Consider the following 129357-nt stretch of genomic DNA (forward strand, 5'->3'; position numbering starts at 1 on the left):
CTAACAGTTTTAATTTAGTTGACAAACCTAAGGAAGACTTTATCAATTATTCAAGCTTAAATAAACAATTTTTGCATTTGTTTGTTTACGACTCAGACATGTCAAGTTTGAATTGAAGAAGTAAAAACGAAGGGAAACAGAAATGACTCGTTTGCGTCAGGTTGATTATTTCAAATCTATTTACAATTTGCGTAACATGTAGTTATATGAAATACATTTAGTTCGACGTTAATTTCTAGTTTTTATGGAAAAAAATTAGCCTTGTTAATTAAAAAAAAAAACAATACCAACAAAAATCGAACCTTATATCACTAAGTATGATTAGGTGTATGAATCCTAAAACGTCATTGCACTCATTTTTACGCCAAATCTTCTGTTAGCCTTGTTTAACAAATCTGAATTTTTTGTATCAAATTTCTTTCACCTTCTAATCATGAGTAATTTGGTAACTTTAACTTTAACACACGTAATTCCGTAGAATAATCACCAACGATGAGTCAAAACCTACATTTTTTTTTTTTGGTCAAATCAAAACCTACATATTTCGGTGGCCACGTTTGGGTGTTTCAAATATATGTATGGATAGATGATGAACCTTCCTACTTAATTAAGAAAACGTGTCCAGCCGGGAAAATAAAATAGCACTACATGGATTTTTCTGCATAAATTTCAAAGAAAGTCGACCAAGAAAAGTCTGTAGCCTGATAATTATGAGTGATGGCTAACACTTCCAACATCTCTATCCAATTAAAACATGCGTATATATGTGTGGAGTTCTTCTGCACTTAAATTTTTTTGCGTCATATCTGTGCCTTGTATATTTGGGTTACACGTATTTTATTGACTTTATTTATTTTTAGTTTTTAAACTTTTTATATGTTGAAGAGTTAACATCGTTAAGTGCGCTTTAAATGTATGGACAAGCATTAACAAATAAGATAAGCATAGAGAGGCCACAAAGAGTTTTGGGTGTTTCATATTCCATAAATTAAGTGTCAATTATAAGACAGGGGGTCCTTTTGGACCTATCTAATTAATTCACTTGATTAATTTTGATGTTACTTGTAATTATATATTAATTTAGTGAAATTCTTGGACAAAAATGAGGTTGGTGATTGTTGAAACTGAGCTATACCAAGTCCAAGTTTTAAAATATATTAATAAAAATAATTTTACGTGTTATAGTTTTGAGAAAAATAACGAAATTTCACGTGTTATATATTAATTTTGATGTTATAATTTGATCATTGTCAAATTAACTTTCTTCAAGAGATAAATCGTATATACCAAAACCCTTACTTCCATTTCCTGCAAGATTTGTCAAATTGATTTGTTGGGAAAGGAACACAGCAGAACAACACCCATGATTATCGGTCAACCCTTCAAGTCAGTTGGCGCATTGATGTTCACAAAACCTACCATTCATCAATATTTCCAAATTTGATGACTGGGAGTTAAGTCATAATTTCAAATTCAAGCTTGTTAACATCTTTACACAATAGGAAATTTGGCATACAAGCTACTGACAGAGTTTTACTTCCCTGAAAAATTGTTGTAAAAATTTTCTTTACAACTATGGATTAAACCCAATTAAACAACCCAACTCACAGCTTAAAACATGAAAGTCTCATTTGGAAGTACTTTTAAAATAGCTGAAAGTGTTTGTTTGGGACCAATTCTTAGTAAAACATGTGAATCTTGAAAAAACACTTGAAGTTCTCCCTATAAGAGGCACCGGTTATGTGCTCCTTGCAGGAAGTGCTTTAAGTGCTTTAGAGCTCAAAAAAATTTTCTCTAAAACCGCTTTCAGTCATTTTAAAAGTACTTCCAAATGAGTACATATATAAAATCTGCTTTGAGTTGTTTGAGAAAGTTACTAAGAGTGTCTACGTAACTTAATAATTTTTTAAGTCCCTACTAGTAATATTCAACAAAAGGAAAAACCTCAAATAGGTCATTAATTAGTTAATAAACTTGATATACACTATAATGGTTGGCCTCCACAGCCACACAGCAACTAGTTGCATTTTAATTAGATTAAAATTAAGGTTAGTATATACTTAATCAGTGTCCTCTTTTTCCCTTTTTTTTTTTTTTTTTGGTAGGAGTACTCAGTCTTCTCTGCTAGCTGTGCTAGTATGTATATTTATTAGAAGTCTACTTTCTTTGTTTGTTAGTGTTCAAGCGTGTGACACCAAAATCTCATATTCCCATGAACAATAATGCAGACGGCATCTTTCATTGAGGAATTTCTAAAATAATTATTTGAGATACATCTTGTGGCGTTTATTTTGTAACTTTCCTCAACGATCTAAACTGTTTAGATTTTAGTACATTATTTATAGACGACGTTCATTCTGGAACCAACTATCAGAACACAAGTGGTCAAATATTTGGAAAAAAAATAAATTTAACCATTATATATTATAATACTTAATGTACTAAGTCGTATTCCTGGTCTACTAAAAATTTATCATATTGCGGGTTATTAGTGAAGTTTCCTTTTGCTTGTTTACTATAGATTCAGTTCTCACTATTGTTAGTTGACAGTACAATCCCAAAAAACTATTGAGGAAATTGTTGGCCAAAACTCAATTCTTTCTACGACGTGTTACTACTGGACCTTCTAGCTAATTAACAATTTTAATGTAGTTCAAACCTAAGGATGACTTCATAAACAAGTCAAGAATATTGCATCACCTAATGGAAAATAAACCATTTTTGCATTTGTTTGTTTACGACTCAGACAAGTCAAGCTTGAATTGAATGAGAAAACGAAAGAAAACAGATATGACTCGTTTGCTTAGAGTTGATTATTACAAATTCATTTACAAATTGCGTTACATCTAATTATTTGAAATACGTGCAGTCTGAGATGTTAATTTTCTAATTTTTATAGCAAATATTTAGCCTTGTTTATCAAATCTAAAATTTTTTTATCGAATTTCCTTCACTTTCTAATCACGAGTTTAAAAACTTAAACTTGAACGCATGTAATTACGTCGAACAATCACCAAAGATGAGTCAAAACCTACATATTTGGGGTGTCCACGTTTGGATGTTTGAAATATATGTTGCATAGATGATGAACTTTCCTACTTATAATTAAGAAAACGTGTCCGGGAAAATAAAAAGCACTAGTAGATTTTGCTGCATAAATTTCAAAGAAATAAAGTCGACGAAAAAAAGTGTAGCCTGATACACTTCGAATATCTATATCCAATAATAGTAAAACATACATGATATATCTGCGGAGTTCAAATCTTATGCACTCTATGACATTTTTGTGCTTTGTCTACTTAAGTTACACGTGTATTGACTTAAATTATCTTTAGTTTTATTTTATAATATGAACAGTTAGTGTTATTAAGTAGGGTGTAAATGTAGGGCTGGGTTGGGTTCAAAACGGTTCGGTTCGGTTCATTTTTTTTTCAGTTCGGTTTTTTTCGGTTTCGGTTTTTCCGGTTCGGTTTTTTATTTTTATTTTTAAATGATGTAAATGGAAGGAACCTACCTATCAACCTCCCAGTTCTCATATATCAGAGAATTGAGAGCCTCAAAATCCTGAATATATTCAAGTAATTCAACTACTTGTGATCAAGCAGAACGAATTCAAATTTTCAAAAGTTAAGCAAATACATAAACATATATTCTTCAAGGAAATGTACATCTCCAGGATTCAAAATTCAAAAACTTTAAAATTTACAAAATCATGAAATAACTCAACAAATTAATTGATCGATGCAAATCACAAAAAAAAAAAAAAAAAAAAGCAATTGGGTTCTTCTAAATACCATAATCGGACTTCAATAGCGCATGCCCAGTGCCCACATTCAAATTCATAGTCAAGTCCACAATAGATCTAGAAAATTCCAAAATATATTCAGAGAAAAATACAAACTTTTTCACCTTAAATTACATAAATTTCAAATGGGTAACCATACAATTAAAAACCTATGAACTGACAAATAAATAAAACCACAACCTTTGTTGCAGCGATATCACCATGATCGTCGCAAGCTCTTTCAATTCCTCTTTTCGTCGGATCTCGAAAAGGGCGAGGGAAAATCATGGTTTGGAAGAAGGAATCTCGAGGAGGACAGGAGAAAACTAGAGAGACAGTGATTTGGAGGAAGAGAGGAAGGAGAGGGAGAGGGAGGGAGAGAGGGAGAGAGAGAGAGAGAGAGAGGAAGCAAAGGCAAAGAGAAAGCAGTGGACGGAACAGAGAGGTGTTTGAGATCTGAAATGAAATGGGAGTGAGACGGCTAGGGTTTGTAAAGTTAAGAAATTTTATAAAGCATTAAACATAAGAAACCTATAAATAAATTACTGGTACAATTATAACAACACAAAGCCTACAGTCAAGTTGGCTTGCAACAACCAACCCCAACCCGTAGGGAAAGGGTTCAAACCCTGACGGCAACATGTATTTTTTAGTATTTATATATGATTTTTTTTCGGTTCGTTTCAGTCTGGTTCGGTTTTTTTCGGCCTCGGTTCGGTTTGGTTTTCGGTTTTTTTCGGTTTTCGATTTTTTGAACCCACCCCTATGTAAATGTATGATCAGATGTCAACAAATAAGATAAGCACATAGAGGTCACAAAGGATTTTGGCAAAAAAATTGAACTCTTATGTGTGTTCATATTCCGTAAATTAAGTGTCAATTATAAGACAGGAAGTCTGATGTTAATTGTAATATATTTAGTCATATTCTTGGGCAAAAATGAGGTTGTTGAATGTTGAACTGAGCTATATACCAGCTGAAAAACCGATGCAGATCGTTTTCACCTCTTCTTAATAATAATAAAATTAAAAAAGAAAATGAAAAAGGAACATAGCAGAACAACACCCATGATCCTTCATGGCATTTGCCGCATTGGTGTTCACAAAACCTACCATGCATCAATATTATTATTCTTTCCACAATATTCCAAAATCCGTTCTATAAGCATCTTAAATATATATTTCATTTGATGCAAAACTTGCGAATTTGATGACTGGGAATTAAGACATAATTTGATCAAATTCGAGCTTTTTATTGTCTTTATACAAAAGGGAATTTGACGTACAAGCTACTCAAAAAAAAAAAAAAAAAAAAAAAAAAAAAAACCCTAAAAAACTGTAGTAAACTGTTCTTTACAACAAAAGGATAAAACCCAACAAAACAACCCAACTCACAGCTTAAAACACGAAGCCTTTTCAATTTTTTTTGGGTAACAGAAAGTTTAGAGGGAGGGAAGGCTACCCCGTTCCAGGATTATGACATACATACCACAAGTCTCTTACTCGAACCTAATGCTCAGTCTAACAAAGAGAACAATTCTTATCAACTCAACTAAACCACATTGGTACCTTAATTATATATTTATTTTCAATATAAACTCTGCCCTTAATTAGTTGTTAGAGAAAAATATTAAGAGTTTCTAAGCAACTTAATAATACTTCAAGTCCCTACTAGTACTATTCTATAACAAGGAAAAACTGCTCAAATAGGTCATGAGTTAATTAACTAAATATAATGGTTGGCCTCCACACTCCACAGGACCAGACAGCAACTAGTTGCATGTTAATTAGATTAATCACTATTTTTCCCTTATTTTTTCAAGTCGTTGTACTTAGTCTTCTCTGCTCAGCTGTGCTAGTTTATTTTTTAGAAATCTGCTTTGTTTGTTAGTGTTGACATCAACGTCTTACATTCCCTTGAACAATAGGCAGTGGGAATTAGGGTTTTGAATAGGTCCAACTTGAGAGCTCGGTCATGATGATCTTGCATTACATATTTCAAACGTGAATTTTACGCCGTAGCCTTCACAAGTTTCGAAAATGTATATAGAGATCGAGACAGTGATTCCTTAAATAATTATCTGTGAGTCACCTCGTGACACTCATTTTGTAATTTTTCTCTACGATTCAAATTATTTATATTTAAATACATCATTCATAGATTATCGTTGCAAAAAATAAATAAATTTAAAACCATTTAAACATCCAATTATAGTGAAGAAAATAGACGAATACGGTTTTTAAAAGAAACACTATTATGACTACTATTTAATACATGGGTCAAATGGTTTCGGATTTGGGTGATTTGTTTTGTAGAGATGATCTTTGAATGAAGACTTAAAAGCTGAATGGTTGGGTCGTTGAAATACCCCCTATAAATAATCCTTCAAGTATATGGCTTACGATCGGGGGACATCTTTTTTTGATACACTTTGTAGGGAAACTTTGTAAATTTTTTTCACGGATCTAAACTGTCTATCTTTTAGGTATTTCTTTAAAGATCATGTCTACTAAAAATCACCTAAATCTGAAATTATATGACCGTCTGATTAAATGATAATATTTTAAATGTTTCTTTGCAAAACCGTATTGACACACCCCGATCGAGATCGGAGCGTGCTGGCCGTCACACAACGGTGACGTAGCCATGTGCACGTGCGGAAGCTAATAAAGTAATAATATAAAAGTATGAATAATTAAAAACTAGCATACAAAGTACTAAACAAGTGCTAGCACAAGTGAAATACAATTTCAGAGCAGGTCTATAGCAGCCCAAACGAAACGACAACAAAAGTACACCCGAAGGTGACCCTACAATGGTGAGTATCTGTCAGAAACGCCAGAAAGCCCTCTGGGGAAACCACCGCAACAGCTAAGCAACTAGAACCTGGAGGGGCGCAAAACAAAAGCGTGAGTGGGCAAAAACAAGGCTCTTTGAAAACCATTTAGTAAAATACATTCTAACCCCTCGTCGTAAAACCTGTATACTTCCCAGAAAATAAACATATGTACGTATATATAGACATGCCAAATCATGCTCAATAATATGCCATGTCACAGCCTCATAAAGAAATGCAAGTGCTTAGGTATAAATCACATCAATAGCGTATAATCTGGCAGCCGGAGTCACCTAACGTGACCTGTACGGCTGCATATGTAAATATAGAGCTCAAATCTCAAACTCAATAATTGAACCTGCCCACAAGTCGGAACCACCTAAAGTGATCTGTACGACAGGCCTGGGTGTAAATAAGTGCTACGATCACGTGAAGGCTGTGCGAATAATCGCGGGTCACCTACGAGTCGGAACCACCTAATGTGGTCTGTACGACAGGCCTGTGCACCTAGCTTGGATCCAAGCTGAGCATAAGGTGCGGGAGGTGAACATCACGTGAAGGACTGTGCCCTACTCTGGACGGGAGCACTAACACGGGGGGTGCAGGTTATGAGCTCTCTAACTATCGCAAACTACTGCTGAAACATAAACGTAAATAACGCTTACCTGGCACTTACCTGTGCGTCCACAGCACCCAATATGCATATGTATAAATATATGCAACTAATAACGTACCCAACGATGCACGAAAAACGATAAAGTAATGCATGGCATAATGAATAAACATTTATTCAATTTCTGGGAAAAATATAGTATATAGGTATATACGGAAAACAAAAGCCCACTCATTGGTACGTGGAAGGGTCGTAGCCCCCCTGCCTCGAGTGACCACGCTCGTCCTCGGGGTACGTGTCACCTATATGCGAAATAACTATAAAAACGTTAACTTTAAAGCACATAACCCACTTCTCGTAATAACTTCTCATACATTGCTCAAAATGGATAAATGAATATACCAACGTGCTCTACACAACCTCAGGATCACAACCATATTTTTAAAATAATTTTCCTCCGCCGCACGCGCCCCCACGCGCCGGCCATGCGCAGGCACGTGTGGCGCACACTGACGGCGTCAACTGACGCCGTTAGGAATATTCCGTCAGTTTTGACAGATTCCGTTAACGGCGTCAGGAATATTCCGTCAGAACTGACGGAATATTCCGTCTCCTTCTCCGGCGAGACTCCGGCGACGTCGCCGGCGCCGGAAAACTGGAAAAACTTCAAACCTTGTTTTCTCGTTCGTTTCTCAACCATTTTCTATGATTTTTGGACCAAAAGAAAGCCCTAGACTAGTAGAATCACGTTAGACCACTTTTAAAGGCTAAAATTTACGCGATCATACCTGTCTCAAACTCGAAACTCGGCCAACTTCGAACCAGGCCTTCCCGACGTCCAAAATCGTCCAACGAGCTACTCCGATGCTCCCTAGGACCTCACTAAGACACCTACAAGCTCAGAAATCCCAAAAACTCAATGTAAAACTTTTGCATGAATAGTACTCGAATCGGCCATTGTCGAATCGACGTGAAAACGAAGGATTTCTCACCTGAAAATGGTATGACTGTGCTCGCCTCGACCTCACGAGTTCAATGGTGTAGTTGGTTCCCTCGATCTGTGATGGTTTGGGTGGTTTTGGTGTTTGTCCGTACGTCGAAGGAAGAGAGAGAGAGAGAGACACGGGACAGGGACAGAGGGAGAGGAAGAGTGTGACAGTGTGTGTGTGTGTGTGGTCCAACACATGACACACCACACAAACACCCAAAAACGTGATAAAAACGAACTAGGGGCAATAATGTAATTTCACACGTGCGTTCTAATAATCCCGGGACGGGATGTCACACGTATCGTCCATTTTCTTCACTACAAATTAATGTCATAATGATTTTGAATTTGTCTAGTTTTTTGTAAAAATGATCTATGAATAGTGAATTGAAATATAAACAGTTTGAATCCTTAATAAAATTACAAAATCAACCCTACAAAATATGTGTTAAAAATGAGTGTCCTCCAATCTTAACCCGTATATAAATGCAATATTGGGGGCGCCCGCGGGGTGGGTGGGGGAAGAGAGAAACTCAATCAAGGTACGAGATTTGAATGCCTTTTGTCGGTAGGTGAATGTGTCGTGTGGGTGTGGGAACGTACACAGAGTTTATTTGTCATTTGGTCCAGAACTTGCTGCAAATATGAAGCTCTTGACTTTTGTGGCAGCTAGCTGGCGGGCTGGCGGGCTGGCGGGCTGCCGGCAAAAACCCTAATCATCGAGTCGCAAATTTGCAATCACAAAAAGCCAACGGTATCTTTACGATGTAGATATATGCACAACTTTCAACTTTTTTTTAGCATTTGGAGCTGTTTCATTGGTTTAAATGGAAGTGGCTTGACCTCCCCAACTTGGATAAGTCATCTATTTCTCACTCGTTCTTGGTTTTGAGACAACTATTTTTGAGCTAATTAAGTACGTACTGTTTAGTTATATAATCCACGTTTTATTCCTAAGTTAAGCTTGAACAAGTTCGAATTTCTCTGTTCGTAATTTAAATTAAATTAGAGTATCGTTTAATTATATATATTATGTACTATGATCAACCCTATCTCGTATACGAAGGGATTAAAGTCAACAGAAAACAAAAAACAAGGGATGCATTTGTAAAAAATCGAATAGAATATGGTAATCCGTGGGGCGATTTGCTTCCATGCATAATGGATGGACTGATATTGTCGGCCAAAGTTGGAGAATTCCTCTGAATGAATAAGATATTTCTTCTTATTTATTTTTATAGAAAACTTCATTTTAATCATTGACAAAGATAACTTTTAGATTAAAATCATGAGTAAGATCAAAATCTAATTTTAGTCCATTGATACATTAATAACCTCATTTATTAATTATATTTTTATTTTTTATTTATTTCTCTTTTTCTTCCTAATTTTTAATGTATTAATTTTATTTCATTTTCATTTCATTTATTGTAAACATTTAGATAAACTAATTTTTGTTATACAATATATTTTGATGTACTTTGTCTTCTTCATTTAGGTACATTAAATTTATTATAATACATTATGATGCATAGATTTAGGTACACACATTTCGGTACATACATTTATATACAAACATTTAGGTACATTAAATTCAATATAATACATTTTGGTGCTAACATTTTGGTATACACTTTTAGGTATATTAATTTAATATAATACATTTATGTGCATATATTTCAGTACTAACATTTAAATACATTAGTTCTATCACATCCCAGCCCAGCTCAACTCCACCGTAGCAGGAGATTGTCTGCTTTGGGCCCCGACCACGCCCTCACGGTTTTGTCACACGAGAACTTCCCAGGGGAACATCCATCCTAGAATTGCTCTTGCTCGAATTCACTTAACTTCGGAGTTCCGATGGAATCCGAAGCTAGTGAGTTCCCAAAATGCCTCGTGCTATATGGAGGTGGACATGTACATATAAGGCACATCACCCCCTCTCCGATGGTCAATGTGGGATGTTACAATTTCAATATAATACATTTCGGTACACACATTTCAGTACTAATATTTAGGTACATTAATTGAGTATTTCAAGTTTAAATAATGTTAAATAAAATTAATAAATAAAAAAACTCTTTTTTGGACTCTGACATGGTTTTAATTATGAAACCACCCAAGGTGGACGAATGATGTGAAAGAGCAGAGGTGAGGTGGACGGTTTGATAGTTTTAGTAATGAAAACCACCCACTATGTGGGCTTTTTATATTTTTAAAAGTTTGGTGTGTTTGTGTGTGTGTACACACATATATAAATCTTATATAAATTATAAATTATTTAGATAATATTTTATTTTTTTCCTAGGCAAGTATATCATATATGTACAAAAAAACATTCACATATGTATGGTTTTCTATAAGAAATAGGGAATTGTTATTAGCATTCTAAGAATCTCATTCTACACTCCAATCTTTCTATATTTGGAAAGAAAAATACACTTGTGAGAAGTGTAGAATGATATTTTTGAAGTGCCAATAACACTTCCCAAGAAATAACATATTAGTCAATAATTATGATATAATAAACTTAATTAATTCATAAAATATATAAGAAATTTACCTAAATCCATCTAGACGCCCGCCTAGCCGTCTAAACGCTAGGCGCTAGTTCGCCACCCGACTAACGCCTAACATTTTTTAGAACCTTGCTAAAAATATTTTCATCAAAAATATTTTCGATCAATTTAAAAGCAATTTCAAACAAACCCTAAATTTAAATACACACATACGTATGTCCTTCTCGTTGTAATTCTCCGCTCTATATATCCACTACTCGATTTTCAGAAAGGTAAAGTAATATTGTGATCCATTTTTGGTAAATCTACCACCAGAATTCTCGGCGTAGGAAGTCGTCCATATATTATTTCATTTAATAAGTCAATAAGTTCATGCTCTCATCAAAAGCTTTTTCCAGAAAGTTGCTTCTCATCAAAAGTCAAATGTTGTTAAGAACATAAGTTCATATAAATACCGTACACCATGTGCAACACCATATGAACACAAATATTAAAAGGTATATTTATCGATTTGTCTCCTGAATTTGTATAGAAGTGCCAATCGACAAATACCTCAATATTAAAAGGTCATCCACAACTCAAAGTACACTCGGTTCTAGAAAAATAGAAAAAAGTGTCTTTGCATTATGCTTCTCTTAAGTGTCTTTGTATTATTAAGAACTTATTAATAAGTATAATATTTGGGACAAAAATCCACTCCGTATCTCACAGTTCTGAGTCCAATGACCAAGCAATCCAGACCACTCAAATTGAATTAACTCATTTTGCTAGCCTACCTAACACAAATTAAGGGCTCGGATTTCCTAATCTTAGATTTCGGACGCTAAAGTCAGGAGAGGATCCAAATTCCATTTGTTGTCTATAAGAAAAAAAAAAAAAAACTTTTGTTTGTTTCTCTCCTTGTGTTAGAGAAACAGAAAAGAAAAAAAAACAAAAAAAAAAAAACAAAAAAATTTATCTAAGATGGTGCAAGTAAAGTTGTAATGACTTGACAAAGGATGAGAAAAAGGAGAGAATATTGCCCAGAATTCGACATCAAGCTTTTGAGTTTGAGAATTGTACTGATGTGGGGAAATCATGAGCAAGGAGATTGAGACAATGAGAGAGAATGGGGACGGGGCACGAAGAGAGTGATCGAGAGGGCTTGGAATTTGATACGAAAAAAGAAAAGAAACAACTTGCCAAGATGTTTGTTGATATGTAATCAATATTTGGTGGATATAATCTTAGTATTTGGTATCAATACGTCAATATAACGTTGTGTATATAAGGCTAGTATTCGATTGCAAGATTGTCGTTTGAGTCCCTCCGTGTATCACATCGAGTCACTTTTGAATCGCTCATATTGTATGTTTACTTAAATGTTTCAAAGCCGTAAAATACAGAACACATTTTTTTTTTTAAATTTATTATTAAGGGAGGGAAACTGTTTTATTATTTGAGAGAGAAAGAGTTTTAAACCCGAACGCATAGGTGGAAACCTAACTCCCTATCCACTCATGCAAATACAATATACATTTTGTTGGTGATAGAAGATCAGTCGTCACGTAAAAATAAACATTATGAATTCCACCTGATGGCTACTGATGGAAGATCAGTCGTCGCGTAATGAGAGAGACATAAAAAAGAAAGAGTATAAAACCCGTTACAATTATAACTTTTTCCCCACCACCAAAGTGGGCCTTGACAACAACTATAACGTACTCTTCCACAACAAATTATGAGATTTTTTTTAGTTAAATTGAGAATATATAATATAACCTTTACAACTCACAAGAACACTTTTTGCTATTAACAGAAAATGTAGAGAGATACAATCTATCTACCATTTCTGTGCAGTGAAGCTTAGAGATGCAGAATTGGAGTTCCACATCGTAAAAAAACTGAAGTCGACTGCAACAAAACGAAACAAAAAGCAACTATTCTTTTACCTAAGTAAATTGACTTGTGCTTACAGGAGGACTGGAAAGTAAAACGTTGGGACGAGATGACGGAAATATGAGAATTCATCGTTGGGCCTCAGAGATGCATCCATCAAAAAGCATAAAATGGTGGTGGGATGCGGCATCGAGCTGAAGCACCACGAAGCTTTGCTAGCTGCAGATATCAAAGTACCGATAAAAGAACATTCAGAAATTGGTCCTACCGCAGTCTGGCCGACAACCAGAACTCCACGGTAAAACCATCTATTCACAATTCAATAGAACTCCATAAATGTCATTTCGAAATTTCAAAAGGAGATCCAACAGAAGGGGGCAGAAAGGTAGCTAGTGTAGCAGGAGAGATACAGTGGTCCACATCAATGTTATAATGATAGACAAACATATGCATTTTAACAACATCAACAAGATAGTTACATTCCCGACAAACAAATGATCTCAATCCAGCTTCCTCGACATGCACCTTCAACCTAGGCAACCTTTTCCACTTCGTTCATCCTGAACCCTACTCATTATTCAATCCAAGTGATCTAAGTTTCTGCGTTTCTTATTTTTTGTTCCAAGTTAATTTGACAAAGGTCAACCCACGGTATGCGACAAGTCAATCTTTGAATCTATATAAAAGCACCAAACTCCTAACAACAATGATCAAGGAACATATACATTGTACAACAGGCATAAACGAGAGAGAGAGAGAGAGAGAGAGAGAGATGATGTCCATAACACAAGTTAGAGAGTTCTGCTTAGAAACAATAATAATACTCAAGTCAATCAAAATTTCAAAGGGAAGTATTGATGTGTCCAAGGTTATGGCATACCTTCATCAGCGACAATCTGGACTGGAATACGGGTGCTGATAATTCTTTCATCTGCTACTGAAAACGCCTCAATCTCCTGGTAATTTGATAGTTAATAGCAAAGGAGAAAAAACTGAGACTACAGATGCAGTGTCTACATTTACCCTACAACAACAGCAATATTTAGGCAGTTTAGTACTCGTGAATGTAGCTAAGAAGACATAAAACATGCTCAAACTTCAGTCCAACGTACATCTGCAAGAAAATGAGCCAGCCAAATCTCCAAAATTTCATAACATAGTGCCAGATACAACTTGGATAAGAACATCTTAAATCACAACCGTTGCAGCAGCAAAGTCCATGATATATGTAAAGCGCAACCGTTGCAGCAGTAAAGTCCATGAAATATATAACATATTGGAAGACAGGTATCTATTAATCGGTACGCTACAAAAATCAATATTTAACTTCCAACCTTCATGGGGAAAAAAATACATTAGTAGCAAGTGCTCCTCCTATCTACGACTTAAATGCTAAATAGCGAATATAGAAAAAATGAACACCCAAAGAAGAAACACAATGACTTATAAATTAAATGCACAACTTTCAAATGATAACTAAGAAATAGCAGAGACAACCACTGTACCTAAAATGTAACTCTTGCACGCGTATACAACATACCTTTTCAAATAGAAGACTGCTTGTTGATTACCTACTTACTTCAAGGTATGCCACATTAAAACAAGTCACCGGGATACAGCAAATGAGATAAGAAACAAAAGAAAATATGAAAATGACTTTGAACTGTGAAAATGAAAGAATTAGGGATTAAGTATACATCCAGATGTTCATGAGAGAAGAATGAATAAATTGATAGTTACTGACTAAATGAACTTTCATGATACCCAAATTACAGATTGTATTGGCACAGTATGCACCATGAATTACAAGTTTGAGGGCTTTCAATCCCTTGAGGAAGTTACAAGAAGGATGGAATAGCCCTATAATTGCAGATCAGCTAAATCCACCCTAGGATGTTGATGACGTGACTCCCATACATCCGGTTTGCATAAGACCAGAGGACTCGAATCCTTGTGTAACTCACCTTCAAATCAATATGGTTTGCTCTGTTTGTTGTCTCTCTTAAGCTGGACCTTCAATTTCTTACCCCCTAATTGGTATCCATTCATCATACTTATAGCAGATTCAGCAGACTCTGGTAAATCGTAACTTACAAATCCTGCAAACCAGAGACTGATTAGAGGTAAATATTTCCACATAACTTGCATTGCAATCAAAAGTAAGTTGAGAATATTCTCACCGAAACATTTGCTGATGCCGGTTGCTTTATCAACAAAAACCTTGGCACTCAAAACCCTACCAAATGGTTGAAAAGCATTGGCAAGCTCTTGATCTCCAAATTCTTGAGGTATGTGATAGATAAACAAATTAGCACCAGCTGGACCTGATCAAAGAAGATAAGAGTAACTGACAAAATACCACCACCAAGAACTTTATTTTTAATTTGAAAAAATAAATATACGTGTAGATAACAACCTTCAACCTGACCCCCAGGGCTTTTACTAGTGCCAGGTGATGCTGGGTTAATGTTCACAACTGTAGGTGACACTGAACCAGGTGAACTCAATGGCTGGTGGCTCATTATTCCTCCAGGATACACCATCGGATGCCGAAGACCTGGAACCGCATGATAAGCAGAGCCCACATAACTCGTAGGAGGCATAGGAAAATTTCTAGGGGCAACATTGCGGGGCGTGATTCTATGCAAAGCATTTCCTTGGTTTATGGGGGGCATCATATTTTGGAAACCTTGTTGATTCTGCAGTCCAGGTAGGCGGTATGGCATGAGTCCATAAGTCCCAGGAGCCTACAGAGGAAATGAAATATGACATTACTCCATTACTACATAAGACCCTACATGGATATAAAGTCAGGAATTCATATATAGGGTAGGTCATTATACTCAGATGCCAAAGCCCAACTACAAAAGTGCTAATGGTTTCCTCACCATGAAAAACGAAACAAAGAAAAGAGTAGTTTACAGAGACATAATTGTGGAAAAAAACTGACCTGATAACCGTAACCATTATACGAGGGAACATAACCCATGGGCAAGGCTCCAAATAATGAAGGATGTGAATCACCATTTGGCTCGTTAGCAGCCTGGGAATGAGCTTTCTGAGCTCGCCGAGCTAGTCTTTCCTTTTCTGTGTCTGCCCATTTGACAACTAAAGGAACACTTGAACCCTGATACATGAGCCATAAGAGTGGGTTAGAGCCTTGTATCAATAGATCCATACTACTACCAAGTTGTCGTTATCTATAAGCAAATGTCAAGAACAAATTCAAATCAATGAGTCAATGAGTAAGCATACAAGCCTTTTTATTAATTTGATACGCAAGGATAATTAGACAAAGTCTTTGATGGCTGACTTATCATCCATCATTATGGTCCCCTTCAATCAGAAAAAATAAAATGTTTCTGCCAATGTAATAGAATACAGAACATCCAATACTATGTGCATATTAACAGTTTTCAATATACATTTCCAGCCACCAAAATATGCATTAGACACAAACCTCCATTTTATACTTTCCATTGATGGCTTCGAGGGCAGCAAGAGCTTGGTGTTTTGTCTCATACTTTAAGAATGCACAGCCTGCCCAAAAGAAAAGGGCATGGAAAATTCATTTATTAGTTGACAATCAGTATATTTTAGTGTTTGCCTAGGAATAAACCAACCCCGAGGGAAAAAACATACCTTTGCTCGTTTGCTGAGAACCTCTTAATATTTGTAGGTCCTTTACTGTCCCATATTGAGAGAAAATATCAGAAACTTCAACTTCGGAAACATTCTTTGGAAGCATACCAATAAAGAGCTTGTGTTCTGGATTACAAGGGAAGGCAAAGATTATTAATTAGGGTTCGTATAATAATCAATAAATAAATGGGATGAACAAAAAAAATACACAATAAGCATTGGTTCAACAAAACCTCCTAGGAACCAGACAAATCAGTAATTAAATCATGAAAATGTATTATACCTAGTCTTTCCAACTCGCCATCAGCATACTTCACTTGCAAAGGACTAGATGCCTGGATTGGACAGAAAGAACAGGGTAGCTTCGAATCAGGCTGAGAATAACAAACACAACAAGAGGAACTAAAAGCACAAACTGCAAAAAGTTAGCACCAGCCTAGGAAAAAGTGGACAGACAACAAATTTTTAGTTGACTATATGTTTTTTATCAAGTAATACATTTGTGTAAAGTCGCATTAGCAGGCATAGGCAAGAGTCCAACTGAGAATCTTGCCTGGGAAACCACTTGAAGGTCCAGCAAGGCCTACATAGGCTCCCCCAGTCGCTCTAAGACCTATGCCAGGAAAATGCCAAGTTGCATAAGCACACATTTTACATAAAATTGTCCAAATATCAATCTGCCAATCATGGATTCAAGTGGATATACTGTACCAAAAGAAGATTGCCTGCAATGTCGGACAAATCCAATACTTTACTCACATGATGTAACCCCAGTCACTGATACTCATATTTTCTGGAACAAGCGTGCAGCCTTCTTCATTTAACTATTTTGTAAATTGACATCATAACCATATAGAAGTTTGTCAAAATTGTATTTTTTTTTTTTTTTCAGGGCACCGGTTGCACCTTAAAACTTTCATGGGGCAGAGCCAATTAAATCAGTTCATAATCTAACCCTAAACCCTTTTTTTTTCTTTTTTCTTTTTTTGTGGGCACTGTAGCCAATATCTCATGCATGGTCATGCTCTGATACTCTACTTTCAGTAGTCATTAGGCTAATCCGCATTACCATACGCAAATTACAACACCCATTTCATCAAATCGATCTTACAACACCCTCTTGGGATTAACATCATGTCCATATCTCACCTGAAGTAAATTTGCTAGCCCTCTGCAAATGCCAAAGGAGCCTATTGCAATTTAACTAGGAATAAAAACAAAGGAACGTTCCCATGAGGCTATTCATTTCCCTTTTTCCTACGGTATATTAATTGCAGAACCCTTTGATCACAAGTGTCAACATTCTCAAATTAAGTAAGTGGATATAGTTTAGTTACTGTGAAAAGTTCAAATTGCTGTGATCTGCGATCGACAAATAGTTAGACACTACGCAGCTACTCTTCCTACTATTAATTGTATAAACTTTCGAATGACTTACGAAATCATCTATTCATACTTTACCAGCTTAGATTTGAATCACATTCTCCGAAATTCAAAGCTACAAGCCTACGAACTAAAACAACAAAAGAAGCACACTTAAGTACAGTGGAAAGAGCTGCAAATTGCACTAACCCCGGGCAAAGTCGTCTTGTTATGACACGCATCGACCGCTTTATCCGCCTCCTCCCTCGACGGGCATATCACAAAGCAACACCCTGCAAACACACACACGCAAGCACAAATCCGAGCACGAAATTAGGGTTTCAAATACCAATTCAGCTACTAAACCCCACAAATCCTCCAAATCGCAGAAAATCACACACACTAACCAAATCAAGATACACACATGTTTCAACTCAAACCAGATTGCTAAGCGGAACAGAGAATGTAGAGAGAGAAAGAGGAGGGGAGAGAGAGAGATTTGAAACCTCTGGAAGCGCGCGTGGCCTTGTCCTTGATGATGTTGACTTCGTCGACGAGAGCGAAGTCTTTGAACATTGCGAGGAGCTGAGCCTCCGTCATGTGCTTCGGCACTTGGCCGACGAACAGCTTCACGCTGTCCTCGCCGTGCGAGTTCCTATCCTTCTTCCCTCCTTCCGCCATTAATGCCTGCCTTCTCTCTCTCTGTCTTCCACTTTCTCTCTCTAACTTCTCCGGTTTCTTCGTTTCGTTTCTCTCTCTCTCTCTCTAATATTTTCTCTCTCTAAGTTTCCTCTTCGTGTGTGAAAAGGATTTTTTAATTTTTTTAATTTTATTTTTCCTGCGCGGAGTCGTCGAAGGGCGAAGTTGGGGCCTTACCCGCGCATTTCAGGTTTATTTACAGGACTGCCACTTTAGACCAGTTGAAACGAGTTTGAGTGAACTTACCCTTCTACCCTTTTCAAGCTTAGCCACATCATTAGGTTGTTGTTCTACCGAAATATTTCTCTTAAAAAATAATATAACAATTATGATCAAGTTGTCCTACGACAAATTTTCTTCTACAAAGAGTTTAAGATTTTTCACTGTGCTCGAAATATTGCTACATGATGTTATCACTTAAGAATACTCAAATAATATTATGTTTATTTGACCGATTCATACAAGTTGCTTTCCGACCACAAAGATTTGTTGATATACCCTAAACAAAGATTTTCCGATCACAGAGATCATAAAGGATGATTGAGACCATACGCATGTTGAAAATTATTAAAAGCATTCAAGCAAAAAGAATGAAACACTCTCAATGCGCCCACAAACCATGCAAAGCAAAAAAAAAAAAAATAATAATTTGACCACTTAAAATGTCCTATAACATGTAATAGTGAAAAAGACTTCGTCTTCACACCCATTTTGTATATATTTTACTTTTCCTAAGAACATATGGACACTTTATTCAAAGATAGAAGTATTGTCCTAATATGCTAATTATATTCTAAAGAAAAAAAAAATCTGAAAAGGACAGAAGACAAATTTAAATATGCTTGCTTTATATTTGTGTATAAACTTGATTATTGTAAAAAAAAAAAAAAAAGAAAAAAAAAGAAAAGGGGTTCCCCACCTTGTTTCTATTTTAATTTTGGATGCTTTACGAACCTTACTATTTGGAATTTAAGGACAAAAAATATGAAGCCTTAGTTTGTGTGAAAGAGAAATTGGAGCTCCTGGAATGTGTTAGGCAGGCTAGCATAATTGGTTAATAGGGATCTTCATATTCAATTTGAGTGGTCCTAATTACTTAATTCTTAGGTTCCAGACAGCTAATCCGAAAACAATTTTTGACCTTTTTATTTTAAATTGAACAAACAATCACATGTCAAAGAGTTATTCTCCAACCATTGTTCTAGCAAATGGACGGAAGAGTAAGAGAATCTTAAATCCCACATGGCAATGGCCATCTATGTTTGGCCCTATTGTGTTTCACCTTTTCTTGTATTGAGACAACTCTAGACATTTCCAAAATTGTATGCAGAAAAATGAAAGGTATGGTGAGTGTGAGTGTGCGTGTGCAAGCACATGCTCATGACATTGCTCAAAAATAACACATGATTATAATAAGTCATAATTACAAAGATACATTAATGTTCAACGACCAGATTGCTGTTTGTATGATTAACATTTTAAAAAGATGAGATTTTGCATTTCTTCATCGCATAAAACTTCCTACCTATGTCATAAATGATATACGGGCAACTTAATAGAAGAATCTACTATAAGTCGGCTCATGTCACCTGAATCATATGCTTTGTTGAAATGTATCAATTTGCTACTTCAATTGAAATTTTTATAACAATGTGTCACTTATAGTCATATTTAATTTATTATTTCATTCCAAAAGTTATAGGCTATTCACGTGTGATTATTGTGAAGAATATATTGACGTTTGATGTATCAATACAAACCTTTTTTTTTATTACAATCATTTTCACTAAAATTTTGGGTTAGCTGCGTTTTGAGTCGTTGACTAAATGAGATCAATGTCATTTTCACAAGGAATTCGGACATTACCGTGTTTTGAAAGTAAAAGCTGGTGAGAATTTTGCAAGGCAAGGGGTAGGATGGTAACTAGAGAAAGAAAAGTAGGGAGGGTAGTTTGGACAAAAGGATAAATGGTAGGAGTGTAATTTAGCGCGGAAACCGCGGCAAGCGTATAAGCACGCCAGACTGTCCCGCCAAAGCTGCTTCTCTTCCAAGGCTCCAACAAGGTTGTCCAACAGTTACAGTGCCACGTCACTATTTTAACGGTGCAAGTTGCAGCGCTTGCGCTGCCTACGTTAACACAGACAAAATTTCTGACTTCCAGTTAAAAGCAAATTGATCATCTTCGGATTCCTTTCTCTTAATTCACTCAATGAGGAAATTATTTTTTATCATTAAAATTTGATTGAACAGTTATAAACAGAGGATAAATTTAAAAGTTATAATAACTTCAACCGTTGAATTAAATTTCAATGGCACGAATTCTCTAATTTTATGAAATAAGAGGAAAGTATCCGGAAAGAATCCATTTTCCAATTAAAATTAGGAATACATTGTTTTGGTTTTCACTGTGCAAAGAAATTTTGCGGGTAAGCGTTTGGGATGCAAATGCAATGGTTCTCTTTGTGTGTGTCTACCAGAGACAGTTACATAACTAAAGACAACATTTGGTAAGTGTCCATTAGACGAATCGTGTATTTTTTAAACATGTTGCAAACACCTATTCGACTAAAAATCTATTGGAGAATTTTCTCATGCCAATATTTGGTTCTAGCGGCTTCGTCGTCTAATAAATATTTATTACGTGTTTAAAAAGTACACCACATCACCGTCATTGGTGACATAAGATAATCACTCCTTAATTTTACAAATAACATAGCAAAGAAGTTTGCTCAAAGATCGTAACTTACAAAGAATTAAGTTCATCGCCACGCGATGTCATGATACCATAATGTAAGGTAATGTGAAGGATAAGGACTAACGTGGAACATATTCACTGTTACGTAACGTCTCTTGTTCAATATGCATTGTAAGTTTTTTTTCACATCACAATGTATTATTGAACCGAAACACTATGTGACACTGAACTTATTTTATATAAGTTGCTCAACTCTACATGTGAAAATTACAAACTATTTGTTATATTGCGATGCTACGGTGACCATAAATATGTATAAAATTTGCTATCTTGCCCAAGTCGTGTCGTATAATTTTACTTCTAATTTACTTTCTTTTTTTCTTTGGGACAATAAGGGTAGTTTCCTTTGGAAGAGGATCCTTACTGGATCCATTTTGTGGGGATCTTCACATTCTCATAGTCTATCGTACATAATGCGATTAATTTTCGTCAGATACTATTTGTGTTCAATTTTAAATAAAAAAATTATATAATTTATGATCGCATGATACACGATGAATGACTACGGATCCCCACAAAATGGATCAGGATAGGATCCAATTTCGTTTCCTTTAAAGCAAAGAAACTAATTTGTTGACCAAAGAAATAAAAATGCAATTTAAAAGTCCACTTGGGCTGATGATTAGGAAGAATATTAATTGGGATTTGGATTCTATTCGGATTCAAATTGTAGAGATCCTAGGATTCTCACATCTTAATCATTTATCGTGCATCGTGCGATCATAAATTATTTAACGTTTTTTATTAAAAATTAAATATAATAGTATTTTACGAAAACTAACTGCACGATATACGATGAACACTTAGGATATGAGAATTCCTAGGATGCTCACAAAATGAATCTAGAGAGGATCGTCTTCCTATTAATTGGACGCCACCGAGAACCAGCTCACACGTTAGTAGGACCCAATGCCACGTTGGAATATGTTCCCGGGTCAAGATTTGCCAAAAGTGGGCCGATGGGTGACTTGAGCCTTCTTTTTTGGAATAATTTGATCGGCTACAAGACTTTGACGTCTTTGACCCAGTTTTAAATATATAAATATAAGTGTAAATATTAATAGGTAAATTATAGAGCCATTGATATTTGTTGTCGTTGATGAACATTATAAAAATTTGTAATGCGGTGTGTACGTCAATTCATTCAGATTTAATCGAAATACGAGAAAAAATTCTTAAAAAAAGTTCAAAAGTTCAAAAACTGCAATAAGCTCGGACAAATTTTATATAGTCAAGATATCATCAATATCACCGATAATAGGTGAAGTTTTCCATTTCAACCCCCCCCCCCCCTGTTTCCATATCAATCCATGGTTTTTAAGATATTTCAACAGAAATATGACAATTTTGTGGATATTTTAAACACTGCTTTGACCGCATAAGGATAAGTATCGGTATCAAAAGTCAACAACGTTATTTAGAAAAAATCAAACCCCATGATAGTGCACGATGAGTGTGTAATACTGTCACCGTGACATCTTATCAAAGCAAGGTTCTCCCCAATTGTCGGCACACGAGGGATTGGTCCAGAAACTCTCCCTAAAGTCAACATTGTTATGTAGAAAAAATCAAATCACATGATAGTGCACGATGAGTGTGTAATACTGTCACCGTGACATCTTATCAAAGCAAGGTTCTCCCCAATTGTCGGCAAAAGGGATTGGTCCAGAAACTCTCCCTAAGGTCAACGTACAAGTTAGTTGTACCTAAATCTCTAATCAAGGGCCCTGCAAACCAAATACAGACAAATATTGTTGCTTAATAGGCTTCTAAATTCTAACTCAAGCAATTTTTGGAAATACTTCAAACAGTAGATAGAAAACGACACGAATGGGTTCGAGCGAAAAAATGTGGGATGACAACGGTACACGGGACCAGAACCAGCCAATGCCATTGTTCTGTAAAATCGCCTAAACAGAACCAATATGTAAAGCAAGTACAAGTAATTCCCTTCTCCTGAATGGTTGTTTTCAGGAATGTGGGGTGCGTTACCTGCCGATTCGAAGAAATTCTCATTGCAGCCAGAAGCGGGGGCGATTGCAGACTGCCAATGCCGAGGCTTAGATTGCATTCAATCCGGCAAGCTCACGCAACTTCTCGCAGAGTATGAAGGTAATTGTAGTTTGTGGACCCAGTCTTGCAAAAGTTGCAAGGCTCCTGAAAAGTTTAACACTTAATTACTAATTGTAAACAATCAGACAGACGTTTTCTGTGTGGTTACACGACAAATTCAAACTACGCACTGCTGATTCTATTAAATCCAAAGACTATAATATCGGAAAGTTTGGTGCAAACGAAAGGCATGAGTATTCAGGCTTGAAGAGAACTCACCCTTTGTAAAGACCCCTGGGACCTTCTGTAAGCATAACCTGAAACAACACACCATAACACATCAAATAAGAAATATACGCAAGGAAATAATTTCTGGGACGCCAAGAGTCAGTGTAGACCATATAGACTCTACAACGAACGAACGCAAGATAAAACAGGACCAATTTATCATGCCCAATTGCAGCTGCCAACCGCTAAGGTCGTGAAAGCTTTTCCAAAGGCAAATCAAATGTTAACCACATGCCGACAACCTATTCCAATTTAATGTGTTTATAAATTGTGTTCTAGAAAAGAAATCCAAATACACCAAGAAAAAACACCAGAAAACTGTAGCGGAAATGAAAAGACTACGTAATCTATACCTGGTATCCGCAATGAAATCCATTTTTATAGTTTCCTGCCTTATTAGATTCCTGTTGCAACATGAGACGGGTTTTTACCATGTCCACAGGTGCAGTTACGAGGGTACTCACCAAGCCTGCAACTGTGCTTGAGCTTCACAAGGTGCATAATATAGTTAGTTTTGATCAATGTACTGTCACCGAATTAATCTACTTCAGTTGAAAAAATGAAAGACCTGAGATAGATAAGAACATTGGCAACAGTGTCTTACATGAGATGAAGATGGGATCCTTCTTCGAGTGATGTCAACCTAATCAGTGTCTGCATTCAAAAAAAAGTCGGAACAAAATTTGAAGTCAGACAGATTTAAAGAAAAATGAAGACGAACACTTTCCTATTGCCAATCAAACATTAATGATTTAGAAACAAATGGAAATTACTTAGAACTTGACCAGCTTGGTTTCGTCATATGTTGCTAGTTGTGATGCAGTCAACGTAGCAGCTCTGGCCATAGCAGGGCCAACCCCCTTCCAAAGCGCTTTCACTCCCTCTTCAGTAATAATTCTACGCAGTTCTCCCGTTGGACTCAAGTTTGGATTCATCTGTAACCGCACCTAATGAAGGGAAGCAAATGAAATGATCTTGAAGTCAAGTCTCAAGAAATAGAAAACAAAAAGTTCAACAAGGCCCTGCATGATGGCATTACCTTCAAAACCTCAACTGGATTCGTCAACACAGTTGCAATTGCACCGGCAAATCCTCCAGACCCGATCTTAGCAAAAAGATTGGCGGATCCAAAAGCCCAATTGCAGGCATACTTTGAAGGTTCATACAAGCCTAAACGGAGACCCCCATAAAGAACAGACCTTGTCAATGCCGGTGTCAATCCCAGATACAAAAATCTCGGCCCTTCCTGTTTAAAAGTATGGATAAATAACCGTCCCTGCACATCAAACCTTTATCATGATCCACGCTGATAAATTGGATCAAGATATGCACCCACGAAAAGAGGTGGGAAAAATACCATTCCAGTGAGAGGACCTTTCTGCCCAACAAGTTGCATTTGCAGCCTAACTTTGAGAACATCTGCATCCCACCAGTTGAGATAAATAAACTCTTTGCATCTCTCAAAATTTCTCTTAACCTACAATCTACAGCCTCTGTTCATCATGCCGAGAAGTTTTTGAGCGTGACTATCATAGAGATGTATTAGTCACATTGTACCTAGGTCCATAAGATATTAACCAAGTCGTGTAACAGCACGGCTCAATATGGTAGTCACACTAAAAAACTTCTCCGATTCTAAATTGGATCCATTGCCAAATCTTAATACCATAATCTCTATCAAACTCGGAACACTGAGAAATCGTGCATAACTATATAACACGTGAATTAGTAACAAAACGGGTCAATGTGGCCGCCAAACTATAAAATTTCCCCGATTCTACATCTGATGCAAAATCTTAATACCATAATCTCTATCAAACTCGGAACAAGGAGAAATCGTGCATAACTATATATCACGTGAATTAGTAACAAAACGGGTAAATGTGGCCGCCAAACTATAAAATTTCTCCGGTTCTACACTGATGCATTGCCAAATCTTAATACCATCATCTCTATCAAAATCGAAACAATGAGAAATCGATGCAGAACCAACCAAATCAAAGTTTGAACAATCCATGAAACAAACAAATAAACAACAAAATATTTAATATTCTGCTACAACAAAAGCTGAAAAGGTGAAAAATTTACTGAGGCAAACAAAACAGACATGTTGGAAGCTGCAAAACAGTGAAAAAGTAAACTTCTTGGGTTTCAGAAATTACCCAGAGGGTGAGTTACTGCGGTGGCCGCCGCAACGGAGAGTCCACTGGTGCCGAAATGATAGACAACCTCCGACGGCGACACCGCCGCCCAACTCTGCTTCTCGTTCTTCACTTTCATCTTCTCTGAATGTTTCAATCATAAAGCATTACAAAAACCAAGCGAAACTTCTTTATTTGGGAACTCCGAGGATTCTGAAATGTTTGGGATCCGAGGAAATTGAAGCTTTTAACTAAAAACCTTCAATTATTTTGGCTGTTTAGCTTCCATTTTCATGAAACGCATTCTGTGTTTTACGTTTCCTAAATTTTCTCGGGAAACAAACAGAAAATTAAGGTGAGACGTAACGGAACCTGAAAGCCAGAGTTTTCGGGAGCGGATTTTGCCGTCCAAATCCGACTTTCGAGGTATGGCTTGCGGTTTGCCTCTGTCGTAATCGGAAAGACTCGTAGGATGTGGAAACGACGCGTCGTTTCAGTATTTTTGTTCCAATGTTTACTAAGGATTAGAAATGTTTTTAAAATGACTTGAAGTGCTTGTGTAAGAAGCACCAGTTATATGTTTTTTTTCTTTTGAAAGAACTTGAAGTATTTTTTTTATATTAACTTGTATTTTTACTAAGAATTAATTATAAAAATATTTTTTTTAAAAACGCTTTCAATTATTATAAAAACACTTTTAAACAAATTCTAATTAGTAATAAGGAATTTGATTTAAGCGTGAAAATTTGAGGACTCAAATTATAATAAGCACATCTATTTTTCTACTAACAGAAAAATGAGTTTCACGCGTTATTATTAATTCTCACACATCTCTATTCATTTTGTACCATCAAATCAAAAGAAAACAACGAATACAATTAAACAAAAATATGTAAAAATCTAAAAAAATATGTTTGATATTTTTGTATTTTAATATGCTTTAAAAGTACGACTTTATGCCACTCAGTACTATAGTCTGATGGTATTCTTCTTCACTTGGAAGTGAGAGGTCTTAGGTTTGAATCTCATAGATAGCAATTCAATACCAAATTAGACTTCTCGTTATGTGGTTTAACCGAACTCTTGAAAATTTAACGCATTGTTAAAAGTAAAAGGGATTAGTAGACCAACGAGTCCATTAAGTTAGGCCCAAAAGCCCACCAAGTCCAGAACCTTCAATCCATTACTTTCTCAGGTGCAGTGGCGGGTAGCCAGAACCTTCTTCTTTCTACAAGTCCCCTAGGGTTTTTGCATTACTCCAGTTTCAGTAAATCCCTAATTCCAGCGATTCAGAGCAATGCCAAGGTATCATCTCTTTCTCGTTCATTGAATATTACACTTATGCGATTCGTATCCCAATTTCATGAAATTTTTAATCTTTAATCGATTTCTTGTTCCAATTTATCAGGTATTACTGTGATTACTGCGATACTTATTTGACCCACGATTCGGTAAACTCTCTCTGCCCTAATTTTTTTAGTTTTCGGATCGTATTTTCGATTATTTTCTTATATCTGTTTGAGATTTCGATTTTGCTTGATAATTTTTTTGATTAATTTCAAGAGTTAATCACATTGAGAAGAAAAAAGAAATGGGATGTTTATATCGGGTTAAACTTGCCACGGTAAATTAGTGAAATCGTGATCATCTTGGTTGCTGACAAGTTTTTGTTTTTCCCATTTTTTCAGCCTTCAGTGAGAAAGCAACACAATGCTGGTTATAAACACAAGGTATTACTGGCTTATTTTGTGTTGTTAGCGTGAGTTACCGTTTCTTTTTGGCGTTGCCTTTTACTGATTTTTTGTGTGGATTTAGGCGAATGTGCGGGAGTACTATCAGCAATTTGAGCAGGAACAAACCCAAAGTTTGATTGACCAACGGATCAAAGAGCACCTTGGCAATTCTGCAGCTTATGGTGGTCAGCCTTACGGGAATATTGGTGCAGCTTACAATCAACATCTAATGTCTCAGCCCCGTCTTCCTGGCATGCCACAAATGATGGCTCCAGGGATTAGGCCTCCTGTTTTGCCAAGACCTCCTGTACTCAGTGCTCCAGGTAATCTGGAATGTTTACAGTAAAATCTTTATTTTCAACCAAAGACTGAACCGAACTGCGCTCTGTTGCGTCAAACTGACGCTATTCCAACCGCTTACAAACACTAATAGGTAGCTTTACTGACTGCATAGTATATATAGGAATGGAAGATGTCACTGATTGAATCAGAGTAGCTCTCCCATCCAAAGATAAAGATTCGGCTTTCCAAGCAGCAAGCCTTTTTTGGTTTTTCTCAATAATCTCCTTGTAGGTGGACTTGGTGACTCGAAAATGGATGGCTGTTTCTGTGATTTATTAGTGCACGTATTTTGCATTTTGATGTATAGAGTTTTTGGCTGCTTGACCAAAACGATGTTTGCATTATTGTTCTGGAATTTTTCTTTCGGGGTGTGTGGTATATGTAATTCTGTTCCTATCAACTTGATGTTTAGCTAATAATGCTACCTACTTTTTACGAAACTACAGTTACTAGAAGGCAGGGAAAACAGAATGCGTATTTCTTGCTTGGTTAAGTATTGTCCTTTAGTCTTCTGCATAATGTGATCTTTTTTCGATCTTTTCCTATGCGATCAATTGGCATCCCTTTTTTACCATGGCTATGGACGTTAGCGATATTGTGTTACCCCATTATGCAGCTATATTCTAGGTCCAATAGCTGCTGTATTGTATTGATTATTATTTTCCAGTCAGACACACAGCAATATATCATTGGCAGCAGAATCTTACTATCTAATACTAATGATATATAAAAAAAATTTCTTGGTGGTGGCAGGTTACGGCTCTGCTCCACACATGATCCCAATGATGGCTCCACCTGGTGCTCCCAGCATGCCTGGTCAATTAAATGCTCCCATGAGGCCTCCTCCTGCTTTAAATCCTCCACCAGCAGTTCCTGGCAGCGCAGGACCAAATGCTTCTAATGGTGCCCCTCCTATGACTGCACCTTCGATGTATCAACCCAATCCAACAGCACCAACGAGTGGAGGCTATGAAAGTTTCAATCCGAATACTCAACCTCCTGATTCTAGTCAGTAATGTGTCAAATTGGTATGTGGTATTTCTATACTTTAAAACATCTTTCGTCAATATGTTAGGATTTTAATTATTACTATCTAGTTTATGAAGTTCATGTTGTGTACATCATGTTTTAACAAAAATGCGGTTCAAAATTATGCGAGTATATGCGTATTGGCAAGAATTCGGCTTAGAAATTATTATTTCTCCGTCTGTGGACCTGTGGTTCTTATGCTTGCACAAGTATTAAAAGAAGCCTATAGACGGGATAAACCGATTGTAATTGTAGCACAAAAGAAAGTTTTTATCATTACTAAACCCGGAAAATGACTCGTGTTGCAGCACCTTCGTCGTAGAAGTCTTCTGCCATAGTTCGGTCTAATGGGACTTTCATCATGTGATGCAAACCAGGAGCTGAGAAAAGTGGAGAGTATGATTGTATCCTCTATTTAAAGTTGCACATCTTATTTGGACTTCTTGTATTTATAAGAGCAATTTGTCGAAAATGTGCGGTCCGGGACCGATTTAAAACGTGCGGTTCTTACCCGTGTTATTTTAAGATCGCATGATGTTGGCATTTGAACATTCTTTTACCACGTTGAATCGTTTATATAAGAGAACAACGCCGATAAAAGCAGCAATTCCAGGCCTAAATTCTGTTCAAAACAAGGATTACCGAAGAACTGGAGGCTAATCACAAGCTACCATTCAAAATGCCACTGAAATCCAAGAAATGTTCCAAAATGTACACCAGTTTAAACCAGAGCCGGCGCGATTCAGCGGCTTCACTACAATCCCGAAGGGATTCATAATCTGGAAAAGTTCTGAACAAAAACTGCGAAAACAGCGATAATTACATGACTTTACAGAGTTTTCTTCATTACACGGAAGGGCCTACGGCCGGTGGACAACTCTTGACAGCAGTTGTGAAGAGCCGATGTCTGCGAAGCAAAGTATTTGAGAAATAAGAACTCGTTAAGACTAATTCCCACAAATTATGCATCGCATAATCATAATTACAAGTTAATTACAATCTACTAAGCAATAATCTTCGAAATTAATTCCGTAGATAACTTCAAACCATGAATATTACATTCATGTTTTACTATTACTCACCTCTTGTATTCCAGTCTCTGGATAACTATACCATTTAGCAGAAGTTCTGAACTGTAAACTGCTGCCCCTGCGAGGCATGATAGATACAAAAGAGTCTTAAGTTACTAAGCAAGACGGATAAATGAATGGAATGCTAGTACCTTGCTCAAGAAAAGGCAGGCAGACCGCACGGTCTTCTTCACAAGAAAGAATCAAAACGTCCTTGAAATTCTCTTTATCCTTTGCTGCAGACATCTGAATCTTCTCAATTGGCTGAGGAACATTGTGTATCATTAAGAGTTCAATCATGGGATACGAATTGTTAAATTATGTATGTAACGACGATGCAGATACCTGGCCTTGGACTGCCTTCACCAAGCTAATCATCATTTCTTTATCGGGTTTTATGTTTGGCGTGATGAAGACTTTTCGACCCTGCTACTTAAGCACAATCATATAGGAACACCCCAATAACATGGATGAAAGAAAAACAGTTATCAGTTTAAATGAACAAAAGCGCATGCATTACCTTTAGAAGTGGACACCGTTTCGCGCAATCCAGTGAAACAAGCATGCTAAAGCCTATTTCCTTTTCCTTTTTGGCATCCCTCAGAATGTAGCTTTTCTCACTAATCAAACAGTTTGCTTGCCCGCAACTCTCAAGCCACAAATGAGTTACCACTGGTTTACCAAGAGCAATGAATTCCAACATGTTCCTTGTACGTGCAAATTGATCTGCTACAAAGTGTGTTGCATCAGTAGAACATGATGCAACAGATAGGCCCAGTCGTGTGATGACCTATTATGAAAAAAGAGGTAACGTTAGATGTGGATCATCTAGCTGTCTCAAAATTATACAAACTCAGTATCTACCTTTTTCTGTTGCTTAATGGTAGCACCATCCAAGTGCTGGCTAAACAGAACACAAACATATGCCATGTTTCTTCGCCTTCTTAAGTCTTTCCATGCATAATCTGGTGTTGATTCAGGGACACCCAGTCCAAAAAGCTCTTTCAAAAGGGACGATTTGGGCAAGTTTTTGTTGTATGTCTTTCTGTGATGACCATCAGACACATGTTTGGATGATCCCACGTTTATGCCAGTGGTAGAGTTAGATTGAGCAGCATATTCTGAACCAGATGACACTACTGAGGTATGGCTTTTTACGTCTACCAGTGATGTAGGATCTCTGGCATCTAGCTTCCCGGATTGTAACACTAGCAAGGATCTGCCAGAATCTTTATCCAATGAGTGTATCTTTCCCTTTATATTGTTGTTGCTTTCTGGCCTTTCAGCAAAACGGGAAGTGCTGTCCTTTCCATCAACTATTGGAAATGAAGTGCAGAGTAAAGTAGCTAGGCAAGAATTTCTTCGGGCATTGAGACGTGTTCTTTTCCCTTTCGGATGGCTCCATGGTTCTAAGTTCAAAGTACTGGTTGTTCTGTTTTTATCTCGCTCAGACGAAACATAAGATTTGGAAGAGTTTTCTTTAGGGCTGATACTCTTCTTTCTCTTGTATGTAATAATATCCGCCTTCGTAACTTTATTCATGCTTTCTACTCGCTTGTTAAATCCGCCCTCACTCCCACTGATTATTTCAGATGGATGAGCATTTAAACGTCTCTTCTTTCTTCTGTATTTAATAATACCGTTCCCTGTAACATCATTCACCCTTTCTCCTGGATTCTTAGGTTCATCCCCAGTCCCTACTGACCTACCTCCAGAAGCTCTCTCTACCTTTCGATGCTTGGTACGCTTAGGAGATTGTCTACAAAAATTTCCATTGGCGTCAGCAAAATTACTACAATGTTCAGAAAAGAATCTGCTTCTTTTCCCTTTTGTTTGTGCTGCCAAATGAGGATCTAACTCCCAACTCGAAGATTGCTTTTGATATGAAGCAGCTACTCTCCTTACTGTTCTAGTTGAACGCTTTCTTCGCTTTGCATTTTCGTTAATGCCTCCTATATCAGGAACATCACTCTTTCGAAGAGGAAGTTCCAAAAGTGCTTTGTTCTCTGGAGCACCTCGTGAAACATCTGCTGTGTTCTCCATACCTTGATAAGCATCAGCAAAATTGCAGTCGGGAAGGTCCCCATAAGCTAAGGCCTCCATAGCTTCAGCAGCAATTTGAGTGTTAAAGCCAACATCAAACATGTCAACCATATCTGTTCTTGCGTCACTAGCTTCCTTCTGCAGTCCTGTTGATTTCGCATCCAAATGTTGTTCCGACTTATTGTCAGATTCATTTCCAATCATCCCTTCCAATTCTGTCATTTCCTTATGGAGGCCCTGAATTATTTTCTTCTCTTTGCTCTTACCGCCCAAGCTGATACATTTTTTGTTACCACCACCATGCCTGACTTTCTGATTCTGTACAACGGATCTCTGCTTGCACTCTCGAAAATCAGAAGACGAATTGATCTTCTTGTTAATGAGATCAACTCCCCAACGCTCCTCAGGAAGATCAACCCATTCAAAGGCCTTTTCAATTTCAACTTGAGACTTCATCCTAGCCAACCTTTGAAACCCCTTTGTGTTTGAGACAGGAGGGGATTTCTCCCTAACCGGTTTCTTGTGATCATCAATTTCCGGAGAGCCACCCAAAACGTCGTTCAATGACACAAAAAGGTCCACAAAACCAAGTGCATTGGCTTGGGCTGACTCCCCAGGTTCCTGAGAGTCAATATAATTTAACCTAACAAGCGACAGAGATCCTTCATTCTTCTCCCCTTCAGTCGTACCATAATTAATTGGAGAAACTTGTCCTTCAAGGCATTCAAAGAAAAGTGCTTTTCTCAATATCACTTCCTTACAGATTTATTAAACAGACATTCGACATAAAATCACTTTCTCACGCATTCCACATAAAATACACACACAAAGTATTCAAAGAAAAGTGCTTTTTTCTTAGAATCAATTCTTCAAAGATACATCAAACACACGTTCCACATAACATCACGTCCTTACGTATTCATTAAGCACGCAATCCACATAAAATACAATTACACAAAGTATTCCAACAAAAGTGCTTTCTCAAAAGCACTTCCTCACAGATTCATTAATCACACATTCCACATAAAACATGAACAAAAACACAACACAGAAAAAGAAGAAAAGAACACTCCGAAAGCTAACCTGCAGCGAATTGCTCGCGATGAAGACCGAGCTTTTGATCCAACAACACATTGGATTTAACACTCACTATTCTGCTTCCATTCACTTCATCGTCCTCACTGTCTAGCACAACTTCTTCCTCGTACTCATGTACACCAGTCCTAGTCTTTTTGGAAAAATCCAAAAAATCGACCAACTGGGTTTCCTCCATTGAAGGGCTGTCAGGCACAAAAGCATCTTCAAGCGGCACAGTGTCCTGAAATTGTAGCTGCTGCTGATGTTCATCAACTTCATCAACACCTTTGAGTTCATATCCTAATCAGAACCCAACAGAAACTCTAATCAACAATTTATAAACTCTGATTAACAATAATTACAGATGGGTTTGCAAGAAATGAATCAAAAAACAGATGAAAAGTGAAGAAATTGATATGAAGATGAGCAGTGATTACCTGATCGGTGAGACAGAAAATCCAAACTCTGGGTCTCGGTGTGAGAAACAGCCATAGCCCAAGAGGGGTTGTAGACTCTGAGAAGGAGAGAACAAATCACTCTTTCATTACTGAGATGGCTGTTGTAGCAGAGAAATTGAAATGGAAAATGTTATTTCTTTTTGGTCAAATCAAAAACCCTAATGTGGTTGGAATCCAGAAGGTTTTAATTGGAGGGAAAACTCAAAACAGGAATAAAAGTTGTGTTATTATATTAGATCGTATTTCCAACACATTAAAAATTTGTTCAAAAAACAAAAGTTGGTAGATTAATGCATGATATTTTAAATTATTCTAATCTAGCAATTAATTTACGAAATTTTGATAAGAAGTTTCAAGTTTAGCTTTTCTGTATAGCGAATTTCGATACGTAATGATAACTAATAATGTTTAATTTTGATTTTTATACATAAATTTATTTCAATCCACAATAAAAAGAACGTTTACTTCAAACTCGAGTGAATGAGACAACTAATAGAGATTCACTGTGAACTTCTGTATACGAGCCATGACCAAAGGATTCGGACAATTCGATGTCAATCCTATGGTTGATATTAGTCAATCTCACTTGCTCACTTCATAAAAATCCATAAACTTGACGCCCTGTATCTTTTTTCTCTCCTTTTTGGACAATCCTAATCTTTTAGTCTGCCAACTTCAACACAAAAATTCGAAATGGATCTCATTCCTGAGACAAAGGCACCATTAGTGGTATGTTCGCCTGAGTGGTAGATTTTAGGAAACGGCGTTGGAGGGAAGTATCTATAGGTTTGGTCAAAAAGGTTAAATTGACAGACAATAGCGAGTGGGCATTTGGTCTAGTAGTATGATTCTCGCTTAGGGTGCGAGAGGTCCCGAGTTCAATTCTCGGAATGCCCCTTTTGTTCCTTTTTTAATGTCTTTTTAGCTGAATCAAAAGGACAAATATACAACCGCCAGCCAAGAGTTCTTGCGATACTGGGATACTTTCTTGAGTTTATCCTTTTAGCTTCATCTGCATTTTTCATGTATTTCTACAGGTTCTATAATAACATATAGAGTTTATGCATGTTGTTTGTTGATTAGCCAATTTAGCCTTGATTTATTGTTTATGTAGCTTCTACTAGGCAAGCATATTTGCCAGTTCTTTGGAAAAATGTCAAAGCAAATGCAAATTATGCAAAGTTCGCAATGGTCCGATCTTCCTCCCGAACTCGTGTCAAACATAGCAGAGCGTCTAGACCCGATCGAGCTTTTGAAATTCCGCGGTGTCTGCAAGGGATTGAAATTCTGCTTCTTTCACAGCTTCAGTTCAGATTGAATCTAAACCAGACTTTAAACCCTGGTTTCTATTATATGGGGAGGAAGAGGATCATTAAAAATCTTTCGGCAAATGCCAATTGTTAACCGAAACCTGTCAAAAATTCACCATGAGGCTTCCATAACTGGATGGAGCAACTTGCCTGGCATGGAACCAACGATGGCTTTTAGTATTCAAACAAGGTTCTTCAATGTTCTTCTTTAGGCCCTTCTCAAGAACAAAAATAAACCTTCTGAAAAGCCCTCATATCTCGAAACTCTCTGATCATGCTGCCGCATTTTCATGTCCCCCAGTTGGCCAAGATTGTACTGTTTGTGTCATGTACCATGTCGATAACAATTTACTGAAGCTGAACGTACTTAGCCGCGGAGCCAGAGAGTGGATCGAGTACAGCTTCATATGTTCAGGAATAGGTACACTAAAATGTGCAGCTTACCGGACTCACTAACAAAAATTCTATTTCAGCAACCATACAGACGGGGCTGCTCATTGTTGATGCTTGTAAAATTGGGGTAGACCCCGAATCTTGTCGCTATGCAAAATCTGTTCCTGCAAAGCCTACGAAACCCAAGTCGGAAAAATTTTTGCCGGACAAGAACTATTTCAAAAAAAATGACATGAAGAAGAAGCTAGGGTTTGCAGAAGATGAGGATGTTTCATTTTCTATTTGCGGGACTCAGAGGCAGTCAGATGGCATGAACAATTTTGTCCACAGCGAGACCCTTAGTGATCGTAAACGTGATTGAGAGTCGAAGACCCGTCAGTTCAACGGGGTATGGATCTACCCAAAGTTCTACCAAACCTCTCCAAGTGATCAGACTTGGTAATATTTATCAATTACTAGATCAAATCGATTCAGATATTGGTTTTTGGATTTTGCTTAATTTTTTGTTGGTGAACTTGGTTTTGCTACTTTTGCCACAATAATTGTAGCCATTGCCAGCCACACTTTACTTCTTTTAGTACTGTTTAACATTCTTCCTCATCAAAATAAGCACTCAATGGCACGGAGAGTGTTGTTTATAACGAGACGAATTATTTTTCGAGCTATGATGATGCGGAAGAATGGACAAAATGTGACTTCAAAGGGGTATATGGATCTACCCTAGACTCTGTTAAGAATCAATGTCAAAATTAGGTATGGTTGAGTGGAAAGTTAGGCAATGTTGTAGGTGAAGTAAGTGTGTGAGGTTGGTGAAGTAAGTGGAGGTTGTAGGTGAAGTAGGTGGATGTTGTAGGTGAAGTAGGTGGATGTTGTAGGTGAAGTAAGTGTGTGGTGTAACTTTCATTTGGTTTGCTATAAATACCTAAGTCCTCAAGCATTGTATATCATCCAAGGAGAAACAAAGCCTAGAGCTAAATAAGAAAAGCTTTGCTAATTAGTTTGTTTTGTGAGCTTTCTTTAAGAGTGTGCTCTATTTTCTTCTTCTTGGGATCATTAGAGTTATCTTGGATACTCTTCTTATTCAACAATTGGTATCAGAGCCAAGTCGGTCAGGGATCGTTCTTGGTAGAGCATTGGTTGTAAAGTCTCTTGAATTTCCGAGTATGCTCTGTGGTTGCAGTTTTGACTGATCTTCCACATCAGAAAAGATTTCTTGAGATTATTGCTGGGGTTATCACAAACCTTGAGAGGGAGCTTCTTTGTGTCGAGAGTAGTGTATTACTCTGCACGGTAGTCACTCAAGCTTGTTCGGTGTAGTCAAAGTCTTGCTGATACGATGGGTGATCTTCAAGTTGTTGGAGGAATCAAGAAGCTCAACAACCAAAACTATAACACGTGGGCAACGTGTATAGAGTCTTACCTTCAAGGTCAAGACTTGTGGGAGGTTGTCGGTGGTAGTGAAGTTACACAACCGGCAGCGGAAGATGCAAACGGTGTCTTGCGGAAGTGGAAAATTAAAGCAGGCAAATCAATGTTTGCCTTAAAGACCACAATAGAAGAAGAAATGTTGGAGTACATTCAGGATGCTAAAACGCCAAAGGAAGCATGGGACACTTTTGTTACACTCTTTTCGAAGAGGAACGATACAAAATTGCAACTTCTCGAGAATGAGCTGCTATCGATGGTACAACGCGACATGACAATTGCCCAGTACTTTCACAAGGTGAAGTCGATATGCCGCGAAATTTCAGAATTAGATCCAACAGCTCCTATTGGGGAAACCAGGATGAAGAGAATAATTATCCATGGTTTGAGACCCGAATATCGAGGGTTCATTGCCGCTGTACAAGGATGGCCGACCCAACCATCACTTGTTGAGTTCGAGAATTTGCTTGCCGATCAAGAAGCTTTGGCAAAGCAAATGGGAGGGGTCTCGTTAAAAGGTGAGGAGGAAGCGCTCTACACCAAAAGTAAAGGCAGCTTTAAGCAGCATGCTGGTGGTGGATCTAAAAGAAATGGTGACAAGGAAAAAGGTCATCAAGGAGGAGGGAGTTCTCGGCCAGGGGGAGCTCCGAAGTATCACGACAACCGTGGTCAGTCCCAGAATAATAAAAGATTTGAGGGCAAGTGTTACAATTGTGGAAAGAATGGTCATATGGCGAAGGATTGCTGGTTCAAAAGGCCTGCAGAAAGTAACGTCGCCAACTCAGAGAAGAAAATTGAAGATGATTGGGATGTTGTTGCGTCTCTAGCCCTGGAGGAAGAATGGGATGCAGAAACATCATCTTGTTGGTGCTAAGAAAATGAGGCGTTGCCCGACCCAAAAGATTTAGAAGATACATTGCAAGGGAAACTGGGAGACCGAGCTGCCCAAATCCAATCAAGTCCAGATGAGCCTGAAGATTTGCTTGCTGGAGACGATGTCGAGCAAGAAGTACCTAAGAGTACTTGGCAAACAGGTGTGTACCAACAACCACAAGAAGTTAGACCTAGTGAAGTGGAAGTATCAACTCCACAAGCACAACTAAGAAGGTCAACAAGAGTACGAAAGCCAAATCCTAAATATGCCAATGCTGCCATAACTGATGGAGCACCAAAAGAACCTGAGGTGTTTGGAGAAGCATCACAGAGTTCTGAATGGATAAGAGCTATGGAAGAAGAAATCACTGCGCTTAAGCAAAATCAGACTCGGGATTTGGTGCCAAAGCCAAGGGATATGAAACCCATATCCTGCAAATGGGTGTACAAGATAAAGCGTCGTCCTGATGGTTCAGTTAAAAGGTACAAGGCTCGGTTGGTGGCTCGAGGCTTCTCTCAGCAATACGGACTAGACTATGATGAAACGTTTAGTCCAGTAGCAAAGCTTACAACCGTACGAGTCCTACTTGCACTTGCAGCTAACAAAAATTGGAATCTATACCAAATGGATGTGAAGAATGCTTTCTTGCATGGAGAGTTAGATCGGGAGATCTACATGATGCAGCCAATGGGCTTTGAAAGTAAAGTTCATCCCGAGTACGTGTGCAAGTTGAGGAAAACACTCTACGGTCTAAAACAAGCACCAAGGGCGTGGTATGATAAGATTGCTGAATTTCTAACACAAAGTGGTTATTCAGTAACACCAGCAGATTCCAGCTTGTTTGTCAAAGCCAATGAAGGAAAGCTAGCTATTGTGCTAGTGTATGTGGATGACTTAATCATAACCGGTGATGAAGAGTTCAGAGAGTCAGCCGAAAGAGAAGTGGGAAAGAAGATCCGTTGCCTGCGCACAGATAACGGGGGAGAATATAGCTCAAGTGAGTTCTCTCAATACCTAAGGGAATGTCGAATACGTCATCAGTACACTTGTGCCAACACACCACAACAAAATGGTGTAGCTGAGAGAAAGAACCGACATCTTGCAGAAGTCTGTCGAAGTATGCTACATGCAAAGAACGTACCGGGAAGGTTTTGGGCTGAAGCAATGAGGACTGCAGCCTTAGTGATCAACAGACTTCCTCAACCAAGGTTAGGATTTGTTTCACCCCTTGAGAAACTGTGGAACATGAAACCTACAGTTAGCTACTTTCGAGTATTTGGTTGTGTATGTTATGTATTTGTTCCTGATCATGTACGGAGCAAGTTTGATAAGAAAGCTGTTAGATGTATCTTTGTGGGATACGACAGCCAGAGAAAGGGATGGAAATGTTGCGATCCAACAAGTGGAAGATGTTACACTTCACGAGATGTGGTGTTTGATGAAGCATCTTCTTGGTGGTCCTCAGAGAATGAGGTGCTACCAGACTCCAGAGAATTTGGAGAAAAGCTGCAACAGAAGATGGGGGAGCATACTATCCAACCCCCATTCAAAGATAAATTTCATGCCGTGGGTTCCAATTGAGCCTAAGAAGGCTTCGTCCGGCTGCAAGACGTAAAAGAAAACGCTACTTGGGAGGCAACCCAATGCACTGAATAAAACAAAGCTTGTTCATTAATTTTCGAGAAATTACAAATGTATCTAACAAAGAAAGAGAAAGGTGGAGCCTTCACAAGGGTTGTGTACGTGAGGCCCCACTACGTGGCAACACTCTCGGAGCAGGAGGCATCGGAGCAGGAGGCATCGGAGCAGAAGGCATCGGAGTAGAAGGCATCGGAGCAAGAGGCATAGGAGCGGGAGGCACCGAAGATAGATCATTTAAGGCCCCAATCCTTGGTGGAACGCTAGATGATCCAGGAAAGAGGTGCCTCTGGAAGAAAGCCGCAAACCTTTGACGGTCATCAAGTTCATCAAGCTTCCTCTTCATGCCTGTCGAATAATTGTTGGCAAGCACGTGCAAACTTCGGTTCTCGTACTTAAGCTGTTTGTTCTCTTGCTTAAGACTCTCCACCTCCGCCATCAATGATTCAACCTGACGGGAGCGAGCAAGTAGGCGTTGGCCCATGTTTGACACAGAGCCAGCGCACTGAACACTGAGAGCCAGGGACTCTTGAACGGCCAACTCATCAGACCGTCCTGAAAGCAGCTGACTATCTTTGGGAGTGAGGAGGTTCCGAGCTACTATCGTAGCCGTTGTTGCATCCGTCATCACAGAGTCCTCATCTGTAAGAGGGCCATGAGAAGATAAGAAAGACGGGCACCATACCTTATCCTGACGCGGCGCAACAGGATCATTGCTTAGACTCAAATCTAAGCAAATGTTCGATGGGTTAGATGAGCTAGCCATTTTTCAAGAAGTTAAAAGAGAAGGGTTGGATGGAGTGAAATCTCGACGGGCCGGAGACGATTTCTGGGCAATTTTCAAGTGTGCATTCTAGAGGTGATCGATCACCTTTATTAAAGGAGAGGCGTTCACCGATTCAGAAATGAAGAGACACCACTCTTCAAAACCGGAATTTCCGGCGTAAAGATCGCCATCTCGTCAGACGCAATCCCAGCTTTTCAGAAGACGCGTGGAAGGCGAGAAATCAGCTGCACACTTTTGCCGACAAGCGTGGGAGACAAAGCCGAAAGCTCCCGGCTTTTCAGAAAGCGTGTGCCATTTTGTCGAAAGCTCCCGGCTTTTCAGAAAACGCGTGCCATTTTGTCAAAAGCTCTCTGACAAAGCTGAAGACGCGTGGAGGTAATTTCCGCATCCGCATTGCCACTTGCCATTACAATTCCTATATACATCAACATCCTGAAGGAAGTGGAGAAAAGGCTCTGCAAGAAGAGATTGACATGAGACAGGTCAAGACGAATGATCAAGTTGCGGACTTGTTCACAAAAAGTTTGAGTACAGGCAAGCTCGAAAATTTTCGCTGTCTGCTCAGCACAGTGCAAAGAATGAGAGCTGACATTGAGGGGGAGTGTTAAGAATCAATGTCAAAATTAGGTATGGTTGAGTGGAAAGTTAGGCAATGTTGTAGGTGAAGTAAGTGTGTGAGGTTGGTGAAGTAGGTGGATGTTGTAGGTGAAGTAGGTGGATGTTGTAAGTGAAGTAAGTGTGTGGTGTAGCTTTCATTTGGTTTGCTATAAATACCTAAGTCCTCAAGCATTGTATATCATCCAAGGAGAAACAAAGCCTAGAGCTAAATAAGAAAAGCTTTGCTAATTAGTTTGTTTTGTGAGCTTTCTTTAAGAGTGTGCTCTATTTTCTTCTTCTTGGGATCATTAGAGTTATCTTGGATACTCTTCTTATTCAACAGACTCTACCAAACCTCTCCAAAAGATCTGACTTGGTAAAAATTTGACCAGTGCTTCGTCCATCGATCATGGAATCGAATGCTAGCTTCTCACCATTGTTCTTACCATTGTTGTGCTTCAGTTTACCAGAAAGTGTTAGTAGTTTCCAAGACAAAGTTGGGTGCTTTGACAACTTAACCTCACCAATTAAATCTGCCCCCTTTTAACGAGTAATTTCATCGCGACTGTCACATTGTGACTTGCGGTTCTACATCAGAAATCCATGACATATCAATAATGTCGTGAATTCATATTATAATACATATGCTACGAATTCAAAGATTGACTAACTCCATGACAGATTAGTGGATAGAGATGGAGGAGGAGAAGGATGAAAGCCATAAGCCTTTGCAGGAGAAAACTTCTAATTAAATTCGAAGGAAATAAATGCGAAACAATGTAGGAATTAACAAAACAACCCTAAAACTAATAAAAACGTTGTTTTGAACTCTAAACAACTCCGAACGCCTCTGATCTGCACGCATCATATTTCAAAGCAACTTCTTTAATCCTACGTCAGTGAGTTATTCCTAAAATATGTTTATAAATTTGGGTTCAACTCTAATTGTCAATTTATCCATTTAAGCAAGCTATATTAGTTATTTAATTATTTACTTTTACAGTTCAAGAAGGAAATGAAAAGTTGCAGTGAACTACTGAAATTAGAACTCTCGAGTTGTAGTTATAAAATGGTATAGTAATACTCTTGTGCCAGTAACAACCCTTCGATTGACGTTGTTCTTTTTCTGCTAGGGCTTCTTCATCCTAAATCCCAGAGGTATGAATATTGTTATACATTGTTCGATCGCTATTAATTATGATTTACACACATCCATCTTTTCCGCACGGTCCCTTTTCTCTCTTGTCTTTGCATAGATAAAATCAATCCAGAATCTATGGACAGAAACAAGGAGAGTAGATATAAGGGTATATTTTCGGGTGTGCAGAAATTATTTCCCATCTTTGAATTGAGAGAAATTGAACACCATGTACTATTACAATAATTCGGGTTCAACGAAACTCTTGAAATTCTTGAATTTTGATGATGTCTTTTATGTTTTACGTGTTTTTTCTTGGTGAAATTAGGTATATGCTATGAATGATTAATCCAAAAACCAATTAATTATGAATACTTACAGATAAAGAATGTGCCTTCTTCGCTTTAATCTGTGTAATTCTTTTTCACATGCTCCTTGTTGTGTTTGGTCTGTCTTTTGCCATGTTCCTTAAATTTAACATAAGTAGTTGGGGCCCTTGACAGTAGCAGCCATACATATGCAATGAGCAACTGTGCCAAAAGGTACGAAAGCCAATGGTCCTATCTCCCCCCTGAACTTGTCTCGGATATAGCAGACCGTCTAGGCACCGACGAGCTTCAAAGTTTTCGCACTGTCTGCAAGGCTTGGAATTCAGCTTCTTACACAGCTGTTGCCAAAGTCGAACCTGCACCGGATATTAAACCCTGGTTTCTACTCTATGGGATCACGGACAATGAGCTTAACAAAGATTCTGATCTTCAAAGCCAGTTATTGGTAAAAAAAAGTGGAGAAAAGTACCCGATATGTCTTCCGCAACTTGATGGAACGACAAGTTGCCTTGCCTCGAACCAAGGATGGCTTCTTTTGTTCCAACCAGGAGGTTCAATGTTCTTTTTTCGCCCCTTCGTTCCAATGAAAATAGACCTCCCGAAATTCCCAGCCTCAGAGCTCTCTGATCATGTTGCTGCATTTTCGTCTCCCCCAACTTCCCAAGATTGCATGGTTTGCGTCATGAGCCGGAAGAGTGATGGAGAATTTGAGCTGAATGTGCTTCACCGTGGAGCCAATGAATGGACACAACACAAGTATGATCGTCCCATTGATACAATCAAATGCGCTGCTTATCGCAACGGAGAATTCTACTTTCTAGACAGCAAGAGTGGTTATATCACGTTTGCTAAAGACCTGAGCTGGAATCGTGATTATTTAGTTGAAGTTAGCAATGAAGAGACTGAATGCAGGCCACCGCGGGATTATTTTTATACCGAGGACAGTTATTTTCAGACGAAGGACATGAAGAAGAAGCTGGGGTTGGCAGATGATGTCTCGATATCTACGTGTGGGACACTAAAGCAGTATGATGGCCTTCCCGAGTTTGTTTTCAATGAGACTATTTCCAGTAATCGTGTTCAAGAACTTGAAAGCCGGCAATTCAAAGGGGTATGGATCTACCCGAAAATGTTCTATCAAACCTCTCTGAAAGATGAGATATGGTAAGGCTGCGTACGTTGGACATTTCTTCCAGCCTTTGTAAAGCAAGGAGCCTTGTTGGCTTTAGATCGCCCTTACTACCGGTCTGACTTTCATACTGATTTTCTTCTGTTCTCTGAGGAACTTAATTTACTTGTCGAAAGAAGCCTTTTAAAAAGTTGAATTGCTTTTTGGGTTTTATTTTTTGTTGGCGAAGTTCAATTTAATTTATTAATTATGCTACATTTTGAGTTTAAGAAGGTGACGATGAAGTGCATATGATTCAGTTGTTGAAAATCGACATACTATTTCGTATACACGAATGCCAAATCGTAACTAAGGAATTCAGTTGGAATGCAGTTTAAACCCAAAACAACTTATGGCAAAAACTTCATCATTCCATGTCATCCTGTGTATATGTTTTTCCTTCGTGATCGACATACTTTAAGGTATTAAAATTGTATCAATCTGTGCTTTTGGTTTGAATTGATTGTATGATAATTTATTATAAATTGATGAGGTGGTGAGCTTGAGACTCTTATATGGGCCGTGTAAGCTAGTTGCATCACATCAACAAAAAAAACTCATCAATTTAATGGGGGGTAACGTTCAAAGAGACAAAAAATGTATATTGAAGCAAAGATAAAATTTAAGTACCAAAAATAAAGATCACACATTACAAGAGAAGTAAAACAATAATCTCATTCAATATCACAAAGTTAACCGAGAACATAATGAATTAGTTCTGAATCTAGAATGCATTTTACCACAGTAGCGTAAAACAATCATATCTATGCACCCTGGTACATGTTTGCTTTCCACGGACCCCCTCCCCCTAACAACTAACAATTTAACCCATTAACGCTATTTTGTGGGGGAGTATGAGGTTGACGTTTATTCCATATATACTTCTTGTGCAGCAAGAAATGTGGATGAGGACGAAGGTCATGAAGGGTAATGTCTTAAGAATCAGTCTAGAAATTGTTGGTTATGAAATATTTGCATGTGTCATCAAACTTCAACTTGTTGGTTATGAAAAATTCGAATTTATTTACGATACTACCACTGCAGCAAAAACTTCAACTTATATACAAAATTGTCACCGCCCATTGTCCATATAATTAAAGAAAGTTAGGTGTCTTTGGATTAAAAACAAAAAAGTTTATGAAGCCCTTTTGTATTAGTTTTCTAGAGAAAATAAGAAATAAAAATCATACCTTCCAATTTTATAGGCTTTCTTATAATTTGGAAAGATGCCACATTTGTTCCAAAAATGCACTTAAATCCCAATACCATGAGAAATGACACTTCCACCGCCACCTTATGAGACCATTTTGTCATGTCCATCATCACCATTTCAATGACAAAAACTTAAAAATCGTAATGTTATTAATAAGTTGGTCGTTGAAAAATTTATGACAATCCATATAAAATCTCTACAATTCAGCAAAAGTACATCATTTAATTTACTTGTTTTTCAAAAAAGCATACATTAAAAGTCTAAAAAAATCTTTAAAAAAAATTATAATAATCGGTAAAAGCGTACTAAAATCTGGTCAAAATCTCTCACTTTAAAACTCAACAAAAATCCATAGAAATCATATACACCGCACCCACCTTAGAGAAACTGTTGGAGATGTGACAAAATCATATACAAATTTCTGTACCAAAAACAAAGAAACAAAATGCATGTGTCACATGCACGTGTAACGCAGTCATTGGACCACACGTCCACATGTGCACCAATATATTAAGAATGCTTTATTTTTCTTGAGCCTTCCTTTCTTACCTTCTTCCTACTTGTCGGTCCAACCCCAACCAAAAGCACATATAGTCAACAGCTGGCCAAGATTTGAAGAAGGGTAGAAATTCACTCAAGGGTGCAAGTTGAACCAGTTGAACCAGTTGAGCTCAAATATCAGAAACCCCATCTTTGTCCTTCAAGTATGCTCAGGGTTGCATTCAGGTAAGCTTCTCCTTCTTTTTTTTCTTTATAGTTCGAGCGATATTCTAATTTATTTACTCTAATAATGAAGAATTCGAACTTGAGTGCAGAAAAAATGTTGCCATTTCAAGAGCTATTTTGGCTTCCCTGAGCTTCAAGATGGGGTTTTCATCCCATAACGGGAGGTAGGCGAAATCGAATAGGTATTCGGGTGAATAGTTCAAATTCCCGGATACCTTTTTTTCGATTTCATTTCTCATCTGCTTGCCCTTTGGTTGATTTGTTTTCATGTTGGACAAAGCAGACTTGAAGGCAAAGTGGCCCTGATTACCGGAGCAGCAAGCGGCATAGGTAAAGCAACCGCATCGAAATTCATCAGCAATGGCGCCAAAGTTGTCATTGCCGATATCCAACAGGACCTCGGCCAGCTTACGGCGAAAGAGCTCGGTCCAAACGCGACGTTCATTGCCTGTGATGTCACGAAAGAGTCCGACATCTCCAACGCCGTCGATTTCACCATCTCCAAACATAGCCAGCTTGACATTATGTACAGCAATGCTGGGGTACCCTGCTACACACCCCCGAGCATGGTGGACCTCGACCTAGCAGCATTCGACCGCGTCATGAGCATTAACGTGCGTGGAGTCGTGGCAGGAATGAAGCACGCATCGCGCGTGATGATCCCGCGTAAAACTGGCTCCATTCTTTGCACAGCCAGCGTGACGGGACTGATGGGAGGACTCGCACAGCACACATATTCCGTGTCCAAGTCTGCTGTCATTGGCATTGTGAAGTCCGTGGCTTCAGAGCTATGCAGGCATGGAATCCGTGTCAACTGCATATCGCCATTTGCGATTCCAACCCCGTTTGTGATCGAGGAACTGACTCAAATTTTCCCGGGGGTTGATAGACAACGGCTGATGGAAATAACGCACAGTGCTGGCGTCTTGGCCGGAGCAAAATGCGAACCCAACGACGTTGCCAACGCTGCACTTTACCTAGCTTCAGATGAGGCTAAATATGTTAGTGGCCATAATTTGGTTGTTGATGGAGGTTTTACATCTTTCAAGAATTTGGAATTTCCTGCACCAGATCAGGTGCATTAAGCATTCACTCATTGTCACTACTTATTTGCAAAGTGATGTAGAACAAATAGCAAGTTGATTGAAGAGGAGATGGACAGACAGAAGTCTAAGAATTTTCATATTTGGCGTCCGTTTTCCAATTTTGGCCCATGGTACCTCTCTGGAAAGAAAACGATGCTACGGTTCAAACTCACTTCTTTGATGTAATGTACGATGGAATTTGACCATCCGAGATCGTTTAGACTCCCAAAACTGCATTTTAAGTTCTGTAATAAAAATCGAACTTTTCATTTGTCATACAATTAACGTCGTTTTACTTTCATTTAATTTCTTAAGGCCTTGAGTTATTCCAAGGTGTTGTAAACTTGTAATCATTTTATTTAAGCCATTGTCTGGCTCCTGTTGTAATCATCTATCAATTGTTAATTAAACAACCGTTCGAGATTTCTCTCAAAATCTAGTGGACTCCAGAGCTCATTCTTAGGACTTATGTTGGTATCCCTCATTTGCATCATGCTGAGTGACAAAGGATACACATCTATATATTCACTGTGTCCAAAATTCTCTCTGCAAGACGTCCGTTCTTTCTATAAAACTGACTATTCGGACAGACGTTTTGAGAAAAAACATATACTTTTATTACATAGGAAACGCAGGACAAGATAAATTTTGTAAACCTTGAACTGGACTGAGGGACAATTAGGCCTGCTCTATCCGTTGGGAAATCAAATTCACGGCCGCGTTGGCTGACGAGAACGCGCCGTGAAAGCTTTCCTGGTAGGAAATGGATTCCAATTCTCTGGCCATCTTCAACAGAATCTCACCCAAATCCGTCTGTTTTTCGAGTAAAGAATCGTAGTAGGACTGAGCAGCAACCTTGCTGATTTCGACATTGGTGGGTTCCGGGCAGTACTCATCGTCCAACCACTTGTGCAAAGTAGCCCTCAGCCACTCTGATTCCTGGAATTTTCATTTACGTAAGTTAAAAGCATCACAAACAAGTCCCTCGAAACTCACTTTCGTAGTAAAACGGACACTTAGAAGTACCGTTTTGAAGAAAAACGTTGTGTCTAACCATGTGGCAAACTTGCACTAAAGGGCAAGGAATTTCTCGCTAACATTATCAGTTGTCACGAAATTAAACTTATTATGCATGTTTTAAACTTTTGAGAGCACACTTATTACAATTGTTACTCGAGCGACTATTGCATTTGTACTAATAGACGCAGAATTTCTCGCTAACATTATCAGTTGTCACGAGACTACTGCGGATAGAAATAAAGCACGATGCAGGCGGTGTTATTGCAACTAACTATTATTATACTCGAGCAACTATTGCATTTGCACTGGTAGACGAAGAATTTCTCGTTAACATTGTCAATTGTCACGAGACTAAACAAAGTGAACATAAATTAGAAGGTACGAACACTTAGAAAAAAGGAAAGTTGTACCTCCAGGGCCTTTGAGGGGGTCAACCAATGTTGTGGGACCACAAGGTCTTGAACTTGGGCATCTGGGTCGTCTTCTTCTTGCTCATTGCTCTGTGGGTTCGAGGAAAACTGAGATCTTGCAGCAGTTTGCGACTTCCGGAGATCATTCCGACGGCGAATCGGGTGCGGTGAAAACCGGAAATTGAGCGCAGGCGTAGCGACATTGACTAGAGCGGAGATATTCGTGGAAGAGGGTGGAGGAAATTTTGGAACGGATGTGATTGGTGGAGCTGGACACACAGATTTCATGCTTTTAGATTGGGGGAGTTTGGTTTGGGTTATTTTCTTCCTCTGTTTCTGTTGGATTTTGTCTGGTGAGAAAACGGTTGGTGGCGGTAAACTTTGTAACGTTTTGATCCCTTTGGATTAGGGTCGGCGGCCTATGGGTACTACGATGTGAGGGGGGCCCAAACAAGGCCCAATATAAACGAGAATCCTCTATATTATGAACACGTACTTAATACGAACAATTGAAATGTCATAACTTGAAGAAAAAAAATTTAGTAAAAATATTCTATGAGATTGGCATAACTCTATACTTTGATCCTTGACAATAAAATCGATTGAAGTGGCTCCTGAATTTGTCTAATGTAAATCATTATGATGCTTATGTAAAAAAATCAGTCAATGTCCTCATTAAATTGTCACGTAAACGATTGCGTGACCACTTTTTTGTCAAGCCAACCCCTCCACTTAGAGAAGATATTGAAAGATATTTCATGGAAATACATGGAAATATCAAAATGATTTACAGTGGACAAACTCAAATACCACTTCTATCAATTTTGACTGTTAGTGAACAAAGTGAGGATTTGTGTCAATCTCAATGACCTTTTTTACTAAAACTTATGCAAATTCTAGAGTCCATTAGTCAGATCACGTGATTGTGCAACAGTTCAAAGGTCTATTACAACATCTAATGAGTATTATATCGTCTGATTTGCTTAATACGCTATCTAATTGGTCACTTGTAGGCGTTCGTACTTTATACGTTCTAGCAACTTAAAAAGATAACAATCGTCCAATTGTAAAATCTTAGGCTTCCTGTATCACAAAACACTAGCATTCTTCAAACAACAAACAACGATATTTTTATGCTTTTGGTTTAACTTAAACAACATGCATACTGAATTTGCATTGCTACCCTTGAACAGCAAATTGTCACGGTTGCGTTGGCATACATACCGCAAAGCGCACATCGGTGTTTCAAGTAGACATGTTTGCCGGTACCATGTGTTCGCTGTCTTGCGCCAGATAAACACTTGTGACCTCTTAGCGAATCCTTAGACAGATACTGCATTCAGGGAGCCTGGATTCAGATTGTCGATTTCATTTTTTGGACAGATGAACAATCGCTGCGCCATGGACAGGAATTCGCTGCATATGTAGCGTGATTACCAAGTTAGTAACAGATCAGACGGTAAAGCACAACAGATATCGAAAACTTTTAAGTCACAGCATAAGTTCTAGTTCTTAACTGCCACGGGTAATCTCCTACCAGCATCCTGTATCCGACGTCATCCATGTAGGTTACCTGCCATCCACTGCTTCCACCGATCAGGCTTCCTTTGAAATCAAACATCTGGTCAAGCTCACAAATGAGTTCATTGTAACCATCAAAGTGCGTAAGATCAATCGATCTTCCAACAGGAGCTCCGTGTTTGAGCACCTGAAAGAGCATCGAAATCTTGTCAAGATTAGCCAGCCTTCAGCAACCAATCCACCCTATGCGGATGCTTGCTTGTTAAGTAAACATCCAAATACATCGTAAGTGCAATCGCTAAAGTATAATTTGATTGAATAATTTAGAATGCGAAATACAATTCAATTAGCATAATTTTTTCTTCAACTTGTTCGGAAAGGCAACTCAGAAGACGTTTCACGCATAATGTACCTTTATGCAACTCCTGTTACTGACAGAGCAACATTTCCTGCATTGTTTCTCTGACCGAACACCAGACATACTCTTCGATGTCTCTGACAGCTGGATTGTTTCAGAAACACTTGAATGATACGTTGGAGGAGTAGAACAAGGACTATAAAGTTCAATAGAATTGGCAACTTGGGGTGAAGGAAGCTCCGGGTAACTAGTAACTATATTGACTCCAAAAAGCATTGTGGTCTTGGGTTGGACAAGTGGCGATTGAGTCTCGTTCCTCAGTTCGAAGGTTCTCAATTTCTGGGACCCTGAGGACCAAATATTTGGAACTGACATGCTTCTTTTACACGCGCCGCTGTCAAAGACTCCAAAACCAAACTTTGGTGGCCATTGGTTAGTAAGGCTTGGAGCTTTTGGACTGCCAGGACATTGATAAAGTGAGTCGTTTATTGGAACGTTGAGATTGTTTTCCAATCCCAACTGTGTGTAGTCCCAGTCAGGATTTGGGGGTGGAATGAACTGTAATAGCTGTTTTGGTGTACGCGGTCCATGAGCAGGTGGATCACTAGTTTCTTGACCTTGAAAGACCTTTTTTTTTCTTGGACGTGTGGACTCAACTGAAATCAGCAACGAGCCTAATAAGAGAAAAAGAGAGATAAGTTGAAGAACCCTGAGCTAAATTCCATTAAAACTGAAGTGAAGAATGAAGCGTTTATCAAATCTAGGCAAACTTTCCGCAAGGAGATATATAAGAGTTACTGACCATTCCTGGCCAAGCTAGAAATCCCGGGTGATGGCAAACCAGGTAAACGTGCCCTCTTGTTAGGTTTGAGAGGTACGATATTCCAAGGAGAGAGCCTTTCAGAATGGAAGCATGTATCTGATGCGGTATCCAATCGCACCTGGAAGGACACATAAAAAAAATAAAAATGGAATGATTAGAAACAGATGCTAAGATAATTATTGATCAGATTGAAATGGTCAGAAAACGGAACTTGGGTACCTTCAGACGCCTCCATTCTGAATTGGGCCACCTCAAATAATCGTTGTCCTCGATATCTATAATAGTTCCTTCCAACCTGTTTCATACAATAACATGTTCGGTCAAAAGATCGCAGCTGTTTAACTTTTATCCATCCATTCTTGCATTCGCAAGTCATGGCTTGATTACCTCTTCTTCTGATCTGCACATTCTTCACCTTCGGAATACATTCTGAATCTCATTCCAATGGAATAGTCAATTTCGGCTGATTTCATGTATCGATCATAAGGAATTATGAATGCAGCAGGGCTTGTCCTGCAGACACAAAAACAGATTCATGCTTAAAACATACGAAAATGTGTATAGTAGTACCCAATGACACTTTACACATTCAAACTAAAAGTTATTAGCTCATAGGATCAAATAGCTTACCATGGACGGTAGTAAACAGTAAACATGGTACCAGTAGAAATGGCATGGAGAGCGCTCGCAAGTATGCCATGCTGCATGCTGTGGCCAGAAATGAGAGAAGCTGATGCAGTATCTTGTGTTTTGGTCGCACGGTGTATGCCAACACGCAGTTCTCCATTTTCTCCTCTGTGAAGTAAGAATAACTTTCATTAGGTAACTGGAACTGAAGACTAATAACTAAAAGAAAATTCCTACAGATTAATTAATTAACCTTTTAACTGAGGAGGGAAGAGAGGGGGGGGGGGGGGGACAGAGAGAGAGAGAGAGAGAGAGAGAGAGAGACAGAGAGAGAGCATACCTGGCAAAGATACATTCATCCCCAGAAACAAGTCTTTTTGCAGTCACAAACGTAGTCCAACCACTAGTAAGCAAGTGCCTCCTTGGCTGACCTACATTATGGGGAATGCATCATAAGTTTAAGATTACTCTTATCTGATGAATGCAGTTGAGAAGGTTAAGCGAAAAACACGCATGATTTGTAAACCATAAAGGTGATTACATGTGCAGAAACTCGTTTGCAGTTGGATTATTTTGCATAATGTATTGCACAGAATCAGCCTTGCATTCTTTTTCGCCTTGGCACGATGAAGAATTTTTAAATTTTCTAAAACTACTACAAAAAGGTACTAATAATCACACTTAAGTTGGTTTCACAGATGAATGTTCAAGAGCGTCTGAATTTAAAGATACCTCGATATATATGGCGAAAATGCCATTCCTTTCCCTGCAAGTCTTTTGCTACCAAATCTTGTACCGGTGGTTGCTGAGACATGTCCTGCAAAACATTTGTAACATTTAAATGAACTAGCTTCTTAACCACATTATTTGATATAAATATCATGAGGTAGAAATGAGTGGAAAAGGTGAAGAACTGATGCAAGACTGCCGATGACACTTGCATAATCCAAAGTAATAGAAACAATAGACGCCTAATTCAAATTTATCAAGGCCTTTATCCAACTGATTAATTACTTAATGTGTATCATGTAATTTCAAACGGGTGTTATTTCGATGGAAAGACAAGGATACCAACCAGAGCTGGAAGGCATTCTTCAGCTTGTCGCTTCGGAACTGAGAATCCACCGTGTGAGCTTGTGTCTGACGGGGTAAGTGTCTTGCTAAAGGATAGTGTACTGGTTCGCCGAGGCAAGGGTGGAGTATTTTCTTCCTCTAAACTTAGCTGGTCTCGCTGCAAGGTGCCAAAGCAGTAAACTTATGTTGATATTACATTCAAAATGTCAGAAGGAAGTTCCAAAGCAGATAATAACGTAGATTTCCAATGAGGCCCTAAACAAAGTCATCTTAGCACTCATTAGCTAACCTTGGTCACAGGGAGCAAGGTGATTTGAGCATACACTTCGTCTGTGTGAACTTCAGCCTACAAATGAGCCATGTTGTCATTCGACAACAACCAAATTCAGATCAATCGCGAGCCGTTGAATTTTCAATTGCACATTTTGTTACACATCAAGAGAGAACACACTTACCTTGAGTTGAACACATACAACATTGCAGAGGATCTTGGGAGGCAAATTGTATCTTGGCATTTCCATTTCACCGTCTTGATTTGCATATGCCTCAACCTGTTCTAGATCAACAAGCAAACATGTCATCTATTTCAAACTCCTCACGCGAAAAATCGAAAGGATCAACTGAAGTTCATAATCCGTGATGTATTTTTTTGTTCATGCCCCCATTCTCAATGGACCATCAAAACAGTAAGAAAGAAAGTTACGTACGCCAGAGATGACACTATAACATTATACTTGTACTATAATGACATTCCCGTTGCGTGAATGTTTTTCACAATTTACTAGGAAAAAACAGACCAAGGGACAATGGAGCTGCCACAAAAGAAAAAGTAGCAAGGGGATCAGGGGTGAGGAAGAGAACCTGTTCCATATGACCTTGAAGAAAGTAGAAAACCTTCTCGCCGGGGCGGGGAACGTAAACATTCGCCCCGGCGCACGCATACCATAAGTGTGTGTACAAATCATCTTTCTCACCTAACATCAAAATTCAAATCACATTCTGGCTTCAACAGAAAAATCATAACAACACAAAAACAAAATATTAAAAAAAAATTTGGGGAAAAACTCAAACCATGAGAACCCTATCTCAGATATCTCTGAAAAATCAACACCCCATTGAGGATTTTGCGGTTTTGATTCAAATTTTAATAATTAAAAAATAGAGTTATATAAAAAAATAAAAAAATAAAAAAATAAAACCATATTTTATGCTAAAAACTGAAACAAAATCATTAAAATTTAATAATGGTCACAACTGGACATAAAATTAAAATTAGTAACTAACAAAAATTATTAAAATTAGAAATTAAAAATCTAAAACTAAAACAGTACAAATTAAGCAAGAGGACACCGGTTCAGCTCTACACCTTGGTTGTTGTTAGCTGCCGGCAAGGCGGCAGCGTCGGTACATCCTCTGCTTTCTCCAGCATTCACGGTGGCGGTCGGCGGTGGTCCTTCCACACCAGCGGTTCTCGGCACCATATCTATTGATCAATTTTTTCTCTCCGCCGTCTGTAAAATAGGAAAAGTTGCAGAATGAAAAACTCAGAAAAATAGAAAAAAAAATGGTGAGAAATTAGTAGGAGGAGCTAGAGCCGAAGTGGACAAATAGGCGTTGAGAATCGGGTGTACCCGCGTCCACCGTAAAGTTACCTGCTTCCTTTAACGGCCTCTCTCTCTCTCTCTCTCTCTCTCTCTCTCTAAGATCACACTTTCTCTTCCTCCACTGCTATATCACACTTCACGCCACCACACAGCCCGGTCGTTTCACGCCGCTTCTCTCTCTCCTCTCTATCTCTCTCTACAAAAACGCTGGCGGCGTGAGAGAGGCGTTGATCTTTCGGTTTGTTGTAACGTTTAATGGAAGCAGCAAGAGAGGAGAGAGAAAGCAGCTTTCTCTCTCTAATGCCTGCTTGATTCGGTACACCTGCGCCTGCCAGGCCCTTTTTGCTCCTCCCTTTCTCTCTCTCTCTCCCCTCCCCCTCACTCTCTCTATCTATCTACACACACTCTCTCTCTCTCTCTCTCCTCACAGTTCTACACTCCACGAGTCGTTCTCTGTCCGAGCTGTGCTGGCTGGGCGATGTTTGCTAATCTACGCCGATGAGTCCGATGCGCTCTTTTTGCATGCTCTCTAATCTCTCATGCATCTCTCTCTCCGTCGCCTTTTCCCGCTTGCGTGTCGTGGTCCGGGACTTAATTGTTTTGTCCTTTACTTGATTAATTAGTTGGTTAATCAGTTAAATATTGTGTTTTTTTCGGGCCATGGAGATCAAGCGTCGGTTAATCATGGGGATTTGGCGTAATTAGACCGGCTGCTTGGTTTCAATGTGTCATATGTTCACTTTGTTAATTGTTGGCTTGTAATTAGCATAATACAAGAAGTGGCTAACATGTTTGCATAATACGAGAGATTTTTTCATTATGTTCGAAACACGAGAAATATTTCAGCTGTATCAGAATATGATTCGGTACATCAAGTGTTATAATATAAAGTAGTTAAACTTGCACTCTGAAAAATCTATTCGGGAACACGAGACGGTAAGACGCATATTATTATGAAGGGACAAATAAAAAAAAAATTCATCTAATTATATCATAACATGTGGAGTACCGGCCCGTGTTCCATAAGAGATGTTTTAATATGCCAAAAATATGACTGATATATCAAATATCATAATACAAGTGATTAGATACATAAACAATCATGATGCTAAGTGTCAAACGGTTAAATAATTTATGATTTGATTGGTTTATTTTGCATGAATGAACATTTAGATATGGTACGAATTTGGATATGGTACGAATTTTGGAAATGAACATTCGAGAGGATCTTCATGGTACGAATTTTATTGTGGCGGACGGTCCAACAAGTGCAAATTTCAAAACATAGTTTCGTATAGATTCTAGGTAGGTTCCCATATAGATTCTAGGTAGGTTCACATATAGGAAAAAGGATCCTCGTCGGATTCTTTTCCTACGATCCTAAGGATTCTGTGATCTGAATCGTTTATCGTATATTATGCGATCAATTTTCTTTAGGTACTATTTATATATAATTTTAAATTTTAAATTTTAAAATGATTTACAACCGCAAGATATACGATGAACGGTCCGGATTACGGGATCCCTAAGATCCCTAGAAAAAGGATCTGGCGAGGATCATTTTCCCCCTGTATAGATTCTAGGTAGTTTAATGGGATTACATCTTTATAAACTAACATGATCAATGTTAATGAGACTCTTTTAGAGTAGGACTTTCCGCCAAGGCGCCACCTTATGTTTTTACACAAAGTTTTATAACGTTGGCATAGGAATTGTGTAAAAAAACATGAGGTGGCAAATAGTCCATACATAGTTTTACTTTTGAGAGTCTTCTTAGCATTTTTCAACTCACATTTAGACTTAAAAGTAAGGTGTCTAAGACATGATCAATTGGTCTAACAATACAAATGTGGTAACAACATTGAACGCGCGATACATGTTTATGATGAGCAATGGTGCTGTTATGGGGATGTACAATAGGTGTCTTTGCACAAGACTCTCAATCCTAAAGGGCCTTAAAAGATGATATCATCTACATAAATACCAACTTAGTTTGACACAAAAACAAAAATAAACTTCATCTTTGAGAACTTTTCTAGGTTTAAGAGAAATTCACTTTAATTTATGTTTCTAGTTTGGTTTAGCCGGCTTTACATTAAATATTTTTTGTGATTTTTGTTCATTTGAACTATAACTCAAGTAATAATACTCCATTTAGATCCCTTATTAATACAACGATAGACATATAAATTAGCTTTGTAGCAAGAGTTTTAATACAAGGGTTCATTTACTATCTTCCACACAAAATCCTAAAATCTCAAAGTCGACCCTGAGGATGAGTTTGAGAAACTTTTGTTAAGTTGTAGCTCATTATTGCTATATTTATAATAAGGGTAATGATAAGGAGACTAAATGCATAGACTAGCTTTTGTAAACTAAATAACATCCTCTAATATATTTCAGTATATTCGTTACTGCATACTTATTATTAGACAATGGATGCATTTTCTTAATCAATAGAGTAGTACATAAACATTTGTATCACATTTGTACTTAAAAGTGTATCACCACACATTAAATATTCAACAAAAACGAAATTTAAATGTTATTACAACAACAAAAAGCCTTACTGCACTAAGTGATCCGGTTGTATGAATTCTAATATGCCATTGCGCTCGATTTTACGTCAAAATTTTTGTGAGCTCCAAGTCTTCCTAGATCTTCTTCTATACTTTTTGCCTTGAACATCTGTCTCATAATCACATCTTCTAACCAGAGTATTTTTAAGTCTTCGGTTCACATGTCCAAACCACTTTAATCGATTTTTTCTTATCTTATCTCCAATTGCAACCACTCCTACTTTACCTCAATTTCCTCATTCTTAATCTTGTTCTTTATTGTATGCCCATATATCCAACAAAACATTTTCATTTCTACTACACTAATCTTTTGGAATGAGGATCATCTCCAGATCCTTTAATCGTATCCGTTCATCGTAAATCATGCAGCCATTTTTCGTTAAGTACTATTTGTATTTAATTTTAAATAAGAATTTTAAAATAATTTCTGATTGCATGATGTAAGATGAATGGACACGATTAGAGGATCCCTTGGATCCTCACAAAGAGGATTCGGAAAGGATTCTCATTCCATATTTTAAAAGGAAAACTAATGAAAATGGCTTGAAAACTTTGAGTTTTAATCAAAGGGACAAAAATGTGTTGTAAGTGAATAGTACCAATAGTGACTTTTAGAGTAAAAATATCATTTTCGTTAAAAGTGAAAATTATTGAAAGTATTTTGTTAAAACTGTATATTTTAAATGTGTTGATGTTTGACCGCTCATTGGGTTTCCAAAATTTTCATTTCAAAAAAAAAAAAAAGAAAAAAGAAAAAAGAAGAAGCGTTAGCAAGTTATTTTTCAATGCAAACAAAAATTATCAAGGCTATGGGAGGAGTGTTTAGCAGATGAGAAATATTTGAGGCACGTGGAAAATGACGGGAAGAGACATGAGCAATTAACGCGGTGATGGGGACGCGTCCTCTAAGCATGCGGGGCATTAATGGAAAAGTTGGCTCCATTACATCGTTAACCGTCCACGTCTGCATCGTCCCAAATTTCAATGACCGGCCGGTGGCCCCACCGACCACCTGCAGATGAACCAGACCAGACAACACCAGGCAGTTCCGAACTAGATAAGTCCGTAATATCCATTTGCTTACCAATTGGGCTATTGCGAGACGCAGCCCGATAGCCTAGAAAAGAACACATCCCATTGTAACATCAACGTCCACTCGTAAGTGAGAAGTCTCAATTTCAACTCATTTAATTGATGAAATCAATACTTAGTTATTATGCGTTTAGCGCTAAAAATCCATCTCTTGGTTTTTAAACAGAAGCTAATAAATGCAAAGCAAGAGGATGGGGCTTAGGCTGAGGTGGGCATACGAGTGGCATCGTCATCTTCAATGTGTTAAAACAGCTCCCCAACAAGGGAGATCTCGATTCACGCATTGATGAAGAGTGCAACGAGTTGCGATACTTGGTGTGAACTCACCATCAATTCTCTAAACGCAAGTTTCATCTGAAGCTATTATGTTGAGGGCATGTTTGCCTGGGCGTCACACAACCTTGTGCGTCCCCTCGCTATGTCATTTGGGAATGTTGGGGGGAAATGGTGGCCTTACGTGTGCTTCGCCTCACGGATGGCGTAGATGCCAAGTCAAGGGCGTCGAACACCATGAAGCTGGCGAAATCAAACTGCATAACAATAGTTTGGTTTGGTTCGGTGTTTACTCTCAATGTGAATTAAAACTAGATCAAATTCGTATATGGCAATTGGTTTGACCAAAATTTATGTGTGCAACTAACCTAAACATCACCGTGCCAACCCCAAAAGAGGACATCGTAACGACTCAAAATATTTTTGGACCCAATTTGCAAACCCAAGTAACCACAAACTCAAGCCCATTTGTATTAGTAGGACCAAAAAAACCCAAATATAAACGGGCCGGCAGTCACCCAATTCAAACCCGTAGGCGCCAAAATTACCCACGCCCGAAAAAAGTCCAACTATTTACGGATAAGGAAAAGCAGCTTTGTCTTCCAAAAACCTTCCTTTCAGCGGCGAGCTCCGAGCTTCCATTTTTCAAATGGCTGTTGCGGTCGGCAACTGCTGCTTCTCTGCGCTCACCTCCGCCGTTAAAATCCGCTCCTCCGTCTCCGTCCAACCCTTCTTCGCCACGTGGCTCTGTTCCGGCAGCTACCAGTACCAATCTCTTAAGCCCGTCAGCCGGAGCAAGAGAGAACGAGCTTCCAGTTCGAGAAAAGGCTCGCCGTCGTCGCCTCCGTCGTCCGCTGATAAATATCAACCGGAGGTAAAATCCTAACCTTTATACGGCGCCGTTTGTGCGGTTATTTTTGGTAATTAAGTAGTTTGTGATTGTGTTTGGTTTGGGACATGCAGAGAGAAGGCGTTCCCAATAAGTTTAGCGGAAATGGCAGAGGAAAGAAGGGGCAATCCCAATCGGTGGCGTACAGAGGGTTCGGAACGCAACGAAAAGAGCGGAAGGAGTCTGTAGTTAATCAGAAAGAGCAGCAGGTTTGATGATTGTTGCACTGAATTCGTTTTGTGATGATTCAATTTCGGGTTTGGAAAAAATGCTCACTGTTTGATTTTGAAATTCTGCTGGTTTTTCGATTCAGGTTGAACCGAAAAGTCTCCAGGATGCCGATTTTCTCAATGCCGTTGTTAAGGTAAATTTTGTTTACCCTTTTTCCAGATTAATTTGCAATGCATTATGTCTTCTGAGTAGTATTGAAGCCGAAAATTGTATCTTTGAGAAAGTTTACAGGGTGTAGTTTGTGCATAAGTTCATGTTTGGAGTAACATATCCGTATATCGAGCTTTGTGGTGCACGTTAGTCGCTTAGATGCTGAACTTTTCGAATTACTGATGACAATCTTCTCTTCAGTGTGTAAATTATTTTGAGCTCGGGCTGTTGGTTCTTATAGAAGCTCGGGAATGAAATATCTCTTGTTTTGTCAAACAAAATATTCGCTATCTGTTGTTATCCTGGTGATCTATGGGAGTTTGGTGTTTATCAATCCTATCACTTTAATATCAAAGTCTACAGATTTGGTTGGTCACTAACAATTATTTGTTTAGGTTTACTGCACCCATACTGCGCCCGACTACTCCCTTCCTTGGCAAAAACAAAGACAATATACAAGTACAGGCAGGCAAGTTTTGAAATCTTATCCTGTTACCCATTTCACTAGCCTGTGTGCAATTTTAACGGACTTATAATATGAATCTTTCGATGCAGTGCTTTTATGATTGGTGACGGGAAACTCTTGACAAATGCCCACTGTGTTGAGCATTATACTCAGGTATTTTTCATCCTTAATAGTGAATGATTAGTAGAAAAAGGTACATAAGTATCATTTACTTAGCAGTTTAGAAATGCAAAATTATTAAAAATTAACCTGGTCAGTGAATAGGTTTGCCTTTCTAAGTGCACTTGTCGGGCACATGTCAACTTTGGATTCAGTCAGCATACATATTTTGTCTACCTTGCATTTTATGTGTTTTACATTGAGGGTTTGGGTTCTCATTAGCACGGTCATATCTCTTTCTATAATACGTACTGATTTATTGTTACTGTTTTCATCATCATAATGTTTTTATTTTCCTTACAAATGCAGGTCAAAGTGAAGAGAAGAGGGGATGATACCAAATATGTGGCTAAGGTATTTCACGCTCATAAAATTAATGATATCTTGGAGATAAATATGATGTTGCAGCTTATTAGTAGTGGGGATTATGATTTAGCTTTACTATTAGTGACTTAATTTGCAGGTTTTGGCCAGAGGTGTTGATTGTGATATAGCCTTACTTTCAGTAGAAAGTGAGGAATTCTGGAAAGGGGCAGAACCACTCCAATTGGGAAGCTTGCCACATCTTCAGGTATTACTCCGGTCTCTTGGAGATAGTGAGTTACTCTGTATTATTCAATGCTATCTACAATTTGGTTATATGCACTTGTAATAGCCCTTGCGTCATCTGGAAGGTAAATTATCGTCAGGATATCATATCTGGTTAGTGTAGATACTAACATGAACAGAGGACCTTTCTGAGACTTGGGGTTACTTTAGATGTGTTAGTTGAGATACTAATTGTGGAGCATAGAGGGTGTGACTGCAAACATTGTGTGAAAGTTAATTAACTTCTGTCACATAATTTCAGGATTTCAGAAGGCACGTGCATCCCCTCTAGTCAAATTTTTTATTGAAACTATTAATATGACAAGATAAACTGACCACCCGCATGTCGAAATCTAGATTTAAATTTTCAAGTGATGTTACAGTATCTAACAGAAGTCACTCCTTATCGTACACGCTCAAAATAATGTCTGCCTTTTCAGTTCTGAAACTGCAGAAGTTGAGGTTGTTATACGAAGGTTTAGATTTCTACATTTCGGAATTTTCTACAGTTCTGCTATGAGATCATTTTGATTCGTTCCTTTAAGGTGTTCTATCTGTGGCTTTTGTATGGACAGGAATCAGTGACTGTTGTTGGATATCCCCTTGGAGGAGATACCATTTCAGTAACTAAGGGGGTTGTATCGCGTATAGAGGTTGGTTTTCCCTACCTGAATGTCATTGTTTGATTTGTTGCTTGCTGTTGATAGATATGGCTCTGATATTCAGTTGATATCCTTAAAAGATAAATATTCCATCCTATCTAGGCTTTGCTACACAAATATGCGGGATCGAGTTCTTACAGTTTAATAACTATATCCTCAGGTTACATCATATGCTCATGGGTCATCTGATTTGCTGGGCATTCAGATTGATGCAGCAATAAATCCTGGTCAGTCTATAACTCAAATTTACAAGTATAACAGTCTCTTCTTCTGAAAGTTATTTAGGTGCCTCAAGATTACCATCCTTCTTTATATGACATTATTCCTATCTTTGTCATAGCTATTGCTTATACTTTGCTAGATTCTAGGTAATAGTGGTGGCCCTGCATTCAATGATCAAGGGGAGTGCATTGGTGTGGCATTTCAGGTAAATTTGTTGGCTTGCTGTCAAAGTTTGTTTATCCCTGCTTACTTGGTCTTAGATTTCTTAGCTGTATAGGCAATACTGTGACATGAAAACTATTATTTTATGATTTTAAGAGACAATTCCTTTAGGTCTACAGATCTGAGGAGGCCGAGAATATTGGATATGTCATTCCTACTACAGTTGTGTCCCATTTTTTGGATGACTATGAGAGGAACGGGAAGTACACAGGTAATAAAGTCTTACCAGCTTTCATCTGTGTGAAGGGAAATTAGTTGATGCATGTGGTATATGAACTTTGGGGTGTATATGACTTCGACTTGTGTTGAATTTTTTGTACACACTGCTCATCAATGCTCTTCCAAAGTATCAAGAAAGCAGAATTATAAATATCCCATCATATTGTATATAGGAAATTTAGATTCATGTATATCTGTAAAATCAACTCAGTATGCTGACTTTCATAGTGTCCCTTCATCCTTGAACCATGGTTCTAGTAACTTGTTTTGGTTACCTTCTAATGGGGGTCTTTTCAAAGGATTAGGTCGTGCTTCCATTTTTCTTTCCTGTCATCTTGTAAATGTCATGTTTTCTGTAAATATTATCTTCTTATGCGTGCACACGTGCCTCTATCCATATATGAATATATGTTATACTTACGTGTTGTGTATTTTTCTTGCACTGTGACTAAGTGCCAAGTGTTATGGAACTAAAGCAATTGATCTGAATACCTGTTGAACTTGTCTGTCTAACACCTGCTGCTTTCTTTGGTGGCCTGTTAGTATTACTGCTATAGTTCAATTAATTTCACCTTTATGCTTCTTATTATGATTGAAGCCTGACCCTGCCAACTTATTGTGGACTTATCCCAATAATTTGGCTTTGACTTTCAGGTTTCCCTTGCCTTGGTGTATTGTTGCAGAAGTTGGAGAATCCCGCATTAAAGGCGTGTCTGAAAGTAGAGTCTATTGAGGTATGTCTCTTGTCTGGTCAAGTATTTCTTGGATCCGTTGGTGTAACCGTGTCAGTAAAAGTATGTATAATATGCGCAAAGCTTTCATCAACTAAAATTATTTCTTGCAATAAGAATCAGAGATGGATTGGCAGTGAAAATGTTTTCAAATAATCTTGTGAACAAGGGAATTGCAAAGGCTTTCAGTCAAAGGCACATGAGGACCATGTAAAGCATGCAGGATTTTACTCATGTAGAAACTAGAATATACTATCAGGCCACGTTTCAACACATTATTATAACGATGGCTTAGTAGCTATTGATTTTTCTTAGGCTTGTCCTCATCACATCTGGTTTGTGCAGGGTGTACTGGTCCGAAGAGTTGAACCCACTTCTGATGCACATAATGTATTAAAGGAGGTATGTTGGCTATTTGAATTCTTGAGTGATTGCTGTAGCCGTTTGTAACTCTACTTGTTAAACAGTCAACAATGGAATGGTTAAGCAACTTTTTGGTGCTTCTAAGCTACAGCTTGTGTTACCATTAGGTGTTAGCAATATCATATTTTCACATATCTTCGAGATATACGATGAAACGGGAGTGGAAATATGATGTGAGAAACTATTAGAACCAGAAATAAAGTAACAACAATTGCATGTGTTCATGTGTTGGATGGGAAAGGTTCTTAAGCTAGTTTTGAGGAGTCAAAAGCTAATGATGTATGAGAAGTTGGAGTTAACATAGCCATATTTGCTACTACTAGAGTCTGTTGTTTCACTATAAATTTATTGGAATTTAAAGCACATTGAACAACTTTGAATCTTTTATTTGTTACGAACTTTGATGGTTCCTGTGTTTTTTCAGGGGGACGTCATTGTAAGCTTTGATGATGTTCACGTAGGGTGTGAAGGAACAGTACCCTTTCGATCAAATGAGCGCATTGCATTCCGCTACCTCATTAGCCAAAAGTAAATCCCTGGTTCTTATACAAGAAATTCAGTTAAACACTGCATTTGTTTTTACTTTCTGATTGTTTCAGTAACTATACTTGGTCCATTGGTTTCAGTAGGGTCTGGCTCTACTTGTTTTGTGGATAAATGAAAGATTATACTAAAATGCCTAAATGCACACCAAGTATGCAATTTGTATAGACTCTAGAGTTCAAAAATGTAAGGTAAAATGGGAGTCTAACACATGTAGAAAAGAAACAAGAGGGGTCAGAATAGACCGCTACTCACATAAAGCCGACTCAACATTTGACCCCTTAAGTACATGTTACAATTTGTTCGAATATGGGTTAACAATGCTCCTATACAGATTTGCTGGCGATGTTGCAGATATTGGTATTATTAGAGCTGGAGAATATATGAAAGTTAAAGCAGTTTTGCACCCACGAGTGCATTTGGTAAGTAGAAATTTGGAGCTTTTTGCGATGCCATAAAGTAATTATCATCAGTCCGATAATTTATTTGAATATCTTGATACTGATTCTTTCGAGTTCTTTGTCTTCCGATAAGGTTCCCTTTCATATCGACGGAGGTCAGCCTTCTTACTTAATAATTGCCGGTTTGGTGTTTACCCCCCTCTCAGAACCACTGATAGAGTAAGTCGTGCTCGTTTCTGTCACTTAGAAACATGTGCAATTATCTTTTTACTAATAACTCTTGTGCTAATTACAAACTCACCATTTCTAATGTTCCTTTCGGTAGTGAGGAGTGTGAAGACTCTATAGGGGTAAGTTTCCACACGCTCTTAAGCACAAAATTCGCGTTTAGCTATTTCCTTTTCGTTTGCTAACCAGAATGCCTCTTTTGGTTTGAAAATTGATTAGTTTTTGGTTTCTTTTCTGGTCAGCTTAAACTCTTGGCGAAGGCGCGCTACTCTTTGGCTAGATTCAAAGGGGAACAGATTGTAATCCTATCACAGGTTAGTCGCGTAGATTTTCCTTGAGCAATGTGCGTCAAATTTTGAGATCGTGTTGTGGTTATGCCAATATTTAATGCCAAATTCTTTCATGCCCTCCTTGTAATCATCATTTCGTCTCTCTCTCTCTCTCTCTCTCTTAAAATGTTTAAAAGGTTGTCGTTTCTCTATATATTATTGGAATTTCTGTTCTCATATCTTTCGCGTCGATAGGTCTTAGCAAATGAAGTAAACATTGGGTACGAAGACATGAGCAATCAGCAGGTAAGTTACCTGTCTGTACTTTACAAACTTTTACCTCTCTCCGCCAATGCTGCCCACACTAACAGAAGAAATTGACCTCAGGTTTTGAAGTTAAACGGAACTCAAATAAGGAACATTCATCATTTGGCCTACCTCGTAGATTGTAAGTCGTAATGTCCCTTCAAATACTTTCTCTTCACTCTATCGCCCCACTCCAGTGTTCACGGTTTTTCTGTGCTCTCAATCAGCATGCAAGGACAAGTACTTAGTCTTCGAGTTTGAAGACAACTACATAACTGTTTTGGAAAGGGAAGCAGCTCTTGCTGCATCATCCTGCATTCTCAAAGATTATGGGATTCCATCCGAAAGATCTTCCGATCTATCGGAGCCCTACGTGGATTCGCTAGGGGACAACCAAGCAGTTGATCAGGATATTGGCGACAGTCCAGTTTCAAATTTGGAAATCGGGTTCGATGGAATTATTTGGGCATAAATTATCATTGCTTACATCTTGGAGAAGTAGAAGCCATCACTAGAAAACTAGAAAGATGGTGGTTATGATTCGCCGGCCAAGGACGATTTATCGATTGGCTTCTGCCGTAGCGGCGCAGCCGTTACAAGGTGTTCATTTTTGTAACTTCTTAGCAAGTGTGACATTTTTGATAATTTGTATCCATAAGTTGCTTCAGTCAGAGTGGCAGTATTTCTTGTAATTGAACTATTTACTGTAATAAAGATAATGAAATGGCATTTATTATATATTTGAAATTCAATTCAATCAAAAAATGATGTTTCAGTATAAATATTGTGATGCTGGTTTTTCAGCATTATATTAGTACGGTGCAAAGTAAGGTAAGGCTGCAGTCGATAGACGTTTCTCCCGACCTTGCAAAGCAAGAAGTCTTCAGAGAGAAAAATAAAAAAAATAAAGGAAGGGAAAAAAAAATGAAAAACAGGATGTTGAGAGTGGGATTTGAACCCACGCCCTTTCGGACCAGAACCTTAATCTGGCGCCTTAGACCAACTCGGCCATCTCAACATTTAATGCAAAGCGTCTGAAAAATCCTTTATATATATATATATATTTATTTCCACATAGTTGTTGCTTTTGAGATCTTAACGACATTGTTTGATCAAATTTTTTTTAGTATGACAGTTATATTACTACATGATGTCATTAATTTGCATGTATTACATAAGTAGTCTATATATTTGATATGTCATGAACTTATAGTATAATATTAATAGTTACGTCCATGTAAAAGTGACTCCCTATGAACATTGAACTTTATGTTACCTCATGTTTTTTACATAATGTTTTATAATGTTAGACGAAAATTGACGTTTAACTATAAGGTGTCAGAGAGTTTCACTTTTAAAAGAGTACCCCTTAACATTTATCATATAACTAATTCATAGACCTAGAGGTGAATGCAAAATGATGTAAAAATAATAATTTAATAACTCATATTACCTATTGAGAGTTAGTTGTATATCTTCTATTCAAATCATGTAATATATATATGTCGTATTTGAAATTATCACTGGTACCACAAAGTAAAGGTATTCATTGAACAACAAAAGGAAGCTGCACCTTCAAAAAGGCAAACATTTTTGTTCACTATTAATAAGTGACGGAGACGTTCACTATCTTATTTATTACCGTTAGATGAGTTTAAATTTCTAAATCTGTGTAGTGAACAAACATAAATCTTAAAATATAAACCTATCCAAGAACAACAAGTAGGACTTGAGGGCTGTGAGCTAAAATCACCCTTAAAAAGGGAGCAAACAAAGAGAACCCACATGATCTGCTAAGCTGTCTGTCAATATGTTTCCAAAATACCACAGCCCATCAGTCTACTTTCTATACACAGATGCTCACTCTTTCTTCATCATCAATAAACCAATTATTATATCTAATATTCTACCTGCTACCGGGATCAAAACATGCTTAATGGTCAGAAAAGCATATCCATGATCAGAATATTATACACAAAAAACCCAGAGATTTCGACCCACAACAGCAATTGGAATGGAATCAGAATAACGGTCGGTCATCATTGTTTGACCATTAGCTGACCCCTTGCTAAGAAATCGAAGTTTGACACCTGAAACTTTTCTTTTTATGGTTTGCAGCAAATAATTTCTGTTCATGTGTCACACTATAACATACAAGTAAGCATGAGTGATAGGTGTTTGTATCGGACTGCAAAAGGGATAGAGGTGTTTTGGACACATGAACTGAAGACTTGCAAATAATCCGGCTAGAATATGCGATTATGAAAAGGAGGGTCAAGACAAAAGAGGTAGAGGAAGACCTAAGAAGACTTAGAAGACTTAGAAAGAGACGTTAAGAAATGATATAGAGTAATTGGAGCTAACAGAAGACTTGGTGCAAAACTAAACGTACTGGCGTTTTAAGATTTATACAACCGACCCCACTTAGTGGGATAAAATTTGGTTGATGATGTAACAAGTAATTTCTGTTTATGTGTCAGACTGTAACATACAAGTATGAATGATACGTATATATGTCAGATTACAATTTGCAATGTTCGAAAAACCAATAAACAAAGAGTATGAAGTTGCTTGTTTGTAGTCATCACAAGTTACCAACGTAGCATACAACTATGAAAACTGTCATTCACTTACTGCCGCAAAGTCTACGTGACAAGGTTTATAACCCTAATAACAGATCCACGGACCCAGGCTGCAGACTTTAAAGGCAAAAAAGATGGACACCTCACCCTCATGCTGTACAGAAAGAAAATAAAAAATCAAGCTTGTCCCTTAGTAAAACATACAGATCTATAATACCAAAGCCAGCTTTCAAATTATATTTGGCACTTTGTGTTCTGTCCCCACTATGTAATTATTATATAACACTGGAGTATAATCACATAGTAAGTATATATAATCAGTTTACATGTTATAATTTGAACGCATTTTAGTGTTACATTCTAAAATTGAAAAATATCAACCTTCTCGTTCAAAGAGAAACTTGGGTAAGGTGCTCTCACAAGGAACGGGTTTTACTATATTTCTATACCATCTGATCTTATGTAAATACAATTCATAATGCACGCGATCTCACTCTTTGTAAAAGTAACATAACCAATTAATTATTCAGTTACCCAACTAAGTTGATTGTTCTTTTACCACTTAAGACGTTGATTGGTTATACAATGTAACTTTGTTCCATTATCACAAAATAATATTTCTCTCCCCACCACCACTCTCTCACTACACCCATTTAAGCCTTACACTCTCCCCAACTCCTTTTAACTCTTTCTTTCCATCCCCCTCTCTCTCATCCTCCAAAACACATTTATTGAAGCTCCATAGTATTCTTGAGAGCTTGATCAATCATACCTTCATTAATGGCTTCCTTTTGGTCATCATTCTTAGCAATCTTCATAGTTTTCATGGCTTCTGACTCCTCACTAGCCTTACAATCCCAACCAGAAACACAGTTTTCAAGCATATCAGCCGCACCTGCATTTCTTCCAGGTGCTCCTCTCTCTTCCTCTCCAACCCTATCTCCTGATATTTCTCCATTGTTTCCATCTCCTGGTGGTGTGCCTCTCTCCCCCTCTGAGTCTCCTCTCCCCACCATCCCATCTAGCCAGAGTCCGCCGGACCCGGACGTCGATGTTGCTCATGAACCAGACCTGGCTCTTGCTCCATCAGGCTCTCTCCCAGTTTCCCATGCAGTTTCTGTCACTTCATCTCTGCCTATAAATGTAATGTTCTTTCTTGGCTTGCTGGTTTGGTCTGGTGTGTAAGTGTAATGCAGATTTTTGTGATGATTGCGGACGAAAACAAAAAAAAGGAGAAATGGTGGTGGGGAAATTCAATTATTATAACTAGTGGTTTACACTTTTATGTTTGTAAACTATTTTTCGTTTTAGTTTATTAGTTATTTAGTGTGATGTTTGGTAAATGCAGGTTGGTGGAATTGTTAATTTCATATGGATTGTGATTAGGATAATATTGTATCCAAAAGAGTGTTTGAAAAATAAAAGTTGTAATTTTTGTCATGTATTCTCATGATTCATGTCATTCTAGAGAGATTTTTTAGTGTGCTTGGAACACGAGCACATAAGTTATATGTCATTAAACAAGTGGAGAGACACATAAAATAACTTTCCTCCACTTGTATAATAACATATGGCGTACCGTCTCGTATTCTGGATACATTGAAAAATCTCTCCATTCTCTGCCCTTTTACCTCCCTCTCAAACCATAATTACTTTTTAACTCGTACTGTTAATTATCGTTCTTAAGCAACACTATCACTGAGAAAAATGATTTCCTCACACCTTTTTTTTTTGGAAGTTTTAACGAAACACTTCTGGGACTGTTTACTTTTAACGAAAAACCACATTTTACATTTCTCTGATACTATTCACTACACTTTTATTTGTCATTTTTCATTAAAATTAAAGTTTTTTTTTTTAACTTTCGTTAGTTTTTCCTTATTTATTTTTTTTCTTATGCACATTTTATTATTTAAATCTCTTAATTTTCTTTTATTTATTTAATTTAAATGACAAAAATAAAGAAGAGTATAAAAGAAGTGTGGAAAAATCAATTCCCTAATCATTGCCGTAAATATTCCCTAATCATTGCATTAAATTGTCTCGTTATACTGAATGTTGTCAAAGATATGTTGATAGCCTTGATATTGCATAAATAAAGTTTCAATATGTTATTTATATTGTCGGTATTGTAGATCTACTACAGTAAATAGTGCCATTCAAAAAAAGAGAAATGCTATGAAGCTTGCCTCAAAGTGGTACTCTTGATAAACTCTGTCACCTCACAGTTTAACGTTAATTTCATTGTAACATTATAAAACATTGTGTTAAATATATGAGGTGGGAGAGAATTCCTGAAAAACCCGACTTTTGAGTCCTCTTTACATTTCTCTTGGAAAAATTACTACCTTGATAGTGATATTTGAGAGTTCTTCCATATATAACTTATATCAGTATTACTTAAAAAGACAATAATTCAGTTACAGGCAATGAAATTAACACAAGAACACCACAAAAATGTAAGAACTAATACAAAGAAAACACTTAAGAGAGTTCCTAATTGGGCTAAATTAGAGGGGAAAGGTCCCATTATATATAGACACGTCTACCTAAACTGTGTACTACAAATTATACAAACTGCAAACATGTAAACACACAACATCTAGAGTGCAACAATTGTTCCATGAGACCTTGGAGACCTGTTAAACAGCTTCCTCAAAAATGTCCCGGTGAACCTGTTGAACTCGAAGGGACTCGAATTATTCGGTGATTCTCCGGCAGGACTCGAATTATTTGGCGATTCTCTGGCGAAACACTTCTTTCTCAGCTCCACATTCTCCTCTTTGAGCAAATCCACAGCCAAACTCAGCTGTCTTATGACTTCTCTCTTCTCTTCATCTTTCTGCGTCAGTTCGTCCTTCTGAGTTCTGTTCTCTTCCTCGAGCCTCGCTATTGCTTCCCTCAATTTGCTTACCTCGTCTTCGCTAACCCTGCTCAATGCGTTCTCTTTTGTTTCTTCATCAACTCGGGGTTCATCCTCTGGTTCGGGTTCATCAACTTCAGACTCGGAATACTCTTTGAGCGAATCCACAGCTGAGCTCAACTGTCTTATGGCCTCTCTCTTTTCTTCATCTTTCTGCTTCAGTTCATCTTTCTGAGTTCTGTTCTCTTCCTCGAGCCTCGCTATTGCTTTCTTCAATTTCCCCACCTCGTCTTTGCTAATCCTGCACAATGCATTCTCTTTTGTTTCTTCATCAACTCGGGGTTCATCCTCCGGTTCAGGATCATCAACTTCAGACTCGGAATACTCCTCCTCAGGTTCATCACAGCAGGTTTCGGAGTGGCTATCGAAGCTCAAATCCACCACACTCATCGCCTTCTCGGACTGGCATTTCGTTGAAGAGAATGGAGACCCTAACGTTGTCAGCAGGCGTGTTCCCGAATCAGACTTCACTTGATCATACCGCTCAGCCAACGAACGGTGAATGCGGTAAAATTCTTCCACCATGCTGATCAGCTGCGGCCGCTTCTTGTAATACATCTCTGCACGTTGAGCAAATGAATCTGCATCTTCCTGAATCAGCTTTAGCATGGCATCCGTCTTGTGCTCTAGCTCTGCCATTGAAAAAAAAAATAAACATCCATCAATTTTCTCCTAAAGAAAACATCACCTGGTGAAGTGAATAGTTCACATGAACAAATTGGTAAATGATACAATTTCAATTAGAATTATGTGGGTACATTGATAGATTTACATTAGGTGCCGCGTATGTGTGTTAGGTTAGTTAGTTAAGACTGTGTTCCCTCTCTTGTACCCGAGTTTGCACCTTCTCTCCCCTTAAAATAGGATAGTTTAGGATACAATGTAGGGCTCGTTTGGAGTGCTTTTAAAATGACCGAAAACTTTTGTGGTGAAAACGTTTTTGGAATCAATCCTTGGTAAAAGGGCAAGTGAATTCTAAAAAAGCACTTGACTTACTTCAAGTGTTTTTGGAACCTAAAATCTTTTCTCTAAAAGTGCTTTCAGTCATCTTAAAAGCACTACCAAACAGGTTACGTTAAAAAAAAAAATTTGGTAGATGTTTATGTGCCTCATAAGGTTCTTTTGGAAATAACCAGATTCAAGTGGGTCCAAAACATGATGAGGCCACAAACATAAGCACAGCACATAAAGTCTACAGAGAAAAATCAATCCTGAAAGGCAAATAGAAAAAACGGAAGTCAACAATTTTCTGTGGAGCACAGTAACAGCACTGAGGACCACAATTAGAATCCACTACTGCACTGTATCTAATCATCAAAACCCTGACTTTACATAAGACCGAAGAACTAGAGCCACATGATGATAAGATATTTACCAAAAGAAAAAAAAAAATGATGATAAGATATAGTACATCCTCCAGGGTTAATTTCCCCACCCTTATCTCATCTAGTTCCTCCTAGTCAACCATTCCATCATGTGTAAATGGGATAACCCTCCACCCTAGAGCAATTTTTTTTGTTGTGACCGTTACGTGATGTTATTAATTTCAGTATTTTTAGTTCATAGTTTACGATTCTATCATGTGTAGGATTAGGATCTCTCCACCCGAGAGACTTTCCTGCGCCCGTTTCATACACCTCTCTTCCTAGTTCCGGTCACGGTGTAAGAAATTAGAGCGGTTACATTATTTTGTTTGAAATCAGAATGTTTGCTAATGGCAGAGTTTATCTTACAAAACCTAGTTTGAGGTTAAACAACTTGTCGATAAGTTCAAAAAATAAGAGTTTACTAAAGGAGATATCATAATCATAGGTCGGCACACAAGTTGATTGATCTAAGAAACACAAAAAACATAAAGAGTTAAAGACGTTAAATTAAGGGACAAAACAAAATTGCTAAATTCCCATGTGAGCAAAAGTCACCTTTTTGGATTCATATGCACAAGGGTGGGGCTACTTACGCACCCATTTTTAACTCACACCCACTTCTTGTTGATTTTTTGTTTTTTGATATTCTTCAATTCATTCGATTCGATGGCCGGAAATTGAGAAAGGTGCATGGGAGATAAAAAGGAGTCTATGGATACCACCATCCTGTGCACTTTCAATTTCTTTTTTTTCTTTTTTTTTAATTGGGAAAGGAGTAAACAATTTCAATAAGCTGGTCCATGAATCTTAGCATCAAATTTCTCAAATTAGTAGCAGAAATGAAGGAGAACAAACCCACATGTTTTGTTTTGAAAAAACCCCAATTGGGTAATCAATTTCCAATCTCACCAACCATTCTTCCCAACTTTCCTCACTCAAATCTCACAAAAAGTTTCAAACTTTATAGGGTCCCCCCACTTCCCCACCTCAATTATTATAAAACTAACCAATCAGAATTTCAAATTTGAGGAGTTTAGAACTGTGTCAACGGTCACAAATAGTACAGTAACAGCTAAAAGAACCCCCAAATCTCGATCTAGAGAAAGCAAAAAGGAAAAGTAGGGATAAAAATTGGTACCAGAGAGAGTCGTTTGAAGCCACGGGGAGCGTTTGGAGATGCTGTGACTGTCGTACAACCACCAGTGTGTCGTCTGCTGCTTCGTCATTTCTTCCCACTTTTCTCACCTTCAAATTCAAAACTTTGCACACTCAGTTTTCACAACTAGCGGTATCGTAAGCCAATCACTCATAAACACATCTTAACTTGTCTGCTTAGCCGAAGGCGATTGATTTATAATACCGTCACAGTTCAAAGAGAATTTTTTGAGTTCACCGAAAACCCCAGTAACCAAAAAAAGGAAATTTTAATTCAAAAAATTAAAACTTTGACTAACCAATTAACTCAAACAACAGCAGAAACAAAATTTGAAAAAATAAACCCAACTCAAAACATGAAAATCAAACTCAGATAGTGAAATATCAATTTCAAATTCAAAACTTTGCAAACTCAGTTTTCACAACTAGGATCTATCTACACCCAAATATTATGTAACGGTATCTTAAGCCAATCACACATAAACACGATCTTAGTTTGTCCACTTAGCTAAGGTTGATTGATTTATTATACCGCCAAAGTTAAAAGAGAGTTCTTTGAGTTCACCGAAAACCCCAGTAACCCAAAAAAAGGAAATTGTAATTCGAAAAATTAAAACTTTAACTACCCCATTAACTCAAACAACAGCAGAAACAAAATTTGAAAAAATAAACCCAACTCAAAACACGAAAATCAAACTCAGAGAGTGAAATATCACCTTCAAATTCAAAACTTTGCACACTCAGTTTTCACAACTAGCATCTATCTACACCCAAATATTATGTAACAGTATCTGAAACCAATCATGCATAAACACGGTCTTAATTTATCCGCTTAGCTTAGGTCGATTGATTTGTAATACCGCCAAAGTTAAAAGACTGTTCTTTGAGTTCATCCCCCCCCAATAACCAAGAAGTGAAATTTTAATTCGACAAATATAAAAAACAAAAATTAAAACTTTAACCACCCCATTAACTCAAACAACAGCAGAAACAAAATTGGGAAAAACAAACCCAACTCAAAACACGAAAATCAAACTCAGAGAGTGAAATATCACCTTCAAATTCAAAACTTTGCACACTCAGTTTTCACAACTAGCATCTATCTACACCCAAATAATATGAAACAGTATCTTAAGTCAATCATGCATAAACACGGTCTTAGTTTATCCGCTTAGTAAAGGTCGATTGATTTGTAATACCGCCAAAGTTAAAAGACTGTTCTTTGAGTTCATCCCCAAACCCCCCAAATAACCAAAAAATGAAATTTTAATTCGACAAATATAAAAAACAAAAATCAAACCCTTAACCAACCCATCAACTCAAACCACAGCAGCAACAAAATTTGATAAAAAAAACCAACTCAAAACAATGAAAAATCAAACTCAGACAGTGAAATATTACCTGTGCTTCTGGTTAAATTTCCAGGGAGCTCCTCTCTCTCTCCTGCTCCTCCTCTCTCTCTCTCTCTCTCTCTCTCAAATGTGGGCGCGGTGGAGAAGACGGGGATGCAGTTCGAATTTAAATACAACTTCCTCGACCTTCGAAATTATTTGTCACCATATACTCCTCGGATTTTCTTCCTATCCAATCCCGTTCGGACACGTACATGCATGCCCTTTGGTTTTTGGTCTTATCCGGGGAAAATTACAAGATTTCATACCCTAAAAGGCGGACACAAATTTAATATCTTCTCGCAATTACGAAATTGCCGACCTTTTGTCTTTTACTTTCATTGATGTTCAAGGGCATTTTGGGAATTTGAGGATTTTGTGAAGATTTGACCGTGTAAAATATAAATCCTAGGTGGAGTTTGAGTGTATCAAGGGTGGGGGAGCGTGGTGTGGGCCCCAACAGCAGCAGAAGAATATGATTGTAAAGAGGGAAGTGTAACGGTCCTCTGTATGAGAATCCACCATGGTTACATATGCTTCTTTATTTGCATACACTTCTATATTTATCGTAGTAGGATTCTTTTTCCTTTAAATTTTTCTTTTTGTATATTCATTTTGCAATTAATTCATGTCAACATCTTGTGTTGACTTTTTTATTAAAAAGAGAAGGACAGGAAAGTATGAAAGGAGAGGAGAGAATTCGTTTGGATTCTACGAGGACAAAAAAATTTGTTTTATCACTAGTTGTATGAGTGTGGTTTATTTATGTCTCGCACAAAATGTGATAAAAGATATAAACACGTGATTGTGTATAACCAATACATCTGAGAATTTTTTACGTGAATGGTTATTTTTAAAATTTATGTTAGTTGTTCGATAAATGAAAGCCAATCATAACACATGGATGAAGCAAGCCCATCGAGACATTCGTCTTGATTTTTAAGTTCGATTCCCAAACAACTCTAAAAAGGTCGCTCTTTAGGCTTAAGTCATGGTTTTAACCATTGCATGAGTTGTGAGGTCAATTTGTGTGATTAGGGTTTCATAATCTTTTCTTTTTGTGTATACTAATTAACTTTGAAGTTGCTCAAGAGTGCTGAGTTTGAGAGGGGACGATGAGTTTTTTGTTTCTTCAAGAGTGCTGAGTTTGAAGTTGCTCATGAAGTAAACTCATGCATGTGTTTACTTCATGAGTTTTTTGTTTCTTCAAATTAGTCCTAATTATTAGCCAATGATGGTGTACTACAACGGAATGTCAACTTTGCACATGAATCCACAGTTTGGGAACCAAATATTTGACCAAAAGATAAGTCCAAACTTAGGGGAAAAAAAGGCCAAACTTTTAATTGTCTTCCTTATATAAGAGATCTCCAAGATTAATTTAGATATCAAACAGTCATACAAGGATATGGTTTGTATTATTTTATATATACGTTTGGAGATTCTTGATACTTTTCTTTTGTATTTTGATTACAGGAGCAGCAAAATCTACGATGATGGAAAAGTATCGAAACGATGAAGTTTATTGAGTAATTTCAATTGGGGTGGATTTTGAAGACATTAAAGTTTATTATGTCCAAATATCGTCCTTAAATTTGAAGCCGTTTGATCATGGCGATTAAAAAGTATAAGTACACTAAATAAAATTGACATTTCGGGATTATTTGACCAATAAGTTATTGAAGATGCCTTTCTCGGAAAACCCTCCTTCTACAACTTTGTAAATGACGTCCTAAGCTTTCCAATGGTTTCTCATAGGACCGATTTTGTGCAGATTTGGCCAGTAAAGGAAATAATCTTTGCAGATTTGACTATTTTATTGTTTACAAAATTATCTTTAAGTTTTGACGATTGAATAGGACTATTTTTTTACTGGTTATTTAAGTAGCTTGTTCTTAAGAAAATTTAAACAAGAAAAAAAAAATCCTAATATTGAAATTGCATGCCAAAATTGTTCATCAACTCTATGAGATCAAGAACAAACATTAAGTTTTCCAAAGAACTCAGAGGGAACTGATAACTATGTAGCACGTAATTTATTTTGAACGAAAAGAGAGATAGACATGCATGATCATCTAAGCTTGAACTAATGATCAAGACCACTTGGCACAATCCTCAGGAATAAACTTGAGCAGTGCATTGTTAAGGTCATATATAAATCTGTAATTTGCTTGCTGCAATGATCCTAATATAGTACGAACTGTATTTTCCACCATCGCCAAACACAAAATACTGCTCCCATCTCGATCCTCCAGCGTTACGAACGCCTCGTCCTTCAACTTAAGGTCAGCACCCTCAAAGTGAAATGTAACAGCAGGGAGGGGAACCATCGGCGGCGCCCATCTATAACAAAGCTCGAACGCGGGACTAATGGGGCCAAGGTGCCTAACATAGTTTGGATATCTCATATAAAACATTTCCAGGAATTTAACCAATGCCTTAAAAGCTGGGGTGATGAGATAAGTAACTGAACTGCCATTGTCCATAAGGCAGCCTCCTTGATAACCCCCGGATCGTAGAGCAAACACCGATGGATCGATCAGGAGCTTCTGTCCATTCACACTAATGGCTTTCAAGTTCACGTAGTAATAGGGTATATCTGGAATGAGGACTAAATTCGTGACGCGTAGGCCGCTGAATGGTTCGACTATGTCTCCGCCAAATCTGAGATATGTTTGAATCTCTCGGTTGTGTGATAGACAGTAGGAGAATTTTCCTTGAATACGATGGGATATTTGCAATGGAAAGGAATAAGGAGAATATCCCAATCCCATAAATCCGGCTATCTTGAAGTCTTCCTGGCTGCCGAAGTCTACGTTCCTTACGTCATGTGCACAACCAAACACTATGTCTTCGATAGGCAGGGGCCGCCCTTTGTTTGACAAAAACGTGAAAGTTTCTTCTGCAACGAGCGAACAATCGTCATGTTACATGTCACATTAGTTGTCGAAAACTAATTATAAATCTCATGAACGACAACTGTTTAGTTAAATGAATAACAAGTGTAGGAAAAAAGTGAGAGTAGTCATGCCAGCAAGAATGGAATTAATATGGGTGCCGCCCACGTAACCTGCGGCTTCAGAGCAGTGATCGCCAATACACAGGTTTGGTGTGCAAAAGCGGTGTTTGTTGCAAGGGAGAGGCTTATAAGATTGAGATTCGCCGTTAGGGAAAGGGGGCTCCCTGGTTTTAAAGCATCTCGGAGGCTTCTGCTTTTCGCAATCCGCGCAGAGTACCCAGGTGAGGGCGCTCCCAGTGTCCATGTACAAGTAGTATGATTTGAATGGTCTCTCCGGGAACTTCGCGTCTGGGAAAGTGCCAAGGCCTACTGCTACAATGTAAGTGGCGATAGGGTAATACTCGACTTGTGGACGAATAAACTCATCATAAGGACGGTTCTTTGCAGTTTGTGACATGTTATTGCTTAGGGTTAGGGCTGATGCAATGGTAGCATCGATGTGCCGCATTCGCGCATCCGATCGCTGTAAGAGTCGTTGCATTTCTTCTTGGAAGGAAATGTTGCCGGGGTAAAGAGGCGATGCTGGTGAAAAGATGTGCATGAGTTCGACGCTAAAGCCATTTGGTTTGGCTGATACAGCAATGGCAGCACCCCACAGTAGTGACAGCAGCAAGAACAAACTAGTTGATAGTTTGTAAACTAAAGCCAGTGCTGTCATGATCTGCTAGACGAAGGTTGCTCTTGCTGCTTCAAATGCAGTGTGCCTTGGAATTGGATCAAAGGTTGCTCTTGCTGCTTTATAGTTGATAGTATATGATATATTTGGCATGAAATTATTATTTATTTGATGAATTTAATTTACATTTTTATGAAAAAAATTTGAATTGGTGAATGAGGCAAACGATGAACCGTTAGATGCATGAATATTGCATATCGTATTTGTGGGAATATTAGTGGCTTTGAATTTTTATTTAGTCGTTACAATTATTAGCCAATCCCATATTTATTTCGGATTTTCAGTTACATATTTATTTCGCATTTTCAAGGTGATTATCTTTGTTTTAGTATTGGGAAGTGTAGCGGGACAAGTGACACCACTTTTTTTCACAACTTTTGACACAGTTTTTGTGATATCTTTCTGTCATGTATTTCAACAATTCACATTGTTTATCTTTTACGTCTCTCCTCAAATATTATATCTACCAAAAATTGCACAAATATGAAACTATATAACCGTTAGATTAAGGGTTTCAAGTTTCTTTGTATAATCGTATTCTTCCATTACAGATTGGGCCACAAAAAATGTGTCAAAAGTTATGTAAAAAGAGTGACGCCACGAATTAGCCCCCATAAACATAATATTGATATATGTGTAGCTAAGTATATCAACACTAATGAAGATTTTAGATATCCTAAACTTTAGCTAAATATTGTGTATTCAATGTAAATTGATTTGTAAATGATTTCCATCCTAGTTAGGCCTGGATGTAATTCTACTTTAAATATATGATTTCATAAATGGGATGAATTTGTGCAATTTTTTTTTTCTTGTTTTTTGTTTTTAATTTTTGGTCAAGGTGCAAATTTATAGTGCAGATGTGAGTTAAGCTAATTTGGTCAAAAATCCTAATTCGATTCGTCATTGATACGAACGTTAACTTTCAATTCATTCCAAAAAAAAAAATATATATATATATATGAGTTAGGTATTGACGGATTGTGTCCCCTTTGCACCGAAATTCAAACATCTCTCAATCAATTATGGTATTTTAGATTATCATATCGAAACAAAAACCCTTCACTTTATAACTTAAAAGTTGAAATATTAAACACAATATAAAGAGTAAAGTTGTAATGACTTCTTTGAGATGAAAAGAGAAAAAACCAGAGAGGCGTTCACTTCAAGGCAAATGTATTGGGCAAGGAAAGTGTTGTAAAATGAGGCCCTTCACCCAAGCGAGGCACAAGGTAGGACTTGGTTTTCTTGACTTGGACACTTAACTAGGTCCGGTAATTTCTTACACGATCGATTATCCAACACGAAAATAACAAATTTTGAGTCCACCGGTCAACAAGTCGGGTCGTTATTGGATAACCCGTTAAGAACCCGTTACGTGTCGAATTGTTATCAGATCACCAATTAAAAATCCAATAAGATTTCGTTTGCTAAGCCTATAAATTAGGCATGACAATTTCTTACATAACCTGTTAACCCGACACAAAACGGCACAACCCGTTAACGAATTAGGTTGTAATTGGATCACCTGATAAGAACCCATTAAGATACTAGGTTTGACAAGACACTACCCATTATCTTAATAGGTATGACACGAAAACGACACAAACACGATAAACACAACCCGTTTGACATGCCTCCACTTAACCCAAGTGAGCCCTATCCTAGATTCGCGGGATAGGAATACAGAGAATGGTGTCCCATCTCTTCTTTGAACCTGTTATACAAACTCCCACAAAAACAGAAAGAGAGGAGTCCATCATATTCTAGTTCAAAGGAAACAGATGTTTAAGCCATAATTTAACCCCGAAAGACTTTGCAAGAACACGAAAAAGAAAACAAATAAAAAGAAGGAAAAAAGAAAAATGTTTTGATTTAGGTACAAACTACTGTGAGTCCAAGCATTATGACTGTGGATTGCAACCTGCTTGTCGATCATTCGCAAGCAATCTTGGTGTCGAAGCTGCTAAGGCAAATGGCAAATGCCTGGAAGGCTGAGATTGGATACCGATAATCCATGGTGAATACATCCTTACCCACTTTTCCAAACTGAAGGATGACATTTTCATGCTCCTGGCCCGCAGCAACTCCATTTTCCGGAGAAGCAACCAGCTGAAAATTTTTTACAGAGGCAACTGTTACTCGTCCATTGAAGTTGAGACACCAGCACTGGAGTTGTTCGTGCCACCTAGGGGCCTTGTTTCTCAATACTAGCATGCCTTCATTCTCACCAGACTCTAGCAGAGATGAGAAATTCTTTGTGCGGGTTGATGTTGATCTGGAAAGTGGGATGGATGGAAAACTATCCGGGCTGCCATGCAGAAATTCAGTCTGTGTGGGTGCCACACCTCCTGGCTCAACAGCACGGGCAGGGATGGAATCCATTACACACTGCATTCTCCTCGGACCTCTGATATTGACAGTATTTACATAAAATGTTACTCACATAAAAACTCCCAAAGAAAAAGGAAAGTTATGTGAAATAATAATCTTAATGCTTTTGGTAAATTGTCTTCAACGTTAATTTCATTTGAAGGCAAGACCATGAAGTTTCAAAAAGAAGTTTCTCGTACCTGGAACCCAAGACGTTCAACTCATAAGCAATATGGGCCACAGGATAGTTGCCAGCAGGAACTCTGGGGGAGACTTTATTCACAAGCCTGGTTGAACGACATTTGGTGACTTTGGCTCCACTATTAGTAGGTTGCGCATCATAGATTGTGAATTTAGTGCCCAGAAAATTTGATCTGTTAAAGGAAAATGGGACGATCATCTTAGGGCTAAAAGTTGACCAAGAAATAGTCATGTTACAGGCCGGATGAACATACCTGAGCTTTCCAACAAAGGCACTGTTCCCTTTTGACACATCTTCAGACTTCAAAGAGATGGTGTAGTCTGTGCAGGTTGGGCGTCTACATTTTTTTGCCGCAAGAAGAAACTTCCCATCATCAGTTGAGGCTGGCAAGTACAAAAGCTAAAACAATTAATATTTACATCCGAAAAGAAGACTTTAGAAAACCCAATCTTGTTTTCTATGTTTTAGCAAGTAAATTGCTATTGCCCCATTACTTAATGAAACGCGAAATCAAAACCTTATCAACCTTTAACCATGAGCATCATAGACAACCAAATAAAAGAAAATCTTGACAAGCACATTCACACAGGACAAAATTTTCAGTAATTACCTTGACTTAAACCCAGAAAAAGATAATATGTCTGGTTGCTACGACATCGCTTTATATAACACTGCAGAAGGGAGTTCCTTGGACCAGGCTGCAAAATGTAAACAAAGATTTCAACTGTTATTTCAATGGAGAAGGGGCGGATACGTCCATCACAAGAATGTCTTGGTCTTTGGAAAACTTTCAAATCAGTCCAAAATGTTACACAGTATTAACACTTGAGCCAGTGCGTTGCAGCTTATCCTATATATTCCAACTTCTGATTTGGTCCTTCAAAATTATTGAGATCACAAAAACGTGAGCATTATAACCATTACTGTACTCATACTAGCATACACAGCTATCCATCATGATTCATGAATATGCATGTCAAAATTTACCAGTTAGTATCGTCACGTATGATATAAGGATATTTTCCTTACTGTGAAAATCAATTCTATGTTATACCAAGAAACATACTACAGAAAAATAAATACATTATGAAGAACAATTGGAAAACAACAAGAATTTTTATTAGGAAGGACATGGGCCAGTCCACAAACCTGCTTCAAAGAGATTGGGAATGTCAGCTTGCCCGAAACTTCTGGGGATTTCACAATCTCTTTCATGATTTCTCTCCAATTCCTGCAAACACCAGCACAGCAGACCACATTTTTCCTCGGAGGCCATGTATCATCAGAAGCCTCTATTCTCATCAACACGTCCCTCAAAAGCTCCGGCGGCATGTTTGCCCAACAACTCTGCTTCAAAGCATTAATCCTGAAGGAGGTATCCTGAACCACCCGCTGAGACCTCGATCTCATTCCAAATTTAACATCAAAGCTTTTCCTCGAAATGCTCCCCAACTCACCTTTCATATCTTGAATCATACTCTTAAAAGACATCGCTGCGTCCTTTATCCTTGCCTTCGCAAAACTCAAAAACCGCAAAACTTTCTACAAATCCTCCAACCTCTCCAGGTTATCCCATATTCATCACAAAAAAACACGAACTTCACCCCGAAATACAAATTACTCAAGCCTAAGAAACAAAACCCAGAAGCTTAAACTGCCAAAGTCCTATACTTTCAGTCAAAGCGGCCAATCATTAACAGTTCAATACAAAATATCAACTCTCCAATACCTCCAATGATATATCAATCAGTATAATTCACCACAAAATGTTACATCCACACTCCAATCATCCCAAGTTCTTATCTTCAGCCACTGATACACTGTTTATAGATCTAGATAACCAGATTCAACCGATACACACACACACACACACACACACACACATATATATATATATCACTGATAAATCCAATAACTGAAAAGAACCAGTACAGATCAACTACAATAAACCGCCAAATCGAATCAAAATTTGATATTTTTCCACAGATCTTTCTTTTCAACAGTTACAAAATCACCCTAAGGGAAATTGAAAGTCTAACACTTCTGATAACCCATTAAAGCTTCACACTTTCAAAGAGATTGAGCCAGACAAGCCTCAGAAAACTGCTTACCCGGACCAGATTTTTGTCAGGGACCGAAACCCATTTGCGAGATAGGTGTGAATTTGGGCGCTGGAGGGTGTAAATTAGGGTTTGGTGATCAGTGTTCTTGTGCCTGGGTGGGTGCTGTCGCTGAGAGACCACAGTGATGGCAGATAGTGGGTTCTGTTCTGTTACCAATACACTCCCTCCTTATCCATATACTTTCTGTTGTCCGGACTCCGATTCTGCATTGGTTCCGGGTTTGGATAGTCCTATATGGATTTGAATAATGCGTTTTGGATAGTCCGAATAGGTTTTGGTTTTTACTAGTTTAGCCCGATCCAACAATGTTGAAGATCAAAATGGCATTTGAACGAAATTGACATGATAATGGAATGGAGAGTGGAACATGCAAAAGTCCCCTCTTTGAACTTTGAACACTTTTGCATTTGGTTTTAAATCTTTTAGATTCATTTCGACCGTTAAAAGGTTTTGAGCGTTTAATGGTGTAAAAGTTTGTCATAATATGAGTAGATACTGATGTACTCTTACTATTTTGGTTTTGGAAATTCGACCGTTGCAATGTTTTAAATGCTTAATGGCATGCATATTTTGTCGTACAATAAGTAGATATTGACAAATTCACTATTTTGTTTATTTGAATTGAACCGTTAAAAGGTTTTCAGCGTTTAATGAAACGCAGGTATTGTCACTATAGTAAGTAAATACTGATATTTTACTATATTATTTATGTGATTCAACCATTTGAAAGGTTATGAGCGCTTAATAATAGTGTACAAGTATTAACTATGATATGAGCCCCCTTCGAATTACTCTCTCTCTTGAACTTTTGACTCATCTCTTTTAAGATAGTGTATTCAATTAGGATTCTAATGAATTATATTGGTATGAATTTTAATCATAACTAATTACATATATAGGATTATTGATATTTTGTACATAATGTTTTTCTTCGTTTTTGTCAAACCATAGATTTGTTAGATTAGAGAGCCGACGAAGTTTGAACCTACACCGTGGTGGAAAGGTAAAACTCATCTCTTACTGTGGTAGAGGGCCACTTGCCAAAACATAATTACCACAACATAATAACCCAAAAGATAATACAACGAAGTATTGCACATAATTTATTGGGATGCATGTTTATCATGCTCTAATACTTTTGTAGCTAAAATAAGGGACGGAACTATAAATTTATCGATAAAAAATCCCTCCTTATATTCAGGTTCTTGATATATAACCTTTCAAAACATATAAAAAAAAATTGATAAAACCAACACAACTTTTAGCCAAAGAATGAAGTTCTTGAATTTGAAAACTAAGAATCAACAATATTATACCACTTAGTGGTTTGGGAAACTCCGAGAAAAATCATAATTAAGCAATTTAATTAGTCAAGAATTGACTAAGAATGTTAGACTACGTCGATAATACCGCGAAAATATCGATGTCTATTCATCATAGTACAAGTTTCTTCACTATCCTCTCTCTCTTAACCACTAATAAATTAACCCATCAATGTTATCGTTTATAAAAAAAAAATCACAAAAAATAGGAATAGGATATAAAAAAGTGAATTTTAACGAAAAGCTTCAGGTACTGTTTACTTTAACGAAAAACCATATTTTTACACTAAAAAGTCAATCCTTATACTATTCACTTTACCATTTATTTTATCTTTATCATTAAAACTCAAAATTTTTAAATTCTTTCCATTAATTTTCCTTATAACAAATAGATTTGGAAAAACAACAAGAAGGGCGAGTTTTTAATTAATTAATTAGTCTCCTTTTTCTTCATGGTCTACAAAAAAAAGGTTAAGAGTTGTTGTCGTTCTTGATAACAACAACAACGACTAAAAAAAACTTCGTTGACCAAAAAAACCGAGTTAAAACTTTTAAACCGGCAGTTGTTGTCAGTTGCCCAATTGGCGGGGAATATTTTACTTTCCCCATCGCGTAGATTGCACAACACGGTTTGATCCTCGGTCCCACTTTAATCCAACGGTCCATAATCTTCCGCTGCAACTTACTCGCCAGTTCCTGCAGCCGCACCCTATAAATGCTACTCTCTCTCCTCTCTTTCGCGGTCTTTCGCTTCAAGTTCTCCTTCTCTCTCTCTCTAAAAACTCTTTATTCCCTCCTTCGCATTCACTCTCTGTCTCTCTCTCTCTCTCTCTAGAACTCTTTGACTCCTCTCTCTAAAACTTCACCTTCTCCGGTTATACCCCGGCTCGAATTCTCTCTCCTTCTGCTGCGGGTTGCGATCACAGGTGAGCGATGTTATTTTCTGAGTTCTGTTTGGTTTCCGAGAAAGTGGAAGAAAATTTGAAAAGAAAGTTTTCTTACTCAGGAAGAAAAGAAAGCTTTCGTTTTGACGCCTTAAAGCCTTATGCTTTACTTGAAAGTCGAACTTAATCTTCGGCTCAAATTAGTGAATTTATTTGTTCTCTGTGTTTGAATTTCATTAAATTTTTGTTAACGTTTGGTTAAAATCTTCGTTAGTGTATGTATATGATCGAATGTGCGATTTTAATTTTTAATTTTTAATTTTTAATTTTTAATTTTTAATTTTTTGTCGCAGTGAGGTTTTGGTAGGATTTCGTTTAGATTTCGGGACCCGATGGGGGTCTCTGCTGTGGTGAGATTGGGGGTGAGATCGGCCACCAGCGAAGCTTCCGTAAATTCGATCACTTTGTTCGTGGTGCTCCTATGTTTATGCATTTTGATTGGTCATCTTCTGGAGAAGAATCGATGGATGACCGAATCAGTAACTGCGCTTCTCATCGTAAGTTCCCTCGAATTTTATGCTTTAGAATTAAAACCTGTTCGGGATTGCTTCTCGAAGGCGTTAATTCAAAACTTCTTCTAACTACATTTGTTAGAAAAACTAAAAGTACTTCTGGAAAAGCACTTAGGTTTTTAACAAGAATTTGAATGTGTTTCTGGTCTAGCAGAAGCGCTTCTCATTGTAAGTTTCCTCGAATTTTATGCTTTAGAATTAAAACCTGTTTGGGATTGCTTCTCCAAGGCGTTAATTCAAAAGTTCTTCTAACTACATTTGTTAGAAAAACTAAAAGTACTTCTGGAAAAGCACTTAGGTTTTTAACAAGAATTTGAATGTGTTTCTAGTGTAGCAGAAGCGCTTACGAGCAAAAGTTTTTCTTTTTATATAGAAAAAAAAAAGTCCCGAATGATCCCTTAGAATTGGATATTGCCTAATTGTTTTGAAATTTGTGGATGATTGTTGATTGCAGGGTCTTTGTACTGGAATTGTTATTCTACTAAATACCGAAGGCAAAAGCTCACACATCTTAGTGTTTAATGAAGATCTCTTCTTTATATACCTTCTGCCGCCCATTATATTTAACGCCGGGTAAGCCATGTATTTCGTATCTATTTTATATCAATGCCTTCTCATTGTGATCCATGTGCGCACGCGCGTGTGTCTGTGTTTGGGCGTGTGCACCTTGGGCAATACATTCAACAGGTGGGAAGGTTCATTATGCTGAAGCTGTTTAAGTGACATTTTGTTATCGATACTTTTCCTTCGTGGCTTGTTTGTAATGATTTTTCTGTGACCAGAGTTTATACATGTCTTTCCTGGTTTCATTCCTTTCCCATATATACCAGATTTCAGGTGAAAAAGAAGCGGTTTTTTCAGAACTTCATGACAATCACGTTGTTGGGTGCTGTCGGAAGTTTGGTGTCATTCGTCATTATATCGCTAGGTTAGTTAGATATCCTAGCATGCCATGATATGGCTGACATTACAAGATAAATTCACAAAAGCTATGGTTTATAATGTTTGCAACTTTGATGATCTTGATCAGGTTCAATGCAGTTGTTCAAAAAATTGGACATTGGTTTCCTCGAGATGGGGGATTATCTTGGTAATCTCTTCGTTACCTTCTCATATTAATCTACATCAACTTCTATTCGGTTTGCGCTCATATTTGTTTTGTGTTTGAAAAATTCGTCGTTTTGTTTGCCATTTGTATACTCTTATTTTTTGTTTCACTTCTGCAGCACTTGGAGCGATCTTCTCGGCCACTGATTCAGTTTGCACCCTGCAAGTGCTTGATCAAGACGAGACACCTTTGCTCTACAGTCTAGTTTTTGGAGAAGGTGTTGTAAATGATGCCACGTCTGTGGCACTTTTCAACGCAATCCAGAAATTTGATCTCTCTCACATCAACTCAACAATTGCCATGGAGTTTAGCGGCAGTTTCTTAGTTCTCTTGTTCGCAAGCATGGTGCTTGGTGTAGCGGTGAGTCTCTATCTCTCTCTCTCTCTCTATGAAGAGCGCACATGTAAATCTCCCTTTCATGAAACGTAACTTAAAATCAATTTCCATGCATGATATCAACTTGCAGGTTGGATTGCTTAGTGCATACATCATAAAGAAGTTGTACCTTGGCAGGCACTCAACTGATCGGGAAGTTGCTCTTATGATTCTAATGGCTTATTTGTCATACATGGTGGCAGAAGTAAGATTTCGATTTAACCTCTCGGACTGAAAGCTCCATCTAGTTTAGTTTCAGATATTTGTTTCTTGTTCAGTTGTGAGTCCGTGACACACGTTTGCACCCTGTTAACGATGCTGACCAATTTTGTTCATCTTCCAGCTATTCGACCTAAGTGGCATTCTTACCGTTTTCTTTTGCGGGCTTGTTATGTCACACTATACCTGGCATAATGTTACAGAAAGTTCAAGAGTTACAACCAAGTAAGCCAACTTTGATAGTTTGCCGTAGCAGCGAAACTTGGTTTTCTTTTTTCTCATACAAATGCAGACATGTATATGTATATAAATATACAGAAGTTGGACAAAGATGTCATGCGTCTGTTTCTCACATGCTATTTCCGCAACTGCAGGCATGCTTTTGCAACGTTCTCGTTTGTTTCTGAGATCTTCATCTTTCTATATGTTGGTATGGATGCCTTGGACATGGAGAAGTGGAAATTCGTAAAGGAGAGGTAACAACTATACAAGCACATCATATAATTTATAAAACGTAACTCGTTACAACAGGCATGCGTTTCTCTTTTGTCCAAATCGAGCTTAATTATTTCCTTTTTCTTTTACAGCCCCGGGACATCAGTTGGAGTCAGTTCGATATTACTTGGCCTGGTTCTGGTGGGAAGAGCGGCTTTTGTATTTCCTCTATGTTTCTTATCAAACTTAACCAGGAGATCACAGACTGACAAAATCGGGTTTAAGCAACAGGTTAGCTATTTTCCGAATCTGTTACTTCAAAAAGTTTCAGCCTCTTGAATTTCTTAGCGACTGACTCTTTGACATAAAACAGGTGACGGTATGGTGGGCAGGACTCATGCGTGGTGCTGTATCTGTGGCTCTTGCCTATAACTGGGTAAGGATATGATCAAATTTATCGTGTTCCTTAGCTTTTGTTTACTGCCACCCGGTATTCTATTTGGTTTATACAGATTGTAATTTGATTGCACGCCACGTGAAGTACGAACACTTGTTATTCATCTGCAGTTGTGTTTTAATGTAACGAAGTTCGTATTATGCTGTGCTTTTTCAGTTTACAATGTCAGGGCATACTCAACAGCGTGGAAACGCAGTCATGATCACTAGTACGATCACAGTAGTTCTCTTCACTAATGTGGTATATTACTTTATCACTGAATTTTTTCTCAGTTCATATGAGTAACTATTTTCTCATGAGTTCATTCGTTAATTCCAAATCGGTCTTTGGCCATTGTAGGTGTGCGGATTATTGACTAAGCCTCTCGTAAGGTTCTTGTTGCCGCAACAGAAACAGTTTGATAGCATTATGATGTCCGCCGAGTCAGAGATGTCTCTGGCTATGCCGCTCCTCCTCGCTAATGGGGAAGATTCAAAGTCAAGTATGTCTAGTGACAACATGCCCCGTCCATCCACCCTGCGCATGTTCTTGACGACACCAACTCGTTCTGTCCATTACTATTGGAGAAAGTTTGATGATAGTTACATGCGTCCTGTCTTTGGCGGTAGAGGGTTTGTTCCTTATGCTCCTGGTTCACCCAATGAAAACATGCATCAATCACTCCTCGGCGAGCAGATAATCGTGGAGTAATATTTGTAACTTGGGGATTGATTGTTCGTTGGGTCACTTCGGTGAAAATAGTCAAAATTATAATTTATAGGCAGTTCTTCCCGAGCCTTATTGGTCTTACAAACTCGATAACGTGCCCCGAAACGTCAATGTTTTTGGTGTATAGAGCCTTCCTCGAATTTATTATTGGCCTTGTAGCAGTAGAATTGTATATTTGGAACTTCATGAAAGAAATAGGATCAACAGAACTGTGCCTTGGCGTACATGGTAGTGTTTGCTTAGTTAATGCATAAAACCAAGACCTCATCGGAAACAGACATAAAGTAGACAAAACTCAAACCCCGAGTGAAAGGCTATACAAAACAAGATTAAGATAGTGAACTACAATCCGACTCCAAATTCACACCAGCATCAACTTGTACTTATCACTTCGAAATAAACTCGATGTGATATGCAACACTCATTTCTCATTTCACACGATTGACACTCTTTGATCTCTCTCGCCTCACCTAGTGGCGAGAAAGTCTTAGAGGTAAAATCATCGCTGGGCTTATCGGAAGTGTCATCCTTAGGCCTATAGGGAGTATCACTGAAGCAATAACCGCAGCAGCAGAAGAAGATCCTGCAATACCACCGCCTCCTCCGCCGCCACCAGGTTCCTCACTAACCCTTTAAACAAGTGAGAGTGGCAAATGCCAAGCAAAAGAGAAACCAACCTTCAAGTCGGAATTTTGAGATGTTGCTCTGAATCTAATCCCTATAAGGCTATAAGAATATATATGATACTCAATAAGTTGTGTTTGATTATGTATATATAACAAATAATCAAGTGAGTGTGGGGAGGCAGCTGCATGAGCCTTTCTTACACTGTCAATTAATCTCCTATTTGTTAATGTCGGACACATTTTCATTTCTTCTGTTTGTTGGTATGTATTTACAGCCGAGCCGTATATATGAAATCAGAGTACTACGAACAAATGAAAGATAGGCTATGAACATTATTTTATTAAAGAAAAAAGAAATAAACAAGATTGTCGAGACGGCTACAAACTGATGGCTACATCTTGACTGACTTAACTTTCATACTAAACTACATGTTGTATTTATATAGACAGCACCGCCGGAGGCTGAAGATTCTTCCTCCTCCTTCGGCGGCACACGCTTAATGTGTGGCCTATTGGTAGTGGCGTATGAACTGTTGTTGATTTATTTGGCTCTTGAATTCTTTAGTGATCGACTCATTGGCATAACTCAAAGGGGTGGGGATGGTCATGGTACGCATTTGGCCCAAATGGGTGACTACTAGGTGCCAGCTATGTGTTAATTGTGAAGACGAGTGAGATGATCCCTCGCTAACGATGGAGATCCAAATTCCGATAGCATTCCGGTCCGTCTTACTAACGAGCGCTCGTTCTGTCCATTACTATTGGAGAATGTTTGATGATGGTTTCACGAGTCCTGTCTAATACGCATCAATCGCTACTTGGGAAGGAAATAATCGTAGAGTAATATTTATAACTTGTAGGCACTAGGCAGTGCTAGATCCCTCTGAGCCTCATCGATCAGAAGAAGTAAAGTGCTTTGTAAAATGACACTTCTAACAACGTTCGATAGATATAACACTAAACCTACTTGATAGCACTTGAATTTTCAGTAAAAGTTATGTGCTTGTAGCGAAATGCTTAAGAGCAGAAGCACGTTCTACATAAGCATCTTCAACAAGACGTTGAACGCATTTCTATCTCATAATTCCTTTGACATAAAGGTTGGTAGATTTTGTAGCATGGATGCTCATTCAATACATCGTCAATTTGGAAGAAATTAAAGAACAAGATTATTTAAAGTAATAGTTTAACAAAATGATTCAGAATTCACAGCATGTACCATGGTCACTGAATCAAATAACACACTTCATAAGATAGACAGTGTAGTAGTAAAACAAATTGGCATCACAAGATTCAGAAGGGAGGGCCTCCTCCGGGAGGACCAAATCCACCACGAGGACCGCCGCCGAAGCATTCCTGCAGCAAACAACAGCAGCACAAGCAGTAGAAGCTGCAATATTCCAATTTTCCACCAACAATGAGAACAGGAACACACTTCAGATTCAATTCTGAACTTCGAATATTTAAAGGGTAGCGATTTTAACACTCGTCTTTTATGCATTCTCAAGTAGAGTTTGGGATGCTAATTGAGAAGTGTTAAAATCGCTGGAACGATAAACTTTGCAAGCAGTAAAAAAAAAATAACAAATCATATAAACATCAAACTGGTGCATAAGAATAATGATCAGAAACAAAAATGCAATAGAGGTGCGTTTAGAAATCATAATTACCAAGAAGATAACATGCTGCATAACCCATCAGCAAACCCTCCAAAAAAGCCAGGTCCTCCCATGAAGCCAGGACCCCAAGGGCCTCCCGGGCCAGGGCCCCAGCCACCAGGTCCTCCAGGCCCAGGGCCGCCCCATCCGCCAGGTCCTCCAGGGCCAGGGCCTCCCCATCCACCTCCTCCCGGACCGCCACCACCTGGGCCTCCCCAACCACCTCCACCACCCGGTCCTCCTCCTCCACCAGGTCCTCCAGGCCCCATCGCTAACGCTTTATCTCACAGTTGCACCGCCGCAGCCACCACCCGATCAAGGTAACAAAGTAAGAATGCAAAGATGTAGCTAATCCTAATAGAGAATAGAATACCAAAGCTAACTAAAAAAGCTTTTCAGCTGACTATATTTAAACAAAATCAACGTCGGAAGTGGGAAATGGGGAACGGATGCAGGTCGGCAGGCGGTTTGAGAGCTTACTTACCCTCGAAGTCAAAGCATATTCTAAGTTCATGTGCACACGCTTCTAACAACTCTTACAGCCAAACCTGCAAGTCAAACCACACAATCTTTCTACCTACCATTCTAGCTTAAATCACTGCTCTATACTTACAACTTACAATCAAGTCATTCGAGTCGATAGAGCCAATTGTAATCGTGTCTAGTTTATCGACATGTCATGCGGACCTGTCAAGCGATTTCAACAAAATGTCAATCCGCATGACAGGTTCATAAACTAGACACGATTAGATAGCAGCATCGGGCTTCCTTGGTGAATACTAGAGCAATCTCCGATGCTGAAGTCAGTTCGAGACATAGATTCGATACAAGCCCCATACGGATCATAATCTGGATATCCTCCACCCAGCGCCGGCCAAAATGAATTAGGGGTATCCTATCGTTGTCGACGTTGTGTTACCAATAAATATGTTACTAACACGAATGAAAAGGGTGAATTCGCATTGTCCGCGGTTTGCAAGCCCTAATGAAGCTAGCAATAATTTAGAATCCACCCATTGAAACATAAGCATAATGAAATCAACACATTGACCTGATTGCAAGATGTTTGAACCTCTAGACACTTTAAGTAACAAACCACAAACAACTCTTTAAACAATGATACTTTTTGCCACACAGAATTAGTGGGATTGATCATTCCCCGCCTTTGAGATCACTGCAGTTCTTGGATGAGGTAAAATTATTTAAGCATGAAGGTCACTTAGTGTTACTAATTGACGTGTTAGTTACAACAATGAAAAGGTCGAACTCGCATCTAATCCAAGTGTTACTTACAACAATGAAAAGGGTGAACTCGCATCATGCGCGACTTGGAAGCTCCAAGTATGCTGAACCATAGAGCAAAGAAATTAGAATCCAAACATTGAAACCCAACCACGATGAAATCAATTCAACACATTGGGATCATTGCAACAAAATTTGAAATATTAGACACTTCATAGTAACAAACTACAAAATCTCACGTGGTCACAACTTACGTGCAATTGAGACACATGAGACTGTAATACAATGTCCTCGTCGCATGTAAGTTTCTCTCTCTCACCCTTAGCCAGGAGGGACATCAGTTTGAGTCTAATTCATGCTAGATTTGGACTCTACAAAGCCGTTTTAAGATAAAAAGTTCAGTGATTTATGTGTTATATTGAAACATCATGGAGTTTAAATTCTTCAACCGGAAGAATAAAGTTGAATTATTTTCTTGCAATTTCTCGGAAACCAAACAGTCTATTAGGATTTGATAAAACAGAGTTCAAAAAGAAAGAAATATTAAAGGGGGTCCTCAGATTAGCATATTGGCACATTCCTCATCCCAACGAACGACCATGTGCAGGAAGTATGAATCCGCACACATGCGCATAAACGTCGTCGTTGCTTGTGGCCTTCATGCTTCTCATCATCGGCGACGATCTAGTGATTGATCCAAAAATCTACTTCTGAAACCCTAATCGAACAAAACCGACGACTTTTTATCGTCACAAAATTATGAACAAAAGTAAAAGACCGGACCTTTCGAAAATTCAGAACACGCAGAGATTGAAAACACAGTGAGTGAACTCCGATTAGGGTTTTGGTTAATCTAACACTGTAGTGGCAGAAGCTTTGGTGGTGGTATATATATAGGATAATTAATTAGAGATTTTCTATGATGCCCATGTGTCACATTAGCACACTAACGAAAAGTTTTACGTATCATAATGGCAAGGACGATATTGATTGCAAGTCAAAACATGGAGGATGAAATTGATTGATTTATAAATGACAAAACTTAAGCATCTGCAATGCATAAAAGAAGAGTACTGCTAGAAATTATACGTAAGATAAGGGGTAGCAAGTTGGAGACTCCCACCATCTGTGATACCAACCGAAAAAGTATCATTAAGTTAAGAGCTAATTGGTTCGTTTCTTAACTCTCGAATTTGGTTGATTCTTTGCGTCTATACTCCTGAAAACTACAAAGCACGACATGATGTTATATGATCACCTACATTGTAACATAATACTTAAAATTTAAACTTAAAATGGTGAACCTTAAATTGCTATAACTGAACCGTATTTGTTCATTACTTTATTAAGTCACGTAGTTATCTTGTCCTTGTTTTAATTTATGCCTCAAAACTGTTTATGTTAAGTTCTATATATGCTACAAGTCTACAAGCTTGATCTACTTTTCTTTTTGAGTTGCAATGTTTTTGTTTAGTAATCAAGAGTTTTAGGGCGCAAAATTGAACGCAGTGGCGTTTACAATTCATATGACCGACCTTATTTAGTGTGATCAGGCTTTGTTGTTGTAGTAGTATTCAAGAGCTTTAGAAAGCAATCAACGTTAAATAAGATCCCCATGTATGAAATGGGCTATGGGGCCAAGATATGTGAGGGTTGTGGAGATGGGCCTTCAAATATGAATGTGAGGCCTTACCCCAATAGGGCACATAAAGAAGAACAAACCCAAAAATGTCACAAATCAAAGCTTTGACATAAAGTGTCCTCTGGAAAGAAAAGGGATTAGTGGTCCACTCCACTCTTTAGTTGGACCGTTTAATCAATGGTTAAAAGAAACGTTTGTTAGCTTAATCAATTGAACTAGATCCATCAGTTCATAAATTGATTAGGTTTAATTTGAGGACTTAAGATTTAGGACCACGACAGCTAGCTAGTTATTTTCAGCCAACCAAAAAGTGCAATTGGTCCATGACATAAACTTCTCGAAACCTACAGATGGAATTGATAATTCAAGTGTCATGGCAACATATGAAGATATGTGGTCCAGTGATTAGAGACAAATATTTCAGGCCATATTTTATAAGACACGTTTTGAGTTCGGTTTCTAATGTTGATGAATCACACGATTGTAATCAGGTGAATGCTTAAATTACTTTATGAGTCTTATTAGCCACCAGAAAAATTTATTAGCCACCAGAAAAATTGACTACCAAGGTGAAAATACTAGCTGGTCCATTCACCAAAAAAAAAAAAAAAAAAAATCATCACAAACATCTTTGGTGTGAGGTTTCACCTACTAGAACCTAAAATTACTAAAGTAAAAAGAAATTCATGCACCTACCGTATAATACAATTTCTCGCATTTATGATCATGTACCATTTATGTGATGTTGCCCTTTTTTTTTTCTTTTTTTCTTTTTTTTGTGTAGAATATAATTGGTTGGACATTGTTTAGCTTCTTATATGTTAGGAATTATTTCTTTTACACAATGGCGTGTTATATTTGACCATACAAATGTCATAAGTAAAACCATTAATTCACTTTGATTATATTATAAACAATTCATATTGATTTGGAGACCAATAATCATTCATATGAATCAAAACAAACTAAAGAAGAATAAATAGTTCCGATTATGATATATGTAGAGCGAAATGATGTATGTCACCATGTAAAGAGAAATAACTCTTTACATATAGGAGCTAAGTATCGTTGTACTTAGTTTATGTCCTAATTAAGAGGGTGTGGCTAGTTGGCTACAATTTCTCGTGAAATTGATTGCTCTAAACTTGTAGTTATATGATTTTTTTTTTTTTTTTTTTTTTTGTAGTAGTTAGATATTAAGATTCCAATATCGAGGAAGGGGTCCGGATCGAGAAAGGGATCATCTCTGGATCCATTCCTCCCAATCTATCAAATCAGAGAATTCGTGCCATTGAAGTTTGATTCAGTGACTAAAGTTATTATAACTTTTAAAGTGCTCCCCTTATTTGTAATTGTTTAATCAAATTTCAATAGTTTAGATTATCTAATTTGATGAATTAGAAAGAAGGGATCCGAAAATGATTCATTTCCCCAATATCGTTGTTCATTTTGAGATACCCAATGTTCCGTTGCATTGTAGAAAAAAAAATTTATAAAGGGTAATTAAAACAAGATTTGCACAAGGCAATTTCTCTTGACCATTGACTATTGGCTAATGATTTGAACTTGGAAGTCCAAACCATCAGCTCAAGCGTGCTGTGGGTGCCGAATCTTAGTTTGTCATCTTGCATAGACAAACGCAGCAGAGAAAGTTTCTAGGAAGGCTGCTCTGCTGAGATGGAAAACATGGTGCCGCTACTTTTTGGTAAGATCAAAACATCTTCGAATTCGGATCATTTCCGAATCTCTACGTTTAGAGTTGACGGACTAGAAAATTCGGACCACTCGATTTAATTTTTACGATCCCTCTTATTCTATTCCTTTAGCCTATTTATACAAAGTTAAGCTTTCGAACAATCTAAATCTCTTTTTTTCTCTCTTGAAAAATCTAAATTTTCTAATCCATCGACTTTGACACAAAAATCGCAAGAGGATTTTAATTCAACATCACCCTACATATATTAAGCAACTTTATTGCAATATATATATATATATATATATATATATTTTTTTTTTTTTTTACCGTCACCCTACATATGATTGATTGTGCATGTCAACTAAAGCTATCTTAAGATTCTTTGCTGTGCAATTGGATTTTGTGCATCTCTTGTCTCCTTACTAATTGATACAGGTTTATAATTAGGAAGCGATTTTTGTAAATCATTTTTTACTTTTTGTATATTTTCTCAGATATGACTATTTAATTTTTAAGAAAATTAACGAAATGTTCAAAAAAAAAAATTTAGTTTTAAAGAAAAATGACAAATAAAGGGATTATGAATAGTACCAAGGAAAGGTAAAAATGTGATTTTTCGTTAAAAATGAACGATACTGAAAATATTTTGTTAAAACTCTCCTCCTGCTTTTATCCAACCACAAATAAACATGTGTCAAATTTGTGTTTATAATTTCAATTATTTAAACACGTGTTCATCTTTTTGAAACAATCAAGTAGTATTCGAAAAAAAATGTGTGCACTAAAGCGAAAACTACTTGCACGTAAGCCAGAGATTGAGGTGACCTTTCCTCCCAAATTCTATAAATTAGCTTCCGTACTGTAATCGTTTCTCTCCAAGTACTTCGTCAAAATCATGTTTTTGATTGACGTTTATATACGTAGTTATTGTCAAGTAAAGTTGGGGGACTCTTCTTAGATAGGGCTTAACCGTCGTGTTATTGAAGGCTTGTCATTCTAGACTCGAATTCTCACAATCAACCTTGAATTTGTTTGTTTTTTTTAACAAACTATATTATTTATACGAAGAAGACAGCGTGAGCTTAGCCTCATAATATGCTAGTAATAATGTGGTTTAAATTTACCTTCGGTCAGAATCGAACTTAAGACCTCTCACTTACAAGTGAAGATGAATATCATTATACCATAATATTAAGTGGCAATCACTCCTGAATTATGTCGTGGAAAACACTCAATAGCCCATGCAGTTAAGATATGCTTGGTTTACCACTAAATCCAGTCTTTTGCAACGGTCGGCTGAAAAACGTTGGCAATGAGTACGTATTAGACAATGATTTTGCTTGTAATTTGCTACATTTCACTTGCAATTTATAATTTGACACATTTTCAAATTATCTTGCATAGTACAAACACGGAACAACACTTTGAAAAAAATAATAATAAATAAAAAAAAAGCCCTAAACTCAACTGTAAAATGCACTCGACTAGTAACAAATTATAGTTTGGAGGTTTTACTGTTCTTTCTGTATTTTGATTTTTGAATTATTACATAAATTAAGTATATAAAAAACTCGTTTAAAATTTTAATTAACTTATACAGACGTGCCAAAATCTTGATTAACAAATCAAGAGTTAGTATTTTTCCATAGAAAGGGATGGCAGTTGACAATGACAAATTGATCATCTTTGTTTAAGATAATCTCGAAACCACATTTTAATCGTGTATTAAACACGTACGAAATTAGGCCAAATGATACCAACTACGCCACGTGGCAGCACGCACGGTAAGGCCGAAAAATTAGGTAAAATTCAAGCTTTTTTTTTGCTTTTTTTTTCTTTTTTCAAAAGCCTACTCCATAGTTCATAACTGTGAAAAAGAGTAATAGAAAATAAAGAAAAAGAAGAAAACACGTTTCCCTCAGAAATGATAAGAGCAATATACCTAACCTAAACCACAGTCAACCATTTAAGTTAACAACAAAAAAAAAACGTTTACCACTTAATAATACGGTTTAATAATATTTTTTTTATTTCTAAGTAAGAAGTCTTAAAGTTAAATTCGATTTTCGCAAAAGACGAAGTTAAACCATATTATTATGGTTGACCCAGTGTGGGACTTAGTCTACTTCCGCATCCATTTTATGTATATATTATAGTTTGTTAAAAACAAAAGAGAGAAAAAACAAGCCAATTAGGTGTCGCCACCTACGTACTAATACACATAGAAAAGCTAAGAGGAGAGGATTAGAGGGTAACTACTCCGGTGTTAATTGTAAGTCGGAAACTAATTTGCCTCATATCTCTTGTCAAGCGTTTATTAGAGAAGTAATTCATTTTGAACGCCAACTGTTAGCGTTTATCAGACAAACAATGCTATTAAGACTCTCCTTCAGCAACAAGAAGATAATAACTTGCTTAAAGCGACGTAATTTACCGTAACATGACGTTAAGTCGATGTCATGTAACTATGCAAGAGAATCTCACGTTGCATAAACAGATAAACTAAAAAACCGTCACTTTTGCAAAGCTTCCTTGTGAGTTCTTTCTTGCGTCAAAACCATGCAGAGACAGTAGAAAGATAAAAAAGTTACAGAGAGAGAGAGAGAGAGAGAGAGCCAGTGTAGCTTTGATTGGACAGCGCAGGTCGGGCACACTAGCGCAGGCGGACTTTGGACAGATTTTTAACGGTACATTAGATGGTAAATCACGTGTTATTATACAAATGATAAAATATGTATACTAAAAAGTTAATAATTTAAAAAATAAAATTAACTACCACTTCTATTAAAACACATAATGTACTACTTGTGTTCTCGTCACAACTAAATTTTTTTCCGAACTTTAGCCACCCCCTACTCTCTCCCAGAGACAACTCTATGTTTTGTTTTCATGAGGGACCCATAAGAGAATTACCTTGATTTTTCACTATAAAAGTCAATTTTTAGCGAGTTACGGAATTTTGTGCCTATAACAAAAATTATTTATATAAAAAATTATTCGGTAAATAATCAGTTTAAATACAATCGATTAATTAATCAATTATAGCAAATAAATATACGGTTCATACACTTTTATGGCATCTAAATATTTGTTTTTATTCTGTTTGAGAACTAAATGATCTTATTTTTATTGATTTTTTGCACATAAGATCTTTAGAGAGTGATTTAAAATATGAACGATTTCGTTTATAAACACAAAATTTCGTGAATCGATAACAAACATCTTGAGAAAGAACTCCTCTTCGTCCATTGAGAAGCCAAGTTAATTTCCCACGATTCTTGGGCTTCTGTGCTTGGGTGCTTCCGTGTTGCGTCTGCTGTGCCGTAACTAGGCATTTGCTTTTTGGGTTACCTTACAAGTGTAGGTTATATTACCACTAATGAAATTCATGGGGTCAGACAGAGAGACTACACTGTATATGGTACACTTTGTAATATGAGGAAAATATTTTCATTTGATTAAATGGTGGAAGCTTATGAACTGCTTTCAAATTTGGAAAGTGGGACTAGGGAGGCACTACTTCCAGCCAACTTTCATTGCCATATTTGCATATATGCTATTAGAAAGCTTTATCCTCTAGTTATATGGCAGCTTCAATTTAATTATATATGCCTTTTCTCTAAATGGCAAACTACCCTTTTCAAAGTTGTATAATCATCCCGCGTCCCGGCGTTTTTGTGCAATAAACCCCTCCGGGCGAAGACCAGTGGTAGGTGGTCCCGTTGAGCTCTCGGAGAAGGGTAGCCTAGTGTGTAAGGATACTAATGAATCACGGCGAATTCTTAGACAATAACGTTTTATAAAACTCTTAGACTCTTGAACTCGGAGTTTCCTACTTTCGCGCAATTCACATCTACAGGATTAACAAGTAATCAATATTTCACGACCAAGGGTGCAATACTCTTTATAGTAGCGGTCCTTATATGTCTCTTAACAATCAAAAGATCGTGAATTGAAAAGTGAGGACTTGGAGAGAATAGAAATTTGTCTGAGTTCAACTATTCACGTTCATTTTTTGAAAATATATTTTTGGTGTGAGGTGAAACCAGAATATCGGTGAGGAGCCAACTCCCAATTAACTCGAATGTGTTCTTCAATCTTGGGTATGAGCAAGACGAAAACTAATGATGTGAGCTTCTTCTTTTGCCTGGTTTGTAGATTTAGGATTTAATGGGCAGCAGATTTTGCATCTTCTTCTTCTTCTTTTTTTTCTTTTTTTTTTTTTTTTTTTTTTTTTGTAGAGAATCAATCTGCATATTTTATGCCAATATGTTGAAGGCTACAAGAACACAATCATCATTTGAAACTATTGGCATCCTTATTTTTGGACACATTTTAGCAGTCTTGATTTGTTCACATTAATTTAGAAGTTTTTCTGTTTTATTTGTTTGTATTATTTGATCCACAATATGGAGTACAACTTTTTAAAATTATGAAAAATGCACACATTCTCAGTTTCAAAAAAAAAAGAAAAAAGATATAAATAATGTGCGACTCATATAATTTGTAACTATTTATATATGTTAATGGACAAAAAGAAGTCAAAAATCATAATAATTTTAATACTCACTGATTTAGTGTGGGAGCCATACCCAAATTCGAAATGTGACAAAATCATAAAGTGAAGTAATCAAAGTAAAAGAACGCATGTGAGTGGATTAAACGTTTGTTACAAAGAAACAGTGTCAAATCATAAGCATGAATACAACATAAAATAACAACCACCACCCGCCATCTAAACGGAGAAATGGACACATCAACCTTTATTCTTTTTCAAACTGTAGTCAACAAAAGTTTGCTTCATTTTCTATTTGGTGGCCAATTGCTAGCCACCGCTCTAGCTAGATGCTTGATTTTTCAGCTACCGAAGGCACAATTAGGTGATCAATCATATAAGGCATACTGTTTAGACTTTTGGGTGGTAATTGCATGTACAAGTAATTGTACATGGAATATTAGAGAGAGAGAGAGAGAGAGAGAGAGAGAGAGGTGGCTTTTGCTTTAGCTAATTAAAAAGTACTCATCTTTAGTTACTAATTAATAAGAAATGCTAATACACAAAGGTGATTAATTAACAAATCGAACTTAGGGTTTCCATCAAGTGAAGGGTAATATATATGATATGAATCAGTATCAGTTGATGGGAACAAGATATCATTGAAATAATGGCACATGAAATGATGGCCTTGGGTAATATTATTGCCATTAATTCCCTAGTAGTGTTTCCTTAAATTTCATTAGGGATTGCTCTTGAGTCTTGACACATCTCATCATTTGCAAGTTAGTGTTTAATTACTTTTGCAAGTTGGTGTTACATTTTTCAAATCATATCCCAAAGTTGAAAGTGAAGCGTCAAAGTTTACGGTTAAGGGGCTTTTTTTTATTAATAAAAGTGAATGATCAGTGCGACCTTCAAATATCTCGGATTCCAAATATTGTGGATTGGAACATCAGAAAAATGTTGAAATATTGGATTATTGTTAGATTAATTTAATTGTTTTACCTAGGATTATACTATCTACACGTCTTTTTTTTTCATTTACACATACCTGGTTAATTCTTATCATTTAATCTCTTTAATTCATTTGATATGACGATCAAAAAATGATTTCTTGTGCTAAGTTAATTTTGCCAACGAGGGAAAGGAAAAAACAGTAGAAGAGGAGATAAAAATCTGTGACCCATGTGACAATAATAAAGTTGATAGTGAAAAAAAAAGAAAAAATGCGTAGCTATAGATAGGGACCTACACTTATACATGTAAGCTAAGGGCCTACATTTTTATATACCCCTTTTAGCATAAAGAACTTAATTGAAAATGCTCATAGTTCGGATATTGAAAACCCTACTCGACCCTACGTGCTACAAGAAAATATACAAGTTTCATATATATGAACCAAAACTATATGTACAATACTTTTTTGTCGCGAATATTTGAATAAGATGAACTGCTCAATGAAAATATTTGCTTAGAGCAACATAGTTAGGATCAATAGACCGATCAATTGAATATTTTACTAATTTAGGCGATCTTTCACTTGATCTTGGACAATCTAGCATGCATATTATCTATCAATTAACAATTTAAACTATACCGTAAAACTTGTTTGATTCACTTCAATAGTTTGATAACGTAATATGCTAGACTATCTGATGCAATAATAACCTTCTAAACCTATAATGTATAAACAAACGAATGACCCAACTTGTTGCAAGAAAATGCACAAGTTTCATATATGAACAACATCTATACATAATATACTTCTCGATCTTGAGTATCTAAATAGGACAAATTGCTATGTAAATATTTTTGTTTCACAGTAACACAATTAGAATTAATAGTTCGATGTGTATTATCTTTATGTGACAATTTTTCACCTAACTTTCGATAATTTAACGTGCATGTTATCTACCAACCAACATTTGAACTATGTCATTAACCTTGATTGATGCTCATTGACTAGGACAATTCAAAAATATAACATGTTAAGCTATCTAATAACAATGACTCATATGTAGCTTTATGTGCCGGCATGCATATTTTCGCTCGGCTGTCACAAATTTTGGTTTGCTCATACGAGTACTGCCACTGCCTCTGCATTAAATGTTCTTCTCTAATTAATCATCGACATCGGACTGCAACTTCATTTGTGGGTGTAAACAAAAAATAATGCATCGTAACCTTAGTAGGTAAAGATAATAAAAAATACAGAAAAATATTTATATTTTTAAAAGGATTAGATGATGTTTTTGCTACGACAATTTATTCTCTTAGAAGTTTGGAAGACTTACAGAAGTATTTCAGCATTTTCTTAATCACAATTGTGTGATTCACCAATGTTAGAATTTACACCTCAAATATGATGTATGGAATACGAGTCTGAATCTCGTTTCAAAATCACTAGATCACCTAATGGTGGTTCAGAAGAATATACCATCAACCATTGAGACCGAAACATTAAAACAAAGTCATAAGATTGGAATATTATAATTCTACATCTGCACCGAAGAAGGTGTAGAGTTGATCTTTCTTTTTATAAAAAAAAAAACAAATTCTATTATTTATATCTCTTAGAACTGGTTTATTTATTTATTTTTTGAGGAATCCTAGAATTGGTCTTAGAGAAACTATTTGAAACGAAATGGTGGAGGTTCAGTGGTTAAAGACGAATTTCAAGTCAGTACTTCACACGACACGTCTTAAACTCAACTTCCAGTATTGGTGAATTACATAATCGTTGTTAGAGGAAAGCTGAAATCCTTTTTGAAGTCTTCCTAGCTTTAAAAAAAATGCATACCGTGATGAATGCATCAGCTAAACTTTATTTATTTATTTATTTTCAAATATCAAATTTATGTAATATAATTTGAATAAAATATCAACATTAATATGATCGTGGAATAAGTGGGCAAAAATATATGCAGCTGAATACACTCGAGAAGAGGAGAGATTCTCGGAGAACCATGCGTGGGGTTAATAATTAATTCCTTTGATTTTATAACTAATTAATTATTTTTCACGATTTTTCACCAATGAAAATCAACTTTACGTGCAAGCCAGCTCACCATTAAACTATTGGATTAAAAAAATAATTAACTGATTATGACCTAAGTTTCTGAGCGAATTTTCAAAATATACATTTTTTCGAAACGCTTTTTTCCTTTTTTTAATAAGATAATTTTGAATAAACACGAGCTCGAACCAAGGGCTGAGATCTTCTCTTGGCAAGCACCAATTATGGGCCGTCGATTTTAAAGGAAATATTTTCACTTATCATTTTCAAGTGATGGTGATGCTCACTATCCTATTTATCTCAAGTGATAGTAATGCTCGCTAATCTATTTATCATCATTAGATAAATTGATATGTTAAGTAAACACACCAAAATCTCAAAATTTAAATTCATCCAATAATAATAAGTAAAATGATGAGCATTAGCACCGCTTGAAAAGATGATAATTTTTTGCACGATTTGTTAACTCAAGACAAAAATAACAAGTTTCGGATCGGCAATTAAAGAGTCGGATCGTTATTAAGTCACCGTTAATTGAATCAGATTGTTATCAGATCACTCGTTAACTAGTCCGTTCATTATTGAGGCACCTATTAACACTTTATAGCATATCGTTTGTAAGATCTAGACATTAGGTATAACAATTTCTTGTATGATTTGTTTGCATGGTACCAACAACACGACATGTTAACGAATCAAGTCATTATTTGGTCATTTGTTAAAAATCTATTAAGATAATAGATTTAACACAATATAATCTGATAAAATAACATGTTTAACATAAACACAATAAACACAATTCGTTTATCAGATTTTTACTAAGGCCAGTGAACTAAAATACACCCGATTTTAAGTCGACATTAAAAGGGACACGTCTCATTGAGTTCATGCCGAGGCAGTGGATCCAAATAATACCTTGTCCTTTTATATTGACAATAGTACCCCTCGTATACATGGGAACGAATGTAATTGGGTGGCATTCTAAAGCGGGCAATTTCGTACACTCAGAATTTAAATTTTTGTGAGAAGGCCCATGTAAAAGTACGTACGCGGCCCTGGGTGAACCTGTAGGGGTGCTCACCGTTTATGGGTAAAAAAGTAAATTAACTAAATGCTTTTATGGGTGAGTAATGTTACTCATTTATATAACTATATATTACCATCGGACAGTACACTGGGAAAAGGCCACATCGTACGGACTTGATTAAGATGCAACGTGCAGTTGTTTGTTGTACATTTGAACAAAATTTGAACAAAATTTGAACAAAATTTGAACAAATTTTCTGCCCATCATTGACCATTCTATTGGTTGGATAATAAGTAAAGGAAATTAATGAAAACTGTTTGAAAATTTTAAGTTTTAACGATAAGGATAAAATAAATGGTAAGTAAATAACACCATAATTGATTTTTTAATGTAAAAATATGATTTTTCGTTAAAATGAATATTACCGGGAGCTTTTCGATAAAGTTCACTAATAAGTAATGATACTATTAGCATTATTATTTTATATTTAGGTATTCTTAAAAGCAAATGAATTTTTGGTGTTTTACACTAATGAGGGATTCAAGATTCAAATTTTGAGGATCAGTGTTAAATATTTTAGATTTTTAGATATAAATAGAGCGCAAAAAATAGATTCAGTTATTCACCGAGACAGTTTTGTCAAGTACTTGGTGGGCTTGTTGTCGTCAGCCAAATTATATTGTGCATATGCCAATATCTTTCATATATTGGAGCAATCTGATGAGTCATCTATTTAGCGTTGTCGATGCAATTGTTGAGTATTATCGAGTATTGTCAATGCAATTGTCAAGATATGTTAGTAGAGATTACATCAAACACTTGTTCACACACAAAACAAGCTCTTACCAAACATTCAGAGTCCTCAGAAGACCTTCATACGTATATTTTTCAAACTCCAGGTGGTCCTGGGACCACCTTGGCCCCAATATACATCCGTCCATTTTCTACACCAGTACATGATTGATTACCAATTTACTTATATTATAACACATGAATTTATTTTACTTAATATATCAATCATCTTTTTCACTTCTATCATAACACGTAAATAAGTAATTCCATGTGATAATAGTATGACTATTAAACAGTTGACGGCGACGATGTATTTTTGAACTTCCAATAGCATGTCTCGTCTAATAATCTCCGGAAGAAAGAAAACCCAAATTTTGTCTCTTTTTTCAACTATAGTTGACATAAACAATCCAATTAAGAAATCAAAGTAGGTTAAGACGTGTACCAAAAATTGAAAAAATGGCTTATAACCCATCTAATCTTTGCATGCAAAACAAAGTTTGGTGCTATATGCTTCCATTAACACAACTCCATAGATTGGTTTTGTATGATGGTTCCTACCTCCCATTGAAGATTAATTTGGGTTGGTTTTAAATTATCTTAGTACTATTTAATTTGGTAGAGCGCTTGATTATCCAGCTAGACAACATGTTATGTTACAGAAAAAAAAAGAAAATCAACCCTATTTCATCTTGTCCTAGATAATTGGTTACGGTTTTACCTGATTGGTTAAGAGTGGTATTCATACTTGTACATTTTATGTTATAAGAGTTCGATTCCACCATTTCATTGCTCCTTGTATAAGAAAAAGAGATAATAGGAGCGAACCCTAGTATTGCATTCGAGACAAGTATGTATTACATAATATGTTGACAAACGTATTAGTTTTGTAGTTCTAAATAGTCATGCAACGACCAGTTACATTACAAATTAGTGGTGTTCTCCACTTAAAAGTTAGACGTAATGGGTAGATAACAAAGACTGATCTATTATATAATTCAACCCAATTCATTCCCTCGAATACCATTAGGCTTAAACATATTTGTACTACAATTCAATATCACATGATGTGACGCGTGATGAATTCAATAAACAACAAATGAAATAAAATCAGTTTGACAAAAAGTGAAACCGTTAATTAACGTAGGTTTCATACATTATTTGTTGCATTTTGAAAACTACATGAACACGTGTTCAATCAACAAATAAACGAGATAAAATTATTAATTAACGTGACGTTTATAAGATTTAAAGGAATTGTGCCCTATTTCCACAGATAATTTGTACTCCAAAATCTTCGTTTGCCTTAAGACACCCCCCGGGCTCCACTCCCTTTGCGTACACCCGTTTTCTGCGGCTGCACTTGGTCGCCCAGCGGATAAGACCACCCCACTGCCACCGCGCAATCCAACGGCTCTCAACTCCCACCCCACAGGTATTGTCATCTCAACCGTTAACTAGCATCAGTCGCACAGAACCCCACCACTATATTTAACCCCGGTTAAAATCTAACCTCACTCCAGCTCAACATAAAATCCTTATCCTCTTTCTCTTTCTCTCTCTCACTTCTCTTTCTCTATACTTTCTCTCTCCTCTGCAACTCTGCAACGAATAAGCTTGTTAATGGAGTCTCAGATCTAATCTAAACGACGCAGTTTCACTCCCCCTGCTTCGTCTCTCCTTCTCTGTTTCGCTGTTTCTCCAGCTGCTTCGAATCCAGAGAAGTCGGAAGAGCGACGTCGTTTTAGTGCTCTTGGACCAGATTGAGCTGCGGGAAATGCCGAAAATGGCGAACTCGTTTCCCGAGGAGGTGCTGGAGCACGTGTTCTCATTCATACAGACGGACCAGGACCGGAACTCGATCTCGACGGTGTGCAAGTCGTGGTACGAGATCGAACGGTGGTGCAGGCGGCGGATTTTCATCGGGAACTGCTACGCTGTCAGCCCTAGGATGGTGATCAGGCGGTTCCCGGACATTAGATCCATCGAGCTCAAGGGAAAGCCTCACTTCGCCGACTTCAATCTGGTCCCCGACGGCTGGGGTGGGTACGTGTACCCCTGGATCGCCGCCATGGCCAGCGCCTACCCTTGGCTCGAAGAGATCAAGCTCAAGAGGATGGTCGTCACCGACGAGACCTTGGAGCTGATTGCCAAGTCCTTCAAGAATTTCAAGCTCCTCGTGCTTTCGTCCTGTGAGGGGTTCAGTACTGACGGGCTCGCCGCCATTGCTGCCAATTGCAGGTTTCTCGCTTTGCTTCTGTATCTTTGCTTTGCAGTGTGTTTGGGAAATGAAAGCTTGAGCTTTGCTTGTTCTGTGTTACTTTAGCTGTAAATTTCGGGTTCGATTAGTTTCTATGTTACTTTGTTTATTTGAACAATTTGTGGGTTCCTTTTGGTTGCTGAGGATGATTTAAGAGTTCGAAAGCATTAAAGTTTGAATCTTTCGAGTTTTGTTGAGTGAGATTTCTTCACTCTACTCTTACAGCACGAGCACATGAACTGGGATTGCTCGAATAGTAGAACACCCATGATTTAAAAATGCTCAATTTCTTGCCCTCGATTTTGTATTTGAACATGTTTGCTCTGTGAGGAGTGTTAAGTCTGTAAATGTGTGTAAAGAGATCTGATTTGGTGGGTTTTGAGCTGCACATTGTTGCCTTTATTGGTGGTTTGCAGGATTTGATTTCCCAGTTTTGGGTAGTCCCAGTTGGTTACCATACTTGGATCCGAATTATTTATTTTCTGCTTTTGTTCTGATAGATCTGAGTGGGGACTTCTTGTTATGTGAATGGTTAATTTGCAAAATCTAGTCAAGATCAATTGGGTTACTTTTTACTTTCTTGTTATCTGGGCTACTTTGTTTGATATGGAGTACCGTGGATGTGAGGTTGTTTTCAAAATTTTGGATGTTGTGTGGATTACTTTTGTTTTCTTACCACTAGATTCTATTTTTCTTTGCTACTCGAAGATTCTTTTGATCTAGTTTCTCATTTTTTTTGCTTTTGCTTTTGGGAGATTACTCGTAGCAGTGATGTTTTTTACTTGTAAGAATGCTGGGTTTGGAAAGAAGTGTGAACTTTTGTGTGGTGGTGATGGTTCAGTGAAAAATAGAAAACTTACTTTTTTTGTAAACTTTAGTTTGTGGAAAAGTTGAACAAATTTAGAAGTCTAGTTGCCGTCATTTGATGAGTTGCTAATTATTATCGGTAATCTAGTTTTTGTAGGTAGTCTTGTTTTGTTCTATTCAATTGCTTAATTTAGTAAATTTTTCTTCATTTTTTTTTTTGGCTTAAATTGTGAGTTATACCTTGTCTTATGGATGCACTCTTTCGCTTTGCTGATGCAGGAATCTGCAGGAGCTGGACTTGCATGAGAGTGATGTGGAGGACCTGAGTGGGCATTGGCTCAGCCATTTTCCTGATACGTACACATCACTTGTTTCCCTCAACATTGCATGTCTAGGGTCCGAGTTGAGTTTCTCTGCCCTGGAGCGCCTGGTGGGTAGGTGTCCCAACCTGAGGAGTCTCCGGCTCAATCGTTCTGTGCCTCTTGACAGGCTAGCCAATCTACTTCGCCAGGCACCTAGGCTGACTGAGTTAGGCACAGGGGCGTACTCGGCTGAGTTGCGGCCTGATATCTTCACAATCCTATCAGCTGCCTTCTCAAGATGCAAGGAACTCAAGAGCGTATCTGGATTTTGGGATGTGGTACCACCGTATCTTACGGCTATTTATTCTATCTGCCCTGGGCTAACATCACTAAATTTGAGTTATTCCAATATTCAAAGCCCGGATCTTGTAAAGCTTGTTAGCGAATGCCCGAATCTGCAGCGCCTCTGGGTATGTCCTTTTTATGTAATGTTTTCAGTCTCCTGTCAGTTTAATTAAATTTTAATTTTTCTTAGGGTTAAAGTGTTGGATGCTTACAGAAGCAAATATGTTCTAATTGTAATTCGGATTTGTAGCTAATTAAGGACATGACTACAGGTATTGGATTACATTGAAGACGTTGGCCTTAATGCCCTGGCGGAATCTTGCAAGGATCTACGAGAGTTAAGGGTGTTCCCTTCAGATCCATTTGTGGTGGAACCAAATGTTTCCTTGACAGAGCAGGGCCTCGTATCTGTCTCTGAGGGCTGTCCAAAGCTCCGCTCAGTTCTGTACTTCTGCCGGCAAATGTCCAATGATGCATTAATCACCATTGCTAGGAATCAGCCGAACTTTACATGTTTTCGTCTTTGTATAATTGAGCCCAAAATTCCTGACTACCTGACCCTTCAGCCTCTTGATGTGGGTTTTGGGGCCATTGTTGAGAACTGCAAGAATCTCCGGCGATTGTCCATCTCTGGTCTACTAACTGATCGAGTGTTTGATTATATCGGAACCTATGGTAAAAATTTGGAGATGCTGTCTGTAGCCTTTGCCGGAGATAGTGACTTGGGGCTTCATCATATATTGTCTGGGTGTGATAATCTTCGTAAGCTGGAGATCAGGGACTGTCCGTTTGGTGACAAGGCTCTTTTGGCCAATGCTGCAAAGCTGGAGACAATGCGATCCCTTTGGATGTCTTCTTGCTCAGTGAGTTATGGAGCATGTAAGCTGCTAGGCCAGAAGTTACCAAGGCTTAATGTGGAAGTCATTGATGAGAGGGGACACCCAGAATCCAGGCCGGAGAACTCTCCCGTTGAGAAGCTCTACATCTATAGGTCGGTTGCAGGGCCTAGGTTTGACATGCCTGGCTTTGTATGGACCATGGATAAAAATTCGACGTTGAGGATTACTTGAATGTTGAAATAGACGAATCCCCACGATTCAAACCTTTTGGATGTACTGGATGGACGGCGGCAGGTACACGCTTAATATATGGTACTTAAATTGTTTCGCATTTAATTTCATTGGTGCGGTAGCTTAATATAGATGCAGCTCTGATTGGAGCGTTAGGCGGCGGGGGTAGGGAGGAGAGGTATACAGAGGCTCGAGAGCTCGATCGCCATCATTTTACCATTGGCTGAGCTATGGGATACCAGTTAGCGATTAATAAAGATTCAAAACTCGAAACTCCTGTTGTTGTAATGTATTGAACTGAACAGAGATGCATTTTTTTCTTCGATTCAGCGTAGCCACCATTTGTATGCTAGCAGATGCAGACTTGTGCTTATGTTTTTATGCATTTTGTTATGTGGCTCTTTATTTTTCAACAGGAAGTAATTGCCATGCGGACCCAAATGTATCAATATTAGCCTTCTCAGCAAATAAAGCTTCATATTTTTGCGCATTACCTTTTTTTCATCCGTTGTACTGTTTGTAATGTTGATGCGTCTTTGTTTCTTTCTTGGAGCTTATCTTGATGGGAGAAATTAATTTCGGGAGCGATCTCTCGTCAATTGAGATAATGTTACAGTAGCATTTTGAATTTAGGTTAGTTTGGTAGCAACGCTTTCATCACGTCGTTCATAGGGAACGTTTCAAGAAAGTATAAACCTATTTTGATCGCATTCGACTCCATGCAAACACTACTCAACGTTAGAGTTGCCCCAAGTATGTGCTCTTAACGTTGCCCCAAGTATGTGCTCTTACAAAGGTTTATTTAGTCACTGTAATGTTATCTCAAATGGATTGTTAAGTGATGTCTCTGGTGTAAGTGTAAACTTGGAAGAGTGTTCAAACAAGAAATGTTGTGACGGTATGTCAAACCAATCGACAAAGTGAAAACCCTAATGTTGGTAACCTTCTCGTGTAAATGGAAAAATTAGAAGAAAGGGAGTTGGGTAAGAAAAAGCAAGCTCCTTTGATAAATGGTCTCTTCAACCTGCTCTCGCAGATCGTCTGCCCTCTGTTTGGGAGTCATTTTCATTTCTTTCTATTTTGTACGATCATGGTTAAATCACATTAATATTTTATATTGATTTTTTTAATAAAGATAATAAGACAAAAAATAATAGAAATATAAATGTTGACGTGCTTAACCGTAACCGCACAAATAAGAAGAAATTGAAATGACATCCAAACAGGAGAGCATGCAATATGTCTCCTATCTTATCGGGTAAGGAGGAGAGAGAGAGAGAGAGGGGAGAGAGAGGGACTTGACTGTAGAGCCACGTGATAGATTCGGTGACATTGGATGGCGTCCACAACTTTTTGCTTCATTCACGCGCTCTCTCTCACCTCCCTTTCCTTTGAACATCAGAATCTCAGATAGCCCTCCCCGAGTTCCCTCCCTCCCGCCTGGCCACACTAATTAATATCAATTACTTAAAAAATAATTAATTATGATTTGAACTTATGAACAATCACTTCAATTAAAATTGATCTTCTAAATTATTTTTTTTGGTAAATTAACTTTTTGAATTATTTAAATCAGTCAATTAACTCATTGTTGTTAGATTGCAGAATCAATTTCATTTTATAATCAATTGTTACTTGTTAGCTATAACTATTAATAAAATTTTGACACAAATTCAAAAACATATAGAATGATGAGAAAATATAAAAAAAACCAAACGTTTACCTAATAGATCATCTTACATTGTCATTACACATTATTTTGTTTTCAAATATCATAAGTTCATTGGTGGTTATAGTTGACAAGTAAGAATTGATGAAGGAAACACTAATTTTCCTTTGAATTTGACGAAATAGTGGATGGAATCTACCGACAAGGGGTTAATTAACTGATTTACATAGTTCAGGGGGTTAATTTGCCAAAAAAATAGTTCAAGGGGCCAAATGATAGTTTATCCTAAAAAAACAAAAAAAAAATTCCAAATATAATATATTAATATGATAATATAACAAGAGAGAGAGAGGGAGAGAGAGAGAGACCACATGTATAATACAGAGCTGCAATTGTCTCCGAATCTTTGTGTTTAGAACATCTGGATTAAAAAATTTGGGCTATTTAAAGACTTCATTTTCTACGAAGTAGACTAATGGGATGAGCTAAGGAAAATGCAAGGTTTAAATTGAGCCATCCAAATTTCAGAATCTGCATGTCCAAACACAGAAATCTGGAGAGGTTCCTTACCTCATAATACACAGTAGAGATAATAAGGTCATATAGATTGAAAACAACATAACACAGACACCCTCAACCCCACCACATACTGAAGACTGACCTAAAGTTTTAAAAGAACAAAACGAAGCCAGAACACAAAACAAAAGAATAAAAACAATAAGGTCAAAGTTTGATTTTGGTATGTATAATTTGGAAGAAGTTTCACGATAGCGTTTGTGGTTTAAATTGTCGGAATCTAAGTTCTTAATCGGCACATTATTTTACTGTGCGGTCCTCACTTAGCAAAGTGACAAATTATGACCATAGAAGAGAGATTTGGAGTGGTGTAGTTGTGGGCAATATGCTTACAAAGTGGGGTTCTTTGACCCTGTTTTATTTCATAGTTTAATTTGATGCTTAGTTTACCTGCGGATTCTCTCGTGTATATTTGACGTTGAGTTATGGTGAATTTCTATGTATAGGTTGTTTCGCTAGATGTTTTGACGTCAATAAGGAGTTCTGAGTGTATTCTCGAGATCGGGACATAATAATTTTAGTGAAGTTGACAAATTGTTACAGTTTATGGATCATTTGTCTTTGTCAAAATTTTATTATCAAAATTACTTAGATTAACATGCGCGTGAGATTGGTTGCTTAGTCCTTTTAGAAGTTTACAAATTTCACTTACATACCTCTCAATTCATATTTCTTATGAAAATTGACTAACTCAAGTCATTATCGTTGAATTACACGATTTATAAACAATAAAAATTTAAGTCGCTACCACAATGACTAAAGTGAAACTTCATAGAACAAAATCATATTTTGTCAAAAAAAAAAAAAAAAAGTAAAAAAAAAAGAAGTTAGGCGAACGACTGAGATCATGAGATGATAGTTGAGATTCCTGCTGGATTTTTGTGTCTTGAGTCGACGAATTCGAAAATTCGGATCGTTCAAGAGAAATCTAGGCCGTTTAAGGGCTTAGTTTCTATGAAGTGGCCCAAGTGGCACAGTGAAATGTGCTGATATAGACCGCATAATTTAAATTGAGTAGTCTAATTTTTAAAATCCGACAGTTCTTAACACAAAAATCTGAAAATAACCTCATTTCTTGAGATGAGTGAGTGAATGTGGGGCAATCAAAGTTTTGGCAGGCATTTTTATTGGATGATGATGGCCACACGTTTGAGGGTATTGATTGAAGATCATCATTTTTATTCCCCTCCTTTTTTTTTTTTTTTACCACAATTCTTTTGGTGATTTCGTCACACTCTGACCTTATGATTATACTGTTTCACCCCCAACCAACCCTACCTGTCATGATATTATCCATCGAAGTAAGCGTTGGTTGTATCATGATGTAAAGTGGTAAAATGCCCTCAGTTAAAGTTGCAATGCTTCAGGCTTTCAGTATGTGGCTTGGCCCCATTGATTTTAAAGTTTGTACCCAAATTATTTACTGCACCTGTAATCTACAGCTCAGATCCTTTGCTGCCCAAAACATAAATCAAGTGAGTGACGGTTTCCCACAAAAAAAAGAAAAAAAAAGAAAAAAAGAAAAAGAAAAAATAATAATCAAGTGAGCGTCGTGGAAAGGTTAAAAAAAAAGGGGGATGAAAGTGAATATTATGGAATCTAAGTATGGTAAAATTTCAGATTCCAATCATGTCACATCTGGGTAAAACAGTCCAGGTATTGGCCCGCTGGATTCTAGTCGGCCCATTTTACTTGGCAACAAGAATTCATAGCGGTATTCATTTTCATTTGTAAGTAAGAAATTTTAAGTTTGATTCTCACGAAAGGCAAATTTAAACCACTTTATTATGGTTAGCTCAGTGTGAAGGTTAGCTTACTTCTCCACTCCCTTAGACCAAACTCAACCTTAGACTAAATGCTATTTTTTAGGTTTTATTCCCCCCTCCACAAACTCAACCCAATCTAACCCATGCTAAATTTATGGGCTAAACGCTAAAACCCTAACAAAAGCCAAATTCCCCTAGGATTTAGCCCAGAAAATGGTGTGGGCACTACCAGCGGGACCTCACCCACATAGACATGTCTCTCAAGATTTATTGAATCCAACAGTTAAGATCGAATATAATCAAATCTAATGGTAAAAAAAAAAATCTAATGACCCAAATTTAAATTCAACGGATAAAATAATTAAAAAAATTATTTAACTCAAAATTCACCCAATTTTAGTGATTTTTCAATATTGATCGGAATTTAAATATTTTTAGGTTAAAATGTTCATAAAATTAAATTATGATAGTGTACATAATTTATGCTAAATGTGTGGGCTAAAAGCTAAAAGCCAAACAAAAGCCAAATTTCCTCCAGGATTTAGCCCAGAAAATGGTGTGGGCACCACTATTGGGACCCCACCCACATGGGCATGTCTCCCACAATTTATTGAATCTAAAGGCTGAGATCGAATATAATCAAATCTAACGGTAAGAAAAATATCTAACGGCCCAAATTTAAATCTAACGGTTAAACTAATTAAAAAAATTATTTAACTCAAAATTCACCCAAATTTAATGACTTTTCAATATTTATCGGAATTTAAATATTTTTAGGTTAAAATGTTCATAAAATTAAATTATGATAGTGTACATAAATTTTTTTTTAAATTACTTTAAAAGAAAAAATTAGTCTAAATTTATTCTTTAATAATCTCAGGCTAAAAAATTTAGGCCATAAGAGTTGGAGCAGAAAAGCTATTTCTGGGCTAAAATTTTTAGATTTTAGCGGTTGGAGATGATCTTAGTGTAGATACTATTGTTTGTTAAAAAAAATAAAAAATTAAAATTTCAGATTCGGATCAGGTCACTTCGGGGTAAAATAGTTTGGGTTTTGGCCTCGTTGGTTCTAGCAGGCCCATTTCATCGGCCGAACGATAATCCCTAGCTCCATTTCTCTTTATCAGTCTCCCAACTGAAAGCCTTTTCTTTTTCTCTTCCAATAAAAGCGACATTTTACCTTTTGGTACGAGCGGTATTATACTTTAACTAATATAAATTGCAGGAATGAGGTTTCAAAATCGGGTGTACAAGGGTAGTACATATGATCTAGCCAATATGGCTACATTCGCGTCTACATCGATATTCTATTTTAAACTAATCAAGTTGGGAGAGACGATGATCCGTACTCAAGCGCATAGGAGGAAGCATACCCACTCTAGCCAGTACGTCTCTACGCCAACGTCTGCGTCTCCCAACTCATCACTTTGTAAAGGAAAACGTAATGAAGATTAAGGTATGGGTTTCGAATTGATTGCTCTAAACTTGGACGTTGTAGTATAGCCCAAAAGCTTTGAACTCTCAAGCAAAACGTTAAACGGGTTACCAGCTTCATTTGTGTACCCTGTTTAGAACGTATTTAGATTAGAAAATCATGCTTAAACTTTCTTGTTGCGCAAGATATATGAGGATTGTTCTTGGGTAATTTAGTTATATTATTCCTGGAAATTTCAGAAACTCAAAATTTGTGGATGCAGTCTCATCAGTTTCCAGTTTCTACTTGGGTTTTTTTTGTTGGTAGGATTAGGATGAGTCTTTGTATGGTGAAAATGACACGAAAACATGTTCAATAAAATTTGAAAATTGATCAAATATTGTGAATTAACATAAGTTCACGGCTTTGAAAATGGGTTTTATATTAATTTAGTAAAAATTGAAAATTGATCAAATATCATGAGTTCACATAAGTTCATGGCTTTGTTAAAAATCTCGCGTATAATTCATCACGTAGAGGTGAATGAAGGAAAATGTTATATGTTATATCAAACCTATAGGCTTGCTATGATCTTGGCCGTCCGTTTACAAACATTAAAACTAAGAAACGAAGCTATCAAAATGGATCAAACAGTTTTTTCTTCGTGGACATGGCTGCAAAGCTGATATAAAAGTATCAATCCATGCAAAACTAACGACAAAATTCATCACCAAAACGATCTCCCTCTAACTATTTCTTGTAATTTATTATCCGACACTACCAACTTTTACCAACTTTAAGCTTCATTTCTCAGCCTCATCCGTTCTGAATCTTCATAAACCTGCAGAAAAGTCATCATACAGTTCTAGTTCCGGCCGATCCCTATTCCCACTGTTTGCTGCTCTGTCACCGTTGGCTCCGCCGTTTCCATCTAACTTCCCAGCATTCTTGCCGTTGGAGTTCCCAGTACCGTTCTTGCCATTGGATTTGCTGTGTGATGTTTCGTTGCCGTAGGACTTCCCAGAGTTGCCCTTCCCGTTGCCATTGGCTTCGCCGTTTCCCTCATCCGACGGTGCTGAAGGATAGGGATAAGGAGGAGGACACCCCTTTAAGATGGAGTGTTTTACAAGATGCTCTACCACCTCTATGAGGATAGAGGTGTTTAATCTTATGTGAGTTTTTTCTAGATTCCACAAGCAAATATTCAAGGCGGTCATCCACCTTGAAAGAGTAGGTATCACCCTTCAAAATGCCCTTCAGAGCTTCATTTACCCTACCTTGAAATAGCTTCATTCACCTCACAAGTAGATATGGTCAATACTTTTGGCCATATCATTAGCTTCTTTCACCTTGAAAGAGCTTCATTCGCCCCCACAAGCTCTTTCAAGGTGGGGTGAATGAAGCTCTGAAGGGCATTCTAAAGGGTGATACCTGCTCTTTCAAGGTGGATGACCCCCTTGAATATCTTCTTGTGGAATCTAGAAAAAACTCACTTAAGATTAAATACCTTATAGAGGTGGTAGAGCATCTTGTAAAACACTCACTCCCAAAGGGGTGTCCTCTTCCTCCTCCTCCCCGTTCTCCAGCACCGTCGAAGGAGGGAAACGGCGGAGCCAATGGCGACGGCAAGAACGGTGGGAAGTTGAAGGGAAATGGTGGAGCCAATGGCGACGGGAAGGGCAACTTTGGGAAGTCCAATGGCGACGGAGCATCACACAACAAGTTCAATAACAAGAATGGTATTGGGAACTCTAGCAGCAAAAACGGTGGGAAGTCGGATGGAAACAGCGGAGCCAACGGTGACGGAGTAGCAAATAGTGGGAATGCGGATTTGTCGGAACCGAAACTGTACGATGACTTTTCTGCAGGTTTTTGAAGATTCAAAAGGGAGAAGACTAAGGAAGCTTAAAGTTGGTTTCTTATAATAAATTACAAGAAATAGTTAGAGTGAGAACGTTTTGGTGATGAATTTTGTCATTAGGTTTTGCGTGGATTGATACTTCTATATCAGCTTTGCAGCCATGTTTATGAAGAAAAGGTTGTTTAATCCATTTTGATAGCTTCGTTTCTTTAATGTTTGGAATGCGAAAAGGATTCAAAGTTGGAATTCATTGCAAACTTGAATTGACGGAGATTGAATTGAAAGAGATATTAGAGAGGGCAAAGATGAAGGTGTGTGAATTATAACCTAATATCCACCCTATTTATGGACATTTGAAGCTGAAGGTAAGAAGTGTCACACATATAAGAATCCTATCTAAAATTCGCACAACCAATTACATCTCGACATGTGGCACTTGAAATTCTATCTGAAAAATTATTAAGATATTGACAAGAAATCTGGAGAGTTACTCACATATCGACACGTGACACTTGAAATCCTATCTGAAAAATTATTGAGATTACATATCGATAAGAAATTTGGAGAGTTACTCACATATCGACACGTGGTGCTTGAAATCCTATCAAAAAAATTATTGAGAATACATATCGACAAGAAATCTGAAGAGTTACTCACTTTAGCGACACGTGTCACTCGAAATCCTATATGAAAAATTATTGAGATTACATCTTGAAAAATTATTGAGGCAGTTTAATTTAAGTAACCATATTAATTCAACTAAAATAATGAATTATGTTTGGGCTATGGCCGTTTGGCCCCCTTGGTTGGAGATGATTTTTTGTCACAGGGCTATGTTTGTCCTATGACCCTTTCGCCCTCTCGGTTGGAGATGGTAAAAAATATGACATGACACTGTTCATTAAAATATTAATTTCTTGGAGGACTATAGGGCTAAAGGGAGCCCTCTGGCTTTCCTTCGGTTGAAGATGGCCTAAACAGACGACCAAGATTATAGCAAGCCTATAGGTTTGGTATAACATATAGCATTTTCCTTCATTCACCTGTATGCGATGAATTATAAGCAAGATTTTTAACAAAGCCGTGAACTTCTGTTAACACATGATATTTGATCAATTTTCAATTTTTACTAAATTATTATAAAACCTATTTTCAAAGCCGTGAACTTATGTTAATTCACAACATTTAATCAATTTTCAAATTTTATTGAACATATTTTCGTGTCATTTTGACCATACAAAGACTCATCCTAATCCTACCAACAAAAAAACCCAAGTAGAACTGGAAACTGATGGGACTGCATCCACAAATTTTGAGTTTCTGAAATTTCCAGGAATTCAACTTTGGAGAGCATGTTTTGTATGGATATCGAGGAAATTCAACTTTGGCAAAACACAATGGAGGGAAGCTTTGGCATTGCAAGTTTGCAAACCAGCAGCGAGCCTCCGAAACGAACAACTTCTCTCATACAGTACTCATGTTCATCTGCAAACCACCTCCGAAGCGCTCTCTAATTGCTGCGCATCACATTCACTGAAATCTTCTCAATCGAACATTGTGGCACAGGCTCGGTTCATTTCCGAGTGCTTGTGTGTGTGATAAGATGATGGAAATGGTGTTCTGCTCGGCATATGGTTGGTTCAGTCGTAACATATCATGTAAGCGGGTTTTATTCTGGTTGTAAGCTAGATGAGTTTTTAATACTGAGTAAATAAACAATACATAAGCGTCTAAACGTTCATAGAAAATGATGAAAAAAACTGTCACAACAACAATATGTAGAGAACCGATTCACTACCCTCACGGTATCAAAACTGTTTTTACAATGCTCGAGTAGTAATTCAATCAGCAACATTACAAAACTTACGCAAACTATGCTTGCTTCGAAGAACCTTGAATAGTCTCCAAAAGATGCTGAATTCTGTACTTCATAACAGGCTGACCTTTATGCGTTTTCTTAAGCATCTTCTCCCTAGCAGACTTCCTTCGTGCTTCCGCCTTTTCTCGTTCTTCCTTCTTTGCCTGAATAATCGCCTCCCTCTCCATTCTCTCCTTCTGTTCATCTTCATGTTTCATCTCATACATTTTCATTATACTACGAGCACCGTACTTCTTTTTCTTCTTGTCATTCTTGCTCATCTTACTACCACCTCCAGTTTCATTCTCCTTTTCACTACTATCTCCAGCTCCATTCTCCATTTTACTACCACATTCAGTCTGATTCTCCTTACTAACATATCCCGTTTCGCTCTCCTTTTTACCATCTTTGGTTTCCATCTCCTCCTGTACACCGAAACAATACACAACTTGAGACTTCAATCTCCAAATAATGTTTTCACAACAAGACTTCAATTGGGTTTTCTTAACACACAATCCTTGTCCCTAATTTCAAATAAAATCCAACAAAACATAAGCCAAAGAAATCACACCTCGAAGCGGCTTATCGCCAACGGAGGATTGCTCTGCTGTTGTTTCAGTGACTTCTTATACTTGTTCACATATTTGGAATTCTTGTAGAACTCCTTCTGCTTCTCTGATACAATAAACAGAACCAACCAAATTCATTAAAATCACAATAAATCATACCCAACAAGCAAAAAATAAATAAAAATTAAAAGAAGATAATATAAACAGAAAAATTATTGAATAGAAACAAATAAAAATTGAAGAAAAATAAAAACAAATCGAAATGAAATCAAAAGAGAGGGGTTTTTCATACTAATCAAAGCTGGGTTGAAGTAGCTGCTGTTCGATTTAGCATTCGCAAAGGCCTCGAGCGAAAGGCCTTGACCGCCCATCCTCCTCATGTTCTTCTTCTTCTTCATGCTATTCGATCTCGAGCCGCTGAATTTCTCTCCGTTTCCTTCATGTTTTGGGTGTTGATTCTTCATTGTTGAGCGGAATTTGGGAAGTATTGACAAATTGGGGAGGAAAGAGGACGAATTGGAAACCCTAATTTGCGGATTAGGGGTTAGTAAAGTGTGAGCTAGTGCAAGTGCAAAGGAGAGACTTGCAGAGGATTTGCCCAGGCAACACAAATTTATTTGTAAGCAGCTGGATTTGCATCGACGGCTATGATTTGTTGGTCAGAGAATCTACAACAATATTAGTTAAATTTCGATTAGACAATTGTTACTAGAACTCTAAAATCTCATTTTGGATTCAAAATTTTCTATAATTAGAAAGAAAAATATATTTGTGAGAAGTATAGAATGTGATATTTGGGAGTGCTAATAACAGTTCATTTTTATTATTGTAGCTAGCCAAATGATCCAACAATACTAGCTATCAGTGGCGGATCTAGGAAATAATATTAGGAAGGTCAGTAAGAATAATGCGCACAACGCACAATTTTTTTTTTTTAACAGAAATAGCATGCATATTGTCATTTCATCGAGTATTGGTAGGCTTGAAGTCATTTGGAAATGTATATTGCACACCTGTTAATGCGTCATTTGCATGGTTAACTAACATGCTCCAAGGCTGCTCCCATGTGAATGCTTAACAAAAAAACACACTAACAATGTTTGATATCATCGCATCCCATTAATACATTTGTCCAATAATAATGATGCTTTATTATTCTTTAAGATCACATTTCATTTACTTTGCATTTTTAGATAGTTTTTTACTTGTTTTTTTATTTTTATTTTTATTTTTCTACCTACAATTGTAATCACAACCAACAAACAAGTCAGAGGTAAATAATATTAGGAATAGATTGTAAATGGGAAACACCTCTCTAATGCATTTTATCAAGCAGTTAAAAGACATATATGAAGGGCAACTCCAACCTTTAAAGAAGCAGCACCTAAGTCATCTATAAATGTTCATTGAAGTTCAGAGGGTCATCACTCAAGTTATTCGTGGACATTCACTGAAGTTCAGGGGGTCAGCTGACCCCCTGCCCCTCAATGCATCCGCCCCTGCTAGCTATTTTATAGTTTTTAATGTTTAGTAAAAATTTAACTTTCTTTCCCCTCCTAGCTAATCTTGTTAGTTACTATTTACGAAGTTAAGATAGCTAGTCTGTTGGAGCACATTTTTTTTTTTTTTAGTTTTAGTCGCCAAAAAGTCTCATTAGCTAGGTTGTTGGAGATGCTCAACAGAGGATTTGATCTCATGTGCATAGGGAGCACATCCGCTTAACCCCTTGGGTACATCCACGGATTCTTTAGCATGTTGCTATGCTCGTATTTGCCCTTTTAAACCATTTACAATGTTGGGCAAAAAATAAATGAAATTTCTAACAGAGTTAGCCAAAAATATCATTGCTCCACATTTATAACAACTTTGTGAACAAATATTCACGAATTTTTAGTTTTGAGACCAAATCTCCAATTGGACCAAAGTTCCTTTACTCCAATACACTCAACAATATAAAGAATGATTTGGATGCATAGTCTCTTCCAGCGGAACTTTCAATTTGAAAAGTGTTTGTTAATTAGACTAGGAAAGACTTTAACATTTTATCATCATTTTTTTTTATTGGAGCAATATGTTTTGTAAGGGTATGTGTCTGCCTACTTAGTAGATTAAGTTGACAGCATTTGTTAACTAGATTAGATTTATCGCTACATTTGTGATCAGATTAGGTTTTCTCCATTCTATTTGCGGTATGCAATTACTTTGGTACGAAAAGGCCACATGGTAGAACCAACCAATAACAGTATTGGCAAAGAAAAAGAGAGAGAAGATAGAAACATTAATGGGGAACTGGCTAGCTAGAACTAGAAGAACAGCAGCTGTTCCAATTTGCAATATCCATAGTGGCCTTAAGGATATCTAAACCCTAATGGCAGTCCTAAAATGTATTCATTTGGATAATTAGGTATTTCATCCACTTTAAGTCATCACACAACTGATTCATTTGTTTCTGTAGTTGCATCTTCAACCTTGCTTGTCATGCTCTCCAACCGAGCATCTTCGACCTTGCTTGTCATACTTTCCGACCGAGCATCTTCAACCTCGCTTGTCATGCTTTCTGACCGAGCATTTTCAACCTTGCTTGTCATGCTCTCCGACCAAACATCTTCAACCTGGCTGTCATTTGTGTCTTCTTCCTTCAACTGATTGTCATTTTCTGCAACCCCATTTCCATTTGGTATCTCTTTGAGAATATATTGGGGTAAGACGGCTTTCTTTGAGTTCTTGAACACTAGGTACATGATCATCTGCGCAATCCCGAACCCGAACCCTAGGATGTTTGGTGCCTAAACATGGAAGAAAAAACGCAAAAGAGATTTAAAACAGTGGGGCAGTATTATAGTGCAACATCACATATGTTACTTAGAGGTCAAGGAACCGAGAATTCGTACTGCTATGAATAAATCTCTTAGTAGAAGGCCATAGAAGAACCACATTACAGCGCATAGAGTTAAGCAGAACGACAAAGGGAAGGACATGTATTCCACACTCCTTGTTTTAATAACTAGCCTCTGAAAATGGTAAAAGGAGATGATAAATTAGGTGAATTGATCCGTATATATTAACAATAAAAATACTTGGCTTGGTGTGAATAAATTCTCTTACCATTATACTAAGAGGAGCAGCAAATACACATACAGAAAACACAACGTTAGTCCACCCAACGATTTTAATCCTCAGATAAGGATCTGGGATTAAGGAAGTAGCAAATAAGATCACACCATAAGCCCCCACATTGAAAAGGATAAGTAGCTTAGCCGTATAAATCTACAAAACCAGAACAAAATTGTGTGCGAATAAATAAAAGCTGAACGTGAAATGTTTTATAGGTACGCCAAATCGGATCGCACCTAACCCTACAAGATAGAGCGTATTATTATTATGTACCCTGATTTTTGCTGGTGCATAAATCATGTAGATTACAAGATAACTTGTTTCGATGACGCAGGCGATGGAATTGATGGTGATGAGCATGAAAGCATGTCCCTTGAGGAAGGCATAGTAGAGCATCAACATGGCGCTAAACAGTGCCACTGCATAAGGTATAGATTGGAATCCCTCTGTTGATTTTTTCTTGAAAATCCTATAAAATGTTGGCCTAAAAAAAAAAAGGAAAAAGAAAGTTAGATAACAATTACAGATGATACATGAAAATCCCATATGCATATATGTGTGTGTGTGTGAGAGAGAGAGAGAGAGAGAGAGAGAGAGAGAGAGAGAGAGGGAGAGGGATTACAGTGGAGCTAGTAACACCATGAAGGACACAATGTTACCTGTAGAAATGAAAAAAGAAAAAAGAAAATTGAGAGAACTTAGAATTGAAACCAAGTCGAAGACGAAATAGAAGAAAGAATCAGATTAACTGGGGAAGTTTGGTAAAGGGAGATAGAAAAATTAGAAATTAATAAGCTAGGGGTTAGGGTTAGTAGCCAGGGCTACCTAGAATGCCAAAAACTGAGGCCAAGAGAGGAGCATCAGGGGCTGCCATTCTTAGCTTGATGAAGCTCTTTAATGACTGAGAGAGTTTTGAGGCCGAGGGCTCTCCAAAAACTCAAACACTCAGAGCTTGCTATAACTCTTGCATAGTATGCGCTTATATACAAGAGAGTAGAAGGGAAAAGGAAAAGGAAGAGAAGAAGAAAAAAGAAACCGACTTGATGAGTTAAGTTAGCTGACTGTTGGAATTTGGGAGCTAGCTGTGAACACACTGTATTTGTGTGATTTGATTGGGTGTCTTGTGGTTTTGGGCAAGGAATTAGTGAGCTTGGAAAGCTCCATCGTGAATTGGGAAATTAAACTCATAGCCGGCTAGCTAATTACTAGACGTACTAATTAATCTTTGAGAACAGAAATGCTAAGATGACTCTTTTAAAAATGGGACTCTCCATAAATTATCTGTCACCTCATAATTTAACATCAATTATCGTATCAATATTATAAAACATTGTGCAAAAATATGAGGTGACAGAGATTTAGAGTTTAATAAATTTGGAGTTTAATATTTTGTTATTGGCCTTAGTTTCGTGGAGCTTGAGCCATGAGGTTTCGTGAAGCAAACAGTTGAGCGTTGAGCAACAACAAAACCAAAAGGGTTTACATTGGATACCTGATAGGCCACTGGCGGTTACGTTTCAAGGCCTTTATGCAAAATGTATTGTCATGTGTATTCGTTGTATTGTATATATGCAGTGTGTTGTAGATCACTACTTAACTTTTGCTTGCCAATTGTCAATTGGAGTACGCTTAGCTTTTGTATTCTTACATGAACAAGAGGTCTTTTTGTCAACTCAATATACTAGCGTATGATACCAAATTAAAGCAGTTTATTATGTGTATGCTCCAATTCACTAACATAATAAATATCCATTTTACGCGTCTTGATTGTAGTTTTGGTGTGACAGTCACATTGCTCCATGACGTTACAAGTTATTAATACTATATCATAGTTTTTTTTTTTTTTTTTTTTTTTTTTTATTTTTTTTTATTTAAGTACAATACAAAATGAGAGAACCTGACTTACACTAGAGATACTACTGTCAAGATTTCCTCCATTGTCACATAATAACACCATGGTAGCATCCTTGTGCCATGGAAGCTTCTTTTATTAATCTTGCTCTAGTGAAATAACTATTTTTCTTTAATAAAATATCAACCATGTCGTCTATTCATGTCAAAACAAACGAATGAATAACAGTAACGTATCGGTTGCGACCTATCACACTATTAATCTGTCATACACTGAAATCCAAAACTTTGATATTATTGTCCTGTGTGCTACTTTTTTTAACACATCATGTGAGAAGTTGGCAACTTATTTAACCCAATAGTGTGAGTATTGCCATATGCCAGTTAAGATTTTATCTGCAAAAGCTATATCTTTAATCTTTAATCGTGCTTATAATGGAATGGCAACTTTAATTAGGTAATTAGATTTCCACATTGAAAAGAGAGAATTTGCGGCTAGATTTAATATTGATCCATCAAATGTTGAAAAACCAGCACAATTTCTTGAATTGTGTGTGTTATGCGCAGCGTAGTGCATGCCAGATACCACTTTGCAACGTTTTGATTTTCGCAAAAACCTTTTTTAGCAGCCATGCAATGCATGTCCACTTAACTTGTTAGGTTTCTTTCTTGTTCAGATAACGGCTTACTTTATATTTCATTCAGAATTGTTATACCGCTATATAAGTTAAGACAGCGTTTAAAACTATTTCAATTTTAGTTTTTGGTTTTACAGAATCTTCGGAAAAATAAGGAAAAAAGACGATGCGAGAGATAATAAATGAACAAAGAAAAGCTCACAAAATAAGAACCAAAACCTATTTTCAGTTGTGTTTTCACTATCAAGATTTGTTTTCATTCTTCATCCCTCGTTTTCTCTATATTTTTGTTTTCAAAACAAAGTAAATGTCAAACCAGCCCAATGATTAGTTTTCATAATCATATAACCATGTAAATATATGCATGTATGTGGGTATTTAACTTATACCAATACACTTATCTTACACTTTTCCTTTTTTGGTTGGTCTTTCTGGATTTTCTTTGTAATCTAGTGCATCCACAGTGGCCCTGAAACAAACTATAAATACAACAGAAGGGGCCTCTTGCAGCGTAGAGGTTAGAAAGTGTACGTCTTTCTGTTTGTCATGTTTTTAATTTGTTAGAAAATGCAGTCTTTTAGAACTATCGTGTGTGTATATCATCTATATATTATCTTATATATATCTATATATATATATATTAATATACTCTGCAAAGTCTAATTAAAACTATATAGGATTTTAACTTCGTAAATAAATTCCTATTATTTTGATATGGTTGAAACAATTACTATATAACGAGGAAATAACCTTTTTGTTGTATAAATTTCAATTTTCTTGCGTTTTCTATCCTACGATGAGGAAATTACTTTCACTGGCGCTTTGAAGGCCTTTAAGAACGAAAAGCTTCACCAGTGTCGGGTGTAGATCCTCACCGTAGACTTTTCCTGAGGGTGCTACAACGAGAATCTTGTGAGGAGCTCAATCTTCTTGCTAAAAACATTCCGTGGACGAAATGAGGACTTCTAGTGACGAAACAATTCCTCCCTAAACATCTATTTTTTTGGTAGTGTATGAAGAATCAAGTTACTGTATATCTTTCTAGCCTAATCTTTCTCCACGTAGAAAAAAAATGTTACTCAAGAAAGCAATTAACTATTTTTCTTAGAAGAAAAGAAGTTTACTTGCAAGTAATATATTGGTACGAGTAAGAGACCATAAAAAGAACGAAAAGTTTCTTCTGGGTAAATTAAAACTGACAAATATGATGAAGCTAGAAAATACCTACAAGGCTTAATCTTCTATTTCTCTAAGCAATATGTGATTAATAACCATGTCATTGAACATGAATCATACCAGAGTGGGAAAAGGAAACAGAAACCCCTCTTGCTCAAGGTTGTAGCTAGGATTTATATTGGGTATGTGGGCTAATTTATTTTCCTTGTAGTATGGAGCGAAATTTTCCGGTTTGAAATTCGGACCTTGATTTCTTTCGATTCATGAGTCTCTTTGATGGAGAAAAATTTTAAGTGTTAATTAAGGGTAGGCTAGATTTTTGTTTTGTGCAACAATCGACTTAATATTCCATAATACATATTTTTTCTAACACTAAAATCATCTTTTCATATTTGGGGTCTGCTAGATTTCAGGGCAGCCACTAGCTGGCTCCGTTGCTCTTACTCTCTTAGTAGAATTTTTTTATATTTTATTTTGATATGGCCGAAGAGAGGGATTCAAACATTGGACATCTTCCAATTTGATAACAATCACTAAACCAATAATATTGCTATTCTTAGCTAGCAGTTTTCATAAATTTACAAAAAAACAAAATTTAAATATTGAGTTCAATGTTTTCTGTTGTTTATCCTTTGATTAATACTTCTAAGCCACTTTGGTATGTACTTACTAGAGAAGTGCATCCTAAAATGGTTCGTCATTTGCCTCATTGCACATACATGCATTCTACTATATATATATGGGTTAAGATTTGGGGACACATGCTTTTAAAAGGCCACTTTATAATGTATTTTAATGATTTGAAGCGTCTATATTTTAGCACATCATTCATATATCATCCTTAAAAAAAAATAGACAAATTCAAAACATTAAGACATTCATTTGTAATAAAGAAAATGAACGAATACGGTTCTGTAAAAAAACATTAAGTTTAATCCAATGGTCATATGATTTTGAATTTGGGTGATTTTTGGTAGACATGATCTTTGAGGGAGGACATAAAAGATAGACGGTTGGATAATTGAAATACATTATAGAGTAAGTCCCACATAAACATGTGTCAAAATAAGTGTGTGTCACAAGCGAGTGTCCCTAAATAATATATATATTTCTTTGGTGATAATTGTCTGACAAGAAAATTTAAGCAAGGCAAAAACTGCTTATATGGAAAAAAGCCCTCATTTTTCCATATAAAGCGTCTTACCAACCAATATACATGTAACTCAAAACCAGTATTGCAATGCATCTTTTCAAAGACATGCGTATGCATCTCATCTGTATTTACAGAAAAGGAAAAACTATGCACGGTAATTAATTGCTATGCTAATATGGAAAACTACGTTATATTTCTTTATTTGATAAAACCCTAATAAGGAAATTTAAGCAATTAAAGGAAAAAACTGCTCATATGGAGAAGTATATAATTTTTCCTTAAAAAAAGTTTTAAGAAACTTAACAAATATGCAGCCTACCAACCATGGCTATTAAATATTCGTAACTATTTAAGCAGCTTTGGAGTTGCAGAAAATTATATTAAGCCTTCTACCAAGTTCTCCCTAATCAAAATCCCATGACGCAGATAATGAAACCAGTTCGTGATGTTGTTTGCATCTTCCTATCTACTAGCTTCTTGCTGTTCTCAGTTTGGGGTGGCTCTAGTACTACTACTACTGCTGAAGCCAAGCCCTATGGCTTGACCATGGGACTCATACACATTCAGTCACCAGCATCACCTCTCTATCCTGGCAATATTTCTTATACGGAAAAAATTCGGAGACTCGTAAACCTATCCGCTGCCCGAGCTCAACACCTCGATTCTACCATTTCATCGGCTCTCAACACATATATTAGTACAAATCAAACGATGACCAACAATTTGATCCGTCCGAAGCTCCAATTTCAGCTTATTGCAACTTACATTATACAAGTTGGCCTTGGCACTTTCGATGCGGCTTTTCCTGCGGATCCATTCAAATCGTTCTACTTGTACATCGACACCGGGAGCAGCCTCGTATGGAATCTCTGTGAGGATTGTCAAAAGCCTCCAAACGAATGCTTTCATACCAAGGCACCCCCTTACCCTAACAGCCAGTCCAAATCTTATAAGCCTCTCCCTTGCGGTCGGCATCCCCTTTGCAAACCAGGCCAATGCGTCGGGGATTTCTGCTCCCAAGACATTACGTACCTGAGCGGCTCCGCCATCCGTACCATTCTCGCAGGCATGATAATCCTCTCGTAATATTAATTTTTTATTACGTTCTTCTTTTGATACAGATAACATGTTGGGACCTCGGTGCAAGAGTGATTGTCTGCTTTTAACAATTTAAGATACAAACCCTTTTATAGAGTAAACTATTTAGACACTCAAAGCTAACCCGGTTGATGACACTCTCTAATAGAGGTCAATTTTGTGTGTTTGGATGAATATTATTTTCTGATTTGAATTCTCTTTAGACCTTAGTATCCGGAGCTTAAGGACCAAGAAATACGTGCCCTTGGTTTGTGTGAAAAAGAAATCAGACCCCTTGGTTCGTGTGAGGTGGTCAGCGGAATGAGTTAATGGAGACTATCAGATTCAATTTGAGTGATCCAGATTGCTTGTTCCTTGGGCTCCGGAAAATAAGATTTGAAGAGATTGCTTAGTCATTGGGCTCCGGAAAATGAGATTTGAAGAGGATCTCTGTCCATTATTTTTTACATAACATATGCTTTTAGAGTATCTATTAACATAAGATTTTGCTTGATTGGTTGATTGCAGGAGAAACTTTCCATTTTTTGTCAACCAGCGGGCAGACGGAGCCCATTGAAGGCATAGTGTTCGGCTGTGCATATGATGCAAAAAATACACAATATGATTGGGAGGTTTCGGGAGTTTTGGGTTTGGGATATGCTCCCAATTCGTTTCCAGTCCAAATTTCCAATCTTATTCAAGGAGCATTTTCATTCTGCCTCTGTCGTGATTTGCACACTACAACGTATCTCCGATTTGGTGCGGACATCCCCCAACCGCCACCAGGCAGCGGCAGTGTCACGCCATTAGTCCTCCTTCAAGACATACCCTATTACTACGTCAATTTGCAAGGCATAAGCGTGGATGAACAAAGGCTTCAAATCGATCCATCAGTGTTTGCTATACGCAAGCAGGGTCAAGAAGGAGGCTGTGTTATGGACAATGGCAGTACATTTACTTCTCTCATTAGGCCTGCTTATGATGCAGTGATTGCGTTCTTGGAGAATTATTTTTCGAAGATTCATGACTTCGTCAGGGCTCCCAGTCCTTCTGACCTTAAGCTCGATTTGTGCTATAAATGGTCGCCGCCGCCACCTTTGGGGTTCGAGGACCTGCCTCCTATTACCTTTCACTTCGAAAATAATGCTAACCTTGAGATCGCACACGAGGACGGATTTATTGAGTTGGACGGTGATACGCCCGGGAATGAAGTTATGTGTTTGGCGATCATGCCGAATGATGTTCGTACTATTATAGGATCGTTGCAGCAAGCGAATTACAGATTCATATATGACCTTAATGGGAGGCAACTAAAATTTACCCCTGAGGATTGTGATAAGAATTCTTGATCGAGCTATCGAGCTTGATTAAAATGCAGTCTCTTCATCTTCTGTTTACCTTTTGGTTCAATAATAATAATAATCATTAGACAATCTTCGTTGATCTATTTCATCCTCTTTAAATGGTTGTGATTTGAAATTTAAAGAAAGGGAGACAAGAAAAGGGGAAAAGATAGAAATTAAATCCAGGAAGCTAATCAATTAAGTTTAATTTATACTGTAAAGATTTTCATATTAATTATAAGCATATTGCTACATCTATATATCGACAATTCACACACTAAATTGAGGTGCAACAACCACCCAAAAGATAGAAGCCATGGCCAAAGCAATAAGCC

At 37.4% G+C, this 129357-nt stretch overlaps 18 protein-coding genes, 1 long non-coding RNA gene, 2 other non-coding genes and 1 pseudogene across 23 annotated transcripts; 9 read left to right on the top strand and 13 right to left on the bottom strand.

The window, feature by feature from the left end:
• Positions 1-14266: 14266 nt before the first annotated feature.
• LOC137742479 (RNA-binding protein BRN1) lies at positions 14267-18484 on the bottom strand. The gene is made up of 9 exons (XM_068482360.2): positions 18132-18484; positions 17836-17918; positions 16547-16598; positions 16264-16389; positions 16082-16161; positions 15572-15748; positions 15038-15368; positions 14802-14945; positions 14267-14720 (listed from the first exon to the last, which is right to left on the bottom strand). Exons 1-9 carry the CDS (start codon positions 18304-18306, stop codon positions 14593-14595), a joined length of 1296 nt encoding a protein of 431 aa, XP_068338461.2. The 5' UTR covers positions 18307-18484; the 3' UTR covers positions 14267-14592.
• Positions 18485-22468: 3984 nt separating this feature from the next.
• Positions 22469-25995, bottom strand: LOC137743619 (uncharacterized). The gene is made up of 8 exons (XM_068483545.2): positions 25582-25995; positions 24777-24838; positions 24459-24695; positions 24205-24366; positions 24024-24073; positions 23773-23905; positions 23411-23448; positions 22469-23236 (listed from the first exon to the last, which is right to left on the bottom strand). The coding sequence occupies exons 1-8, from the start codon at positions 25697-25699 to the stop codon at positions 23140-23142; spliced, it is 897 nt and encodes a 298-aa protein (XP_068339646.2). The 5' UTR covers positions 25700-25995; the 3' UTR covers positions 22469-23139.
• A 737-nt stretch (positions 25996-26732) lies between these two features.
• On the top strand, positions 26733-29213 carry LOC137743408 (U1 small nuclear ribonucleoprotein C). The gene is made up of 6 exons (XM_068483292.2): positions 26733-26865; positions 26969-27011; positions 27249-27290; positions 27376-27616; positions 28389-28663; positions 28973-29213. Exons 1-5 carry the CDS (start codon positions 26858-26860, stop codon positions 28649-28651), a joined length of 597 nt encoding a protein of 198 aa, XP_068339393.2. The 5' UTR covers positions 26733-26857; the 3' UTR covers positions 28652-28663; positions 28973-29213.
• Positions 29214-29302: 89 nt separating this feature from the next.
• On the bottom strand, positions 29303-33546 carry LOC137743407 (uncharacterized). Of its 3 annotated transcripts, none has more exons than XM_068483291.2 (8): positions 33292-33546; positions 32861-33154; positions 30599-32490; positions 30255-30524; positions 30080-30160; positions 29887-29998; positions 29747-29813; positions 29303-29571 (listed from the first exon to the last, which is right to left on the bottom strand). In XM_068483291.2, exons 1-8 carry the CDS (start codon positions 33344-33346, stop codon positions 29511-29513), a joined length of 2832 nt encoding a protein of 943 aa, XP_068339392.2. In that variant the 5' UTR covers positions 33347-33546; the 3' UTR covers positions 29303-29510. The 3 variants fall into 3 exon arrangements, with proteins under 3 accessions (XP_068339392.2, XP_088535888.1, XP_088535889.1); XM_088679762.1 differs by having other exon boundaries at positions 30080-30163; positions 33292-33515; XM_088679763.1 differs by lacking the exon at positions 30080-30160 and having other exon boundaries at positions 33292-33515.
• A 591-nt stretch (positions 33547-34137) lies between these two features.
• Positions 34138-34209, top strand: TRNAP-AGG (transfer RNA proline (anticodon AGG)). The gene has a single exon. It is a non-coding gene; the product is annotated as a tRNA-Pro (tRNA).
• A 10549-nt stretch (positions 34210-44758) lies between these two features.
• On the top strand, positions 44759-46430 carry LOC137743760 (secoisolariciresinol dehydrogenase). Its single transcript, XM_068483703.2, has 3 exons — positions 44759-44910; positions 45000-45074; positions 45194-46430. The coding sequence occupies exons 1-3, from the start codon at positions 44891-44893 to the stop codon at positions 45993-45995; spliced, it is 897 nt and encodes a 298-aa protein (XP_068339804.2). The 5' UTR covers positions 44759-44890; the 3' UTR covers positions 45996-46430.
• Positions 46431-46491: 61 nt separating this feature from the next.
• On the bottom strand, positions 46492-47799 carry LOC137741467 (uncharacterized). Its single transcript, XM_068481173.2, has 2 exons — positions 47426-47799; positions 46492-46934 (listed from the first exon to the last, which is right to left on the bottom strand). The coding sequence occupies exons 1-2, from the start codon at positions 47711-47713 to the stop codon at positions 46674-46676; spliced, it is 549 nt and encodes a 182-aa protein (XP_068337274.2). The 5' UTR covers positions 47714-47799; the 3' UTR covers positions 46492-46673.
• Positions 47800-48275: 476 nt separating this feature from the next.
• LOC137741403 (auxin response factor 23-like) lies at positions 48276-53461 on the bottom strand. The gene is made up of 14 exons (XM_068481124.2): positions 53195-53461; positions 52690-52802; positions 52284-52379; positions 52118-52174; positions 51830-51985; positions 51487-51571; positions 51095-51185; positions 50758-50922; positions 50515-50640; positions 50347-50422; positions 50107-50245; positions 49359-49978; positions 48943-49133; positions 48276-48841 (listed from the first exon to the last, which is right to left on the bottom strand). The coding sequence occupies exons 1-14, from the start codon at positions 53307-53309 to the stop codon at positions 48748-48750; spliced, it is 2124 nt and encodes a 707-aa protein (XP_068337225.2). The 5' UTR covers positions 53310-53461; the 3' UTR covers positions 48276-48747.
• A 3893-nt stretch (positions 53462-57354) lies between these two features.
• Positions 57355-57497, top strand: LOC148693286 (5.8S ribosomal RNA; annotated as a pseudogene).
• A 404-nt stretch (positions 57498-57901) lies between these two features.
• On the top strand, positions 57902-64823 carry LOC137741939 (protease Do-like 2, chloroplastic). The gene is made up of 21 exons (XM_088679936.1): positions 57902-58250; positions 58340-58474; positions 58579-58629; positions 59042-59115; positions 59202-59265; positions 59581-59625; positions 59735-59842; positions 60435-60512; positions 60682-60748; positions 60890-60948; positions 61077-61176; positions 61839-61918; positions 62261-62317; positions 62763-62866; positions 63216-63303; positions 63416-63501; positions 63608-63632; positions 63753-63824; positions 64035-64085; positions 64167-64227; positions 64313-64823. The coding sequence occupies exons 1-21, from the start codon at positions 58026-58028 to the stop codon at positions 64555-64557; spliced, it is 1875 nt and encodes a 624-aa protein (XP_088536062.1). The 5' UTR covers positions 57902-58025; the 3' UTR covers positions 64558-64823.
• Positions 62516-65010, bottom strand: LOC148693287 (uncharacterized). The gene is made up of 2 exons (XR_015953431.1): positions 63093-65010; positions 62516-62905 (listed from the first exon to the last, which is right to left on the bottom strand). It is a non-coding gene; the product is annotated as an uncharacterized LOC148693287 (long non-coding RNA).
• Positions 65011-65022: 12 nt separating this feature from the next.
• On the bottom strand, positions 65023-65103 carry TRNAL-AAG (transfer RNA leucine (anticodon AAG)). The gene has a single exon. It is a non-coding gene; the product is annotated as a tRNA-Leu (tRNA).
• Positions 65104-67287: 2184 nt separating this feature from the next.
• Positions 67288-68111, top strand: LOC137741800 (classical arabinogalactan protein 26-like). The gene has a single exon (XM_068481520.2). The coding sequence runs from the start codon at positions 67448-67450 to the stop codon at positions 67850-67852; it is 405 nt and encodes a 134-aa protein (XP_068337621.1). The 5' UTR covers positions 67288-67447; the 3' UTR covers positions 67853-68111.
• A 933-nt stretch (positions 68112-69044) lies between these two features.
• Positions 69045-73800, bottom strand: LOC137743475 (protein NETWORKED 3C). Its single transcript, XM_068483374.2, has 3 exons — positions 73514-73800; positions 72096-72202; positions 69045-70222 (listed from the first exon to the last, which is right to left on the bottom strand). Exons 2-3 carry the CDS (start codon positions 72181-72183, stop codon positions 69270-69272), a joined length of 1041 nt encoding a protein of 346 aa, XP_068339475.2. The 5' UTR covers positions 72184-72202; positions 73514-73800; the 3' UTR covers positions 69045-69269.
• A 1735-nt stretch (positions 73801-75535) lies between these two features.
• Positions 75536-77214, bottom strand: LOC137741799 (aspartic proteinase nepenthesin-1-like). Its single transcript, XM_088679422.1, has 2 exons — positions 76535-77214; positions 75536-76405 (listed from the first exon to the last, which is right to left on the bottom strand). Exons 1-2 carry the CDS (start codon positions 77178-77180, stop codon positions 75597-75599), a joined length of 1455 nt encoding a protein of 484 aa, XP_088535548.1. The 5' UTR covers positions 77181-77214; the 3' UTR covers positions 75536-75596.
• Positions 77215-78937: 1723 nt separating this feature from the next.
• LOC137741670 (tubby-like F-box protein 3) lies at positions 78938-82049 on the bottom strand. The gene is made up of 5 exons (XM_068481367.2): positions 80923-82049; positions 80384-80471; positions 80027-80156; positions 79772-79945; positions 78938-79608 (listed from the first exon to the last, which is right to left on the bottom strand). The coding sequence occupies exons 1-5, from the start codon at positions 81262-81264 to the stop codon at positions 79134-79136; spliced, it is 1209 nt and encodes a 402-aa protein (XP_068337468.2). The 5' UTR covers positions 81265-82049; the 3' UTR covers positions 78938-79133.
• Positions 82050-83957: 1908 nt separating this feature from the next.
• Positions 83958-88200, top strand: LOC137742361 (sodium/hydrogen exchanger 1). Its single transcript, XM_068482210.2, has 13 exons — positions 83958-84144; positions 84456-84659; positions 85129-85247; positions 85505-85602; positions 85705-85764; positions 85901-86142; positions 86249-86362; positions 86501-86601; positions 86751-86852; positions 86964-87102; positions 87185-87247; positions 87425-87508; positions 87608-88200. The coding sequence occupies exons 2-13, from the start codon at positions 84495-84497 to the stop codon at positions 87956-87958; spliced, it is 1638 nt and encodes a 545-aa protein (XP_068338311.2). The 5' UTR covers positions 83958-84144; positions 84456-84494; the 3' UTR covers positions 87959-88200.
• Positions 88201-89747: 1547 nt separating this feature from the next.
• LOC137743539 (uncharacterized) lies at positions 89748-90672 on the bottom strand. The gene is made up of 2 exons (XM_068483453.2): positions 90273-90672; positions 89748-89992 (listed from the first exon to the last, which is right to left on the bottom strand). Exons 1-2 carry the CDS (start codon positions 90527-90529, stop codon positions 89896-89898), a joined length of 354 nt encoding a protein of 117 aa, XP_068339554.2. The 5' UTR covers positions 90530-90672; the 3' UTR covers positions 89748-89895.
• Positions 90673-105689: 15017 nt separating this feature from the next.
• Positions 105690-109447, top strand: LOC137742448 (protein TRANSPORT INHIBITOR RESPONSE 1). Its single transcript, XM_068482314.2, has 3 exons — positions 105690-106414; positions 107520-108012; positions 108160-109447. The coding sequence occupies exons 1-3, from the start codon at positions 105951-105953 to the stop codon at positions 108955-108957; spliced, it is 1755 nt and encodes a 584-aa protein (XP_068338415.2). The 5' UTR covers positions 105690-105950; the 3' UTR covers positions 108958-109447.
• Positions 109448-117966: 8519 nt separating this feature from the next.
• Positions 117967-119268, bottom strand: LOC137743725 (uncharacterized). Its single transcript, XM_068483671.2, has 3 exons — positions 118963-119268; positions 118673-118776; positions 117967-118526 (listed from the first exon to the last, which is right to left on the bottom strand). Exons 1-3 carry the CDS (start codon positions 119132-119134, stop codon positions 118116-118118), a joined length of 687 nt encoding a protein of 228 aa, XP_068339772.2. The 5' UTR covers positions 119135-119268; the 3' UTR covers positions 117967-118115.
• Positions 119269-120894: 1626 nt separating this feature from the next.
• Positions 120895-122741, bottom strand: LOC137743875 (bidirectional sugar transporter SWEET9-like). The gene is made up of 6 exons (XM_068483809.2): positions 122610-122741; positions 122407-122443; positions 122058-122268; positions 121776-121937; positions 121562-121681; positions 120895-121456 (listed from the first exon to the last, which is right to left on the bottom strand). Exons 1-6 carry the CDS (start codon positions 122656-122658, stop codon positions 121097-121099), a joined length of 939 nt encoding a protein of 312 aa, XP_068339910.2. The 5' UTR covers positions 122659-122741; the 3' UTR covers positions 120895-121096.
• Positions 122742-127019: 4278 nt separating this feature from the next.
• Positions 127020-129028, top strand: LOC137741798 (aspartic proteinase nepenthesin-1-like). Its single transcript, XM_068481518.2, has 2 exons — positions 127020-127668; positions 128208-129028. The coding sequence occupies exons 1-2, from the start codon at positions 127020-127022 to the stop codon at positions 129026-129028; spliced, it is 1470 nt and encodes a 489-aa protein (XP_068337619.2).
• Positions 129029-129357: the final 329 nt, after the last annotated feature.

The sequence above is a fragment of the Pyrus communis genome, chromosome 11 (genome assembly GCF_041283825.1).
Source record: "Pyrus communis isolate YQ-2024b chromosome 11, ASM4128382v1, whole genome shotgun sequence".
NCBI lineage: Eukaryota > Viridiplantae > Streptophyta > Magnoliopsida > Rosales > Rosaceae > Pyrus > Pyrus communis.

Coding starts and splice junctions, on each gene's coding strand:
- LOC137743760 (XM_068483703.2), top strand. CDS start 44,891: ATGCTCAGGGTTGCATTCAG. Junction 44,911..44,999: donor ATGCTCAGGGTTGCATTCAG/GTAAGCTTCTCC, acceptor ACTTGAGTGCAG/AAAAAATGTTGCCATTTCAA. Junction 45,075..45,193: donor TTTTCATCCCATAACGGGAG/GTAGGCGAAATC, acceptor TGGACAAAGCAG/ACTTGAAGGCAAAGTGGCCC.
- LOC137743619 (XM_068483545.2), bottom strand. CDS start 25,699: ATGAAAGTGAAGAACGAGAAGCAGAGTTGGGCGGCGGTGTCGCCGTCG. Junction 24,074..24,204: donor CATATGACGAAACCAAGCTG/GTCAAGTTCTAA, acceptor TTTTGAATGCAG/ACACTGATTAGGTTGACATC. Junction 23,237..23,410: donor CCCAGGGGTCTTTACAAAGG/GTGAGTTCTCTT, acceptor TAAACTTTTCAG/GAGCCTTGCAACTTTTGCAA.
- LOC137741939 (XM_088679936.1), top strand. CDS start 58,026: ATGGCTGTTGCGGTCGGCAACTGCTGCTTCTCTGCGCTCACCTCCGCC. Junction 58,630..59,041: donor TTCTCAATGCCGTTGTTAAG/GTAAATTTTGTT, acceptor TTATTTGTTTAG/GTTTACTGCACCCATACTGC. Junction 62,318..62,762: donor CACATAATGTATTAAAGGAG/GTATGTTGGCTA, acceptor GTGTTTTTTCAG/GGGGACGTCATTGTAAGCTT.
- LOC137741799 (XM_088679422.1), bottom strand. CDS start 77,180: ATGACAGCACTGGCTTTAGTTTACAAACTATCAACTAGTTTGTTCTTG. Junction 76,406..76,534: donor TATTAATTCCATTCTTGCTG/GCATGACTACTC, acceptor CGCTCGTTGCAG/AAGAAACTTTCACGTTTTTG.
- LOC137743475 (XM_068483374.2), bottom strand. CDS start 72,183: ATGACGAAGCAGCAGACGACACACTGGTGGTTGTACGACAGTCACAGC. Junction 70,223..72,095: donor GCTTCAAACGACTCTCTCTG/GTACCAATTTTT, acceptor TTTCAATGGCAG/AGCTAGAGCACAAGACGGAT.
- LOC137743539 (XM_068483453.2), bottom strand. CDS start 90,529: ATGGGGCCTGGAGGACCTGGTGGAGGAGGAGGACCGGGTGGTGGAGGT. Junction 89,993..90,272: donor TGCAGCATGTTATCTTCTTG/GTAATTATGATT, acceptor GGAATATTGCAG/CTTCTACTGCTTGTGCTGCT.
- LOC137741798 (XM_068481518.2), top strand. CDS start 127,020: ATGACGCAGATAATGAAACCAGTTCGTGATGTTGTTTGCATCTTCCTA. Junction 127,669..128,207: donor CATCCGTACCATTCTCGCAG/GCATGATAATCC, acceptor GGTTGATTGCAG/GAGAAACTTTCCATTTTTTG.
- LOC137741467 (XM_068481173.2), bottom strand. CDS start 47,713: ATGAAATCTGTGTGTCCAGCTCCACCAATCACATCCGTTCCAAAATTT. Junction 46,935..47,425: donor CCCCCTCAAAGGCCCTGGAG/GTACAACTTTCC, acceptor TGAAAATTCCAG/GAATCAGAGTGGCTGAGGGC.
- LOC137741670 (XM_068481367.2), bottom strand. CDS start 81,264: ATGTCTTTTAAGAGTATGATTCAAGATATGAAAGGTGAGTTGGGGAGC. Junction 80,472..80,922: donor TCCCAATCTCTTTGAAGCAG/GTTTGTGGACTG, acceptor TACATTTTGCAG/CCTGGTCCAAGGAACTCCCT. Junction 79,609..79,771: donor TTGAACGTCTTGGGTTCCAG/GTACGAGAAACT, acceptor TGTCAATATCAG/AGGTCCGAGGAGAATGCAGT.
- LOC137743408 (XM_068483292.2), top strand. Junction 27,291..27,375: donor ATGCTGGTTATAAACACAAG/GTATTACTGGCT, acceptor GTGTGGATTTAG/GCGAATGTGCGGGAGTACTA. Junction 27,617..28,388: donor TCCTGTACTCAGTGCTCCAG/GTAATCTGGAAT, acceptor TGGTGGTGGCAG/GTTACGGCTCTGCTCCACAC.
- LOC137743407 (XM_088679762.1), bottom strand. CDS start 33,346: ATGGCTGTTTCTCACACCGAGACCCAGAGTTTGGATTTTCTGTCTCAC. Junction 30,525..30,598: donor CCATTAAGCAACAGAAAAAG/GTAGATACTGAG, acceptor TTTTCATAATAG/GTCATCACACGACTGGGCCT. Junction 29,572..29,746: donor CAGAGACTGGAATACAAGAG/GTGAGTAATAGT, acceptor TTTGCTTCGCAG/ACATCGGCTCTTCACAACTG.
- LOC137742361 (XM_068482210.2), top strand. CDS start 84,495: ATGGGGGTCTCTGCTGTGGTGAGATTGGGGGTGAGATCGGCCACCAGC. Junction 87,248..87,424: donor TGGCTCTTGCCTATAACTGG/GTAAGGATATGA, acceptor GTGCTTTTTCAG/TTTACAATGTCAGGGCATAC. Junction 87,509..87,607: donor TAGTTCTCTTCACTAATGTG/GTATATTACTTT, acceptor TGGCCATTGTAG/GTGTGCGGATTATTGACTAA.
- LOC137741403 (XM_068481124.2), bottom strand. CDS start 53,309: ATGGTGCCGAGAACCGCTGGTGTGGAAGGACCACCGCCGACCGCCACC. Junction 52,380..52,689: donor TTCAAGGTCATATGGAACAG/GTTCTCTTCCTC, acceptor GATCTAGAACAG/GTTGAGGCATATGCAAATCA. Junction 48,842..48,942: donor GTAGGAGATTACCCGTGGCA/GTTAAGAACTAG, acceptor CTACATATGCAG/CGAATTCCTGTCCATGGCGC.
- LOC137743725 (XM_068483671.2), bottom strand. CDS start 119,134: ATGAAGAATCAACACCCAAAACATGAAGGAAACGGAGAGAAATTCAGC. Junction 118,777..118,962: donor CTTCAACCCAGCTTTGATTA/GTATGAAAAACC, acceptor TTATTGTATCAG/AGAAGCAGAAGGAGTTCTAC. Junction 118,527..118,672: donor TGGCGATAAGCCGCTTCGAG/GTGTGATTTCTT, acceptor TTCGGTGTACAG/GAGGAGATGGAAACCAAAGA.
- LOC137742479 (XM_068482360.2), bottom strand. CDS start 18,306: ATGGCGGAAGGAGGGAAGAAGGATAGGAACTCGCACGGCGAGGACAGC. Junction 14,946..15,037: donor CCCTGGGGGTCAGGTTGAAG/GTTGTTATCTAC, acceptor TTCTTTGATCAG/GTCCAGCTGGTGCTAATTTG. Junction 14,721..14,801: donor CGGCATCAGCAAATGTTTCG/GTGAGAATATTC, acceptor TCTGGTTTGCAG/GATTTGTAAGTTACGATTTA.
- LOC137742448 (XM_068482314.2), top strand. CDS start 105,951: ATGCCGAAAATGGCGAACTCGTTTCCCGAGGAGGTGCTGGAGCACGTG. Junction 106,415..107,519: donor GCCATTGCTGCCAATTGCAG/GTTTCTCGCTTT, acceptor TTGCTGATGCAG/GAATCTGCAGGAGCTGGACT. Junction 108,013..108,159: donor CGAATCTGCAGCGCCTCTGG/GTATGTCCTTTT, acceptor ACATGACTACAG/GTATTGGATTACATTGAAGA.
- LOC137743875 (XM_068483809.2), bottom strand. CDS start 122,658: ATGGCAGCCCCTGATGCTCCTCTCTTGGCCTCAGTTTTTGGCATTCTA. Junction 122,444..122,609: donor CTCAGTTTTTGGCATTCTAG/GTAGCCCTGGCT, acceptor TCATTTCTACAG/GTAACATTGTGTCCTTCATG. Junction 121,682..121,775: donor CTGCTCCTCTTAGTATAATG/GTAAGAGAATTT, acceptor TACCATTTTCAG/AGGCTAGTTATTAAAACAAG.
- LOC137741800 (XM_068481520.2), top strand. CDS start 67,448: ATGGCTTCCTTTTGGTCATCATTCTTAGCAATCTTCATAGTTTTCATG.